The sequence below is a fragment of the Perna viridis genome, chromosome 9, assembly GCF_037379345.1.
Source record: "Perna viridis isolate PV_CMFRI_1.1 ecotype Kerala chromosome 9, ASM3737934v1, whole genome shotgun sequence".
NCBI classification, from domain to species: domain Eukaryota; kingdom Metazoa; phylum Mollusca; class Bivalvia; order Mytilida; family Mytilidae; genus Perna; species Perna viridis.
The window spans coordinates 42,110,744-42,254,922 of NC_142453.1; the positions used below are offsets into that span (position 1 = coordinate 42,110,744).

Here is a 144,179-nt window from a genome sequence, read left to right on the forward strand (position 1 = left end):
AAATGATGTCCGCAGATTCCGATTGAAGTCCTCATGTATAATAGAGTGTGATATCAAATTTCAATAACTAAAAAACAATGTATCTTTTTAATTATCTATTTCTTTAATCTTTTCTTTATCAAATTAAATATAATAAACTAATGAGTGAACAATATTTATTGCACAAATTATGCTTGCGACATGCCTTTTACGCGACCAATTCATCAATTTCGCACAATTGGTCTCACAGCGTATGATACACGGTGGACATAAGAAAAAATAAGTTTACAATAAACACCAAACCTCCAGAAGAAGCTACAGATTTGGAACATACAATACATATATGTCGAGGATAATCAGGTTTAAGTAAACTCTAACCCCCCTTTCCCTGGCAAAGACAGGTAAAAGGTACATGTACATATTACATGTATTAACTTAAATAGTTAGACATTGATTATTGAAATAAATTTCGGTTGAATGTAATAAGGGACATCACAAACCTATCACATACTGAATCAACATAAATCTAATTGTAAAATCTCTTGGTTCTCTGGACTTTACTTTCACTTTAATTTGAATAGGACAATATATCAGCATTGTTCTACATATGACAACTCACAATCCTCAGAATGGCATGTTGGGTTAGCAGACTTGCAGCGCAGCACTGGTCACCGGAATTGAAGGATCTATCAAAAGTATGGGAATTCCAAGTGTTTTCACAAGATAGGGGTATATTTAGAATTCATGACGGAGATTAGGCTTTACAGCACAAAAAGAAAAAGAATGTACAGAAATGTGTTTCCTTTCAGAAATTGTTTTTTTTTTAAAAATAAAATGGATTTTTTTTCACAGCGCAATCAGGATACGTACGTAATTCCTGTGGAGGACTATTTGTGCGTACATTCCAAATGCTCATTATTTGAATTGGTAGTCTGTAACCTTTTGGTAGATACTTAAAAAAAGTGTTATTGTTATTTAAAGCCAAACTATCATAACGATATCAATTCGGTTTCTGTCTTCTTTTCATAATTTGGCTTATCAATTTGAAATCTGTCAATTACCTATCATGTGAGATTTCCGTTATCCTTTCAAAAATGTTGTATAATAACTACAACTGTTTTCAAAGTATAAATCTGAAATACACAATTTGCTACATTGTATCCTTTTAATGCGTTAAGTATCCCATTTTCATTTAATGACATTGAAAAACTCTAGGCAGTAGTCAAAATGTATTGTTGAAAATACGTCCATATAGCAAATGGCAATATCAGTGATAAAACTAAAGTTAATATTTTTTAGTGGAGTCCGCGTTGCTCATTTACTTTTGTTACTTTGTATGTATGATTTTAGTTACTTTATGTTCTTTGTTGTGTGTGTCTGTTTTCCATGTCTGGTCTTTGTAAACATTGAAAGTCCGATGTTATGTTATAAGGGCTGTACTATTCTAAAAAATTATGAATCCAAAGGCTCTCGTTTAATTAGTGACTTGATTCCACAATATGTTTTGGGATAAACACTAATAATTTGCGAAACAGGCATAATATATCAATTCCAATCAAATGTCTATCAATCTATCAACATTGTATTTTTTTTCATCAAGTATATTTTTGGGTCACTCTCTCGGTGTAGACATACAAAAAAGCCCTTCGTTATCTATTTTGAGGTAAAAAAGATATGCAAAAATACTATTCCTGATAGCAGCAACTAAATACTTTTATTACGGTGTTAGATCACTTAGTATTGTACATGCAATGAAAAAATGTAGCATATTGAAATATTATCTATGTCGTCCAAAAAGCTACATGTGCATTTGGTTTTAAAACTGAAAATTCTGAGCATTTTTTCTACATCGTAACGTATTTCATGTGCAAAATAAAGATTTATTCGAAAATGTGCATTTTTAACAAGTTCCCGTGACTTTTGAATTGTTTTTGGTTGTGAATATTTTAGTATTGATGAAAATAAATTCATCTTCGAAAAAGTACAGGTGTACATGAAAATTACCAAAGAAATGTTTCACTTTATGAATATCATCTATGCATTATGAAAACATAATTTTTGTTTTTTATCTGTAATTAATTAATGCCCACATAAAATACACAATCGTAGGTTATGGTCGCCTTTCGTGGTATCCTATTCTTATCATGACCAACATAGAACAATAAAATTGAAAGCAAAGTAATGAGCTTTTAAGCAAACCATTTCTGATACATAGTTTTATGTCAGCAGCAAATTTCTCAAGAGTATTTAGGTATACATTTGGTCCTTAAGATAAAACAAAAATGCACACAAATGATACTCCTTGTTATTGAACGAATTTATTCTACAATGAACTATTTGTAAAAATCCCCAAAAACATACAAGTTTATTGAAAGGTCTTGTGTATGAAGGACTACTAGAAATGCATTTTGACAAAAAATACTTTAAAACTGTTGAGGGCTTGTCTTAGTTTCGTTGTATAAACTTTGTGATTCTTTTTTCATCAGTTAAATGGTACACCATGTATAAATTACAAATGATATTCCATCTTCCTGGTCATGTCGAATTCCAGAAAAAAAAAAAAAAAAAAAAAAAAAAAAAAAAATAAAAAACATAATTTTGAATATACATGAATCAACAACAAAAAGGAAGTGATTAAAGTTTGCTACATATTTTATTTCCCATTGCTAAATTTGTCAATTTTTGTATATAAGGAAATAATTCAGCGGAAATATTGACGTCAGTGCTAGTTCATCATTAACATATCAAGATGGAGATGGTTTTGTTGCTGATGTTAATAGGTAATTTGTGTTTCGAGTTTTTCTTAGTATCAAATAATTTAGATTTAATTTGGAGCATGTACAGAGCTTAATATAAAATGATGATTGTTTAAACGAGTATAAATGTTTATGGTTAATGACTATGAGATTGAATGGAAAACACATTTCAAACTAGACATAAAATGTCGACATATGATATGACGATGCAGGCAGCGTTTATATATAAATACATTTACAGGACAACACAAAAATCAGAATCAAGACATGAAAATGAATCAGAAATTTGTATCATAACAAGGAATACCACGATCAATAATTTGAGTAATGAAAGTGGGCAATGCATCGGCCTTGAGGGAAACGTGTGAATAAAATTAGTTCGTCCCTTTTTCGAGTTCTTAAGATTGACTTGTCTTTCTATTCGAGACACGTTATATACTTCTGATAACGCAATGAAAGTAAATGGACAATATAAAGAAGACCTAAATGTGATAACCTTACTTAAAGCTGCATTAGCTGCCAAAATTGTTCCGTTTTGATTCTACTGAATTTTGCTGATTCAATGAAATAAGTTAGTAGTAATGCAATTGACGAGTAATCAAAGGAACCAAGGTTGTAGCAGTAATCACAAGAATGCAATCCAGCGACAAGAACCAGACGAAGAAAACAGACTTATACGACAAAGAACATAAAGTAACTAAAATCATACATACAAAGTAACAAAAGCAAATGAGCTACTCGGATTCAACTAAAACCTTGGGGCATGGATCAGGTGCTCTGGTAGGGTAACATCCTCTGCTTTTCTAGAAACACCCGCCGAGTTGCTCATAAAAAGTCAAGTCCAGGATAGACAAACGAGGAAAGGAAAACTATGACCCGTTGAATAAATCTGTTTTCATGGTGCAGATGGGTACACCATAACGATCCACGAGTTCATGATGACGACCATACAACTTCTGAAGTGATGACTTCAATCTTGTAGCAACATAACCCTGTTACAGGAGCCTTTTTGTTAGCAATTAATGTCGATAATACCTACAGAATATTGTGAAAAAACGCTTTTTTTATTCAGAGAAGATCGATAGCTCTGATCTAATTATTTTTCGCCGTTACTTCCAAAGATTGCCGATAGGACATTCACCTTGCTTAAAGATACTTTAACCTTTGTAAAGTAACAATTATATAGGGATACACAAGTAAGCACGTGTCTTGTTTTCATTTAATTTTATCGTACTTCTTGATTAGTTTCCAAATAAATAATGACCATATTTGAGCCACATTTTATCACAATATATTCGAATATGTCTCATGAACAGCTTAAGTCCCGCGGTCTTCATTACAGCCGAATAACCCATTTTCTTTACAATCAGATGTGTTATTAAAGAAGCGACCCTTACAGCACATGCACGGATTATGGTCACTAGAAGTCACACGCATACGAATTTATCTAGGTCGATGTTTTGTCTTGCAAGACAATAAATATATAGACACCTATTTCATGTATTTAACGCATATTATTTGTGGATATCAAATGAAGTTATACAGGAAAAATAAAATTTAGTAGAAATAATTCAAAGAGTAGTCAAAGGAATCAAGGTTATAGCAGTCATCAAAAGAATATAATCCAGGGACAAAGACCAGACATGGAAAACAGAAAATACACAACAAAGAACATAAAGTAACTAAAAAAATACATGCAAAGTAGCAAAAGCTAATGAGCAACTAATGACGTTATGGATGTCTCCCCTAATGTGTTGAGGCATCAAAGTTAAGGTATATCTCAACAGAAACAACAATTTACGAAATTGACAGCTAATGCAGCTTTAACAAAGAAAAAAATAGGTACACGTATTATTGTGAGGCAAAAACAATTACAACCAGATAAAATAAAGAACAAAAAAGGGGGTCTTCTCTTATTTTAGTGAACCTAACAAAACAGATGCCCATCATTATCCAAATATTGACACACTGTAAGTTATCTTTACTTACCTATTGTTTATCAACTCATTAGGGGAAACATCCACGACTTCATTATTTAATTACTCTAAAATCTAAAATATATCTCAAACGATTAACTGAGCGATTGTCAAAAGAATAAATAACGCTTACAAAAATAAACGTCATAAATCAACATCCATGTACATGTAAGTAATCCGACTATGATACAACATCCCTGTATATGTAATTGACCAAACTATGATACAACATCCCTGTATGTGTAAATGATCCGACTCTGATACAACATTCCTATATATGTAAGTAACCCCACTATGATAAAACATCCCACTATATATTTCTATCGTTCACGCTATTTTATCCTGCTTTCTACCAAACAAATGATGGGTGTCGAATAACGCAAGTTTTATTCCTCCACTGCATTATATTGTCTCCTGGTTAACTTTTTAATTATGAGAAACGTCAAAAACAGGAAACAATTAACAAGTTTAAAGTATAAATGACACACAAATTTCATGTTTTATACATTTATATTTATGAAAAAACTAAAGTATGTTTAGATAAAATACGTGCATAAGAAACGTTTTCTCATCAGGTTAGCGTTAAATAAAGTTAGAATGATTTATTAGTGTTATCACGACGACCTAATTGATATGCATCAATGAAAACCGAAAGTAACACCCACTTACCACGCATAAAAAAGTTAAATATTTCTGTTATTGTTTATCATGTTCTTCTCGAAGTTGTTTAGATTGATATATCTATAAGAATATACTCGCTGGCAAACCAAAACTTTCAATATTTTAACTCTCATTCGTAGAAATCACGTAAAAAAGTGTAGAAGCCCCACACATTTCACATAAACTAAACACTACACACGCATAACTAAATGACATAGCACAGTCACGTAACCACGTGGCTTATTAACATTCGTATGGCTCATCATCGACTTTGAATCAATTTATCTTCATTTAAAGGAAGTAAGTAACTACAAGGGGCATTTTTTATGATATATATTAGGTGTAAAAAAATCAAATCAACCAAACATTGAACTTTAAAAGTGCATTCGCAGATCGCCGCGCTCGAATGATTCCTGAAAGAAATAAAATTTTCCAGACAAATTTCGCATTTTTAATTGATAAAATGTGGTTACAGCGCTTGCAAAAATAAAAAAACAATACCTGAACATACCAATATATTTAATATATTTATTTTATTTATTCGCTTCGAAACAATCAGATGAGCTCAGGACCCCTCATGATTTGGCTGTTCCGAAAACTCGCAAAATAATTTTGATATTTACGATAATATTCATGTATTTAAAGGTCCTATCCACCCAAATATAAATAACTATGAAAACACCATTGAACCACATAATAACTCGGTGTTACTTTCATGTACCAGATTAATTTCAATGTTTTTGTTTCCTCTTGTTAACTGTCTCAAGAACCATTAATGAAATTCTAACAACGTCCCATCTCAAACTCTTACTGTAAGTTATCTTACTGGTGTTCATGAAATATAAGTTTGTTGGGGAATCATTAATCTGAAAAAGGTAACCCCTTTATGAGTATACCTAAATACATTTTTGTTTCAATTTAATATTAAATTTTCCAAGGATTTATATATACATATAGCGTGCTAAGCCGCTTTTAAATGTTCATGGTTTTATTGTACACGTGTGCATACTCTCTTTATCATAGTCCAAAGAGTATCAGCAGACTTTAGCCAGGTATTGGTAACTTTTGGCCATCTTATATGTAATCAAATAACTGATAGGTACAACAATTTCCTCACCTGTTTCCGGAAGTGACATATACATACGAGGAGGCGGGCATGCTGTTTTGAAATGTCCTCTCAAGAACTACGCACAATGGCTGTCTCTAAATCCGACGAAAATCTTAGCAAACGACAAAATTAATGATGAATTAGATCCTGAAATACGGCGAAGATTGTCCATTAGTGCTGCTAATGAATTGTCCATTACCAATGTGACTCACGGTGACTATAAGAAGTACAGATGCGTAGGTCAAGGAGACAAATTAGACTACGATATTATTTTGATGAAACATGGTATGTGAACTGAACTAATTATATACCTTTACACGTTACTTTACTGAATTAAAGATATTGCCCGATTTTCATTTTTTTCTTGCGAGACAAGAACCCTTTGTCGGTGAGGTAAATTATTATAGCAAGAATTTTATCGAATTATTATCTCTTGCAATATAACAGAAACCACTTGTGGAGCAGGACATGTTCAAAATTCATGAGCCCTTAATTTCACTCCCGTTTTTTTATGGGTGATCATAGTGCTACATATAGTGCTTTTTGTTTGTTTTTTGTTTGTTTTTTTTTTTCGTTGGAGATCATGCTGATATATGAAAATCTTAAGTCTTTCTTTTTGTGTGTGACGTCTCGTTTTCCATATTTTCAGCTGTTATATGTTATCTAATTCATTCTATTCGGTTCGCTACATTGTGTTTATATATCGTCATTTCAAATGGCACCACGGTAAACCCCACTAATCGTGATGCATTTTTAGTAAAATTGTTTAGAAAAAAATGTATCGAAATCAAAATGTATCTATGTTTCATAAAACGACACAAAAACTGATAATAATAAAAAGAGAACGCAAAATTTAAGCAAAGCAATTCGATCATGTGCCATCTGATTTTGAAGCAAAAATATATCATATTCTTGTCGCATTCCAGTCTTATCACATAATGAATGCAACTAATTTCATATTCTCCATTTATAGTCGATCCCTCGAATTTGAACATATTAAATAAGACAGAGACAGGATTATTATATGGTGTCGTAGGGAGACAATTGACAGTGGAATGTACAGTCAAATCTGGTTTCCCACTTGAATCTATTATGTGGATGTCAGAAAATGCATTACTGAAGGTAGGAGAAGGCGGATCACTGACGTGGACTTTCTCACCAACAGCATTGGACGATGGTAGAAATTACACTTGTCTGGCAAATAACAGTGACGTGTTTGTCAACGACACGGTACAACTTAAGCTAAAGCGTTTGTATATACTTACATTAATATATTCATTTTGACTCTCATTTGAAAGTATAGCAGTTCATGTGTTACCCACAAAATTAAATTTAAAATAAAATAATGAATAACAAATTAGTGCCCAATTGATGATAACACAAATATAGTAATGATAGTTAGAATTAATGGTTAAATATCTTAATTTTGTAGATGTCCCAGTACTATCAATAAATCTGACGACAGCACAACCATTACAAGAAGGTACAACTTTATCATTGGTATGCAATGACATAAAAAACGACGACACCAACACATCGTACAGCTGGATGTATAAGGGGCAGAACCTTAACAAAACTACTAATGTACTTCAGATACAGAACATCACTCGACAAGAACGTGGTATTTTTACCTGTAGAGGACAGAACATTGCTGGCGAGGGAATGGAAAATATCACACTTGATGTTTTATGTAAGTAAGAATAGACAATAAAGGTATATAATATTTCCACACGGACGACAAGTTAAGAATAATCAAGAGAACTAAGGTTATATCAATAATCAAAAGAATGTATACATGTAATCCGAAGACCAGAAATAGAAAAAAGACATACACAACAAAGATCAAGAAGTAATTAAAATTATACATACAAAGTAACGAAAGCAAATGAGCATTTCAGACTCCACTAAACCCAGGGAGCATGGACAAGGTGCAAAGATGGGGTAAGCTTTTCTAGAAACACCGTGAAGTTCCTCATACAATGTCAAGTCGGGGGGTAGACATACGAGGAAATGAAAACTATGACACATTGAATAAATCAGTTTTCATGATGCAGATGGATACACCATAACGATCCACGAGTTCATGATGACGACCATGAAACGTCAATCTTGTAGCAAGATAATTCGGTTCCAGAAACCTATTTGCTAGAACTCTAGAGCGATACAAAAAGTCTGCGTAGTTTTGGCTACCTCTGGCATAAGGTATGAGTTATGATATGAACACTCGATACGCAGGTGCTGAAGGGATGTTGATACAGATGAAAGGAAACTTGACGATTCTGAATGAAAACTCACGTTCGTCGTAAATTTTGGCCGAGAGTTTTCCTTTACCATCGATTTCGAAGTGTATATCAAGATATGAGACTGAATTCACATTGCCTATGGTATCCTTTATCTCAAATATATTGGGGTAGTTGCGATGTATCAGATCCCCGAAATTAGGAGTGTTTAGAGATAATACGTCATCTCTATAGCAGAAACGGAGACTAAGGGATCTAGCTAAATGATATTTCTTCCTTTCCTTTGCATCAGATCATCTATAAAGTCAGCCTCATTAGAGTGAAGTAATAGGTCAGCAAGTAGAGGAGCGCAATTTGTTCCCTTTGGATGCCGACCGTTTGGTTAAAATAAAACATCTACAACACTGAACAAATATGTTGTCAATTAAAAAATCAAGCATATTGTAAAAATCTTCCTCAGTATATTTATAATTTGATTTGGAATTATTTCATACAAGTATGAATAATCTCTACTAAGAACTATATATTTGCATATAGGTGTACCATCTTATTTGGAAAAAAACAACGATGTAGAATGTTTCAAAGTCGGGATTGTAACTGGGTATGGGGAATAGAAGTTGACAAATCACAGGTTTTAATGCTATTATATTCTGATAATAGTCTTGAACTGATTGTCTTCAAAAGATCTTTCGATTTTATTCAGGATCCACATTGAATAAATACTACGGGACTAATAAGTGTTTTGATAGGACTGCAGACCCTTTTTTCAATTGTGAGTATAGAAGTTAAAAGTTTTGAAAGAGGTTTGGTGGTACAATTTGCATATCCAGCTATAACACTTATGACTTAACTAATGATATGGAGTATCTACTGTAAACAGGCAATCTATTCCGTATTGTCAACGTTCCTTTCATCTGTGGCAACATCCCAATTTCGTGTTCATCGCCTGAATATAGCTGAAATATGTGTCTTCTTCCGTCTGCCCTGGACTTGATTTTTTATGAGTAACTCGAGGGTGTTTCTAGAAAAGCTTACTTACCGGTGCACCTGGTCCATGCTCCCAGTTTTCAGGGGAGTCCAAGTTGCTCATTCACTTTTGTGATTTTAAATGTGTTATATTGGTTAGAATATTGGTTCCCTTGATTACTCTTTTAAGCTCATGGGTACTAAGACATTGGTTTATACATAAACTATTTAGTTGTGTTTTAGTACATTATATAAGAATTACTTTTTTAACTTTCTTAACTTTTTATTTAGATGGAGCTGTAGTTTACAACACTTCTATTAATATAACAAAAGAGGATATGATCAAACCTATCAAATGCAATGTGTCAGGTGATCCGACTAACTTTACCTACGGTGAATGGAAACAATTAACAAATATAGGGAAATTTTGGAGGCGTCTGAATGGAACGAGGAACGGAGATCTGGACCTATCGAGGTATTACAAAGACAATATGTATTCTATTGATGGATACTTCATCTGTAATGTTTCCAATGGTATACGGACGAGAAATGGATCAATTTGGCGCACTGGGCATGTAGCAGTACACGTTAAAGGTAAATATTATATTCAACATTTGATTTACGTTTGAACTTTCACTTAACTTTTCCTATTTTGTTTTCAATTTTCAGCTTGCACTGCCATTTTTGAACCTTAATAGTCGATTGTTTCATGTATTTTTCATTGATTACAGCATGCACACCTAGATGCAAACATTAAATTCATCCTTCTATCTTTATTGCAGAAAAGCCATTTGTCACCAAAGAGTCAGAACTTACTCAATACGGTTATAATGATCAAACCTCTACAATATCAATATTAATGCTAAGTTCGGTTGCTGTAAAGAGTCACTGGGAAGATAGCAATGGTCAGGTTTACTCAGACGAAGCGTGCAAACAAAAGATACTCGAAACAAATCTGTCAGGGAAAAATATTTTTGTGAAGGGTTATAACTGCACACTTACAATTAACATGACAACTGCTGAACATTTTCGCACCTACACAATTACAATTAGCAATGTTTATGGACAGACTGTCTTCAATGTAAAACTGAATCACACAGGTACATATCTATATGATTATTTAAGGCAATCATTTTATTTGAAATGGCATGTTTAACGCTTACACTACCGGTTCACCTGGTCAATGTTCCAATGCTTGGAGTCCGAGTTGTTCATTTGCAGTTGTTACTTTGTATTTATGATTTTAGTTACTTCATGTTATTTGTTGTGCATGTATGTTTTCCATGTCTGGTCTTTGTCTCTCGATTACTTATATTATACACTTAGAAATCGATGGTAAAGGAAAACTATTGACCAAACTTTACGACAAACGTGATAACTTTTCATTCAGAATTGTCAACTTTCCTTTCATCTGTGGCACACTGAAAATAGTAACATGAGAAATATTATTTCATTTTAAATCCTCTTCATTGTTGGTGTATTGATTTTTAGGCTGTATTTTTCTCCATGACTTGTAATTATCTCATATTTCAGCGTCAAACGTTTTGTAAGTAAAAGCAATCTAAACTTACCCCATTTGATGTCAATTCATTGTAGTTTATAATAAAGTATTCATGTGCTGTTTCTTTATGTTGTATTTTTATTGATGTTTTATGAATTCGGTTAACCTTACCACTGTTGAATTTCTTACTTTGTTGATAGCGCATCACATAAAGCATTTCAATCATAAGATTCATTTTCGTTTTTCGTTTTGAAGGTCCACCTGGGAAACCAAATATAAATTTCCTGAAAGCAAATCACGATTCTGTTCAGGTGAAGTGGCAACATGGATTCAGTGGAGGATATAAACAATCATTCCATATCCAGTTCAGGACACTGGGACAATATGATTGGGGAGAGCGTATGTTTGAAGGGAAATCTGCCTCATTACAAAACCTTAACCCAAAGACAACTTACGAAATACGAATGTGGGCTCAGAATAATATGGGACGTAGTAATTATACCAAGGTATACAAGATAAAGACGGAAGGTAAAATATACATTACTGCATGCTTATATAATATAGACGAAACATGTGATGTGATATCATGTAGGTGTCACTTGTAAGAGGGCGAAGTTGAATACATTGGTATTTATAAAAATGATTAAGCCGTCTATGGTTTTAAATTACTAGGATTTATTTTTCTTCATAACTTTGTAAAACTTTGTAGCGTTGGTTACATTAATAGTTTGATCATTTCTCCGTTAAACTGAACGCCGTCAAGGTTTGAACATCACATGCTGTTGTTATTAATTTTGGTTCCCAGTTTACATGCTGGGGTTTATTTAACTTCCCGTCAGAGTGAAATCAGGCTCTCAGTCATTTGTACTATCAAAACTTTCTATATAGTGAGGACGGAGCGACTGACATGAGAATTACTTAAACAAGGATTGTGTTGCTCAACGTTAAATTTCTTAAAATAAAATTCCCTTGATAAGAACTTTTACAACAGCATGTCATTTTGGACAACGATCAGCGATCTTAAAATGTTTTATCTACTTCCGACCATTTTTACGTGTAGTGTCTTGCAATAGGAACAGTTATATTACCACAATAAGGAAGTTTTCTAGGTTTTAATCTTAGTTTCTGTTGTTGTTGTTTTTTTTTTTATTCGTCATTTAGTGTAGCACCTTTTGTTTTTCATACGTTGTGATTTTAGTGTCCTTGTGTTGCTTGCAAATGGATACATGAATTCAAACATGTCATGTTGCTCCGAAAGATACCAGATTCGTATTTGAATAGTCTATTGACGTCAGAGTTTGGATAACAATTAAATTTTATTTTGTGACCTCAGTAATACTTTTATTCAATGAGAGTTCACCTAAACAAAATGGGAAAGAATATTATATTCTTTTAAGTTGTCGATAAGTGTGAATACGTCTTTTAACTTCTTTAGCACCTTTTGTTTTGATACTTTTACTTTTTCAAATGCAGAAATAGACGGTTACAAAAATTCCGTAAACATCAATTCCGACGAAATGTATAGACGTATGTACGTGTACGATTTATTTGATTACTAACTTAATAGACCATTCATTGTTACCTTCAGAAAAAAAGAAAAATCTGAAAATCGTTCCCGTGACAGCATTTATTACAGGAATTCTTTTCAGTTTAAGTGGACTACTTATGTGTTTCTGGTGCTATAAAGAAAGGGGTAAGATGTATTATGTATCATATAGTAGAACACGGGTCTTTTAAACTTTCTTCAAAAATTGAACCCCGAAACAACTCCTTCAATCCGTTTTCATTATATCATTCTGATATAAAAAAAAACGAAAAAAAACAAGTGCTCCGAAAACAAATGTAATTCAGTTACATCTTCATTTCAAATTGTGTGGATGTTTTAAACGTTAATTTGTAACCACAATAAAAACAAAACGACACTAATCAACCAATACTATACTTAAGCCAGTTTTATGCAATTGAAATCCGTTCGTCCTTGCTTAAGACAAGTACATGTGATAGGCAATGTTTTACTTGGGTTTCATTCTATGATGAACAAAGTCGTTACCCTTAAAACAGACATTGAACCTTCATGTGTGTTTTAAATTCTGTATCAATTCTACCTTCGTCTTGTATGTACCCAATAATTCATTCAATTTTTTTTTATTAATGGAAACATTGAGAACAAAACAAAATTTCAGTTTATAATATTCATGTAGAAGTTGTTATTTCAGGAAAATGGAGCACCAAGCAACATGAAAATGTACAGATGGAGTAAGTATGATTTAAATAAACTAACTAGGACAATTTGCTGTCCTCAAACTGATTTATTAGTTTTCCTTTCCTCGTTTGTCTTCCCCGGACTGGACTTTTTATGAGAAACTTGGCGGGTTTTTCTGAAAAGCAGTGGACATTTATCCTACCGGTGCACCCAGTTTATAGTGGAGTCCGAGTTGCTCGTTTGCTTTTGTTACTTTGTATGTATGATTTTAGTTACTTTATGTTCTTTGTTATGTATGTCTGTTTTCCATGTCTGGTTTTTGTCCCAGGATTACATTCTTTTGATTACCGCTATAACCTTGATTCCATTGATTTCTCTTAAGATGTCTAATATCTTAAATATTGAATGAGACAATGCCTTTTACTCACCGAGTTAAGTGTTTGTTAAATTTAGAATAACAAATGAGGAAAATATGTCATAGCTTTAAAACAGAATAATCTGTTTTGGCATATTTGTTACACCAGTATTCAATCATTTACTATATCTTATTTTTAAATAGATATCATCAAATACTAGTAGAGTGTAGTTGGTCTATTATGTTAATTCTCCGTATTTTAGTTGATTTTGACTCTTAAGGAGCTTGCGTTGTCTCCATAATGACATGCTATCGTTACTGAATTGCTCTTCCTTTTTTATCAATTTTGTGTCACTTTCGTGATACTTCAGTTGCAATTTCACATTCCAATGTTACATTAAATCGAGTTTGAGTTCGTCAAGAAACAGAAAAAAGTTCTTAGTGTTAAATTGTTGACGGTATCTAATGAGAGGGCAAATGGAATGTTATCTGCCTTCCATAAATGTTATTTCCCAAGAGACAGATAACAAACAAAAATTAAATGTTCTATGTCATAAACACAATGGGTGTTGTTTCAATAAAATACGTGATAATAATGTTTATATCATATGCACAGATAATATCACCTTCTACGACAAAAAAAACAGAAGAGTCATTACACATAACATGTATGTACAAATCAAGATATTTTAATTGCATGGCGGTCGACGGATATTTAAAGAACGCTGATAATTATAATACCACATCCGGGTTCTGCCTTTGGGAACTGGCCTCTGAAACACTTTTACACAAACAAAATCATCACATTATGCCTATAATATTAGCATAAATAACAAAATACAAACATTTTAATGTTATAGTATACAGATACAGCAAGTCCAACAAGTTAATGATAGTAAGTGTAGTTAACAATTTGTTTTGGGTTTATTTTTTTATATCTGTTATTCTGATACAGCAAAATCTCTTAGTTAGACAGTTAACATTTTAACTACCTATGTTGAGAAGTAAGTGGAAGTTTGTTAAATATTCTAACAATTGAAAAAAATAAATATAATTATACCTTATTAGACTATGTTAATTAAACCTGAAGTATATAGAACTTAACTAATAATATAAACTACGTTCTTCTTGGAATGATTAGGCATTTTTTAAATCTTCAAATGAAGTCAATCAAATGTTTCTATGTGCTCTTATATCTAAAAGTTACAAACTAGATACATGTTCATTATCTTATATCAAATTCTGAACCAACAATCGTAATAGAACTAGGAAAGCATTGTTTTAAAATAAATAACTGGAATATATTTGTTTTAATGAAGTTAATGATCAAAACGGACTACAAAATCAGGATATGGCAGTTGTTCACAACCTGGCCCAACCACCAGTACCGAATGCAGCCGCGAATAACCTTATATATGGTGCCATCAGTGATGATAACGACGGATACTCCTCTATAGATAGACGACAGAAGATTGCAAAGGAAGAACAAGTTCAATATCAGGCACATCGTCATAGCAAAGTCTTATCTTCTGCTGTTTAATGATTATGAGAGCAGTATTCTATGACTGATATTCACAGCTCCTATGATATTAAACCGCATCAAATGTGCTAGCTGATATTACCGTTTTTGTTATGTAAATATCATTATCATTGTTGATGTAAATGTGTATATATGTACATCTGGGGTTGCATATATAATGGTTGGGGTTAAACAGACATGCATAACAAATAGTTATTTACTGTAACATAGTTGAAGAGTATGACGGATGCCAATATGTTGTAATGGGACCGTTAGTCACTTAACAAAATTAAGCCGCATTCGCCAATGATCGAGCCGTATATTGCCCGGTGACAAGCCATCGACAATCAGATTTGATCAAAGATTCAATCCATTAGTCAAGTCATTTATCTGGCTATCTACTACAACGCAACAAGGTCGTCCTGCCACCACCTCAAGAATCTTCTTAATACGAAACGTTTTTTACCATTAATTCACTACGTCCACATATCAACACCTCCCTTAAAGGAGAACAGATTTATTGGCTGGATTGGCTACCCTGTCGGAAATGGTTAGCTATGACATCTTCTATAGAATTTTATGTAGCCCAACTGTGGTGTCTTACAGTTTCTATCTCCGACTGTTCTTTGGTAGAACGCGCTGGTGACGATGATGTTTGTAGATCTTTCCTGTTAGAAAGGTGTTTGCCTCGTGTTAGTCTGTCTCCCTTTTTAGGATACTTGTCTTTGTTGATGTCAACGAGTCGATGCTGGATCTTATACAGCATTGTTAGTCATGATATTTTTCTTCTCTCTATAACGAGGGCCGTTTCAAATTCTTCAACACACTTGAAACACCCCATGCAGTTCTGGTGGTATTGGTATGGTCACATTTGTATCATGTTCTCATGGTGATAACATCCTTATGATTGGGATCTTTGGTTAAGCATGAAAATCACGTTTATGGAAAAGAACAGTTTAAGATTGTCAATCACTTTTTTATGATCAATTTTCTCGTTCTCACAAAACATTGTACCCAATGAAACCGATTAAATCCTAAAATCTAATCTAAACATTCATACCATGTTTAATTCAAAATTAAGGTACCGTGACGTAGAACGTACAAAATCACCAAGAACTGAGGACATGATTCGTGATGACCATATGTGACACAAAGTTCAATTTTACAATAATTCGGAATAATCCTTTTATGAAGGGCAATTACAAAAACAAATTTAGGTCATTGGCACAAGAAATGTTCAAACGGAAAGTTCGTATAATAAGTGACAAAAAATCAGAGAGAACACCGTAATTGTAGTTAAGGAACCTCTTAAATAAAAGGAGGGTCAAAGCAGGTTATTATTGCGCGCTTAACCCCTCTTTCAGTACAGTATATCATTTCCCAATATATTTCAACGTAAATGTGACGAATAAAATTGCCACCGGTTTTTCAGTTTATCAATAAACCAAGACCAATAAAAAGAATGTTTCGGCTATGATTATCTAGCCCGTATATAATTTTGAAATTGGGGCACGGTCAACGATCAACTATATATATATATATATATATATATATATATATATATATATATATATATATATATATATATATATATATATATATATGACCGATACTAATATTGACATGGAGAACTTGTTTTCCGACAGTGGGAACTTTTATCTTAAACTGTTTTTGACTGTTTAACTAAACATTGCTTTCGGTTGACACTATTTTTTATTAAAGATATCGTATATATACTTCCATTCCATGTTAGATTGCATTAAATATAAAAACAAAAATGTTTTTGTAGATGGTGTCTTATTGGAACTACCTTTTATTCAATGTTCAACGCTAAAGGTAGTAATGCGTACATTACTGGGGAACCTCGGATCACTACCGGCGTTTTTCACAAACGCCCTATATTTATGGAATATTCTGTTTCATTATCATCATTTTTTTTTATTTTTTTACATTCTGTTCGTTACATATGGTATATAGAACAAATCGTTTTTGTGTTTTGGTTATGTAGTTAGTTTTAAATGTCTCTCATTTTTTTTCTCAACTTTTGACACCTTGTAATGTTTTACCGATATTTACTAATACAATTGTTTTTATATTTTCCTTGTCTTTATGTCATTTTGAGTTCGCCAAAAAACCATATTTCCGTTTTGCTTATTCGGTGATATAAAAGAGTAATCAAGGGAACCAAGGTTATAGCGGCAATCAAAAGAATGTAATCCAGGGACAAAGACCAGACATGGAAAACAGACATACACAACAAAGAACATAAAGTAACTAAAATCATACATTCAAAGTAACAAAAGTAAATGAGCAACTCGGACTCCACTAAAAACTGGGAGCATGGACCAGGTGCACCGGTAGGGTAAGCGTCCTCTGCTTTTCTAGAAACACCCGCTAAGTTGCTCATAAAAAGTCAAGTCCGGGGTAGACAGACGAGGAAAGGTGATATTTTCAGAGACAAAAAACAATGAGTGATGTTTAAATCGAATAATAAACAAAAAGTCGTCAGTTTGACAAAAATAAGGGTCATAGACTCCTGTAAATATTCAAGGAGGACAAACAAGGTACATAATTAAATAATGTGTCCTGTGGATTTTCTAATAAAAAGAGAAGTGGGAAGTTATGAAACAACGTTTAGGAAAAGAGGCTGTTGAATTGAATTCTTGTGCCACGTCAAGCTGCTGCGATGTTGTAATATAATTTATTTTGCCAGATTTATGCTGCACTTGACTTGATTATGAATCAGATAAGTGTACGGTAGTTTTTTTTGTTACTCTTATTCAAAATTATGCCGGATTAAATATGTCGGTAGAAATTAATGTTCATTTGTTCACTAATGGTACCGCCAGTCAGTCAACTGAAACCAACTTTACTACGTTTGATGAGGTATTAAAATCACAAATCAAGACTTTTCCTCGTAAGTTGATAAGTCATTGTCAAAAAGGTTTCTCCTATTATAACTATTATTGTTTTATATGTAAATGCCCATAAGAATGATTTTTCAATTGTTTTATGCTTCTGTTTATATGTTGAAGTCGTTCCAACAAATTGTAAATAAATACTATTATTAACAAAACATCAAAGAAACATTTTACATGATGATTACAAATACACATATAGTGCGAGATCATGTATAGTCAGTTTAATCTCTCTGCATTTTTTCATTGTAATATATTGGTTAGAAAGAATAACCAAGGGAACAAAGATCCTAGAGGAAATAAACAAAATGTAATCTAGGGACAAAGACCAAATTTAGAAGAAAGACACACACACACAAAAAGAACATAACATAACAAAAATAATACATACAAAGTAGCAACAATTAATGAGAAATCACAAATAACACATAGATCTTACAGTTATATTTCTCCATAAAAAGTCGTTCATGACCTCTACATTATGAAAGTATAGTTATTATAAGGATATGTGATAAACAAAAGGAGAACTTCAATAGACGACACACAAATGTACTGGTGTACTGTTTTATAGATATATTAGTAATAACAGACCGGGAATGAAATAACCGACCTGTGACTTTCTATGAAATTTGCATTACTGCTACGGTAACATGAGTGTTCTACCATTGTGATGTCACTAGTGTTGGTTGTTCAACAGCTATTTTCATCGTATAGTACTCCTTCTACAGAGGAATCATCACGTTGTATTCCACGACTGTAACTTTTCATTTTTGGCTGAGAGTTTGATGAAACGGTAATGTCATTATCAAATTGTGACATATTTTCTACAAAAAAGACATAGTTTACAATTCAAATCATTAAATAACATTTATTAATTTATCCAGAGAAATATGTTTAATGAACAAACATTACAAAATTGTTATATAAACTGAGATCATAATGAATTAATTGCTGTTATAGAGTAGAGTTACATAGTTTTTCTATTAATTTTGATATAAATGATTAAAACAAATTCTTAAAATTTTCAGAAGTACCTGTTTCCTCTGTAATATTAGCTAGCTTTCTTTGAATAGTTTTGTTTGTATACAGCTGAAATGACCAAATGTTATCAATATTAAATGTTAAAACGCAGATATTAATTATATGAACAATGCATAAAAGGTATATAATTTCTTATATATCTTTCGTACTTCGTTTTAAAAAATAATATTTTATCCGAAACTTCAATGACCACTTATGGAAGAAGATTACTGTAGAAAATTTAGTGACCATTTTGTATTGTAGAAAAAGTCCGAATATGACGTTCTTCCAAATTAAATCAACATAGACCACTAAAAATATATATTATTTAAAATTCAAGAATAACAAACAACAATGGACGAACATATTTAAATCGTGTAGCATAGTGTAGGAAATAATGAGTCGCGAAATTTAACTGTATTTCCAAACAAGACCTACCCTTTTCCTGTACGTTTTCCAGACAACAACAACCACGATTGATGCACACAACACAAACGGACATATCAATATCCAAACCGTCAGTGGAGATCCGTCATAAGCTAGCTCATAGTCTGTAATGTACACGTTTTTTTTAAAGTTACCTAACTACACAAGAAATTTTTAAAAACACATGGAAAACATTTTTTTCTATTTGTTTCTATATGTTTATGACCGACATGAACAGCAAATGAAAAACATTAAATTTAAAATTAAGGACTGAAAAATTAACTCATAAAATTCAGACGTAATTTCGAAAAAAAATAAGATCAAACTAGTATCAGTTTTGTCAACTTACACATAAGGTGCCCCCCCCCCAAAAAAAAAAACAAACAAACAAACAAACAAACAAAAAAACAATTCCTACACACGGCATAACTTCAATATAATTTTGATTAGAAATTTGACCTGTTAGATAAAAATGTCTCTGTAGATTTGAAGGTAGCATTGGAAAAGTTTCCCACAATATGACTTTATACAAACATGTAAAATTACATAATCGGGCAAAAACAAAAAAAACAAACAAACAAACAAAAAAACACAAAAAACACTTTAATATTTTTTTTCACCTACAAGGTAAACATCGTTTGTTTTTTTTTCATTTTTACCTGAACATACAAAAACAATTTGTGACAGAGTTCACTCTTTAAAATTCCAAATCAATTTAACATCAAATTTGGTTATTGCATGAGAAACTTGATTCACATTAGTTTCACATAAACAAAATATCGCGACTGTAGGTTTAGTGATTTTTATCACTATCGAGGGAAACATATAATGCATGTACTTACTTTCAACACATTGGTCGGTGATGACAGTTTCATTTAGAATGAGAACAGATTTGACATGACATTGCAATAACAAACTCTCCATGCATACATGTAGACCAGCTGTATTCCTTAAAGAAGAAATATTAAAAGTTGCAGAGTACAACTTTTCAGCACGGCTGTAATTCACTTGATTCAGATCTGCCAAAAGTTTGTCGAGCTGTAGAAGATAAATAAAAACATGCTTAAGTATCGCTTACAGATTTTAAATAGGCTGGTTCATTATTCTTTATACAGAACTGGTCCATGCTCCCAGTTTTTAGTGGAGTCCGAGTTGCTCATTTACTTTTGTTACTTTGTATGTATGATTTTAGTTACTTTATGTTCTTTGTTGTGTATGTCTGTTTTCCATGTTTGGTCTTTGTCCCAGGATTACATTCTTTTGATTACTGCTATAACCTTGGTTCCCTTGATTACTCTTTTAAACACATAGTAAACAAATTAGTGTTAATAATTTGGAGGCCTATTTTGATAGTGCTAATCATGTATTTATATATTTCAATATGAAAAGGAAATCGTTAGAAACCTGGGATGATTGCAAGACCATTGAAAGAATAGTTTGTGTTCTTAAAAATAAAGGGTCTGTTATAATCCGTTCAGGAAAACACTTATTAAAAGTTGCATATATTGTTATGGCGAGCTTGTGTAAGGTATAATTTTAACTATTTGATTTCAGTGTGTCTATAACGTAAAAATATGCCGAATGTTTTCTATCTTTAATATTTCAACAAACTTGTAAAAGTTTAAAAAAAACTACGAGTTATTACCTTAGCACTGATGAAACATGATGGTTCAGGGTAAACTCCATCTAACTGTAGATAAAAATCTGTTATTTGGTTTGATGAGTCCATGCTTTTCTCCAGAGTATAGTTGCGTGGACGAACTAGAAGTAAAATATTTTCTAATAAACTAAACACGGACCAAATGTAAAATTGATATCAAAAGGGTCTTTTAGTCAAAATCTTATTTATTCTTCACCCTTTCTTTTATTCGGAGTAACAACATAGGTATATCAGTATACCCCATCCTACAGAGCAACTGTTTGACAGTTTGTAGTTTGACATTCATTTCAAATTAAAGCCATTTTTCTACTCAACAACAAGTTAGTTATTTTTCTTTGTTCGAAGGTAACTAACTCCTACACCAAATTGACACTATAAAAAAAAGAAAGAATTAAGTTTAAAACCCATTTACCATAAAACACCGTCTAAATCGCCTGTTTGTTTAAAATAAAAAAAAAGAATTAAGGATAGTGATCTGATTGTATTTTATACACTAAAGATCTAATATTGAATACAATGCATTTATAACAAACAAAAGTAAGTGTAATTACCTATTATGTCTTTTACGTTTAGAACTAGACCTTTCCGTTGATTCATTACTCCATATGAGCACGTGTAATTAATATTTGCATGTTCATACTTAAATGTTCTTATTACTAAACTATAATTGCAGTTTGTAGTCTGTAATACACTGTAACTAGTATTATCTCTACACATATTGTCCTCACACAACAGTCCATATCTAGTGCCACCATACCACTGCTTGACGTATCGTGTGCAGTTGTGTATTGGGTCTTTGATGGTACATTGTAAAACAGTAGACTCACCGAGAATAATTGGCAGTGTTTTTAAATCCCATCGGACTGAAATAGAAAACTGTCTGATTTTGCAAAATGCAGACCATGCATTTCCTACGCTTTAAATGAGGCTGTCTTGAATATGTTATTTGAAATACATTATTAAAAGACTTGTCGTCCGACCGGAGAAGGATCAATAATACAAGACTTGTCAATTTACCAATTCACAGTATTGTGCTTCAATATACTAAAAATAAAAATAAAATAGCAAATTTTGTGGAACTTTTGTTTTGTTTTACCGGCATTTTGCGCGTAATCGATAAATGCAGCAGACGACGCATTCGTGTGTTACAATATTTAATTATGTGTTAAAATATTTTTATCATAGTTTTCTGTGTATAGATAAATAACTTACAACTTTAACGGGATGAATTATACGAATACATATTTTTTTTCGTATGTGTTGTCATATTAGCAAGACTCAAATTCAAAGATTAATTACCTGTTGCTGCTTCAATGTCGGGTGACATCAGGCTTAGAAGTAAAGAAACACATATTATGTGGTATGACAGTTTTCCCTGTCTATAAAGATGTCGTCTTTTTGCAGTTGTTCTCGGTCTTAAAGAAATGCAGGGTTCATAATTGTATAAAGATTCCTTATCGTTTATTTGTGAGGTGTATGTACATCTTTTGATTGTTTTAGAATGAATCAATATGAATTGGAGTACACAAAGACAAATAGCACTATTGATGATCATATTTCTTTTATTTGGTCATTGTTCTCGACAAAAGGATGCATAACTTAAAATTTCACCTTTCGAGTTTTTGGTCATTGTTTGCATTTTTCAGATAAAATGGAATGATATTTTTGTTGCTGTTTTTGAATTTAATGTAAATCAGTATTAACGTAGTGTCATGTAACGAGCTCATCTGTATAAGGTGTTCTATAGTGCAACTCAAAAAGCTAACTATTTATACGAGGGGTCTTCGATACATTGTATCATCAGGAATTGTACCAAACCGCAATTTAAGTTTCCTTTTTAAATCATGTCGAAAACAACTTTTACGACTTGATGAATTTAACCAGTACGAGATAAGATTCTTTAATCTTTGAGTGCTAAGTATTTATTTAAGCACATATTTAACATTCAATGAATATCTCTCGCAAGATCAAATGTAACAATTGTATTTCAAATATATTACTATACGTTGTTACCTGTTTGTTCTAACTGAACCTGTAAGTACACACTTCTTCGTGGACAGAATTAATGGCTTTCTTTTCTCTTTTAAACTCACTTTTTCTTTATCCACTAGATTTGTGTCTGCGCATTTTGTTGACAGATATATAAAGTCAAAAGTTTTGTTGTTTTCACTAATATTGTCTTTATCATTATTTTCCTGCAGATATAACAATATGTTCGTATTTATGCAACATTTATATGGCCAGAATTAGTATGGTTAAGTTCAGCGGTACGGACTTTCATCTATATAAGAGTAGCAATTATCATTCTAGCTTAAATATATCATTTAATCGAAGTTCTGCAAATAAATTAATAAACAAGACTTTAAAACGTTAACATAGCACTAACGTCTTTTATGTTTAGCACTGACTATGTTTGTTAACATACGTACGACTTGTAAAGATGAGAATGCAAATAAAGGAAAGCTGTGGTCGTCCCTGTAACCACTTACAGCCAATACATTTCGGGTAGCTGAAACAAATGTTAAAAGATATTAGAATAGGCATTAGCACTAGTTTAGTAATATTATTACCTATGTTCTAAATGCTAAAGAGAAAGCAAGAGAACCAAGATTCTAACGGAAATCAAAAGAATTGCTTAAAAATTGTAAGTCCGGGGTATACGAAAGAGAAAAAGAAAACTATGATACGATGAACAAATCAGTTTTCATGATACAGTTTGATACACCGTAAAGATCGACGATAACGACCATAAAACTTCTGTAGAGATGACTACAGTCTTCTAGAAACATAACGTCACAGAGCTATTGTCTGAACACTTACACAGAAATGAAGTTTGTTAATTCGTATAATGATAGGGAGGAAACTCAATGAAACGGCAACTTAATGACAAATCTATAGATTGGATTTTCCGTTTTTTGCAAAATATTGAGGCAAGACAGAAATAGTTATATAAATGGAGTACGTAGTTTTATTAATAAATCGTCATAATTTCAAAAATACAGTTTGTGCAAAGAGAACCTTACAATCAAATCTTCGCCACATAGATCATTTTATGTTGTGCATATTTACATATACATTGTACTTGTATTAGCTATTTGGATCATAGCACTTTTTAGATTAATGTGCTATGCATGCATGCTCACAAAGTATAAGTGGAAAAAAAACGATTTTTTTTTCATTTGTCCTATATCTGTTTACCTTAATTTCAAAGTTTCGTATTTAAAATTAAAACTAAGGGTAACACTAACCTGTTCTCAAGCTTTCCATGTCGTTCTATTAAAAAGAAACAAAAGTAAGTACTCATTAATATGTTATAAAAGGAAGTTTTGTGTCACAAGCATTTTCATCTTTTTACTGTACATTATTATAAGGTATATTTCTGCATTGAATCATCCGTTTCAACCTTTAAAGAAATTCAACTTTCCAGTTTCCATTAATACATGTATTTATTATTATTTTATTGTTGTATTGTTTCAATTTTGGCAACAGTTTATCGTGGTATAAAGAAGTACTTAACGTTGACAAGAAAAATGTAGCAATTGAACTCAGCAAGGAAGGAGAATTATCAAATGATCTAAATGTATGGCGTTTTTTAGAATCCACATATGTTGACACTACTACAAGAGAAAACAATTGCACAGTATTTTTAATGCCATCCCAGCCTTGCACTTTTGAAAAATTTCTTAAATTAGACAATTCTTCGGTTAGACCAATAGATGATCCTGCTTTGCACCTTTGTTTGTATTGAATTTTATTCAGTTTTGGAATCCGATACAAAAAGACCTCTGAGACCTCACACTAAGATGGCATAAAGAACCTCGGTTAGCTAGGATTGAATCCTTGTTTATGGAACTGTGTTAACAAAAACTCATCCAAGAATTTGCTTCATCAGTTGTAGAGTACTGAGATACTACATGACTATCGATTTATCATTATTCCAATTAAAAACAAATATGATATCATTTAGCAAAAACAAACAGAAGATATGATTACATTTACTATGCCTTTTAAACATTGGCAATCACAGGTAATAGAATACAACAGCGTACTTGTTTTTGATTAAATTACCATTCCTTTTTTATTTCTTTGCTATCTTGACATATTAAGGCCAATCATTTTATACATTAAGATTATTCTAACAATCAGAGGTTGAAGAATGTTGTAAAGTATTAATGATAGGTTCATTTAGTCTTTTGTTATTAATATTAATACCATTTTGTATTTATCTGTTTAAGTTCTGTATACAAGTTTGGATTCAAACTAAGTGCAAAAATGCTAGCATATTCGGTATTTAAGAATCAGTAATAAAAATGCGTTCATGTTTGCGTTTCTATATCCCTCGTTGACTCGTAACTGTGATTATTCATATCAATTTAAAGGAAAATAATTTTAGTTAACGTTTAAACATTGAAACATTATACTCTAGCTGTTTTGGTTCCCAGTTTGTTTAAATAGAATGATATAAACATCTTTTTATCTAGGACACACACATGAGTATTAACTTGTTGTAAATATAACTATTAACATCAGAATAAATAAATGTTAGTTTAGTCTTCTTGATAATCTGACTAAATGGACTGTTTATTTATATTTTTCTTACCTTCAATATCGTTTCCTTAGATATCTATAAATACAACTTTGGTTTTTCCTTTGGCACCTCTTTCGTTGTTTCTATATTTAAATACGTGGGAAAATTCTGTATATTGTTTACAGCATGGTAGAATTGTAACAAAAAATCAATACTACTACAAATATCCAATTGCTAATACCTGTGGAGTTGCTAAAAATGTCGTGTTCAGGGTAGACAAAAGAGTAATTTAATACTTTGACGACTTGCCAAGTGCAGGTGAAGATAATATATGTGATAAGAAATGTGATAGGACTATGCATAGACTTTCTTGATTATATAAGGTCGTTAAGAAAGGGAAGAGAGTGTACGGACATTTTGAGACTTGTCTCCGACCATACATTGTACTAACATGGAAGCTTGAGTAGACGCGTCAATTCGTGGACAGGCATTTACCCAATGAATTCAATGTTCAACTCTTAATATTTATATTAGGTACCTTTAAACCATACATTTGATTTACGGATATACTTGTGGTTGTTAAATATGAAAATTCAATTTAAGATATGAGACAAACAATTATTTAATACAGACATAGTTGAGTGGAAATGCGTCACTCAGAGGAAGAGACCAGGAAATGAGATGATTAGATAATGGATTCAAAAACACCAGTGCCATTCTATGCATATCACGATTTTTACATGTTTCCTTTAGTAATTGAAAAAAAGGAAACAATACATTAAAACATTTTTTTTCAATATTCGATAATTGAGAAAGTAAACTTTGTACCTGCCATATCGTTAAATCATGAGCCCATTTAAGAAATACATGTAGCTATGATATAAATCTCAAATACAGGGACAAAGGGCCCGTTAAAGAAAAGGGAAAAGTTCTGAGTTTCAATCAGAAGTTTTTTAAAACTCATATTTGTTTATTGTTTGTTTGTCTGCATTTTGGATTCTGGGCTTCCATTTTCCTAATTTTTCCCGAAATTAACAAAATTTTTCACGTTATATTTTTGTTAATTGTAACAATAATTACAAGTAATAAGAGACGTAGTTTTAAACACCTTTTATAGGAGTCATAGTAGTAATGTGCCAAGCCAATTCTGTACATTGTATGTTTTACTAGATATGCCAAAAGAATGATGACTGAGTACAATTGTTAACCTTAGTTATTATCGATGAAAACTTATGGTTTTATATATGTATATCCCTGTGTTCAAGAATTGGCAGGGCTCTGTTGTAATATATCATTTTTATTGCAGACTTATTTTTGTCTCGCAGACATTGTACGCCTTACTGCATAGGAACAATATCTAGTCAGTGTAATTTGATTGTTTATATCTCTATTCAGTAAGATAGATAATTCTCCATAGCCTTTCTTGGTACTGTACCGCCAATAACGTCAATCGGTCCGCAATCCGGAATTTAAACAATGCCAAGCTAAATAATGCTTTGGTGATTCAGCATATATATATTTGACCATTAGTAATGTTTGCATGACCAACTTTGGGCCCGGGACTGTTTACGCTTGTTCATAAACCGTGTGCTGTTCATAAAGAGAAAACTTCCGAAAGTTTCGCATTACTTGGTCATTAAAAACCCTAATTACTGATATAGGGCGATATAAGACAGGTTCTGTATTTAAGTCATTGAAATAGCAAAACTTTTACTTGCATGTTGACCTTAAAATTCCAGGAAATACTATACTACATGCTTGTAATGTAGTGTAAGGAAATAATTGGGTTATAGTATAAAACTTCAATTCAATAGTAAATTTGCTCACCTGAAAGCTATAACATGGATCGATTGGAAGTATTCATACATTGTATTGTGACTGGTGAGACATTTGGTTTTACTTATTTTAAATTTGAAATGCAATTAATAAGGTGAAGATAACTTCAGCATCAGCAAGGCTTATAATATCAAATATTCACTTTAATATATTGCATTTATGTTGTGTAGAAACCGCTGTTATATAGAAAATCTATTACATTTTCCTTACCCATCCAATATGATGTTATTTTATTTGTGATGTAATGCATGTAATAAAAAAGCACTCAATATGTATAGTCATTACAAAACAATAAGTAAAACAGTTGTATTTGTTTTTTTCTCCTACATGTAACTTTTACAAAGTTTAAACTAAAAAAAATGAACGCGCTTCCAGTGTAACAATAGTTTGTAAACAGTCCGTGTTCGGGTGTTTATTCTTATATTCAGGCATACAAATATTATCAAAAATGGGGCAAGAAGAAAAACAATTTAAGAATATAAACTTGGATTATTTTGGTATTTTTTATTGCCAATTGTTTTGATGTTGAATTTTCTACTTCTTATCATTGGTTTCTTGTTCGTGATATAGAGGTAACTAACAAGATATTTACATGTATAGCTTTGTGAAGTTATATTGTTGAATCTATATATGTAAATAGACCATTGAAGAAGATGTAGAGACGGATTCTCACCTGCAAATTCACACATGGAAGGATTGGAATTTTTTTTCTACCACTTTATTCGGAAAGCCGACATGCTATTAACAATTATTATTTGTTATTGTTTATACTTTCAATAGTGTTTACGACAATATGTTCGTTGTTATTTTAGTTAACACTATGACAATAATTGATATATTTGCTGAGAATGGATCTACAGTAAACATCACTTGTGTCTTCACAAACCTGTCCTATGGTGACACAATCACTTGGCTAGTGCCACCGGACCTTGAACAATATGCAGTCGGGGATTCAGTTATGAGTAATTATACTCAATTTAAGCTGCATTCAATAAAAGAAAGATCGACACAGTTACAGGTTTTTAACTTTTCACAGCATAATACGGGAGAGTATCGCTGTCAAACAAAGAAGGAAGAGATTTGCTTTGAGGTATTACTCAAAGGTATGACGCTGGTACTTATGACATATATTATCTATTAAAGAATAATATTGCATTGTATCAAAATATCAATATCAATTTTGGCGAAATCACTGCGGAAAAAAAGTAATTAAGGAACCAAGATTCGAGCAAAAGTCAAACGTAGACTAGACAGGAAAACACAAATGAATGTGTAACCCGGATTCAACTACATACGGGTGTATGGACAATGTGTACCGATAGGTATCTGCCTTCCTAGCACATCTGCTGAGTTCCTCATATGGACGGTAAAAAAAGAACAGTTTTTTTTCAAAATTTGCTAAATATATGTTTACATATTTCTAGACTTTCTTTAAAAATATAATTTTATCATTATCAAACAAAGATTGATATATTATAATGTACGAAAAAAAATCCTTTTTTTAGTGCCTCCTCATGTCAGCATTGTAAACACTGTTTTGAATAGCTCCATAAATACAACATTGGAATGTGTAGCCCACGGAGTGCCAGACTCTTACAGCTACAATAGCTGGGTCCATCTGACAAACAATAGATCAGTTGTCAGACATTTGGCTAGTGCTAACAAAGTATCGGTTTTGTCTAACAGTTATGAAGATAGTGGTATTTACATTTGCAATGTGTCAAATGGAGTGATTGATGATAATGGCAATGAATGGACAACAGCTGAATATTACATGAATTATTCAGGTACAATGTATGTGATTGGTATAAAACTGAATATTTTAAATTCACTTCATTATTATAACCCTTAAATAAGCTGTTTTGTATCTCCTGCTGTCTATAATGTTCATATTCATATAAGTAAATCAAGGATTTATTCTTTATATGTTTATTTTATTTTAACTTACTATTATATGTATATACATATATATATATAGAAGGGTCTGAAAAATTCGAAACGTTGTTAGAACTGTCAAATTTGCAAAGTAAATTCTGGTCGTTCCCTCCGCAGGACTCGAACTCATACCTATGTAACATTTATGGCAATACCGCCTGCACTAAGTCCAGCGCCCTAGACCACTCGGACAGCTACTCCATATTAAAATATAGCTTTTGCTGGCCGGGTCATTCCTCCTCGTAGGATTAATCTAGGGCTGTAACTTAGTACACGATGTATGGTAGTACGTGACAATTCATCTGGGTGTATAATATATAGGATAGAAGATCAAATTAAATTCATGATGCATGTCACAACAAAGCAATATTATACAAACGTCTAAGAATATGACGGCTCTATTCGCTACACTGCTCTATCGGATCAAAATGATACAGGGAAGATAATGTAAACGTATAGAAGGGTATGAAAAATTCCCTACGATGTTAGAACTGTCAAAGTTGCATTTCAATCAATGTGAAAGCCGTTCATAGAATGGTTTTATAATATACATGTTGTATCATATTATCAGACAAAACCAGTTTTGCAAAAAATTATAATTTCTACGGTTGTATTTAACTGTAGGTAAACCAGTTTTCACCAGAACAAATCTAAGAGCCCAGTTTGGACATATATACCTGTATGTTGTTAGTCCTCATCCCATATCGGTGGCGTGTGTGTTTAACGAACCCAGAGAAGCATATGGACCGAATGACTCCTGCCATGCCAAGTTTAACATAAAGAATACTTACACCCTCATACAGGACATGTTATACAGTAACATAGTAGGAGTCTATGGCTACGAAATACGTCTTGAAGCAAAACTGAACGTGAAGATTGATAACCGAAATGTAACAGCTCAAGTACAGAATAAAGAAGGTTTTAGCACGTATGTTGTACATTTTACAGCGCCAGGTATATATTATTGTCGTTGCTTTTCTGTGCCTTGGAAAAACATTGTTTCATGTTTAAATATTGTAAAGACGTAAGATAGTCGGATTGTCAGTTGGCCAGCATTCATAGAGACAAAAGTAAAAAAATAATATTTTACTAAAACTAAATAAACTGAACAAATCAAACAAAACTAAACATATATATACAACATGCAAATGAACATAAGTAAATGGGCAGGCAGATGAAAGTATGTAAGCAAACAAAAGTCAAAGTACACACACAGTAAACAAACTAAAAATTGGTGTAGTAAAATCTTATAGATTATTCAATCATCATCTCTCACCATAGCTTCTACAGTACACCGTAATCGATGGTCAAGATCTAGGACGCAACGATTTCTGTAGACTTTCAATATAAATTCAAACTAAATTTCACCATTTCAATATATATTCATTTCTGATTCTCATGGCACACTATAATTTTCATTTTCTCATATAAGTCAATCCAATTTATCATTCAAATTGACCAATACACACTTTTCAGCCAATATAAATTCCAGAAATAATTAACACAATTCATGTGCTGAACGTCCACACAATATTTCAACATTTCACCATATACACCGACGGAAAACTAAATTCAGCAAATTTCACGGTGTAACAAATGGAACTGTAGAATGTATTAATGCAACATCCCAGCTGAATTAACACCAACTATCGCTGAATATAAATATTACACCATCCGCTAAATTACGGAAATATGGATCGTTGTTCAGCGTACAAAACTGACATTAACATACGGTATTTAGGTAGATCTGTATCAAAAACTAGGACGATAGCATTTGACAATATTTACGTTGTTTCCTTCAAAATGGAGAACAAAACTGGATAGGAAAAAACCCTGAAACAAATAAATTAACTCAAAATAATTAAATGTTCACTCAAAAATGAAATTTAAACGATAAACTGACCCGCCACGTGAGAATTTAAACTAAAGGCCTGTCCGACACGCCATACAACGATAGAAATGTCTACACGGTCACAAACAGAAATAAAATGCTTACCTGAGCAGATTCAACATATTTTCCTGTGAAGCTCCATGTCCTGAACTGACAATTCTGAGACCTCACCAAATATGTGAATTGCAAACTTGGACACAACACGTCCAGTCACTTCAAAATCTAAATGTGCTCTGCCTAACCGCTTTACCGGTATAAATCACCCGTGCTTATACGCACCTGTTTGGCAGGAAAATCATTGAGCGGGTATTACTTACCTTAAAAAAATGCCAAGATATTTGTGAACTACATCATTTTTTTTCAAACTTTGGGCAAAATAATAAATTAGTAAATGCAAAAAATGAAAATAATATAATGAAGTTCGTTACAAATATTATTATATTGATAGGTCAATAGATATGTACTTAACTTTTGTTCTGTCTTTCCTCATGTAGGAACTTGTATACCATATAACTTATAATTGACTATTAAGCAGCATTGATGTAATATAACATTTAGTATTAACCTTACAATTTTTTCATAAAATCGGCTTTCTTTTATAAATAATTTAGTTATAGTGTAAAATGGTGAACAAGAGTGGCTGCAAATGTTCAGTAGTTTTTCATTCATTTATTTTAGTTAAAACTCAAACCCTTATATCTATATTGCAAGACTTATATATACTGTACCGTGATGGGAAAAATTGGGATTTATTTTACATACGAATGGAACATGACTTTTTGTAGATCTGGCCAGTTAACTACCAGTAGCTCATTGTTTGTACGTTTGTGTAATTTATGTTTAGTTTCTTTATTTCCGTTGTAACAAGGAAATTAGACATTTTTAACTGATTTTTAAGCGTGTCTAATTGTTTAATAGTGTTTGCGAAAAGGGAAGATTTTAAAGGGGATTACGATCACGCAAAAGTACCTTAATCCCACCGCATCTTTTGCGCCTGTCTTAAGTCAGGAATTATCTGTATTTCAAGTCATGTTTTGTTTCGCCTTTAGTTTATTTTTATGTGACTTGAGTTTTGGTATTGGGCCAATTTTGGCGCTTTACCTGTGTATAATAGTGTTTTTGTCCAGCTGCTGCTTGCTTCGTTAGGTGGAGGTTTCCTGATCGTTTATTGGACACCAACCGATTGTGATATGTATATCTAAACCAATCATTGTTGATGCAGTTGAGTTCATAATTTATACATTATTATAGTTAGACGTGGACAGTTTGTAATTAACCCTGTTTATTTACATCATAAATGCATAAAATTAATGTACTTGCATGACTACCGGTGCACCTGGTACATGCTCCCAGTCCGTGTTGCTTATTTGCTTTTGTTACTTTGTATGTATGATTTTAGTTACTTTACGTTCTTTGATATGTATGTCTATTTTCCATGTCTTGTATTAGTGCTTGGATTACATCCGTTTGATTACTGCTATAACATTGTTTCCCTTCATTACTCTTTCAGGACGTCAAGATGAACGAAAAGACTTAGTTGTCATATTACCAGTTGCCATGATTCTGGCCTCGACAGGAATCATAGCCTTAATCTGTAGTTGTTACATGTTTTTCCCAAGGAGAGTCGTATCTTCAATCGATCAAAAACCGTCCGTTACCCAACCCGGAGGCGTTATTGAGGTATCATTTATTTTTTTTAGAATCGCGTAAAATGCACAAGAATAATATAAAATAGTCAAGGAACTTTTTTGCAAATTACAAAAAACTTAATTTATCAATTAATTAAAATAACTATAGTAGTATAATTTCTATATTTATTAAACATATTTTCTTGAACAGTAAATAGAGTATAAATAAAATAAAAAAAATATCTGAACATAAAATAAGAGCTGTTATATATTTCCGCTATTATAGGAAAATGGTGATGCTAAAATTTGTAATCGTCGCACTATTTCATATATATGGTAGGTTTCTGCACCGGAGATGAATTATGTCGAGGTAGATTTTTCTTGGAAACTGAAAAGGGGAAAGGCTATTAAGCAAGCAAGGAGAACAAATTATGCAGACATTGATTTCACAAAGACAGCTGAACCGCTGCCAGAGGAGGATACTTCGTGTAACTCTGAAAATGAGTGACAAAACAGTAATTGTGAAAACAGAAAAATGTCTCACATATGTGTATATATATAATTGAAGAACACAGCTATCGACCACCACTGATGTATTTGTGCTATCCTCTTTTGGTCTCTCTACCAAGGACGATGATTGTGATTTACTGTTTATGTACTGGATTCCAAAAACGCCACAAGAATCCATACAAACAACGTTTCATAGCTGGATCTGCAAAATGTACCACCAATCCTCTTTCAAAACTTTTAACTTCTATACTCACAACTGTCAAAGAGGGTCTGCAGTCCTACCACAACACTTGTTACTCCCTTAGTGGTATTAATTCAATGTGGATCCTGAGAAATTCGAAAAATCATTTGGAGACAATCAGTTCAAGTCTATCTGAATATAATAGCATTCAAACCTATGATTTTTCAACATTGTATACCTCTATTCCCCAAACTCAGTCAAAATCCCGACTTAAAAACATTATACATTGTTGTTTTAACAAAAGATGGTACACCTAGATACAAATATATAGTTCGTGGTAGAGATTCCTCATACTTTGTAATAAATAATTTCAAATCATCTTTCAAATATACAGAGGAAGATGTTTACAAAGTGCTGGAATTTTCAATCGACAACATATCTGTCCAGTGTGGTGAACGTGTTTTTCAACAAACAGTCGGCATTTCAATGGGAACATATTGTATTCCTTAACTTGCTGACCTATTTCTTCACTCTTTTAAGGCTGAATTTAGAGCTGATCTGATCCGAAAGAAAGAATATCATTTGGATAGATCCCTTAATCTCAGTTTCTGCTATATAGATGACGTATTATCTTTAAAAAATCTTAATTTCGGGGATTGGATACATTGCATCTACCCAAAAGAACTTGAGATAAAGGATACTACAGATACTATGAAGTCAGCCTCATATCTTGACCTACACTTAGAAATCGATGGTAATGGAAAACTATTGACCAAACTCTACGACAAACGTGATGATATTTCATTCAAAATTTTCAACTTTTCTTTAATCTGTGGTAACAACCCTTCAGCACCTGCGTACGGAGTGTTCATATCACAACTCATACGTTATGCCAGAGCTTGCCGAAACTACGCAGACTTTTTGTATCGCGCTAGAACTATAACAAATAGGCTTCTGGGTCAGGGTTATGTTGCTACAAGATTGAAGCCATCACTACAGAAGTTTTATGGTCGTCATCATAAACTCGTGGATCGCTATGGTGTATCCATCTTCAGCATGAAAACTGATTTATTCAACTGATCATAGTTTCCTTTCCTCGTTTGTCTACCCCAGTCTTGGCTTTTTATGAGCAGCTCATTTGCTTTTATTACTTTGTATGTATGATTTTAGTTACATTATGTTCTTTGTTGCGTATGTCTGTTTTCCATGTCTGGTCTTTGTCCCTAAATGGCATTTTGTTGATTACCTCTATAAGATTGGTTCCCTTGATTACTCTTCAATCTTAAACATTAAATAAATCAAACTAACACATAATATTGAACAACCTTTAGTCTTAAAAGACTTCAGTAGTTCTCTAGATATGTACATTAAAGCACATACTATTCAGCAAATCGAAGGCCTGTACTTTGTTTCTTAGTTTTTCGTCTCGAGCTTGGAGTCTACCATGAAAACAGCTTGAAATTACAGTTAGTGTTGAATGGTAAAAGGCTACCCTTTTTACTGCCCTTTATTTTCAACCACTACGGACAGTATCTTTTATGAGCAACTCGGCGGGTGTTTCTAGAAAAGCAGAGGACGCTTACCCTACCGGTGCACCTGGTCCATGCTCCCAGCTTTTAGTGGAGTCCGAGTTGCTCATTTGCTTTTGTTACTTTTTATGTATGATTTTAGTTACTTCATGTTTTTGTTATGTATATCTGTTTTCTGGTTTTTGTCCCTGAATGGCATTCTGTTGATTACCTCTATAAGTTTGGGTCCCTTGATTACTCTTCCATGTCTGGTCAATGTCCCTGGATTAAATCATTTTGATTACCTTGATTACCTTGATTCTCTTAACCAGAAAGACGACGATTTTGTTTTTGTTTGTATTTGTTTTGTTTTGTTTTGATTTTGTTTTTGAATTCGTTTTAGTGTTTTTTTCGTGTTCACGTTTTTGTTATTTCTAAGAAACCATATCTTGTGTAGAATAAAGCTTGATGTGTAGCGTATGCTGAATACATTTAACAAATCAAAAATATTGCGGCGTTAACGTCATTGTAAACAGTGTTCAGAAGCTAAACGAAAACACAGTGCAAAGAGTTTTATTATTAAATGACTAATGTTATTGCTCTGAACATTTTTCAACCGACGCAATTAACTGTTTTATGGAAACGGAGCCTGAATTAACCCTAGGGCTATTCGAGGCATATGAAATTACCCCACTTTTGTATGGATTTATGTTTGTTTTTGATTTATTTTTGCGTTGTTCATGATTTGTGTTTCTTGCGCCTATATCAATAAGATGTTAAATACAAACGGCACAAATGATGAGGACTACTCCCTAGAGTTTTGGGGTTTTTATTATCATTGCTATTTTGTTTAAAATCCCTTTGCTCTTGCTATACGATAATTTTCAATCTCACGCTAGTCGCGTGAGAATGAAAAATATTGCTAATTTCATTGTCCTTGTGTGACATACAAGCAATAGCTTAGGAATCTTTGACGATCCAAATAAACGTCTGTTTGTTTACTGCGTAAGAAATAAAGGCTAATTTGTGGCAATCTTTTCTAGTCTACAACGGAAAATGATTAAATACAGTAACTTACCCGATTAAAATGAATAAATCCCAAAATTATTTCACAAATTTTAAGCTAAGCGATTTTTTTCAAATGATGTGTATCACAGCTGCCCAACACACGTGAGGTCACGTAGCACGTCGCCAAAAAAGAGCCCGCAAGGAAATTTGTAGAGCTCATAAAACTTGCATGTTTAGTTCAGGAAAACTAAAAATAAAAGAAAACTAATACCTTACAATTCAGCAAAACAGTCATAAACAGATCATTAAATATTATTTCAACTCGCGGGAGTTTCGCATGCTCATTTCGTCTAGCGGCAAAGTCGCTCTACGAAATAGGCATGAGAAACTTTTATTTAAAAAAAAAATCAAATAATCTAATATTCTTTACCCGCCGTCCTGTACAAAAATGTAGATCTATTTGGGTGTAAGAGAATGCTACATCGTTCCATACCTTGCTCAATTGATATTTTCATTTTATTCGTGTAAAGTGCAATTATCAATATTTTGAATAATATCATGTTATGTAAAATGTAATGAACAAAGGGTAAACAATTAAGCGAAATATATTTTGTTTCAAGATCATTGTGTCGTGTCAAAAGGCCATTAACCGTTTTTATGCACACCGGAGGCAAATTTTACGTGGTTGTCCTTGTTCATTATATATTTGTATGTTATGTTCTTCGTGTATTTTTATTTATTGTGTTTTGTTTGCTAAAACTTTGTTATTTCCAATTGATTATTTAGTTTAATGAGAGCATATAGTTGGAGGTATATACTCCGAGTTCTCTGTTGAATGGCTGTATTTAGTTTCCTTAATTCTTTGTCGGAATAAATTTGTTAATATGTCACGTTCATCTCAACTTCAAAGTGCAATTATTTGATACTTAAATATCATTACAAAATTAGTCATTGATCAATATTATGAAGTAATTTTGATCCAAACTAGTAAAATACTCCCTAAAAAGGCAAATGTTGCATTAGCAAGAATGGAATATATATGCAGTACAATACAAACACTGAGTAATGCAAGCATTCTCATTTTTTGTACCAGAATTTGAGATACGGTTCGCTGTTTGCAGATTATGACAATGAAATGAAATCATAACTTGTATATATTACAGAGTATATATTTATACATTTACATATTGTTTACTATAAACATAGTAACGACGTAAACTGTAATGAAACCTCGTCTGGTTATTATCATCCGCATAACAAGGAATACATCGAGCCTTCACAATATGTTTAAGAGTGCATAGTAGCCTAAACAAAAAAGTCTTAGCCAGACTTTTATAGTCCAAATATTTAACGGTTGACATAATGAACTGACATAAATACGACGCTTAAATTTCTTATAAACGATTGTTTTTGTCTAAGCTCACCCGACTCGCTGCATATTTGATTTGTTTAAGGGGCAGAGCATTTTAAGACATATAAAGTAATATTTTGTTATGGATGTGTGTGTTGTTCATGGTTTTGTTTCTCGCTATTTTACTAAGAAATGCAATACAAACGGTATCAATAGTTTTTCAGTATTTTCAACTTATTCATTTACAGTGCATTAATCAATAATTCAGGAATACAACATGAGTTTAAATGTAATAAAAAGCATACATAGCGGAAGGATTAACTAGTTAGCACCTTCGTTATTGTGGCATGTCAAAACGCCATTCACTGTATAAACAAACCGGAAGAAGGTTTAGAATTTTTTCCATAGTTGTCCTAGTTCAATTTTTTGCATTTTTATGTTCTTCTTTACTTTATTGTTTGATGGTGTTTGTTATGTAAAACTTTGTTACCTCTCATTTATGATTGAGTTTAATGCAAGAGAAAACAAGGGAACCAAGATTCTAGTGCAAATTAAAAGAATGTAATCCAGGGATAAAAACCAGACAGGAAAAACAGGCAAAAACAACAAAGAACATAACGAAACTAAAATTATACATACAAAGTAATAAATGTCAATAAGCAATTCAGACTTCTGTGAAAACTGGGAGCATGGACCAGACCAGGTGCACCGATAGGGTAAGCGTCCTCTGCTTTTCTAGAAACCCCCGCCGAGTTGCTTACAAAAAGTCAAGTCTGGGGTAGATGAAAGAGGAAAGAAAAACTATAACACGTTAAACAAGTCAGTTTTCATGGTGCAGAAGATTGAAAACTTGTAGTTTAGTTGGAGATATACTCCTGTTGACATTGGAATGATTGCTTAAAGTTACTTTGGTTACATGTCTGACTCAATTGGCAAAGATGTTGTATTATATACGTCCATCTCTGTATACTATCAGTTATCTAATATACCATTATCATTGCAAAGTCAAGCATTGGTCTTAGGTATCAAGTACTTTTATTCATATTAGTGAAATTCTTCCCCAAATAAGGAAAAGGGATTGTGATATATATGTAGTACTGCAATGCGGCACTGTATGACTCAGGCAAGTATTATTTTCCCCTTATTTGGAATAAGGTTCGCTGGCGTGGTAAATATACACGGAAATAAAATCGAGAATTTGTATATATAACAAATAACGTACATTAACATGCTGTGTATTATAGAGTCATGAACTACTTAAAGATAATAAAAAAATAGTTCAACTATTTGCATTTTTTTCATATGTCGTGCAAATTTGTTTTAATGGGTATTTGCACATTGTCAGTATTATAGTTGATTATACTAGTATAATAGACTGTTCATTATCAGGATATTCAATGTAAACTGCCAAATATTTCGGTGGAAAAAAATATACTTATTTACGTTGCATGCAGTATTTAAATTGATTGAACTCGCACAGTAAGTCTACGAACACAGACTAAGCCTGTTATAATATTACTGACCCATACTGAAACTGACAGAAGTGCACATACAGATATTGAACATAAACACATGGAGAACCGTACCTCATAGTATGTAGATATCCCAAAACCGCTGGTGAGATTATAATGTATTGTTTGAAATGACATCATAACAGAAAATAATATCGTGACGTCCAATCCTATTACAAATTTTACTCTTACGACTGTTTGTGAAGCTGATCACTTGGGTACCGGTAATTTGAAATCCAAGTTCAATCGCTTCTAATATGCGTAAACACTACAAAACCAGACGAAAACAGTAAAGAAAAAGAGTCATTTTTTCAGATTATGTCAATAAGAATATGTTCAGCCAGAAGGTATAACCAGCACATCTTTATTTTATTATTGATAATAACTCAATAATTGGTAAGTTTCCTTTTTAACTTTATTTTCAAAATTGTTATTTATAAACTAATAAAACAAAACTTTGAGATACGGCAGAGCAAGAAGTTGGTTTGGTTTGAAATTTACACCAAGTGGATAATATCAGATGAATATAATCTTTATAGTAATATAAATGACCAAATTAAGATTAACTATCCAATTCAATTAGCTTCATTGACATGTCCTACAAAAAAATACTGGCAGTTGGAATGGAGCTAGCGAAAAGGGATGTCATCCGTATACTCTATAACAAACATAGCTGGAATGTCTTTCCTTACCATTGAAAACTTAAGAAAAAGGTGATGAAGGACTGTATGACTCTTTTGATCTTACGTCCAACTACGCATACCATGTTCACGCAAAAAATAAGTGTACTGACATTTCTAAATACACCAATGCAAACGAATAATATTAAGCTTTCCTGATACCTTTTAAGACCATGCAATTAATTCTTTTTATATAAAATGTGCAATTTTTTTCACTGTCAGTTTAACATCTCCACAAAGATTATGCTGAAGGCTGACTTGTACCAAACATTAATTCATGCAGAAGAGTTCTAACATTACAAAGTGCGTTCTATGTTTCTAGCAATAATTTCAATTTTCACTCTTACAGTAGATGTTTGTCTTTAATAGATCTTGCAAAATATCTATAACCCAAGTCCAATGTTTGTCGCAATATATGCCTTGCGCCCTGGTGTCTTTCTCTGTATATTTGGAATCCCTTTGAAAGGCTCATTGTCATAATATATAAATTGTTATTCATCATTACAAATTACGATTGTTAAAATTTTCAAACAAATATTGCATTTATTTACACTATAAACATGTAAAATTTATGACTAAGGATCAAGCACAATATTATTTCAAACTTAATTTGCGATTAGTTATTTTTCAGAGGACCCAACAAATATGATAATCACAAACAGCAGTAAGAATGATAAGTTGGTTGTTAAAGAATATTTGGACTCCATCCTTTAATGCAAAATAACACCTGGCCGATATCATGAACTACTGCAATGGACCCAACGGAACTAAATTTTGATTACAGTTCATAAACGCTCAATGCAACATTTTATGTCGACAAAGCTTTAATTAAATACCAGGCGTATGATTATAAAAAAAAGCAAACGTGTTATCAAAGAGTAATCAAGGGAACCAAGGTCATAGCGGTAATCAAAAGAATGTATTCCAGGGACAAAGACCAGACATGGAAAACAGACATACACAAGAAAGAACATAAAGTAACTAAAATCATACATACAAAGTAACAAAAGTAAATGAGCAACTGGGACTCCACTAAAAACTAGGAGCATGGACCAGGTGCACCGGTATGGTAAGCGTCCTCTGCTTTTCTAGAAACACCCACCGAGTTGCTAGGAAGTGATACTGCAAGTCAAAGGTACAGTAAAGATACACAAACTGATTTAAACACAACATTGTTACACATGATCATCTTTTTTTTTTGATTTTTATAATTGTTTTAAAATTATTCTTATACTTTTCTAGCCTTCTCTTTTTATGTGTTATTACAATTTTAAAAACAAGTTGACATTGAGAGTGCCCCGTGCAGGTCCGGGTGTTAAAATAATAGGCCTGCAGCAGCGCTAAGCTTGTCATAAAAGGCGACTAAATAGTGCTCAGAACCCTAGTTGGGGGGTAGGGCGCTTTGCCCACAGAGCATCTGGGATGTGTGCCCCAGATGGTGGAATGGGGTACCCCTGGCGTATTACATGCTGGGGTTGTCAGGCTATAATACGGAAAACCTGACCGCAAACCATAGTGGTGCACCGTGTTGGGAAAGATGCCACGTTCCTCGCACGTTAAAGAACCCTACTGTGGTATTCTCCCGGAGTAGGAACCATAGGTCTCCGCCACAGGAGGTTAAATTGCCCGACCCTACCCACCTCTCCCTATTTCCAGTGGCAATCAAAATTTGTCGACCCCATTGTCCTTGTGTCCCATCCCTTTTTCATTTCATCATCATTTCATGTTCATTATATCATCAATTTCATGTTCATCGTCTGAATATAGCTGAAATATTGCTGCTCGGACGTTAAACCCCAACAACCAACGACATTGAGAGTATGCCAATACATTATGTTGGACGTTTGAATCAATCCATTCGAGCGCCTGAAATACATCCACATACCACTAGTAATGAAGTACCACTTTCATACTGCCCCTTGCAGGTCTGGGTGTTCAAAGAATAGGCATGCAGCAGCGCTAAGCTTGTCGTAAAAGGCGACTAAATAGTGCTCAGAACCCTAGCCGGGGGCAAGGGCGCTTTGCCCACAGAGCAACTGGGATGTGTGGCCTAGATGGTGGAATGGGGTACCCCTGGCGTGTTCCATGCTGGGGTTGTCAGGCTATATAATACGGAAAACCTGACCGCAAACCATAGTGGTGCACCGTGTTGGGAAAGATGCTACGTTCCTCGCACTTTTAAGAACCCTACTGTGGTATTATTCCGGAGTAAGAACCATACGTCTTCACCACAGGAGGCTAAATTGCTCGACCCTACATACCTCTCCCTATTTCCAGTTGCAATCAAAATTTGTCGACCCCATTGTCCTTGTGTCCCACCCCTTTTTCATTTCATCATCATTTTATGTTCATTTTATCATCATTTTCATGTTCATTTTATCATCAATTTCATGTTCATCGTCTGAATATAGCTGAAATATTGCTGCTCGGAAGTTAAACTCAAACAAACAAACAAAAAAACTTTCATGCGATGCCCATTCATCAGAGAACACCAAACTGGACCAGGTTTCATCGGGCTATTTGACACCATTAAGTCGTAAAGATCAACTCAATAAAACTCAGATGAACCTGGTTGGTACATGATATTCTACTTCTACTAGTGATGGAAGTCAAACAGGTGTAAAATCTGACTCGAAGTATGAACAGGTTGCAGCAAAAAATAAAAGTGAACACAACTACAAAAATATAGAACTAAAATATGATAATGTATGTTGATCATAAACTTAAATTTGAGTTTCCAAAATGTAACTCCAGCCAACGTTTTGGGTTTTGGTATACAATGAAACGATGCACGACAATAATCTATATATAAGTTAATAGTTGCAAAGAAAGTTGTTTCCATTGCTCTTATTGTTTTCTTTTGCATAAATGTTATAACATATAATATCAAAACTAAAGAAACAAAATAAAGCGAGTGCTGCTTAAACAGTCTGCAATCTTTTAGGGGTTAGACAACGAAAGTAAAAAACATAAAAAGAACATGAAATTAACAACAAAAAGCATGTACATATAGCAGCATAAGGAAAATGAGCAATTCCTACTTCGCCTCAAACCTGGTGTTATCTGTTTTTCTAGAGTTTCACATCAAGCGTAGGCGTTATTGAAACGGAAAAGTATGAAACCTAAAAAGTCTGAAACGTCCACTGTGTGTTTTATTTCCAGGGTATAAACATGATCTGCAATCAAATCTTTCAAAATCAGAAGTCATTTTAATCTTTGTTGGTAATTTCTACAAGTGAGAATACTATGAATTTCCTTTATTTCATATCAATTCATACCAAACAAACTAATTTTCTTCGCAGGATTAAGGTTTTTGTAAGATTGAAGTTATCACTACAGACGTTTTATGGTCGTGAACTCATGGATAGATACGGTGTATCCATCTGCACCATGAAAACTGATTTGTTCAACGTGTCATAGTTTTCCTTTCCTCTTTTGTCTTCTCCGGACTTAACTGTTTTATGAGCAACTCGACTGGTGTGTCTAGAACAGCAGAGGACGCTTACCCTGCCGGTGCACCTGGTCCATGCCCCAAGTTTCTAGTGAAGTTTTTTTGTCATGCCTAAATTTCATTGTTTTAATTTCTGCTAGAATCTTGGTTCCCTTGATTACTCTTCCAAAGTGTACAACCAAATCCTATTCAAAGCTTGTAACTAAGATGATTGTGGCTAAAATTAGTTTGACACTTTCTATGATTTAGACAAAATAAATTTGAATAAGAAAACTCGATAAAACTTATAATTAAAAGGATAACATTTCGTCAAAAATGAAAGAACATATGACAAATTTTCATTGAGTTTTAATGCAAGGAATGATAAACCCGGGTTTTAAGTACCACTTCATATAACATACAATCATACAGCCAATTGTTATTCAGGATGCCGTTTTGATCTACATATGCTATATTCTTACATAACAAAACAAAACAACAATACTTCTTGTATCCCGATATGTACTTTTGAGAAAATCATACCTTTAGTTCCCACTAAAATCAACCAAATCCAACATAATCGAGAACGATAAGTCTTGGAAAGGGCCAATTTCATGTAGAATCTATATGATTTTTGTTTTCGTAAAACCGAAACAACCAAATGAAATACTAAGACTGATAATGTAACCAGTGACTGCTTTTGAACAAAAAATAAAAGTGAATTCTGTTGGTATTTGATATGCAGAAATTTTCTCCTGTCTGATTTTATAAAGACCTGTAAAGCAATTATCTTTTTTTTCAAATTTCTTACAATTCAATAACAGTTACATCGAATATGAATCACATCACTATCCTGATTCGTATACAACATTTCTGTTTAGTTCAGTGGATCAGTTTTTTAAACAAAACATGAAAAACCGTTCGTTTGACCCAGAAAGGGTATAGTGGAAACAAAATAACTTTTAAGTTTATGAAATTCGTCACTGTATATTATAAAATAAAATATTAAAAGAACACTATAACATGTATCTATTTGATGTTGTTAGTATATCTGTAGTTCATTAAGATTGTTAAAAGCCACTTTGGATTTACGAACGACGATAAAAGCAAAACTCAACGATGTAAGAGATCAAAGAAACAAAAATGAAAGACTCGAAATTGGAATTGAGTTATGACAAGATTCCCATTCTTGAATTATTCATATTGAAGGTTAAACTAATTGAAAAGTTCAAACATCTGTCGACAAAGTTAAGTATTATTTCCGCCAGATTTTTGACGAAGCACTTAGCCTTCCTGTTTGATCAATTCTGTCACATTATTGTTTTGACTGATTTATTTGCAATTTGAATATGTCCGTACCATTTTTGACGGGAAAGTACATCGATTAATTTCCTTATATTATTCGGACTAAACAAATTCCTAGTGTGTACTATTAACATTCGAATATAGAAATGTCAACAGTGGGATACGTCAAATATGTCAAAAGAAGAAAAATACACTGATTAAATGTGAAAACAGGAAATAAAGGCTATCTACATACACAATGTAGCGAACCGAATGAAAAGGGTTACACATAAAAACTGGAGATAAACAAAACAAGGCGTAAAACATACATAAAAACTATTAATATGAACTGCCACAAAGAAACGGAGGTGACATTATGTGCTCCCCCAGCCACACCGCCTATGACTATTCTATTACATCGAATAAAGGATTTATATTTACAATAGATTTTGAACTTCTGTATTTCAAATAAATAGTTCCAATAACCTTAAACCAGTCCAAAACGAACAAACTGGTGTCATTTGATTGCTACCCATAACATGTATAAATTTAGTATAAATAAAGGGTCGTTTTGATTAATTTCGTATTAATTTACAAGGTGAGAACTATTATATAACTATAGCAAAAACTGTATGTTATTTTTGACTTAATGATACGCATCAAACTTCCAGGAAATCAATTTGGAGCTTTATTATGGAATGTTTTTCCTGTACCGTATATACATCCGCGGTATTGGATGGTATATTGCAAATATTCACAGATTTAATTTTTAGTTCACCCAGCCAAAGGCCATGTGAGCTTTTGCCTCACGTCCGTCGTCGTCGTCGTTAATAATTTCCTTTTTAAAACTCTTCTCCTATGACACCACTTGACCAATTGGAAACAAACTTGAATGTGTTTTTAGGTATCCTACGTAGAGTTGATGTGGAGATTATTGATCCGTCAACAATAGGGTAATAGGCTGCCGTTACTAAAAATAGAATATAGGGTTCACACAGTAGTTTTTTTGCATCGTCTATCTCCAAAACCATTAACTTTAGCCAAATTCTTTCTGACAAGTTCCTTATTATAAGGCTTACAAAAGTTTCCAAGGGGTCAAAGTTGTTAGACGACTCCTTGTAAGAGTTATTGACATTGAAAGATGAAAAATGAAAACTATAATACATAGAAAGAAACTTTCAATTGCTGAAATGATCCTTATGATGAGTCCTACCAAAGTCTTCTTGAGTCAAAAATATTGGACAACTTTTGTTTAACATTGTTTAATATTTTACCCTTGAAAGAAAACAACAATTACCAGGTAAGCAATTCAGGTTTCTTATAGTCTGACATAGCGTATCGGCCTAGTAGAAAGCATGGTCTTTGTGTTTAGCCTTTCCTACAGGAAAGATTGTGATGATAATGGTGATATTAATGATTTTGGAATGTATCGTTGTATTTAATGTTTAAAATAAAAGATACATGGTCGTTTGGTGTAAGTGTAGGTGTAAGATTACAATCAATATAGTTTGTGCTTTCAACATAATTTTTTACTCGCTTTACCTCTAGGCCATTTAATCGGCACATATATGATGTGTGTTTGACAATTGCAGATCAAGATATCACCAGACAAAAACCTTGCAGGATCTGCATTATTGCATGTGTTATTACTCATAAAATAGGAACCGGGTTGAATGAGCAAAATGTTGATTGTAATCATTAACAATCAGCCTGGTCACATACCTGTATTACATGCTCAACTGGGTGGTAGAGGTATCTGAGATCATATCACATTCAATTATTTTTATTTTTTTAATCTTTTATTTGCAATTTGTACATTTGTTAGTCAAAAACATTAAGTACCGGTACCTTATCCCGGCCTCGTTAACATAAGTATCATACTAAAATTATCGTAATAAATATAGTTGTTAGTTTTTGTTATTACATTTCATTCACAAAATAATATATGTCTTCCAATCAATATATAGCATACTTATATTTCGAAAGACAATATTTGTCGAATAGATGTTTTGCCAATAGCAAAATAAACTCTTAAGACAAAAGTGCATATATACAAAAAAGGTTTTTAATTTGTATAATATTAAAAGGATATTGACGTACTAACCCACTCCTTAAAAGAAACTTTATAAAATCCAATATTAATTTGTCTGATGGTGTGTCATGTAAGCAACACAATAGGAATAATAGTTTGTGTTTGATTTGATTTGTTTATTTCATGTTATATACTATATATTAAAAACAATGTTTCTATTGTTTGACAATCAATCATATATGTTATAAAATCAAATTTGTTCCACTCTTCATTGAAATTTGTAATTTGTTTTTGACAGCAATACATTTTTCTAGAAAATATAAATTTTTCAAAACCCTTTTCATAGTACAAACACTAAGTATTGTTCTTAAAATATCTCATCTTATAGATATACTGTTTCAGCCTTTAAAAAAATCAAGTTTGTGGCTTCTCCGTTATAAATCTTATTTACATCACCAAAAAGGAAAACAATAGGCTTATACCATTTGAAAAAAAAAAAACGGTAGTCAATATCTTCAATAAAACTTTGTACTACTTCAAAATAAATGTTCTATTATTTCTGTGTCATCACACCAAAATGTACAAGCTGGGCTGTCTAAAATTTTAATCTTGCATACAAATTAATTTATTGCTATAATTATATGGTTAATGCTAAACTGTGACCACTTTAATTTTGTATTTTTCGTAACTAAACATGGAAGTTTAAATATTGCTCTCCATTCATTATCATTAAATTCCAACAGGTTCTTCCATCTTTTCTGTACATTTTGAATAATATTATTTATGAATACCTGATACATATCTCCTGCACCTTTTGCCTTTTTTGTGATAGTTTGTATGAATGATGGAACAAAGGGGCATTGAAGTTTACTTTCCCCCGATGAATATGATCTTGCCAGTCTAGATAGAGCTGATATAACACTGTTATACTTCATAATGTTTAGGGAAATATTAAATCTATTATGGAATTCTTGAGTGGAGAGAAAACTTCCATCCTCAGTCACTATATCATTAACAAAAACTATTCTCTATAAAATATAGATTTATTTTCAACAAAAATATTCTTATTCATCCCTATTAGTGTAGATAATAAATAATTCCAATTTGTATTTTCATCTCTTTCTAAAAATAATTGCCATGCACTAAATGCATCATACCAAAATTATTTCTTATACTTGATAACATTTTTGTAGTATAGTTTTTTCTTGAATTATATAACCTTTCTTTATCTATCTTGGTATACAGAATATTTAACCATTTACATTCTGAATTGAATATTTTTCTTATCCATGTGCCTTTAAGTGCAGTAATAAAAGAACTGACATCTATCATCTTTTAACCACCATGCATATAATCCATATACAACTGGAGAATTCCATATAAAACCAAAAAAAAATATCTCATTTATTTTCCTAATAGTATCTACTGTAGGATTAACCAATGTCAAAAACAAATAGTTCAGAACAGGAAGCATAAGTCTTTTGACTACAGATATTTCCCTATAACTGTCAAGTTTCTTTTGGATGCCGTCGAGGACTATGCAAGAAAATGGATAAAACGATAAGGCCGTGAGGTCTTTAATTTTGAAACGAATGAAAGTTTTAAGTAGGTCAATGAGTGCCAAGGCTACATCAGTTTTCAAAGACCCCGATGTAGCAAAAACATTGTCTACTATACTTGACAAGTATGTTGTCGTACCAGCAGAAAAAGCCCAAAACAACATTGTTTTTGTCTGCAAAACGTTTTATATCCAATGTTTATTATCAGAGGTAGACGTAGAAAATAATAGCAGTGGTAAGACCTACACTGCTACCACTCTTTCCAAAGAAAAGATTGTGGAAAGCCATAAATCTGTACTATCCTCTTTTGGTCTCTCTACCAAGGACGATGATTGTGATTTACCGTCTATGTACTGGATTCCTAAACTTCACAAGAATCCGTACAAACAACGTTTCATAGCTGGATCTGCAAGACCTACACTGCTACCACTCTTTCCAAAGAAAAGATTGTGGAAAACCATAAATCTCTTGCAAAATGTACCACTAAACCTCTTTCAAAACTTTTAACTTCTATACTCACAACTGCCAAAGAGGGTCTACAGTCCTACCACTACACTTGTTACTCCTGTAGTGGTATTAATTCAATGTGGATTCTAGGAAATTCGAAAGACCTTTTGGAGACAATCAGTTCAAGTCTATTATCTGAATTTAATAGCATTAAAACCTATGATTTTTCAACACTGTATACTTCTATTCCCCATACTCAGTTAAAATCCCGACTTAAAAACATTAAACATCGTTGTTTTTCCAAAAAAGATGGTACACCTAGATACAAATATATAGTTCTTGGTAAAGATTCCTCATACTTTGTAAGAAAAAATTCCAAATCATCTTCCAAATATACAGAGGAAGATATATACAAAATGCTGGAATTTTTAATCGACAGGATATTTGTGTAGTGTGGTGGACGTGTTTTTCAACAAACGGTCGGCATTCCAATGGAACAAATTGTGCCCCTTTACTAGCTGACCTATTCCTTCACTCTTATGAGGCTGACTTTATAGCTGATCTGATCAGAAAGAAAGAATATTGTTTAGCTAGATCCTTCAATCTCAGTTTCCGCTATATATCTTTAAACGTATTATCTTTAAACAATCCTAATTTCGGGGATTTGATACATCGCACCTACCCAAAAGAACTTGAGATAAAGGATACTACAGACACTGTGAAGTCAGCCTTATATCTTGACCTTCACTTAGAAATTGATGGTAAAGGAAAACTATTGACTAAACTTTACGACAAACGTGATGATTTTTCATTCAGAATTGTCAACTTTCCTTTCATCTGTGGCAATATCCCTTCGGCTCCTGCGTATGGAGTGTTCATATCATAACTCATACGTTATGCCAGAGCTTGCCGAAACTACGCAGACTTTTCGTATCGCGCTAGAACTCTAACAAATAGGCTTCTGGAACAGGGTTATGTTGCTACATGATTGAAGTCATCACTACAGAAGCTTTATGGTCGTCATCATGAACTCGTGGATCGTTATGGTGTATCCATCAATACCATGAAAACTGATTTATTCAACGGGTCATAATTACATTCTTTTGATTACCGCTATAACCTTGGTTCCCTTGATTACTCTTCCAATCCATACCACTTTTAGAAAAAAAAATTTAGCCCGGATAGTTTAGCACACCAAGTTAGTTCTCCCAAAGCCTCACTAAGAGATTCGTCTCTTCCATCTAAAATAAGGGAAGTGTCATCAGCAAACTTATGCTCTACTTGTGTTACTTCTATGCCTTAAATCCTACTATTTATTTCCTCTGATCGTAATAGCTAAAATTCCTGTACAAAAAATATCAAGATAAGGGGATAGAGGATCTCCTCGTCTACAACCACGGCAAAACCTTAACCCAACTTATAATAGAAACTCCAAAATTAAAAAAAAACTGCAAAAAGCTTATAAGAAAGTCCCAAGATACTGAATCAAATGCCTTCTCAATGTCAATAAATACATGTAGCGATAAGCCAGGAATATTGTATCGTCTGTATATTCCAATATATCATATATCAATCTAATATTACCTCCAATAAATTTCCCACTAATAAGGCCTTTCTGATCCAAATTGATTGGTTTATCTAAAACTTGTTTAAATCTATTTGCAATAACTGCAGACCCTATTTTATATTCTGTTTTTAATAAAGAAATAGGGCGCCAATTTTTCAGAAAATGTCTTGGTTTATTATCTTACAGAAGGCAAGTGATTAGTCCATGTTTTTTTTATTGGTGACTGATAATTGTCCAGTATGTAAGCCATAATGTAAAGAATCACAATAAAAAGTCTTAAATCCTTCCACAAAAATTGAAAAAAAAATCTGTAGAAAAGCCCTCAGAACCTGGTGATTTATTATTTTTCACTTTTGTTTAATGTAAAACCAGCTCCAGTTACATTAATCTCCCTTTCTAAACATAATTTTTCTTCTTCAATTAATTTTCTACAAACTAAATCTTGTAAATCATATTGTAATGTATTAACAGTACATCTGTTCATAGAATTATCTCTACTTACATACAATTTTTTCATAGAAAATTTTAGTCTCCTTTAGTATATCAAACTGATTTGGGACAATAGTACCTTCTCTCTTTCAATCTTAGATATGATTTTACTTGTAAAGTTTCTTGATTCCAAACCACAAGTATTTTGTGGGCTTTTCACCTTCTTCTATCCACTTAACTTAAATATTTTCTGATATTTTCCAATTCTAATTGTTTATCTTCCAAATCGTTAACCTGTTAAATTTATCTTATGTATTTCTATGTCTTTCTGTAATTCCATTTCTTTTTTTCCCTATTCCTTTTTCTTATAACTAGCATCATCAATTGTTGGAAAAGTGAGGATAATCTGTATTGGAACCATATAAAGATAACAATGTTAATCTTTCTTTATCTACAATTATATCTACTGCTAAGTAGTTTCCATTAAGATCTTTTTTTCTTTTTTAACACCCTAAATTATTATTTAGACGAATTGCTACTCCTCTTGAATTAGATGAATAGTTGGAAAAAAGCAGTAATAACCCCACATGGACCTAATACTGTTTTCATAATCAGTAATGAAATGTGTATCAATAAAATATATATTACAATTCTCTAACAAATAACTCTAACAAATAGGCTTCTGGAACAGTGTAATGTTGCTACAAGATTGAAGTCATCACTACAGAAGTTTTATAGTCGTCATCATGAACTCGTGGATCGTTATGGTGTATCCACTAGCACCATGAAAACTGATTTATGCAACGGGTCATATTTTTCCGTTGCTCGTTTTTGTTTACCCAAGACTTGACTTTTTATGAGCAACTCGGCGGGTGTTTCTAAAAAAGCAGAGGACGCTTACCCTACCGTGCACATGGTTCATACTCCCAGTCCGAGTTGCTCATTTGCTTTTGTTACTTTGTATGTATGATTTTAGTTACTTTATGTTCTTTGTTGTGTATGTCTGTTTTCCACGTCTGGTCTTTGTCCCTGGATTACATTCTTTTGATTACCACTATAACCTTGGTTCCCTTGATTACTCTTTGATTCTCTGTCAGAGCGGTTAAAGGCCTTGAGGTCCTTAATTTTGAAACAAATGAAAGTTTTAAGTGGGTCAATGAGTGCCAACGCTACATAAGTCTTCAAACAAAAGACTTGTGTAGCAAAAATATTGTTTACTATACATGACAAATATGTTGTCGTACCAGCAGATAAAGCCCAAAATAACATTGTTGTTGTCTGAAAAACGTTTTACATCAAATGTTTATCATCAGAGGTAGATGTAGAAAATAATAGCAGTGATAAGACTTATACTGCTACCACACTCTACAAAGAAGAAATTGTGGGGAAACCACAAATCTGTGCTATCCGTTTTTTGTCTCTCTACCATGGACGATGTCTGTGATTTATCGTCTATGTACTGGATTCCTAAACTCCACAAGAATCCATGCAAACAACGTTACATAGCTGGATCTGCAAAATGTACCACCAAACCTCTTTCAAAACTTTTAACTTCTATACTCACAGCTGTCAAAGAGGGTCTACAGTCCTACCACAACACTTGTTACTCCTGTAGCGGTATTAATTCAATACGGATCCTGAAAAATTCAAAAGATATTTTGGAGACAATCAGTTCAAGACTATTATCAGAATATAATACATTAAAACCTATGATTTTTCAACATTGTATACTTCTATTCCCCATATTCAGTTAAAATCCTGACTTAAAAATATAATACATAGTTTTTTTTTTTTTCAAAAAAGATTGTACACCTAGATACAAATATATAGTTCTTGGTAGAGACTCCTCATACTTTGTAAGAAATAATGCCAAATCATCTTTGAAATATACAGAAGAGGATGTCTACAAAATGCTGGAATTTTTAATTGACAACATATTTGTCCTGTGCATTCCATTGGGAACACATTGTGCTCCTCTATTTGCTGACATATTCCTTCACTCTTATGAGGCTGACTTTATAGCTGATCTGATCAGAAAGAAAGAATATCGTTTAGCTAGATCCTTTAATCTCAGTTTCCGTTATATAGATGGCGTATTATCTTTAAACAATTGTTTTGGGGATTTGATATATCGCATCTAACCCAAAGAGCTTGAGAAAAAGGATACTACAGCCACTGTAAAGGCAGCCTCATATCTTGACCTACACTTCGAAATTGATGGTAAAGGAAAACTATTGACCAAACTTTACGACAAACGTGATGCTTGTCATCCAAAATTGTCAACTTTTCTTTCATCTGTGGCAACATCCCTTCAGCACCTGCGTATGAAGTTCTGCCAGAGCTTGCCGAAACTACGCAGACTTTTTGTATCGCGTTAGAATGTTAACAAATAGGCTTCTAGAGCAGGGTTATATTGCTACAAGATTAAAATCAGCACTACAAAAGTTTTATGGTCGTCATCATGAACTCGTGGATTGTTATGGTGTATCCATTTGCACCATGAAAACTGATATGTTCAACATGGCAGTTTTCCTTTCCCCTTTCGTCTACCCCGGAGTTGAATTTTTATTAGCAAGTCGACGGGTATTTCTTGAAAAGCAGAGGACGCTTACCTTACCGGTGCACCTGGTCCATACTCCCAGTTTTTAGTGGAAATGTTTATTTGCTTTTGTTACTTTATATGTATGATTTTAGTTAGTATATGTTCTTTATTGTTTATGTCTGTTTTCCATGTCTGGTCTTTGTCCCTGGATTACATCCTTTTGATTACCTATATAGCCTTCGTTCCCATTCATTACATTACTCTTTGATAAAAGATGATTAAGTACATCTCGTCGCTTATTAATTTCTTCAAGACCTTGACAGTTGACAGATAGAATTTTCAATGTACCCATAAGAGTTTTCACAAACTATAAAATTCTACTAATTGATGCTATTGAGTCAATAGTCCTGACAAAAATCATCAGACAAGCTAACTCTGTATTAAAAATTATTCCCCTTTCAGAAAATTCACTAATTTCTAGTAGAAATGAAAAAAAGATTTGCATAAAATAAACAAAAGAAATACATAAAATAAACATTTCTCAATTAAGATGGTTAACATATTTTCTAAGTTGTGAAACAGTTAAATGTATAAACGTTTCCCTTTTTCTTGCAAAAACTAATCAAATAGTAATTGTAATTTCTAGAAGTTTAGTTTCTAATATTACCGTATACTGAGATGTCATAATTATATTAATTTACAGTGTGAAATAAATCAGAGTTACTTCTCTTTCTTCATTCTTTGATTGATATCATCGTACATGCCAAACTGCATCTATATGTCGTCGTGTGTTCTACCATAGCTAAATACCACAGTTGAAGTACCACACGTGATCAAAACGTCCTGTGTTTTCAATTCTATTGATCAATGTAATATTACGTGTAGTCACATCATCAACAAATTTCACTTTGTTCTACAACTATTTTTTTTCTCTCATAAGTTTTCTCTTCACATCTGTGTTAAAGCACTTAACAATTAATAGTCTACATATTAGATCAGCAGAAAGGCGGTGGATTGCTACAATATCTCTATCTTCAAGAGTTCTTAAAAGTCTTCATTGGACATCAGAGGTAATGTATACATGATCATTTACCTTAATGTCTCAGCTTTTCACTGGTACCAATTGATTTCAAGTTTAATTTTAAAACAAAAGGAAAAATGTACCCCTTACCGACCGACAAAAAAAGCTTAAATTGAATTACTTGCAATGTCAAAACCCCGAGAGTGTTTACGCTTCAGTAAATTTAGCATTTTCACAATTAATACTTTTGATTATGACTAGTGACAATTTTCAGTCAGAATTTATAAAAGAAATTGCAAAAAACAGGATCTTTGATTTTCCCATAAAATATATGAAATCGACTCTACACGTTATTGCTCTACCAAAAGGTCTCAAATGCGATATTCTATACAAATAACTTTTTTTTCAAATTCACGAATCTACGGAAAGGTAATTTTCATAAAATAATGTTCCAAAATAGTTTGAAATATTACTCCCACCAATTAGAAAACTGGTCGCAGTGTCAAGCAATATTCACAGCATAGAGAGACTAGAATTTATATTCGAGGCATTCATTATTGAGATGATGATGTATCCGACATACCCAATCAATTCAGGCGCTTATATTCTGCTTTTGGGTTACAATAATTATAAAATCGAAATAAGAGGAACTTTCAGAATTTCAGATTTTCCTCTATATCAACTATTGATATGTGTAATTTTATATGATACATTTATATAGTATCTTAACTTAAATATAACCCTAATTAACAAATACTTGAATTTTGTTTTCAAGTCCAATTAGGTGAAAAAAATGCCACACTTACACTAGGTAAAATATCTGAAAATGAACCAAATAGTTAATTTAAGGCATAAAAAAGAGTATTATCATACTGCAAGAAATGTTTTTGACCCTTTTATATACAGAAATCCTGATGAAAAATACAAATGTTAATTCATTGCTTCCAAAAAGTGAAATGTTGAGTGGATAAGTATTACAGAGTTAGCTTCAATCATCAAACTTGTATTATTTGTGAATCAAGGTGATATTGTTTGTGCTTTTGCTGTGTTACAGATCGTCACCATCACATATCCTTCCCCAAACTGTTTTTCTCTCCAGTTCACTTTTAGTTACACTCATTAAAGTAATGTATAATTCATACATTGTTACAGCATGCTCTCTTATTCTGTATGCATTCGATATGTGTATATTGTATTTAGGAAAGGACTAAATAAGTATGATTTACTTTTGTCCAATCCATTTTGTTTTTGAGCAAATTATGTTTAAACTAAATCAGACTCGTAAGAGTGAAGGAATATGTCAGCAAGTAGAAAAGCACAATTTGTTCCCATCGGAATATCGACTGATTGTTGAAAAACGCGTCTATCAAAAAAATCCAACATTTTGTAAACATCGTCTGTATATTTGAATACATCAATATATGAAACAGACATGATCTACATCCACAATGTAGCGAACCGAATAAATACAGATAAACACAGTGTCAGCCAATCATTTGCACGATATGAGTGAGGCTGATAAACAGCTGGCTGTTCCTATGCTTGGTTTAATTTTCGTTTACGTGCTATCATGTATATTCAATACTGATATATTCGGTTTGCACTCATATGTGTAATACAAGAAGTATTTCTTGTTTTAAAATACTCAGAAATATAACAAATTTAACAACAGACCGTGAACAATATTATGCACTTATTTTTATGTCTAAAAGGTGATACAATAATCTAATTGTGTTCAATTTCAAACACTTTAACTTCATTTTAGTTATATATGACGCAAGAAATAAAACTCTGATGATAATAAACATGGTTGATTCACGAAATTCAACTTCCTCTAGTTATGCAAGTCAAACAGGGGTAAAAACTTATTCCAAGTACGAAATGCTTGGAGAAGCACACCAAAGTGAACACAACTACAGACACATAGGTGATAATTTGCGATGATCAAAAATTTAAGTTTGATTTTCTAAAATCAAATTAGCAAATAAATCGCAATGTTGTTGTTTGGAATGCCATTCTAATCCTTGAAATAACCTGTTTACTTGATTATTCATTTATATTTATAATTTAAGTTTTGAGTTTTGGTATACAATAAAAGGGTGTATAACAATATACTTAGTAAAATATATAAGTAAATAGTTGCTAAGAAAGTTCCCTCTATTGCACTTACTGTTTTCTGTTGCACACAGGTAGTACAATATGTATTATTAAAACTAAAATGAAAACAAAAACCGAGTATACAACAATTATAAACACCCATGACAAACATGAAATAACAAAAATTAACACGTACATAACAGCATAACTAAAATGAGCAAACCGTACTTCACACAAAACTTGCTGCGAGGACCATGTTCGACGGAAGGATAAACGGTCTCTGCCTTCCTGGAAACATCCGCCGAGATGCTTATAGAGTTTCACATCCAAGGTAGACGTTAATGATACGAAAAAGTATGAAATCTACCAATAAGCTTAGCTATGTATTTATTGTAGTCCATTAGCCTTGACGGTCCACTATGTGATATAATTTCCAGTGTATAAATATGATTGACAAATGCAGAAACATTCAAAATCAGAGGTCATTCTAATCTTTGCTAATAATTTCAACAAAAGATGACGGCTATGAATTTCCTTTCTTTTATCTTTTATACCTATTCATACCAAACAGGAAATTTTCTTCGCAGGTTTTCCATAGTGTACAAATTTTAATCTAAGTTGTAAAATTAAGATGCTTACTAGTTATTGAAATTAGTTTGACACGTCCTATAACAATTATTCAAATGTGAATTTAATAAAACAAATATATTATATGGATTTCATTTATCGAAAAACAGATGAAATTTTTTCAAAATTTATCAAGAAAATTGATAAACATAGGTATCAATACCTTCTTAAGCAGATATCATTTTTATTTCAAATTTCATAAAATTCAATAGCAATTACATCAATGATGTACATATCACTTTGCACATTCTGATATAACATTTTTTGTAAAGTTCAGTGGAACAGTTTTTATTCAACACAAAAATGAATAACTGATGCTAACAAATTTTGTACCTCTTGTTGTCGATCTGTGTAAATACACGAGACCGAATTTAACCAGAGTTTATTGCAAGGTAAAAAGACGCAAGCTTGTTTAGTTTTTTTGTTGATTATAGATGACATTATTTTTTCTTTTTGATGAATTCATTCATCACATCGATTACAAAGAGCTTAAAAACAAAAACATGGCAATCACACTTATGACTACCTTTGATTCCCCGTTGTTTCAACTATTCATAATTGTTAAGGAATATTCCAGCCGCCGCAGTGATTTGCTTTTTCATCTCGTGGTAATATGATTTGCAAAAATATTGTTATATCTATACCAATTTGAATGTAATTTTACATATCTAATGGTGGAAATTTGTCAAACTACAAATTATATTAAAGAAGTGTGTCTTGAGGAAAACAATTAACAATAAAGTACAAAGCAATCTGAGATGTTTAGATCTCGATACCATAGTATCCAGAATTCTGTTTTTTTTTTGTGTTTTTTTTTTTGACAATTTGAAATATACGAAAATAGATTATGTTTAGACCCGTTTTCCCAAGACTAGAAAGAAAATATTATCCAAAGGTATACATGGATGTGTAACATGATCTCTCCAGTGAAACATATCAAAAATAAAAATATGTAACCTATCTTTGTTTTGTTTTGTTTTGTTTTTTTTTTCCCAGCTGGGCCCGAAATCATCCCCCTCACAAACACTTTTCTAATATTTGGTATGTTTATGTATCCTCTCAGGGCAGAGTGTTGCGTACAAGGGTAGGTGATCTTTGATTTGTTTTTAAATATCATACATAATTTTGTCTGTGCCATACTTTTAGCTCTTTTTACTTAGAGATCTTATCTTTAGCATTTAAGTATATCACATCAATGCAAAGAGTAATGTTTTCGGTAGCTGACCGGTAACCTCAACCTCTGACCCCAAGGTCAAATAACATAAAAATTATTGCAAAATACCATATAAAACATTGTCATTGCCATAACTTTTTTTTTGCTTTTTACCTAGATACCTGATATTTTTTATGTAAATAAATCACATTAAGGTAGAGTGTAAAGATCTAGATAGGATGACTTTTTACTGTGACCTTTGACTCCAATGTCAAATGACATACAAATACTTAGACATCTAATATTTGGTATGGGGTTACATTTGTTTCAACGCAAAGCGTCACGTACTAGAGTGGTTGACATTTGAACTTGACCTTTGACCTCATAGTCAAATAACATACTTTTTATACAAAATTTGCCCACACCATATTTTTTTGTCTTTTGACCTGGACTTCTAATATTTTGGTATATTGGTATATCCTCTCAGGGTGAAGTGTCGCGTACCAGAGCATATTTCACCATATAGTATGTTATAAGTGTGAAGAATAATTTGACTTTTATCACCTGATTGTGCTTAACTCTAGAAACATGGTTAATAATTATTTAAACATCATTCAGTTATGGAATATATTTTCTCTAAATTTTAAAGGAGAAGAACTCTGAGCTTCAGTAATTATACTCCACGCAACGAATTCGATCTTGCGCGTGATATAATGTTAATGACCCTTCCTTTTGTCCGTCAGTCAATCGTCAGTTTTCCGGACTTTTGTTAAACACTTGCAGATATTGGCATGCATTTTTTGTTTAAAAGTTCACCATGATAAGTTAAAGGTCAAGTTTATGCATCGTTCCTCCACTCCAATGTTTTTTCCCGAAATTAGGAGAAATCTGCAATTGCATTTTTTATCTCGTAGTGGCACATTAGAAATAATTGCAATAATGAAAATATGACATATACAAGAAAGTATACAAAGTAACATGATCCTTCTACTTATTATTGCCCATACTTGAGGTCAGAAGTAAACATTTACATTGTCAATAAAATGTATAACATAGGTTGCAGATAGAGCACTTCTGCCTAGATGCTAATTCACTATCCTTGATGCATCTGTATATAACTTCAGCTAGATCCTTCAATCTCAGTTTCTGCTATATAGATGACGTATTAACAATCCTAATTTCGGGGATTTGATACATCGCATCTACCCAAAAGAACTTGAGATAAAGGATACTACAGACACTGTGCCTCATATTTTGACCAACACTTAGAATTCGATGGTAAAGGAAAACTATTGACCAACCTTTATGACAAACGTGATGACTTTTCATTCAGAATTGTCAACTTTCCTTTCATCTGTAGCTACATCCCTTCGGCTCTTGCGTATGGAGTGTTCATATCACAACTCATACGCTATGTCAGAACTTTCCGAAACTACGCAGACTTTTTGTATCGCGCTAGAACTCTAACAAATAGTCTTCTGGAACAGGGTTATGTTGCTACAAGATTGAAGTCATCACTACAAAAGTTTTATGGTCTTTGTCCCTGGATTACATTCTTTTGATTACCGCTATAACCTTGGTTCCCTTGATTACTCTTTCAGTTATATGATCCTACCTTTAATATTTAATGATTTATGATTCCAGAAGTACTAAATTTTGATGTTTGTATAAAACAATTAGTTTTTTTTTTCTTCTTTGACATATTTCTTTGCATATTTTCCCTATTCAGCTAGGTTGGAAAACAGACATAAACATGCACATAGATTTTCCTATAGTTCTTCTCAACTTCCTAATCCACAGATAGTCAGATTCATAGTGAACCCGGTCTATTAATTGAACAGGCATCAATTGTATTTCATTTCTGATACCTAAGAATTTAGACTAAACCAAATATTTTAAACCGGAAAATGTAGGTCATAAAAGCCTGATTCTTTATAATGTGTTTATTATATAAACGTCATGTTTGAGCCTGTTCTTGTGCTCGTTACCTGAAATGGGAAAAAAATGATCACACATAAAATGGTTTTTGAATGTTATTAGAATGTATTTCAATATTTCAACAATTCCCTATTTTTTTTCTCATGTGCATGCACAACTTTGAAAATATTTTTCTCTAAATCCATTTAAGATAATTTAATGGAAATAAAGCATTTTAGTTCATTAGCTTATTGTGCTCAAAATGACTTGTGATTTTTAATCCATGAATATATATAATTGCTTATACTAAAAACAGAAGATATGGATCAGAGGAAAATAATTAAAAACGGTTGCCTTCAGCAAAATTCTGGTTGAGGTCGTAGAAAGCAATTAAAAGTATTTCTTGCATTTGACTATTCAGTGAATTTTTACTTAGCCTGTCTCATTGTCAAGTTTTTATAATAAGCAAATAGTAAACCAGGTGAGCGATTCAGCCTCTCTTTAGGCTCCAGTCATTCATTTATAATATTTCTATGATATATTTATAAATTTTTATTCTCAAATTGTTCTTATCTGAATTTCTGGCACCAAAGTCCATATTGGCATGATGTTTAAACAACAAAATTAAAAAACATGTTGAAATGCTCTATGAACTAGAATCTACATGTTCATGTAAAATCAAGGGAACCAAGATATTCTAGCGAAAATCAAAATAAAGTAATTGATAAGAAGATATGCATTTCAATGAAACATGAGCTCAAAAACGGAAATGGGAAAAAATGTCAAGAAAAAACTAACAAAAACGATATATCATTCTTGAGTCTAATTGAATTCTCTCAATATACAGAAATTAGTTTTTTTAAATTGTTCAGTCATATGACGTCTGTCCTCATTAACACTTTGGCAACCGTTTTTTAATTATTTTATTAAATATAATATAATATGACTCTCGCGTAATAACAATCAAGACATACATGGTTTTTTCTTCTTCTGCTAGCCATCATTTTTAAACAGTATAAAGTATGTTTTTTTTCTGACGAAACGATTCCATATCTTGGGTTCTGAAGTACTTCTCTCAATTTTTTGATTAAGTTTGGAAATTCAACGCCTTTCTAAAAATAATTGACACACACGCAGATGAATGATCAATATAACATCTTGTACAAGATACTGTGCAATAATTGATTTGTTCATTGATTTCGTATGGATGATAACAAGTAATTTAGATCTGACCCAGGTAATCAGCAGCCCCTTTTCTTTGCCGGTCATCTCTGAGTTCGTGAAGTATGTCAGAGTTGGTTCGGAAACTTCTGTAATCTGGTTTATATATATACGTAACAAAATCATACATAGCGTACCGGCCTAGTGGAAAGCACAGTCGTTTTGTTAGATCTTTCATACAGGAAAGATTGTGATGATAATGGTGATATTAATGACTTGCATGTGTATCGTTCCGCAGTGGAATATTTCGCCTTCCTCATTCAAGGTAATTTCCTTGAAAGGGGGACCAACAGAAAGTGCAGAAGGCTGTTGTTACTATTGGATTATGGGAAGTACTTGCTTCTTAATATTTAAATTAAAATTCAATTTTATGCAAATGATTAATAATTGCAAAGCTCAAAACAAGTTAAGCAAAACATTTATTCATTTGATTTACTGATCATTCAATTAAGTTTTAATGACTCAGAATAAATTACTTATTATTTTATTGACAAATTGAACTACAGACCCATGGTGAATTCGAGTAATTGGGTTTTTGGAAAACATTTGATGCATTTGCCAATAAGATGTGATTTTGACTTACCTAAAGAACTGTTAATTTCAGAACCGACGGATTCATATGGATATATTGGTTTGGAAGTCCTATATATGACGACAGTTAGACCACGAAGCGGGAAGAAAATGAGGTACAGGTAAAAGACGAAAAGTTATTCCCAGCAGTAGGTCATCGAATGAATATCTGTAATGCAAATATAATCAAACGTTTTGATCTCCTTGCTTACAAATTTGGAATGAACAGTGAAACGGATAGCGTTGATAATGGGCAGGAACATATTCTTTTAAAAAATATTTCTACTCAAATATCACCATTCAACCACGATTATGCTGACTCGAGAATGCACAAAATGTAGCAGTGTAATGAACCAAATGTTATGCTAGTGAGTTATCCTATACAGATGTTGTTGTCATTGGGGACGCGTAATTTAAGGCAATTTTCTGGGTTGCATTTGGCAAAAGACAAGATTCAAGATGGATCCCTCCTCATGACACATCACGCTTTCTGGGACTAAGTATAAGATCAATTTTGTTAATGTTTTTCGCAAGTTTTGATACCGGGCCTACAATGTTTATCAGGGTATCATATAGCATCTGCAATAACAGAGTGTAGTGCAAAACGCTTTTGCAATCAGAATGCAAAAGACATTGTTCTTGAAACTGCTAGTGCTATATATTAGGTACGTAATTCATGGCACAATGTAGGTTCCATGGCCTGTGTTAATGCCGGCTACTTCATTTACTATGTTTGTATTTGATGCCACCAAAGAATCTAAAAATTTATTTCCTGACAAAGGGTCATCAGTTGACAATGATGTTTTATCTGCAATAATTAAGATGGAATCATCTAAGGGCATGTCGATATTCATATTCTTATCAATACCTAGCAAAAGAGTAATCAAGGGAACCAAGGTTATAGCGGTAATCAAAGGACAAAGACTAGACATGGAAAACAGACATACACAACAAAGAACAATAAGTAACTAAAGATATACATACAAGGAAACACCCGCCGAGTTGCTCATAAAAAGTCAAGTCCGGGGTAGACAAACGAGGAAAGGAAAACTATGACCCGTTGAATAAATCAGTTTTCATGGTGCTGATGGATACACGAGTTTAGGTTTTAGGTGACAACAATGCTCCAGTATCACCTGAAGTGGATGATCTTATTGATACCTTGCCCAAAAGAACTTGAGATAAAGGATACTACAGACACTGTGAAGTCAGCCTCATATCTTGACCTACACTTAGAAATCGATGGTAAAGAAAAACTATTGACCAAACTTTACGACAAACGTGATGACTTTTCATTCGGAATTGTCAACTTTCCTTTCATCTGTGGCAACATCCTTTCAGCACCTGCGTATGGAGTGTTCATATCACAACTCATACGTTATGCCAGAGCTTGCCGGAACTACGCAGACTTTTTTGTATCGCGCTAGAACTCTAACAAATAGGCCTCTGGAACAGGGTTTGGTTGCTACAAGATTGAAGTCATCACTACAGAAGTTTTATGGTCGTCATCATGAAATCGTGGATCGTTATGATGTATTCTTATGCACCATGAAAACTGATTTATTCAACGGGTCATGGTTTTCCTTTCCTCGTTTGTCTACCCAGGACTTGACTTTTATGAGGTACTCGGTGGGTGTTTCTAAAAAAGCAGAGGACGCTTACACTACCGGTGCACCTGGTCCATGCTCCCAGTTTTTAGTGTAGTCCGAGTTGCTCATTTGCTTTTCTTACTTTGTATGTATGATTTTAGTTACTTTATGTTATTTGTTGTGTATGTCTGTTTTCCATGTCTGGTCTTTGTCCCTGGATTGCATTCTTTTGATTACCGCTATAACCTTGGTTCCCTTGACTACTCTTTCGTCAACACATGGTCTCATCTTTCCATTTTTCTTCATGATAAGAAGTAAAGGACTCGACCACGGGGAATTGGATTTTTGTATTATCCCCTGGCTCAATAATTGATCCACAACTTTCTTTTTCTCATTACCAAATGCTAATGGTACCCTTCGTGGAGGAATCTTTATTGGCTTTGCGTCCCCAGTGTCAATGGAATGTTTTGCTAGATGTGTTAAACCTAAATCAAATTCATCATATTTATTTAACAGGTTAGCTATGGCCTCTTTTTCTGTACTGACACGTCCTTGTGACGCATCTTTAAATAAATGTTCGAAATGTGGGGCACTTCATATGCTTCTTTTTCATCACACTTATTCAGCGCGTCCTAATCTTGTTTTGATCTTTAATCTCAATCTTTATGGGTTTAGTGTTTTAAAATTTTATTTTCTTTTTTACTATTGAAATCCCTAAATTCACTTCAATGATGGAGTGTGGTCATCTGGGACGACTCCACCTTGTCTGCCATTCCTACTACTGTATCTTGAAGTAAATTTATTTCTTTATCAAAAGGGTTCATAATTCTGACCTTATTGGCCACATCCGAACTGATATCCACTAAACAATTAGCTACCAAAAGTGGATACTTTTCACCAAATTTTTGGTTTGGCTCTATGAGATATTCTAGGGAGTCAGAAAAGGAGTCTGTTTTAAACCTTTCAACAAACACATTTATTATCATTTCACTTTTTGGAGGTTTTATCACATTTTCAGCAGATGCAACCTTCCTGATTGAATCTGAGTGTTCAATCTGTACACATGGGATAGTGAATCCATTTAACAGCACCACTCCTTCAGATAATTTTATGTCAGCAGGCCCCTTTTCACCACTCATTAAGATATCATACCCGAGTAAAATTTCAATTTTCGCTACAATCAGCTCCTTTTCAAGTTCAATTCTCCAATCTGGATATTAAAAATGGCTTTACCCATTTCTTTTATAGGTTTGGTATCTGCACTAGCCAAACTCCTAGACATCACAAGATTCGGTCTCAGAGCTATGGAATTTCATTATAAACCCTTGTTGACACTACTGTACGAGAATCCCCTGTGTCTGCAGTCAGTGTCACATTGACCCTCTCAATGTTTCCCCTAATGTAGACCCCATCATTCCTTATGACTTGTCTACTAACTACTTCACTACTCTCGGTAAGCAAACACTCATCTTTTCCCAAATTTAGGTATGAGTTCTGCCAATTTTCTTCCATATTCATATCTCTTCCCAATTTGTTATCTCCTGATAACATAATACAGTAAAGCTTAGTTACCCCAGACAAATTTGCCTTTGGTATGAAAACTTTTGCCATAGCGTCCATTTTAGATTTATTTTCTTTGGTCCGAGCCTCACTTTGCTCGTAAGTATGTTCTTTATTCTCAGAATCAATCTTAACCTCGTTTATTTTAGTACTGCCACTTGGATTCACCTCCCTAGTACAAGTTTGACCTTTAAATTCAACCTTTTTGGTCTTCTCCTGGTCACCGGAGTTGACCTTTTCTAGTTTAAATCTTGATTTGTGATTGGATTGCCCTGACTTTGATTAGATCCCCTTTGACCATGAAACCCTCAGTCATTTCCCCAGTTCTTTTCACAATCTATATTTTGTTGGTTATAATGTCCAGATGCATTGGGCCCAGAATTTCTTTTTTGATCTCTATTTTGGGAATTATAGTGTCCCCTCCGATAGGGTCCCACATTATTGTTTTGGCAATTATTTTGGTATTGACCCGTACAGGGGTCCATTCCACATTGACGTGCAAGGCGACCAGTCTGACCACAACGATAGCATGCTCTAGAATTAGGGAAGCCCCCATTTTGGTTTGGATAATGTGGGTGTCTCCATGGTTTTACTAGGGAGTTGGTTAAAAACAAAATCTCCTGCCTCCCCTTGTAATCTATGCAACTTTTGGTTCAGTTTTTCTGTCTTGTCCAAATCGTTCAGTTCGGCTGCTATTTCAAATCTATTGAACGAAACTTCCCATTTTTCTTTGCCTGTGAAGGCTGGTAGTTTTTCATTTGGACTATTATGTGTCTTTGACCTTGTCCTTACAATTTGTTATAGGTTGTCACTATCATAGGTTAGGCCAAAGTCAGATTCACTTGTACATGTAACAGAGTCTGGCATATGTTTTCTGAATTTAGGTATTCTAGACTTGTTTCTTTTATCTGGCATTGCAGCGGATATATCAGATTTTGACGTTGTTTACCTTTTGTCATTTGTGGGATCTTTAGATATTGTGGTCTGAATAACTGATATTATTTCTGTAGTCATGGCCTGAAATGCGTCTCTTATATTATTTCGTAGTAATGTATCTAAATTATCCCCTTGGGACCCTTGTATTGATTTAGGAATGATTTCTTTATTTTTGGTTGCTGTTTTGTTAGGCTGCTTTCCACGCAGTCGCAAACTTCTACGTGGTGCATTTTGGACTGGCATGTTATTTGGTTTATTACTACTTTAAGGTAGTACATTTGGGGTATTTTCAATAATTGTGTCTTCATGATCATCAGAATCCAAATCATAACCTCGGTTCTCAGTAGCAGACACTTCAAAATCGTCTGCGTATTCTGTCTCAACTTCTGTCCCTGTCTCAAGGTCAGATTGGGTTTTTATTTTAACCATTTTTCTCATTAAGGTTCGTATCACTGGACTAATTTTCAAGAAAAATTTATCCCGCCAAGAATGCCAAATTTGTAGCACACAGGGGTAAAAATGATAAATAAAGGGAAATCTGACTTTATTCAAATACCTTAAAGATGCCAATGTTCTCTTTCAAGAATATGATATTTCTACTTTCGCTTTGTAGTTGTCGTCTCTTGACTTTATTATTATTATTATTATTATTATTATTATTATTATTTGTTGTTGTTGTTGTTGTTGTTGTTGACTAAATTAACAAGATTCCAACTGTTAATAAATTTATTATTTCTAATAACTTATTCAATCAAAATTACATTGAATTTATTTACAAAATTATTCAATTTTCAAAGACCAGACATGGAAAACAGACATACACAACAAAGAACATAAAGTAACTAAACTCATACATACAAAGTAACAAAAGTAAATGAGCAACGCGGACTCCACTAGAAACTGGGAGCATGGACCAGGTGCACCGATAGGGTAAGCGTCCTCTGCTTTTCTAGAAACACCCGCCGAGTTGCTCATAAAAAGTCAAGTCCGGGTAGACAAATGAGGAAAGGAAAACTATGACCCGTTGAATAAATCAGTTTTCATGGTGCTGATGGATACATCATAATGATCCACGAGTTCATGATGACGAACATGAAACTTTTGTAGTGATGACTTCAATCTTTTACAAACATAACCCTGTTCCAGAAGACTATTTGTTAGAGTTCTAGCGCGATACAAAAAGTCTGTGTAGTTTCGGCAAGCTCTGGCATAACGTATGAGTTGTGATATTAACACTCCATACGCAGGAGCCGAAGGAATGTTGCCACAGATGAAAGGAAAGTTTACAATTCTGAATGAAAAGTCATCACGTTTGTCGTAAAGTTTGGTCAATAGTTTTCCCTTACCATCGATTTCTAATTGTAGGCTGACTTCACCGTGTCTGTAGTATCCTTTATCTCAATTTCTTTTGGGTAGATGCGATGTATCAAATCCCCGAAATTAGGATTGTTTAAAGATAATACGTCATCTATATAGCGGAAACTGAGATTGAAGGATCTAGCCAAACGATATTCTTTCTTTCTGATCAAATCATCTATAAAGTCAGCCTTATAAGAGTGAAGAAATAGGTCAGCATGTAAAGGAGCACAATTTTTTCCCATTGGAATGCCGACCGTTTGTTGAAAAACACGTCCACCACACTGGACAAATATGTTGTCGATTAAAAAGTCCAGCATTTTGTAAACATCTTCCTCTGTATATTTGGAGGTTGATTTGGAATTATTTCTTACAAAGTATGAGGAATCTCTACCAAGAACTATGTATTTGTATCTAGGTGTACCATCTTTTTTGAAAAAACAACGATGTATAATGTTTTTAAGTCGGGATTATGGGGAATAGAAGTATACAGTGTTGAAAAATCATAGGTTTTAATGCTATTATATTCAGATAATAGTCTTGAACTGTTTGTCTCCAAAAGATACAGATACAAATACAGGCTGCTTTAATAGTATTTATTAATAATTTCAGAAAGTTTGAGTTTGAAGTCACTTCCCCAACCTCTATTTTATTTATTAACAAAGAAATTACAGTTGCAAACAATTATGTAACCCTAAAAAAACTGAATTCCCAATCAGTTATGGAAACTCCCCTTAATGTTATAGGTTTTAAATTACAATCACTCAAGATCCTTTACTTGAGCAAGAGTAATAACTTTTCAGTCCAATCTGAAAAGTTCCCTTCACTGCCAAATTACTAGATATTTCCTATTTATGGAAAACAGTCAAAAATTTACTTGAACATTTTATTATGAGAACGGAAGCTTTGCCATCTAAATCATTCTTTTAAGAATTAAACTGTGTTTCAAATATTAAACAAAATCAACAGCTTCAGCAAAATTATAATGAAAGTTTATAGACCAGCTCGAGTCTGCTAACAAAATCTTCATTTCAAAAATAATTAATCTTAACCATTTCGGTCTCGATTCCTTTAAATAAATATTTAAGTCAATGTAATTTAGAAAAAATATCCAAAGTTATGCCGAAAGTTACCTAAAGTGTAAAACACGTCTATCTCGACCGAAAGATATAGCAGAACTGAAGAACGTTGGAACGTACATGACGTCAATACTCTAGTTAGAGCGTCATATAATGTAAAACTTTCCGTGGGAGGAAATTAAATCTCCCGCTAAACCAACTTTCTTTTACAATTATTATAAAAAAAATTAACAATCTAACAATTTTATTTCTATTACAATATGAATCATTTTGTAGCCTCCGCTTTCTAAAAATACATTAATTTGGTTGTCAATATAAACAATAAATAGCACCTCCCCGGAAGTTATATATGAAAACAGGCCGATGAGGAAAGTGAGATTCTAAAGATCGTACGACATGACAACAACAAACAATTAGGTAGGTTAAATCTACTATAGGAATGGACAACGTCTATAAACATAAGAACATTCGGGAAAACGTAAATTATGAAACAGAAGAGTAAACTTTGTAAAGTGCCATGAATTAACAAGGCTCGTTCTACGCATGCGTCTCATATAAATTGGAAATAAAATTGGGCAGCAAGTGCCCGTTACGCATGAACTTCGTTCATTCTACGAGATCATTTAGCAACAACAAAGTGATATGAAACTACACAAAATAACAACTGCAGTGGGCCGATAACTCAATTATTTACAAACTCATATCTTATTCATAACTCTCCAATAGAAACAGGCAAAAGCTAATTTTCGGGAAATCAGAAATAGGACCATGAGGTAACTTGCAGACGACACGTTCGGGACTAAACTAGGATTGCGAAGTGAAACTTATTACTCGTGTAACCTGCAAATTTAAGTAGTAAAGTGTAAATTAAAGAGTAATGGGTAATTAATTTGTACTAAATTCACTGTTGTCTTTCTCAAACATGAAATATAAGAAGAGAAATGTTCTGAATGCAATTGATATAGTCATATACAACAAAAACACAGATACCCTTAACAATCAATTCAACTCTTATATCATATCCCTAATACACAACTGTTCATATGTATGACTCTTGTACACACAAACATACTCGCACCCTACGACTACCTCATCAGGACTTCTTCTAGTTCATATCTAAGGTCACACTGCTTCGTACTCACAAGCTAATTAAATTTAAACAAAATTCAAATATCCCACTCTCATATTGTATATGCACTCTTAGATCACACATCCAAATATAAATACGTGTCCTAGCTATTACAATAGTTCATATGAATAGTTTAAGACCAAATGTGGTTTACATAGAAGAATATCAAACTTGCAAAGCCATAACATTGCGAACTGGTCTATCAAGAAATAGGGCTTGAGTGTTATCTTACATATTTTATTTACTCACTCTACTAATTAAACATTAAATACCTTACACCTCCTGAAACGTGTAACGTTCCCAATTCCACACACCCGAAACACACGATAGCCACACGACACACGTTGTACGGAACACGATACACGAATGATCGTGTCGGCCGGAAGTATTTATCTCAGTTATTGGTATATTTCAAAATCTAAGTTTCAAAACAAAACTAATAATATATTATGGAACAAAGTGTACTTTTTTTCGTCGTATTTTAATCATTGCTAACATCTTACATGTAGTTTAACATAAATGTGTATTACGCTTTAATAAACAGATTCGATATATACAATGTCCATATATGTTTTGATACAAAATCACGTTCATTTTCATTATACATCGTACGTCGCAAAAGTATTTCCATTGGTCTGGGGTCATGAAACTATAAAACATCATAAAATTGAAGGAAATTCGAACATTATTAGTCATTTTTTTTTACCATGCCATCATTTTGCTTTGAATATAAAATAAGTACTATTTTCATGTGAAAAATATCCATATTTGTTGAACTTGAATTATAGTGAAAACATTGGGATACCATCTCATTTGTCTAAATAGGAAAATACTGTATTGTTAATATGAAATAGTAATCAAGGGAAACAAGGTAAAAAATGTCCATTTTACATTATACATGATACATTGCAAAATTGTTTTTATTGGTCAGGGAGTATGAAAAAAAAATTGGGATTTCATAAAATTGGGGTAATATATAGTAGTTTTGTTTTCTGTATGTGATACCATCTAACTGCTCTGGAAAACAAAAAAAAGTAGTTTTGATGTAAAAATGGTACAAATGACCATATTTGTTGTTAATAGATCATTAGGAAGACATTTTCTTCATTCCAGAAGGAAAAAAAATATCTAAATTTGATAAAGTACTGGTTTGGTAAAAAAAATATTGAAGTCAATTTAGTTATTCGAACTAATGTGATGCTATCTTATTTGTCTAAAAAGACACTATTGCATTGTTTATATGAAGAAAAAAAATTATTTTATAATAGGTGGTACATAACGAAAACATATTCTTTGGTCTTGGAGGTGAAAATATTTGAAATTTCAAAAAATGTGGGTAATATATACTCAGCTTTTAGATTTTAGAGTATTTTATTATTTATACGATACCATTTATTTGCTGTGAATATGAAAATGTAATTTTAATGTGAAAAATATCCATATTTGTTGTATTTGGATCATAAAACACATGTTCTTTGTTCCAAAAGAATAAAAATATCCAAAGTTTCAAAATGTATCGGTAAAACATACTCTATTTTAAAGTCATTTAGCTATTTTATCTAATGTTAAGCCATCCATCTTTTTTGTCACAAAAAATAAATGTAACATTTTTTATATGAACCAAATGCTTATTTTATTGTACATGGTACATTACAAAAACATTTTCATTGGTCTGGAATTATGAATTAATTAAAATTTCATAAAATTGAGATCATTTATACTCAGTTCTTAGATAATAAAGTATTTTTTTAATTATGCAATACCATCTTATGGCTCTGAATATGAAAAAAAAAATTTTTTTATGTGGAAAAAAAGTCCATATTTGTTGTATATTGATTCTTCATTCCAAAAGAAATAAAAATACCTAATTTGATACATGTAAACTATTGGAAAACATTCTTTATTTTGAAGTAATTTAGCTACTTTATGTAATCTTATTTATCTAAATAGGAAAATATTGTACTGTTGATATGAAAAATGTCCATTTTTATTATACATGGTACATTGCGAAAATATGTTTATTGGTCTGGACAGGTAACAGGTAAAACATATTGAAATTTCATAAAATTTGAGTAATATATGATCAATCTGTAGACAGTAGAGTACTTTAGGCTTGTGCGAGACCATCTAATTGCTGTGAATACGAAACAAAAGTCCTCATTTATTGTATATGGTTCATTGGGAAAACATTTTATTCATTCCATGACAATATATTCAACAAGTATTGGTGAAACATACTATGTTTTAAGTAATGTAGCTATTTTGTCTAATGTGATACCCCCTTATCTGTTTGAATAGGTAAATGTAGCATTTTTAATATGAAAAAAAATATTCATTTTATTATATATGGTACATTTTGAAAACATTTCATTGTCTTGGAGTGTGAATAAATGAAAATTTCATAAAATTGGGGAAATATATGCTTAATTCATAGATAATAATATAAAAATACCAAAATTTGATAAAGTATTGGTAAAAAATATTCTATTTTGAAATAATTTATCTATTCAATCTAATGGGATACCATTTTATTTGTCTAAAAAGATAATATTGTATTGTTGATATGAAAAGTTGTCCATTTTATTATACATGGTACATTGTGAAAACATTTTCATTGGTCTGGGAGTATAAAAATATTGAAAGTTCCTAAAATCTGGGAAATTTGTATTCATATTTTAGATATCAAAGTATTTTTGGCTTGTGCGATACCATCTAATTGCTCTGAATATGAAAGAAAAGTAAATTGTATGTGAAAAATGTCCATGTGTGTTGTATATAGATATGGATTTTTTGGTATACATTTTCTTGGTTCCAGGAGAATAAGAAAACCATATTTTCATAATGTATTGATAAAACATACTCAATTTAAAAATAATTTAGCTATTTTAACAAATTAAACCATTTAATCGTCTGAATTTGTGAATAAAAGTATTTTTTTATGTGACAAATGTCTATATTTGTTGTATATGGATCATTGTGAACACATTTTCGTGGTTCCAGGAGAATACAAATACCACAATTTCATACACTATTTGCAAAACACACTCTATTGTTACTTTGTTATACGCAGTACATTGAGGAAATATCTATTCTCAAACGACAACAAACAACTACAGTTCGAGATCGGGAACTTTTCCTCGACCTTTTCGGAAGGCCCTTGATTTTTCTGCAGTGTTTCATCCTATGTTCTAATAATACACGAATGTTTGAACCCAGTTATTTCCTAAATGTATCAATCTGACAACACATTTTATTTCATTGTAAAAGGAATACTGAATTTGGCATAAAAAACATAATTAAAACGGTAATCCGTAAATTTGATTTACTATAGGATATTTTGATCACCCAATCAGAATATAGAACCGTTGCACGAAGAACGTTGCACGAAACACGCAGTGAGCACACGACAGGGACATGCACAATAAAATGGGAATATTACACGTTTAAGGAGGTGTATAAAAGAACATTAATTATACACAATAATGCATTGTTGTCAAATTTAATTAGTTTTTTATGAAAAAATTACCCATAAATTATCTACTATTTCAATTTAAAAAATCCATCACGAGACTATATATTTTTCCTCTAGATCTGAACATAACTTTTATTGGCAAAAGCTATAACATTGTTCATGAAGAAATAAATAGTTTTGTTATCTTTTTAGGTGAAACCATTTAAAACATATTTTTAATGAAAATGTTAAATGAAACAAAATCATAACATAATTAAATTATTATATAGACGTTTCCTACCAAAGACGGGAAAACAATTGAACAAAAATGTAACAGAAAAAATATACATTTAATATCCAAATACTTGTAAATGGTTACAAAATGGGCCAACAAAAAGAAGAAATGATTTGCACAGATATTGTGACTAAGAATAAAAACTAATTAAATATAAACACTAAAAATAAAGAAAATTACACCTCACACAAAAAAAATAAAGCACTTCCAATTTGAATTCCCACAAATATGGTGGAATGACACCAAGGTTGTCGTCTTCATAAATTAGTAAAGACTTTACTAACAACTTAAATGCAATCTAAATGATATAATCTAAATGATACAACAGTAGTGATATCGGATGCACCTGTCAAATTGCAAGTAAATTAGCCTGGTTAGAAAGTAATATTAGGGTTTAAACGAACGCTCGTAACGTGCAATTAAACGAACGCTCTTATCGTGCGTTTAATCGAACGCTTGGATAGTGCGTTTAAACGAATGCTCATAGCGTGCGTTTAAACGATGCACGAACGCTAAAATTGAAAAGTAAACGTTTCAAGGAGTGTATTTCTAAGTATTCGAAAGAAACTTTGATTTGTCTTCTTTTTTTCTCTTTTCCCTGACCTCCTCCAAAAGTATTTCCTGAAAATAAATAGAATCAACTCAGGTATATTGTAAAATTGTAAAAGATTTAATTGTCCCTATCTAGCAACTAGTAATAATGTCTTACAAGTTTTTTTGTTCAGCATGTAATATCATCATGTGACATAAAAGCAAACTACGTAATTAAACAATTTATCTTCTGGTACCAACTGTAGTGTTAAAGAAATGCTTTTTCATGTACTCTTCAAATACTTCCAAATATGCACAGGTCATCAATCTTGCCTGACAATATTCGTTGTAGGAAATTGTATTTAAAACTGACAATTTTGAAACTGATATAACATCTAATTACTTGCCAATAATCAGATTTAGAATTTCTTTACACACTACTTGTCACTATATAACTCGTGTGGAACTTGAATCCGACTCTTAGTTAAATTTGCCAATAAAGACAATAAAACTAGCTATAGCAACTGAGCAAATATGCTAAATACAGCTGAAATAAATTCCTTACTAGCAATTGTTGCGTTGCAAAAATTTCAATAGTTTATTCTTAAACGGATAAAATGTCTTCACAAAACAACAAGGTCAGAGGTGGTAGAACATTTGTAAGGAATTTAGATGACAATCGAAATAGAAAAAAAAGCTAATGTTCTTTCACTATCCACAGATACTGAGAAGAATGTTTTTCCTAGGGAATTAAGAGATTCTTTTTTTATACAGAATATACTTTCGGATTCATTAGTGCCATTGTTACATTAGTGTATAAAAGATATATCCAGCAATGAATGTCTCTGAAAGAAGACTTACTGAAAAGGTATCGTAGGAAGTAGTACTATGTCGTGAGCAAAGACCAAAACAAAATCTACTTTTGTACAGACTCTTTAAGACGGACCAGAAATACTACGCGTGGACATGTATATCATGATACTTTCAGACATTTCAAAATTTTTGTATACATAAACTCTTGAACGTGGCCTATTCTTAATTATTATTCCTAACGATATTACAAAACTGTTTTCCTATTTTTGACCATCTATACAAAATAAAAATAAAAAGAGAAGATTATCATGGTCTGTCTGGGCGTATTACTCAGTGACTTATAATGTTTCGTCAAACTTGTCAAACTGTGTCAAATTAATAGCAACATCGTCTAGACTTCTCTCAATTAATGAGTTCACTTGCAAATTTTACTATAATGGTATTTTATGACAGTTTAATTGTTACTTTGTACCTCCGTTTTTGCGCTTGTATATAATTTGTATCATATTATGTTACAAATTTAACCCGTGACTGAAAAATAGATTGATGGATTGATGTTTTTGTTAAGGAAAATACAGGTCATCATATTACCTACCCTCTGATACTTTCTGTATAGGCGTTACACGTTTTCAATGATGACAATGATGAAACTTTTTTTCACATTCCATATGCAATGCAGATCACTCGCTTATATAAGAACCTCTGGTAATAATTGTTTTCTTGTTACAAAAGTCTTGATAGCATTGACTTCGTATTTTTTAGCAATAAATTTACACATCTATATAGACTACTAGTATACTATAAATTGACTTATCAAGATTACTATATCCTTCATGTTTCTAGTCACAACCTCCAAAAGTACTTTGAGTATGTTTGAGCAAATTTTTAAAAAAATCAACCCATTTTACTCATTCTTATATGACGTGCTTCAAAGCTCTTTAGACCACAGCCGTAGTACAGAAGGGGAAAACAAACGACAAATACTTTGTGCAACACATGGGCTGCGTCTATTAAAAGAAATAAGAAACTAGTACTATTACAATCGTAATAAATCACCAAAACCTCATTTTATCATTGTTTTACCACGGGCTGTTCATTAATGTCGAAATTTAACCACTCGCTTTCGCTCGGGGTAAAGCAATGGTAACATTAATTTCAGTGATTTATTATACCATCTAGAAATCACAAAAATATTTCTGGGCCACTTGTTTGTACCTTACTCCTAACTGGAATGCACAAAGTAGATCAAATCAAAGCGATCTATTTACATACTGCTCAGAAGTAAGACAATGCATGTTCCTGGTCTTTTTTTTTTCTTTTGACTATATAAAAATATGGCTTTCATTAACCGAGTGATACTTAACATCGCTTTACACTTTATACTTAATATAAGGGAAACAGAGATGCAACCTTCCTCACGGATTGCCGTTAGGTTCATCTTTTTAGTTACAATTTTTGTGCTTTATTTATGATTCAAATTTTTTTTCAGTAATTTGGCATTCTTGTAGTTCCACAAATCCTTCCCACTGACTTGACAAGCGAGCGTGTTTTGACTACGATTGATTACAAACATCTTATATTAATATTGTTTCGAAAACCAAAACGGTTTACCGTCATGCTTGGTCATTTCATTCCAGAGAATATTCAAGTACACACGCATTATTTAAAAGCTATAAAAGCCATTCTACCCTTTCTTTGGGCGAAAAAATCTTGTTGTAGAGTTACATCGAGATCCATTCACTTACAATAAAGTTTGTGCTTGGACATCTGGAAAAAATCTCCTGTTTAATTTGCGGTCTCTAGGCCTGGCTGAATAGCTAAATCCTATCAATAATAATAGCTATTATATCCCAGCATTCCTTCAGCAATAGCGGACCGTATGGTACAATTTAATTAAAAATCTATACATATACTCTGTAAGTTTTTGTTTGGGCACCAAAATCCGTGCAGACAACAGGATAAGGAGGACAGGGTGATATGTAAATCGTTAAGGCCGTATTAAAGCCAAAACGAGGAAGAATGTTTCTTTCTTTCTTTTTTTCTCTTTATTTTCTGTTTTTGTCATTCCAAATATAAGTCAATACTCTTCGTTATTTTAACTTACGGTGTTTTCTTGGATCATGGTTTTCTCTGCAAAAGAAAGAAATAGAAAAACACTTTTTTTCATAATAGTTGTACATGAAATATTAATTTACACGAGTACTCAACAACACTACATTTAGCAGTTTAAAGGGTACTTACCTCTAATAGGTCTTTTCTTTTTTTTTGCGCATTCTATGTCTATAACAGAACAAACTAGTGCAAAAGCAAAATATCACCGCAACGGTGGAAACGCCAATGATTAAAGGTGACCACTTTTCGAACGGTTCGTTTTTACTGCCTGAATGTACCGAAGTCTGGTTTTCACCTACAAAATCACAAATCAAACTACTAATAAATACAAGCTACACTTCAAGTCAAAACCTGCATTTTATATTGTAGATTTCATTTATAGTGACCTGCAATTATTTATTGATAAACCATATGATGCGCCTCGCTTTCCTCAAAAATCAGCAAAAAGAAACAAATTCTACGAACATCGCGTTACTTCCCCCAATAAATATTGTATACACGAAAATAGCTCAATGTAACATGACCATATGTACATCGGCACAAAACAAAATTTGACAAATTTCCCAAAGGTTTCAGGATTTAAGAGACCGCAGATGTTGAACCAAGGACAGTAAATCTAAATATCGACCCAACATTAAAATCGTTAGATGGTCATTAAAAATATTTTTTTTTTCCTAAATAACAATAACTAATGAGAAATAAACATTATTTTGAAAAGTTTAAGAACAATCTTACACCATTTATTGCTGGTGTGGGTTCAACCCTCTTTATCCATTTAATTTTACAAGTCATTGTATACAAAAACAACTTTAACCTAGAAAAATTAAACATTATATAATAATATCTAAATGAACTGTCCCGTACTACCATACATCGTGTACTATGTTACAGCCCTAGATTAATCCTACGAGCTTTTAAGGCGCACATACGAAATATCGATGTTTTTCCCCAAATATGCGTTAGGTGGGTTGCAAAACAAAATATTTTATATTGTTAGCATGTCGCATATCAAATGAAAGGTAATATCGAGTACATCACAAATATCAATCTTTCCGTAGTCATATTTTCGTTTTAATCCATTCGGCTATGTTGGAATTATTGCATAATAGTTAGATTTATGGAAAGTTGGGTAGTTGCATATCAAAAGAAAGGTCATCAATATAAAACTAATGACGAAAACCGACAATAACATTTGATAATGTTACAGACTGCACAATGGAAACTGTTGTAGAAGGTTATCATGGTATATATCAAACATAAGGTCGTAACGTGTACTTAAGTCAGCCTCATATCTTGACCTACACTTAGAAATCGATGGTAAAGGAAAACTATGGACCAAACTTTACGACAAACGTGATGACTTTTCATTCAGAATTGTCAACTTTCCTTTCATCTGTGGCAACATCCCTTCGGCTTCTACGTATGGAGTGTTCATATCACAACTCATACGTTATGCCAGAGCTTGCCGTAACTACGCAGACTTTTTGTAACTCTAACAAATAGGCTTCTGGAACAGGGTTATGTTGCTAAAAGATTGAAGAAATCACTACAGAAGATTCATGGTCGTCATCATGAACTCGTGGATCATTATGATGTACCCATCTCCACCATGAAAACTGATTTATTCAACGGGTCATAGTTTTCCTTCCTCGTTTGTCTACCCCGGACTTGACTTTTTATGAGCAATTCGGCGGGTGTTTCTAGAAAAGCAGAGGACGCTTACCCTACCGGTGCACCTGGTCATTGCTCCCAGTCTTTAGTGGAGTCCGAGTTGCTCATTTACTTTTGTTACTTTGTATGTATGATTTTAGTTACTTTATGTTCTTTGTTGTGTATGTCTGTTTTCTATGTCTGGTCTTTGTCCCTGGATTACATTCTTTTGATTACCGCTATAACCTTGGTTCCCTTGATTATTCTTTACTATGAGAAAGATTTCAACCTTTCGAAAGATTTACAAATATTGACATACTAATTGGGTTCATTATCGTTTGGCTTTGTACTATACCTTTACAATGTGTGTGTGGATGATCCAATTCAATCTCCTTTGTAACATTCATAGGAAAAGTACAGTATATTGGTGCATGTTCCATACAGGAGGAAACTGCTAGCGACCATGAAAATGTCACTTTTTAAAAAAAAAATATCTGGGTTTCATTAACCGTCTTCCCAGTGATGTTTTTAGCTCCCTAAAAATCAGGTGTATTTTTTAAGTAAAAATTATCTATTAAATGCAATTAAAAATGTACCACTCTACATGATACAGATCGATTGGACCGCAAATGTTAAATACAAATTTGGAAGATATGTTAACGTATAGAATCATGTATCAATTTGATCCTATAGAGCAGTGTAGCACATTATGAGACGTTGTATAATATTAATTTGTTGTGACATGCATCATTAATTTGATCCTCTATCCTACATAATAACATCTAGATGAACTGTCCCGTACTACCATACCTCGTGTACTAAGTTACAGCCCTAGATTAATCCTACGAGGATTAATGACCCGGCCAGCGAAAGCTCTATTTTTATATAGCCTAGCTGGCCGAGTGGTCTAGGGCGCTTGACTTTGTACAGGCGTTGTTGCCATAGATGTCACAGCGGTACGAGTTCGAATCCCGCGGAAGGAACGACCAAAAATTTGCATCGCAAATTTGAAAGTCATAACATCGTCGGGAATTTTTCAGACCTTTCTATACGTTTACTTTATCTTCCCTGTATCAATTTGATCCGATGGAGCAGTGTAGCGAATAGAATCGTCACATTCTGAGACGTTTATATATATATGTGTGTGTGTGTGTGCAATACGGTGAGAGACTTTGGATATTTAAAATAGGTCATCATATGTTATGCTTAAAATATAAAAAAAAGTTGATGGTTTTGTGTTTTTATTTATTTATTGAAATGGCTATTACTTTTACCTGGTCAGTCCTATAACAAGTATGGACATTTTCATTAAAAATATTGCATTAAGGGTAATGGGAAACTTTGTTTTAATTTCTGGATGGATATTTTGGATAAATGCTTTATGAGTTCGTATGATATTGAAATTTTGTTTTTTGAATTTTGAAATTTTTTTTTTCATAATCCTACATAAAATCAAACGGACAATAAATGAATCGCCGTTAAAGTTTAAGGCTTTTCTAATTCAGTTTCTTGTTCGATGGACACACACGCATCAATTTTTTTGTATAAAAAAATAACCGTTTACATTATCAGAAAATGCGTTCCTAACTATTTATTTTACTTTTTCATTTCTATCATTTTTATCAAAATAAAGTATCAATGCCGCATTACAGAACCGTCGACAAAAAAGGGATATGCTAATTTGGAATTGACATCGAGAACGCACATTAGATTTGAGGAAATACGCCAAATATAACAATATTAACTGGTTCAGTGAAATGAAACTTTCCTCAGTCCAAAAAAGAAAACAATGGATCTTCAACTTACATTGATACGTTCTTTGAACAAAAGATACATTGAAATGGTCTTATTTGTTTTTTCATAATCAAAAATGAGGTAATTTTGTGTAAAAAAAATTCAATAAATAAAACAAAAATAGTTGTTTTTAATTTTTATTGTTAAGACAACCAATTTCAAGTTTTTTTCCAATACTATAATAATAATTTTTAATCTTGTATCAGTATGGCACAGTTTGATACGACTACAGAGGGCGTACAATGAACCGCTTGGGCAAGTATGATACACTTTCAAAATTGATACAGCTTTACGACAAACGTAATGACCTTTCATTCAGAATTGTCAACTTTCCTTTCATCTGCGGCAACATCACTTCAGCACCTACATATAGAGTGTTCATATCACAACTCATACGTTATGCCAGAGCTTGCCGAAACTACGCAGACTTTTTGTATCACGATAGAACTCTAACAAATAGGCCTCAGGAACAGGGTTATGTTGTTACAAGATTGTAGTCATCACTACACAAGTTTTATGGTCGTCATCATGAACTCGTGGATCGTTATGGTGTATCCATCTGCATCATGAAAACTGATTTATTCAACAGGTTCCTTTTCTGGCTTGTCTACCCCGGACTTGACTTTTTATGAGCAATTCGGTGGGTGTTTCTAGAAAAGCAGAGGACGCTTACCCTACCGGTGCACCTGGTTCATGCTCCCAGTTTTTAGTGGAGTCCGAGTTGCTCATGTACTTTTGTTATTTTGTATGTATGATTTTAGTTACTTTATGTTCTTTGTTGTGTATGTCTGTTTTCTATGTCTGGTCTTTGTCCCTGGATTACATTCTTTTGATTACCGCTATAACCTTGGTTCCCTTGATTACTCGTTTAATTTTGAATTGACTTTAGATTCATGATAAGAATTTCACCAGAACTGAAGTGACCTGTTTTGCCTTTAATTCATGAATGGTACAAGTCCCATCCTCAAAAGTCAATCCCATCCTTCCGCAGCTTTTCGTACAATTCAAAAAAGATTCACATACTAATTGTCAAGTTATTGTCCGGACGTCATGTAAATGATCGTTAACAATTATACTCATCGCAACAACCTGAATATATTGATTTGCATAGTGCTGTTTGAAACTACTGCAGATGTCGAATTACTGAGCATTTAGGGAAACATTTACACACAATTGAGCATATGTTTTATTACTGATACCCATCTTGGTCCCTTATTCTTAAACGTTTAAGGTTAATTACTCATAAAACTTGAACAAAGAACTTTCTTGTGTGGTATGAATGCCCGTAGTACGATTTCATTCGCACTTACTCTGATCATCTACATACACCAATGGTGTACAATTTTGTTAAAATTGCTTTAGTGGTTTAAGAGGAGTTGACCATTAACCTTTCAGGGGGACTTGGTTTTCTCAGAATTGTCTTTTATTTGTGCACAGCGCGCATAACATATGTACCTTTCTAACGTATGTAAGCGAATTATTTTTTTTTCTATTTTTATTCACATTACTTATTTTCTAAACTATCCCTTACCAAATTATCTTTTCTCCAAAGTCACGGTCGAAAGATTTTTAACACCCCCACCCTGGAAGTTTAATAGTTCGTCGATAAGCAAAGTTTCATATCGTCATGCAAATGCACTTTCCTGGAAAAAATGGTTTAATCTGTGACTAAGAAGCTGTTTTATCGGTCCCAGGTTTAATTTGACCCAGGGGTATGGGAGGACATAATGTTTTACGACGACACCGACAAACGCAAAGAGAAGACTTTAAAAGTTGAGATCGCCCATTGAGGAAAAAACAAACTCCATTAATTTAAAATACACTTGCAATAAACAATCTGACTGCTCCAGATATGCGTTGCGTCAATGACGTATTTTTGCAGCAATTAATTCAAGATTAGCAGTCTCTACCTGTAACCCTGGTGCTATTAACTGGTTATCCTGAGCATGCTAAGGCTTCGCCCAAGTTTTCATTCCATTGCCAGTGAACAGCAAGATAGTACCCTTGACTTTTATTTTATAAAAAATTATTCTTATGTGCACGCTATAGGAGGCCTTCTTGGTCTGGTTTGAGGGTGTTTTGTCATTGTTGAAGACCCTGGTACAACATCAAGAAGCAGAAAAGGCATCAAAGCCCTATTCCTTGATATTGGTTATTTTCAACGTATCGTGTGATTTTTTTTCAGACGCACATTCACTTTGTAACCATCCTTTTATATGTACATGTATATATATGTGATAAACCCCCAAACTGGGACTTGTTCGTTCATTTTTTAATGGTTTAATTAGCGAGAAAAGTCGAAAGGGGACCTTGCAGCATTTTGTCCTATTATTAAATAATTACGCCTAATAATGCTTTCAAGTAGGTTATCAAAGTGGTCTCTTGCTAACTCGAAAAATATTTTTTTTATCTAGCTTGAATTCGAACTTGCATGTACTTTTGTGCTTAACAATTGTACAAAGTTTTGACACGGACAGACAGACGGGCACTCAACTGACTTTTTATGCATAATAAAAAATTAAGGCTTCATTCACACTTTATCCGAACTGTGCATTTTGGTCGAACAAAACTTATTATCATACAATGTAATAGAAAAAGACAACTACATGTATACTATAACCTTTTCAGGCTTGGTACAACATTTTTTACGTCGTTCTAAATGTGTGAAAATATCATTTCCCGTTTGTTTGTGATTGATAGTCCAGTCGTTTTATGTTGTTTTTGTTTTGGGTGGTGATGGGGTCGTACGCAAGGGGGGCTGGGTTGAACAACCTTTAATTTTCTGAAACCTCTGCTCCACCCAGTTAAAAGGTGCATAATAAATAATTAAAATTTAAATAATTCAATATTTTACTAAAAAGAATGGCGAGGGGTTTACCAGTCATGTCAGTTTACACACAAAAAGGGGGAGGGGTCCGGACATCGGGCGCAGATGTTTACACATAGAAGGAGGAAGGTTTATTTCGACACGTTGTTCGCATTTCCATGTGTGGAGAGTTTTGCATCTCAGAGAAATGGTGGATGTCGCTTAGTAAAGTAAAATAATTAACGTACAATACTCATGTAACACATGTGCATATGATCCGAACAGTACGTCGATTAAGCATACACGAAAGCGTATTTTAACACACGGGCCAATGTCGGTCTCCGTATTGGGATATTTTTCACAAAAATCGCGTAGAAAAACATTGTTTCAAAGACAACTTTAGGAAGTACACAGCACTACATTCATACCTAAAAAGTATCCAATATACGGTTGGAACACTTATATGATCGCTGTTAGTACACAAAAAAGCAGCTGATTTATGATGTTCTTTAGTTATTTAACTCTCAATATGGTGATGATTCGATAATATTAGAATCTCTACAGGCCAAATTTGATACATCAATACCTTTGTTAATAACAGGAAGTTTGAGAAAAGTCTTAAAACATTTTCAGTTTTGTCAATTCAAGGAAACTGCGTATAGTAAGAATAAGAAATGATTATAAGTGCTATTTCATATCGCGGGCTACAATGTGAAATTTCATTACATTCGTTCAACACTGTATGAAATTTTGTTACTTTGATATAAGAAACCTAGCATAGAAGACTATGTCGTCAATATTATTTAAATGAAATTCTGTGGTACAAGCATGTGTAATTATAGCCATTTCAGAGAACACCGAGGAAGCGCGACTGAAAATAATAACATTTTACTTTTGAAATTCCAAAACAAATATTATTACGACTACAAGTATTACAGGCAAACAGTGTTTTGACACTGTCCCTATGCAATAACTATATAACGAAAACTGTATACGCATATAGATATAATAAATGTTCCACGAATTTCTATACAACAATTAATTAAGATTTGAGGAGGATTGGTTGTAATTTGAATTTATTTTTTTGAACTTTAGTTTATAACGGTGTAAAAATGTTTCAACACAATAACATGAGTACAAAATATAATTGTATGTATCCGAATATAAACGAGATATTTTTTAACAATCGGGCATATCAAAAACAATTAAACTGAATGTCTCATGTAAATAAGTTATGACATAAATTCGCATATTTCATCAAATGGTCATGTAATAAATCGGGATGTGAATATATTTGCTCGAATTCTTTAAGATCATTTTCAGTAACTAAAAACTCAAAATCTACCTAAATTGAACTTCTTTAAATATGCTTGCAGCACTCAGATTGCTATTAGACAGCACTTTTGTACGTCTTGACAAAACCGTTTGTCCATCGTCAGGTTAATAGAATACGCATTGGAACCAATTGTGCACCACTTATTGCGGACAATTTACGGATAGAATAAGGAAAGACCCTTGCAAACAACATTTGGTAGAAAAATTTAATAGCACTTTTCGATATTGGAAGATATTTTGGCTAAATAAAACGACGACTTAAATACTTAGACAAATGATGTATACTTTGTAGAACCGTCTTAAGAATAAAGAATTCCGTTTCTTGTTTTAAGTGTAACGGAGATGACTGTAGCTAACTGATATTTTAATATTATTGTTTACTTATCAAACTAGCTGTTCACGTGATTTGGCTATGGTCATGTGACACTGTTACCGATGTAAATAGTCGTAACGTTAATTTTGAGCTTTTTGTTTTACGTCAAATGTTCGAGTCTCAGTATTTTTAATAAGCTCAGTTTATTTCAAAAGTAGTTTTACCCAGATCGAGTTCATAACACCAGAGTTGATATCATTGCTCTGATAGTTTGATTCATTTTAATTAAGTATTTAAGCGAGAGCGTGGCGCGGTTTATCGCTTCTTCTACAGATAGCCAGTTCAGGTGTGTATCACACCGTTTTTCTACTTTAAGACTGTTACAGTCTGTACGCTCTTTGTTTCTGACCTATTTACGGTTTTGCCGTTTCTCCCAAAGGAACGAAACATTCCGGAGGATATTTGTGGAATTTTTGGCTTACTGATTTAGAGAATGATTTTGGATATTCAGGCTTTTTTCACCCTAAACATTTATACTTATTGGTATCTGTCGACCGTCGAGCCGTGTTGAAAAGTAAATTAGTAATTAAGGTTGGTCAACAGGTAGGATTTCAAATCCCGCGCTTTCCTGTGAACGATGTTTAGGTCACAATCTTGCATTCTTTTCCCCATAGGCGTCTATAGTATACCTTAAATTTTCATTATTTTTTTTTTAAAAATAGACAAGGAGTTTCAATCTAACTTTTGAAAATGTTTTTCAATTAAGGAAATATCAAAAATAATTTTTAGGTCCATTTAAAAAAAAGGCTCGAAATCCCGATTCGTACGTCGGGAAAGAAGCCTTGCTATGTTTAAACTTTTTTTTTCAATTTTTTACCCGACTTTTATGTATGGCATGTAGTACCAACAAAAATTATTGCTTGACGTACGTAGCCTGATACGCCCCTGACTTCAAAGAATTTGGACTTAAGTCTTTTTGGTTGCAGATCTAGACACCGGTATGATACGGAGTACCTATATATATATATATATATTGACAATTTTAAACTGTTAATACAGAATTTTTAGACCTTTATGGAACTTTAAAGTGTTCACACTCATCCACTTTGAAAGAATATGTCATGTTTGAAGAATTTTGACTGAAGTATATTAGTCGCAGTCACCTAATCGATAGTTATATTACATAAAAATAGCATTTCAGTCAATAATTTCGGAAATAGAAATAACCAGTGCTCGCACTCATACATTTTGCAACAATAAGAATTAAATGTGTCACAGCCTTCCGCATAATAGTTACATATGGAAAAAAATGAATTTCAGTCAATAATTTTATACCCTCAAGCAAAATAAAAGTGTGCGCACTCATACATTTTACAGGAAAATTTATATTGAAAAATTTAGCATTTTAGTCATTAATTTTAGAACCCCATGGAAATTAAAAGTGTGTGCACTCATACATTTTGCGAGAATATGACATTTTTTGAAGAAGTTTGACACAAGTTTATTTGTCACAGCCACTATATGATAGTTATATTGAAAAATTTAGCATTTTAGTCAATAATTTTAGACCCTCATGGAAATAAAAAGTACTGGTACTCATATTTTTTGCAAGAATATGACAATTTTAAAGAATTTTGACTCAAATTAATATGTCACAGATACTATATGACAGTTTAATATTGAAAAAAATAAGCATTTTAGTCATTAATTTTATACCATCAAGCTAATTTAAATTGTATGCACGCATATATTTTGGAAGACCATGATATTTTTAAAGAATTTAAAGAAAATTTGGCTAAAGGAAATGTGTCGCAGTCACCACATTATAGTTAGATTGAGAAATTCAGCGTTTTAGTCATTAATTTTATACTCATTTAGAATTAAAAGTGCTGGCGCTCATACATTTTGCATTAATATGACATTGTTAAAGAATTTGGACTCAAATTAATGTGTCACAGAAACTATATGATAGTTTTATTGAAATAATAAGCATTTTAGTCAATAATTTTATAATTAAAAGCAAATTAAAAGTGTGTGGACTTAAATATTTTGCAAGAATATGACATTTTGAAAGAATTTTTACTCCAAAAAAATGTGTCCCAGTCCCCAAATGATTATTAGATTGAAACTTTTAGCATTTTAGTCATTCATTTCAGACTCTCATGGCCATTAAAATTGCTGGCGCTCATGCATTTTTCAGGAATATGACATTTATAAAGAATTTTGCCTCGAAATAATGTATCACAGTTACTATATGATAGTTCTTTTGACACATTTAGCATTTTAGTCATTAATTTTAGACCCTCATAGAAATTAAAAATGTGGCCACTCATACATATGCCAGAATATGCTATTCTTGAAGAATTTTGACAGAGATATATGTCACAGTCACTAATATGATAACTGTATTGAAAAACATTTTAGTCCATAGTTTTAGACCCTTATGAAAAAAAAACTCCTCGTACGCATATACTTTGCAGAACTTTTACTGATATAAAGCTGTCACAGTCATTAATATGAAACTAACACTTTTTATTTCTACATTTTCTACATATAAGACCATGTTGATAAGTTGGAATTGTTCACACTCAGATTCGTTACTGAAAGTTGCATTTTGAAGAATTTTGACCGAAATATTTTGGTATCAGTCACTAATTTAATGCTAAAATTGTCAATTTAACATTTTTAGAATGATGTGTGACCCTTATTCTATTAAAAGTAGCTTTCACTCAAAAAGTACTTTGTCAATCTTGAACTTCGTGAGAATTAGCAAACATCTGAAAGTTTTTGGTTACCACTTTTACACTTAGAACAGAAACATAGACTTACAATTTTATAATTAAATAATTTAACTTAATTAATATCACAGGTGTATGACAAAATGTAAAAAAATACATGTAAAAATGATAATATTTGAATGATGAGTGACTGGACCGTGATCGACGAAAATTGATACATGAACAATGATCGAGTGATTGTGAGATGATGATCAAGACGAGCTCTCTATATACAACTGGAACTTAAATGTTAATTTTAAAATCAAGATTTTTTTCCTAATCGGATTAGCTAATTTACATTAGTCACACAGTTTCATTTATTAATCGCGGATTTCTAAATTACATCACACAGAATAGAAAGATTTAGTGTCAGGAACTGTCCAGTTTATAACAGCTTTTCGTATTTTCTTTGTCAGGACCCAGGACAGTTTCTATCAGGATCTGTCCTGGAATAGGGCAAAATGTTTACTGACCCAAGACAGCCTCTGTCAGACCCTGTCAGGATGTCTGTTCTATCTGCTGTCGTAGAACAAAAATCTTGACAGATTCTGACAGAATTTAAAAGAGGTTAGAAATGATCGGAACTGTATTTAAGTTACATGTAAAGCCAGTCACCTCCAGTTAACCAGCTAAACCGGTTATTTACTCATAGGCGTTACGCATTTATAAGCGTTATACACCATTGTTTTACATAACTTCGTTAAATAAACTGTATGTTTCCACTTGTAGTTCTTATTCACAGTGTTTAATGACAGAGCCCAGTGTATGAACAATCCACGCGGGGTGTACTGTATGAGGTTTGGTCATAGGTAGTTGTTATTGACAAGTAAATCTAGAAAAGCAAATTAATCAGCGAACATTTAAACACTTGCCATCATTCATTAAGAGCAGATCACACTACTTAAACAGTTAGATTGGTATTATTGTAGTCTTAGATTTTAAAGTGTTAAATGGTCATTTTCGCTGACAAACTTGCACATACTGAATACTCCCGTTACATTTGGCGCCCAACTGAAAAAAACCACGGGGTTCGGTTCAATAATGAGCTAATGTTGGAGACGTTCGTGGTACTAAGACTCTTAAGATGGGGGAAATGTGTTAGGACGGCCTACCTGCGTTGTAGTAGGTAGTGAGATTTAAATAGCCAGTTAATTGACTTGGCTAAAGGATTAAATCTTTAGCAGAATCAGTTTGTCGCTGGCTTGTCACCAAGGGTTCGATCCTCAGTGGCGGAGTGTAATTTTAGGAGTCAAATCATGCTCTCCCGTTACATAAGAATTCATATTGATATTGGTTAACTTGGTACTAAATTTAGCGATAAAAAGGAATATTTCATACCCTAGCTAACTATCCGTTTATAGATGGCGACAGTGATATTCTAAAAGCACGGAAAGCTCAATACTCACTCAATAAGATGACTAAACCGTTGAATAGGCTTATTCGTGAGGGATGTATTAATGTTTTGTTATCAAATCGTTAAATTCTGGTATTAACATTGATTCGCTCATAGAGACTTCACATATATATTAAAACACGATATTTACTAGCATTTTTGTTTTAGCATTACATTGATCGTATCCTTATTATATGACTTATGAGGTATCGTGGTTCTCAACCTTGCATAGGAAGAATAGGGATTGATTTTGTATAGGAACACAATTTTTGTATGTTTAAACTGGTCTGGAGCTAGCATGTCAATTAACTGCTATTAGTCCTAAGTTTGTACATTTGTATAACTTATAATCAGTTTCTTTTTTTTCTTTCTTAACAAGAGACGTTTTCAAGTGACTTTTAGGTGTGATTAATTTTGAAATATTTTTTCCATAGTGGCCAGATGTTAAAAGGGGGAGGGGTGTGATCACGCCAACGTACTTTAACCCCGCTGTCCCAAGTCAGGAATTTCTGGCCTCTTTATGTATTATTTCGTTTTCACCTTCAGTTATTTTTTATGTTACTTGAGTACGTATGAGCAACTCTTTCGCTGTACTTGTGAAAAATGGTTTTTTGAGGCCAGCTGCAGCCTGCCCTGTGGTTTGAGGGTTTCCTTGTCGTTTAATGAAGAAGAATGGGTAACCTTAAGCGGACATTTTCTACCCAGTGGGGTTGTTGTCTATTTGTCATATTCATGATACCAATTCTTGTTATATTCAATTGTTTGGCTGTGGACAGATCAAGCAACTTCACAAAAAATGAACAATATTGTTTCATTAGCAACGTGAACATGACTGTAACAATAGTCATTAATACTTACAGACAAATGTTCCAGTTAGCGCTGTTAAATTTTTCCGCATATTAGAAGCACCATAAGAACAGGTATACTCGCAGTTTAGGTCATCGATAGTAAATGTGTGTATCACTAATGTGTAAGTACAATGTCCTTGCATGATACTGTATTTTCTACCATCCCTACATTCTGAATCATAGCACAATGAACCATAGTGTTTTCCGCCAAGCCACTGTTTCAAGGAATTTCGGCAACCAGTTGAGTTGTCAGAAATTGCACATAACAAGTATACTTTAGAATAAAATACAGCTGGGTTGGAATTAAGTTTCCAGGTAACCAGTTCTAAACATAATCTTACTCAAATAAGAAATTATATTACATGGTATCTGATCTTTATAAAATGCGGTGTATCACTAATGTGTACGTTCAATGTTCTTGCATGGAACTGTATTTTTAACAATCCCTACATTCTGAATAATAGGACAATGAACCATGGTGTTTTTCGCCTTGCCACTGTGCACAGATGTCGAACCTATACAGTTCAGACAGTTTTAACGTGATACGACTTGATGGAACAATTTTAAAGTAGTTCATACATTAGCATGTAACCATTATCCTTACATCAGAAAAATGCTTATTCAAATAAGAAATTATATTACATGGTATCTGATCTTTATAAAATGCGGTGTATTACTAATGTGTACGTTCAATGTTCTTGCATGAAACTGTATTTTTAACCATCCCTACATTCTGAATAATAGGACAATGAGCCATGGTGTTTTTCGCCTTGCCACTGTGCATAGATGTCGAATCTATACAGTTCAGACAGTTTTAACGTGATACGACTTGATGGAACAATTTTAAAGTAGTTCATACATTAGCATGTAACTATTATCCTTACATCAGACAAATGCTTGTTTTGATCCCTTATTCATATATTGTTCTAGACACAATACAACCACAGTGGTCAACCCTGAACAGTTGGGGCAAATATGGACACAACATACAAGCTTGATACAGTTCAGATTGTGATTAAATGTTTGGCACAAGGTAGAATTCTGATATAGAGTGAAACTGTTAAACACACTTTTAGTTTTCCATTTATTTCTTTATCTGACCCGATTTCAATAACTGAAAAGTAAACAAGAGGTAGCAAGCTATGTACCCCCACTCAACCTGGAAAGGGGAGAAACTGAGGCGATCAGTAAACAGGAAGTAGATGAGCGAGGAACCTAAAAAGAGGAGAAATGGTAAAGGTCATCATGCAAAAGCAATATATCAAATATCTAGGCATTCCCTCATATAGAAGCAGACATAATAATGTTAGGAAAATGTCCATTATGTACTGCCTGAAAATGACAAAGTCAGTCGGTAAACAGGAAGATGAGTGAGGAATCTGAAAGGGGGCGACACGATACAAGTCATCAAGCAATATACCAAGTATCTAAGGTTTCCCTACAATAGAAAGAGTTATCAAGGGAACCAAGGTTATAGCGGTAATCAAAAGAACGTAATCCAGGAACAAAGACCAAACATACATAAAGTTACTAAAATCATTAATACAAAATAACAAGCTGGGAAACCTGTTACAAATGTGTAACAGACGGACAGACGAATGGACAAGGTGATTGCAATATAGTCCAAAACAAGTCAAAGAATACCAGTAGTTTCATTTATGATAATTATAATTATTTGATATTGATATTATGATCATATCAGTGAAGACCGAACAGTGTTAATAATACAATTAAATAGACGAATTTATTGAACTATGCATTTCCTTCAAGAGTATTTTTCTAGTTTTGACATAAAATATATAACACTTTGAACAGTTTTCAATTTGTAAAAAGGCAACTTAATGCTATACCCCTTCTTCCCCTGGATCCTCTTATAAATATATAGCTAGTAAGAACAAGAGGCTCCCAGGAACCTGAATCGCTCACCTGCTTGAATTTTGCCTTTCAAAGGCAATAAATTTAACAAGTTGTCCAACAATTTTGACTTAAGAAGAATTTGGTAGAAATTATCATAAGGATCATTTCAGCAACCCGAAAGTTCCTTCCTATTTATCATAGTTTTTAATATATTTGCTGAAAACTATATTAAAAACAAAAACATTTTTCACTTTCCAATGGTAATAACTCTTACAAGAAGTCGCCCGACAATTTTTATCCACGAAGACTTTTGTAGGCCTTATAATAAGGATCATTTCAGTTATTGAAAAAATGTGGTTTAACCCAACAAACTACAGTCTGACCCCTATGTTCTATTTTTCATAACAGCGGCCATGCTTTTCGACAGATCAAAAATCCGCGTATGATTTCTATGCAGGATATCTCAAGGATATTCAAACCAAGTTTGGTTTAAATTGGTCAAGTATTCTCAGAGAAGCACATTTTTGAAAGAAATAACATTAAAAATAGCAAAAAAATGCCAAAAAGGTAAATAACTCCAACATGGCTTAATGGCTTAAAACGAAAATAATTTGACCTTAGATAGATCTCATCATGCTAAACACTTGTCCATCTTTCAGAATTTGGCTTAACCTAACGGTTTTGGGATATATGCGAAAAACTTTTGTCTGTCCCCTATGTTCTACTTTAAGTAGCGGTGGCCATGTTTTTGACGGATCAAAAATTCCCACATCATTTTTATGTAGGATGCCCAAAGGAACATTCATGCTCAGTTTAGCTCTAATTGGTCAAGTTGTGTCAGAGGAGTAATGATTACGACGGACGCCAATTGATGGCAATAGCTCACATGGCCTTTGGCTACTCCAAAAATGCTCGAGATTGTCTGGCAAGCTATTTTTCTGACCTGGTGCCATCCTATGAAAAACGAAATTCCAACCTCTTACGTTGTACGAGTAGGCCAGTTGAGCTCATAAGTGCAAAAAAATATGAAAATAGCACTTGAATAAAGGAAATAATGATTGTAAAAAAATAACGAACGCTTCTATCGTGGGTTTAAACGAACGCTTCCAGCGTGGATTACTTTAATGTACATACCGACTGATTGTATACTTACCGCTTTTTATGGAAATGGGTAAACACGTCACGAATAATAGAAAAGCCTTGTAGACAAATTGTTTGAAGGAACATACTCTAGACTTTCTAAACCTGAAAAAAAATTATAAATTGTTAATGTGTTTCTGTTTGAATAAAAACATTATTAAATATTAAAAAGATGCTTGGCATTTAAGGTCAATATTTAAGACACACATCATAAAGTACATGTACACGGAAATATGTGTTAATTGCAATAATTTTTAGAGTTTAGATATTTCGTTAAATGAACCTGTCATTTAATTGAGATTTAAAACTTTGTTTTTGTTAATGAACATTTAGCAATGCCTTTAACGGGGCTAATATCCGCTCGCGGTAGATGATCGATACAGCGATATTTTCAGTTTAAATCAAAGTGCTGAGGCACTGAGCCATTTTAAAGAGTAACCATCTGTTTTAATGAAATGCATATCAATACTGTGTGTTTTCATGGATATTCTTATCTATTACTGCTTTCAGTATTCCTCGTTGTGTACGTTTATATTCACATATATCTTGACACTTTACACCTAAACCATCATTTCTTCAAAAATATGATCTCGACTGGGAATCACTGACTATCAATATTAGATGAATTTTCAAGAATGAATCCACACTTTGAAATTTCGGGTTGGAGATGCTCGAAGTAGAAATGAATCATGTGAAATATGGATGGTTGACCAAGGACCTAACCTAAAAGGAGAAATGAGCAAACAACTTCTCCTTGTTTGTGGTTACTTTGACAGTAATTTGTAATAGATCAGATGAATAAATATGTCAATATTATTAGTTTTTAAACATAATTTACTAAAACTTGTCCTTGTAATTGTTGTCTAGATTAGGCCTTGAGTTGAAAATGACTAAACTATGCATTATTTTGTACAATAAATGATTAAATTTCTCTTTCAATTCAAACAAGGATAAAAACTCTTGTTATCAAAACTACTATTCAATTTAAAGATCTTAAAAAAAAAACAACTTTTAACCTCATATACATTAGCAATTTAAGATTCCAATCAAGTTGGAAAGTAATCAGTCCCCAGTTGGATGATAAACCTAAATCCTTTTGACAATATATTGAAGGTAAAAAGACAGAGACTATTGGTGTATCCCCATTGAGAGGCAATGGTGGCCATCTCTACAGTGACCCACTAACTCAGGCAAATATCCTGAATAAACATTTAAAGAGTGTTTTTACTAAAGAAGATAAAACTTCTATTCCATCTAAAGGCAATAGTCTATACCCTACTATATGTATCAATACTAGTCGCATTAACTAAACTCTTAAAAAACATAAATCCCCATAAAGCTACAGGCCAGGAAAATATTCCAGCCATGTTTTTGAATAAATTTTCAGAAGAGTTATCTTCATTTCTTCATTTTTTCTTTCAAAAATCTATAAATGTTGGTAAAATTCCACAAGACCGGAAGCAGGCTAGTGTAGTACCAATTTTTAAAAGGGCGATAAACATAACGCTATAAACTATAGGCCTGTATCCGTAACAGCTATTTGATGTAAGATCCTCGAACATTAATTAACAAGTAACATCAGAAAACATCTAGACATAAATAATATTTTAAGTGATTGTCTACATGGCTTTAGAAGTAAACGCTCGTGCAAAACGCAAGTAATAACTTGTGTTCAGGACATAGCCAAATTTTTATCAGAAGGCAGCCAAGTAGATGCAGTTCTTTTAGATTTCTCAAAGGCCTTTAATAAAGTGCTGCATGAAAGGTTAATAGACGAACTAAACCTTTATGGAATTAGAAATAATAATCTTAATTGGATAAAAGATTTTTTTTTTATCAAACAGACAATAACAGGTTATCTTAAATGGCATTCAATCTCCTAAATTATCTGTAGATTCATGTGTCCGACAGAGTACCCTATAGAGCCCTACCCTATTTTTATTATTTATTAACGATCTTCCAGAGCATGTATCTAGTAAAGCTAGTCTTTTTTGCTGACGACCGTTTATTATACAGGATAACAAATAAAATAAGTGAATCTAATGAATTACAAAAGGATCCCACAAATCTTGAATTGTGTGAATCAGAATGGCAATTGAAATTTAATCCAGAATGTCATAATATTTCTAAAAAAGCTACACCAAATTCATCTCAATATAAACTGCACAACCACATACTTGAGACTGTACCAGACAGCAAATATATTGGTTTCACGTTAAGTAGTGATCTCGGTTGGAGTCCATATTTTAACAATATAATGGCGAAAGCCAATAAAACCTTAGGTTTTTTACGTAGAAATATGAAACACTGCACACGTAAGGTTAAAAGCCTTACGTACCCATCACTTGTGCTTCCGATCGTAGAGTACCCCTCGCTAGTTTGGGATCCATATAAACAAAACCGAATTGCCCAACTTGAGCAGATTCAGAGAAAAGCTGAAAGGTATGTCTTCAATGACTACACAAATGAAACACCAGGTGCAGTGACTGGCATGATAAACACCCTTAATTGGCGGCGTCTTCAATCTCGCAGAACAAAAGCAAGGCTTGTTTTACTTTATAAGATAAATGGGGGGGTTAGTGTAAGTTACAAATGATATGCTCACACAATCAGATAGGCGCACTAGAGGCCAACATAAATTTAAGCAAGTTTTTAGATTTCTATAAATATTCCTTCTACCCAAACACTATAACAGATTGGAACAATCTCCGAGAATGTATCTGTATGCCATCCCTTCCCTAGAGTCCTTCAAAAGAGGTATCTCCACGTTAACATTTGAAGGACGTTATCTCGCTAAATAATAAAATAAAATGACCCCAGCCACTGTACATAATGTATATATGTTTAACTTTTATGTTATATATTTTCACATTAATTGTAATAAATTGCGATTTTGTTATTTAACGTTAAATTTCCGAGGAGGTGCCACACGCCTTGCTGAGTCTACTTCCGTACCGGAAAATGATGATGGTGTACATTTGGGGACTCCCGATTCATATTGGAAAAAAAATGTATGTGGGGATAAACTAAGCAACTTTTTTTAAATAACAAAATGGCAAATTATGACTAAAAATTTATTTTAAACATACTTTAAACATAAAATCGCCAAAGTCCAACTGCTGTCATTTCAACTTTTGCCCAAACATAAAATCCTCGAGAATACTTCTCTGACTGAATAACATTCAGTACATGTACATGTACGTGATTCCGTGAAAATGCGAAGTACCCGAATTCCAATTCGTACATGTACGACGGGAAGATAGCCTTGCTATGTTTGAATTTGATTTTTTTTTTTAATTTATGACAAAACTTCCATGCATAGCATTCGGTAACAAACAAAATATGGCCTGCCGTACAAGGCGCTATGCCCCTGAATTTGGACTGATTTTTGTTGTTCCAGTCACCAGTCTGATAGAAAGTACCTATATTGACATTCGTTCATATTTTTGTATTTATGCAATAATCTCAGATTGATTATCTTGCATTAAGTTATTCGTGTTAGTATTTATATGATAATGGTTAAAATCATGGTTCACATGTTCATGCTGCTTAACATTAATTATTTGTACATTTTTTAATTACTGATACTCAGGGTATGAATTATTTACCGTTATAGTAGTTTGAAACATTACAATGAATATTGAGTACTGATAATATTTAATATACCTATAGGGCATTTTTATTATTGTATTATATGCATAATATGATTTAGTTGTTATACTATTTGTAATTTGTATTTATTGTTATTACAGGGTTCTTTTGTTATGTTTGTTGTAAACAATAAACAACTACTGGGTTCATTTCCTAGAACCTCCCAGGTTACATTAAGCATCCTCGGCGGGATCGTGGTGACAACAGGAATTCCTGGGAAGAGTCTGTTCGTTAGAAGGAAAGAGAGGATAACTGTTAAATACTTATGTTTCTCTTAGTAACTAACTCAGAATGAACTTTTGAACTGTGAACTAATTCATTTTTGTGATAACGGTGGTATAGCTGAGAAATGACTTTAAGCTGACTATTGTATGTATATTTTCCTTTTCTCTTTTGTACTATTAGTTAGTGTTTCTGTCTAGTAGACAGATACTTACCATTTACATACATAGAACAGAGTATTTCATTATTTATACTTTACTCAGTGATACAAAGCTGTTTAAGCTCAATATTGAAATCAAGGGTATATTATACATACATGTAGCTGTTGGTATAGTATATATACACGAAGTAATTTGTATGTTGGACTGCATTTTGCCAATAAGACATATTACCCCTCTCTCGAATTTCACATAAATACATTTCATATACCCATATATCACAGTGAATATAGATTTCCTGTTATTTTATTAGTCTCATTGTTCTAGTGATATTACTTTTGTCACAGTTATTGATGTGGTGCTAATCACATACTAACTTGCTCAATATTGTCTTAAACATAATACAAAGTCGGTATACTAATGAGCAATCAAACTTTCAGACAGCAAAGCGTATACACTTAGAAACAATTGTCAGGACTACCAATTTCCTCTAGAGTGTTCGTGCCAACCGTGAAACCAAATATCTCGTTGATATTGTAGAGGCCAGAATCAAGAAAGCCATTCAACGACATAACAGTATTGTTATCTACCTTTGGACTGGAACGTGTGATATTACTAACAAGAAGGAAAATATATATTCTTGCACCATCGATCCAATAGAGCAGTTGAAGAAATTCTCCAGAAGTACGAGAGGGCAATTCGCATAGTAAAAAGATTGAAGCAGGCTGAAATTTAGTTGATAAGTTCCTTTTTGTCGATTATCAAGTAGGACACTTCAAAAGGACATCCAGAGCCAGAATCCTTTAAAGAAAGTGATTTGAGAGCTACCAATCAAATAGAGAGCGTAAATAAAAGAAATATGGAAGCTGCATAGACTAGAAAAAGCAACCATTAAGGCTAGTCAATACTTCTTTAAAAGGAGGAAAACAAAGGCCAGAAAAGTAAGAACATCAGTAAATCTAAGCACCAACAACAAAGACAGTGTACACCAAAGGGAAGCTTTTTAAGTCTAGACATCAGTACACATATACTATTAGATACATATAAAGAGTGCTATCATATTATTAAAGAATCTGAGCACCTGCAAATAAGGGCAGAAGAGGAGGAACTAGTGTTACTCTTTTAACTGTATGTGTGTTTATCGTACCACGTTAACAAGAGTTGACAACAAGCCAACCCCAATACCTAACTGCATAACGACGGATTAGAACAGCAAATAAAAGATGGCTTGCATTTAAGAAAGAAAAACAGCAAACCAACCAATTGAGCCGAGTCCTGATGATGTGAAAATTTTGCTTGAAGCATTTCAAAACGTGGAACAAAACCAAAGATCATCGATCCACAAAACCTCAAAAAGTGGATGTCCAACTATTTAGAAGAGCCTGTCAAAATTGAACAGGAAAATCTAACATCAGATAAGAGTCAAGGACAAGATAGCAGGGACAGAATTCAAGTGCTCCATTAAATGCTCCCGGTTAATACTCTAGTTCAAGACCATCAACTCAGGCTAAATATAGACTTGACTCAACAACCTTTTCTCCAAATATTTCCAATTTCTTTGGTAAAAAAGGTAAGGGAGAGGCTCCTTATGACGTCTGGAGTTATGAGGTATACACTTTAAGAAAACCAAAATTACAAGAATCTGTCAAAGAGATAGCAATAAGGTGATCACTGAAAGGTGAAGCTGCACTTGCCATGAGGTTGGCACTGAAGCAAGCTTAAACCAATTTCTCAGCAAACTGGAGACAATATATTGGTTTATCACTATTTTGTGACGCCCCAAATAACCGTCTGTTTGTTTACTGAAAATATGAAGTAATGGCTAATTTGTGGCAATATTTACAATGAAAAATGATTCAATACAGTAACTTACACGATTAGAATGAATAAATCCCAAAATTATTCCACATATTGTAAATGCGGTCATCATAGTTAACCGATTTTTGTTTAAAAAAATGTGTATTACAGTTACACATCATACGTGACGTCACGTAGCACGTCGCTGAAAAATAGTCCCGAAAGGAAATTTTGCAGTGCTTATAAAACTTACATATTTAGGTCAAGCTGAAAATAAAAGACAACAAACATATACCTTACAATTCAGCAAACAGCTATAAACAGATTACTAAATATTTTTCAACTCATGCTCATCTAGTCTTGCGGCAAAGCTCGCTGAAGAAAATATTAAATAATTTAATATTATCCATCCAGAATGATCAGTTGATGGACGAATTCTACAGCTCAAAACAAAAGCCAGGTGAGGATGTAATTTCCTGGGCAAATAGACATGAAGACCTAGTGAACAAGGCTAAACAAAGGCACATGATACGAGAGAATGAGGCAAATAATAAACTATGTTCCATGTTTTGGAGTGGTTTTGATAAGGAATTCCAGTACCTGAACCGATCCAAGCAACAAAAATTGCAATCGGTAATCAATCACCGATCAATTTCTGGTCAGTCATCAATCCGTCAGACCGATCAATTTAATTGGTGATCGAATCACATGACCACAGAGTGGTCAATATATTTTACGGTCTTTTGTTGTTTTCTTACATATTTATATAATGTATATTTAAACATCAATTTATACTTTTATTTTACATTTCGTTTATTTAAAACAGATCTAACGTTATTTTACATAACTAAAATGCGATCAGATCGGTCATTATTAATCGGTCATCGATCCGTCAGCGATCAATCAGTCAACGGTCATCGATCCGTCAAATTGTTGCGTGGATCGGTTCAAGGACTGTATAGAGTATGCCAGGTCACTTGCATTACATGGTGAAAGACTTTGATGAGCTCAAACAAGAATTGAGACAGACTGAAGCTGATGTAAAGAAAAACACCAAACAAGCTACATTAAAAATGGCTCTATCAAAGACGAATAACCCTGATGATGACCTGAAAACAATAATACAAAGACTGGCGACAGACATAGAGGCACTAAAGAAAGACAGATCCCGACAACATCAATATCACCATGGCAAAGATACAAGAGAAATCAAAGAAGAGATCAGAACTATAGAGGATATCAATTCAATGGTAACAACAATGTTAATTACGGCAAGCCACCACCACAAGAACAAAAAGGACAAGAACAGCAAAAAGATGAAAATGAAGATGTGATATGTTGGCGTTGTCATCAGAAGGGCCACCTTAGAATTAGGTGTCGAGTAAGGCTTGGTCACAACAAGAAAGCTTTAAACGAGAAGAGGTTAACATAGCTGGGCGTATGATTGGTCGGAATTTTTGAAGCTCCGATAGGAAGAGGTATCTAAATGAGCTCGTTGGAACATCAAAGGAAGCTACTTTAACAATCAATTCCATACCAACAATTGGCTTGCTAGATACAGGTTCTGCCATTTCAATATTAAGCAGATCATTTTATGACGAATACTCGTCAGAACTACTAATACAGCCTATACAAGATATATTATCGATATAATGTGCTGATGGGAATGAGTTACATAGAAACAGATATTAGTATGAAGGCCAATGACAATGATAATACTTTAACTAACTGCCTATTGCTGATTGTTTGAGACAGCAAGTACTATGCAAAAGTACCAGTTTTACTTGGAACCGATGTTCTGACATCACTAATTGAACTTTGAAAGATAAATATGGTGACAAATACCTGACAAATGCCAATCTTATAACACCACTATATATGGCTCTACGATGTATAAAACTGTGTGAGAAGAACCTACACCGACGAAATAATCGATTAGCAATAATCAAGTCAGCAGGAACAAAAAGGATAACCATAGGAACCAAACAAAGAAATTACTATATCCGGGTACTTTGATAAGCAAGTACCATATCATCCATTGTTGCAACCAACAGTTAAGTCAGTTATTCCATCAGATTTAGATACCATCATTGATACCATACAAATATAATGAACAGTCAATCAGTTCTGTAGATGTTATTATTACCAATCCAACAAAGAGAACAGTGACAATATCTCCACATACCATTCTTTGTGAGATTCAACCAATTCACATAGAAACCATTAATTGCCAAACAGAAGAACTTAAGCCTCAAACAGAAAAGAAAGAAGTAATGGACCAAAAAACAATATGTACAGATGGTTTGACAAATGAACAGATAGCAAAAGGCAACTTATATACAAGTTTTCTGCCATCATGTCCACAGATGATCTGGATATAGGACACACAACAAAGTAAAACATCGGATTGAACTAGTAGATGATACACCATTCAAACAAAAGCACGGAGGAATACCACCATCGATGTGTGATGAAGTGCGCGACCATCTGCACTTACTTATTGCAAGTGGCATCATACGAAAGTCATTTTCACCTTGGACATCAAATGTAGTCCTTTGCAGGAAATAGGATCTTAGATCTTAGATGGACTTCAAATACGTCAATGTAATTGATATGAAGTCAGGTTAGAAATTCATGAAGACCACAAAGAACGCACGGCCTTCACCGTTGGTGCATTAGGCTTCTATGAATATGATCAAATGCCATTGGTCTAGCAAACAGTCCTGCAACGTGGAAACGTTTGAAGGAGACAATATGAATGGGTCTTAATTTGAAATATGCTTTGTTAACCTTGACGACGTGATCATCTACTCTGACACATAAGAAGAACATCTAGATAGTATTTAGTAGACTCAGAGACGGTGGTTTAAAACTGTCACCAAAGAAATGTGCATTTTTCAAGCGGAAAGTGAAGTATGTAGGTCATATCGTGTCTAAAGATTGTATTGAACCAGACCCAGATTAGATTGAGAAGATCATGACCTGGCCAAAACCAACAACACCTGAAGAAGAAAGAAAATTCCTTGATTTTGCTGGTTATTATCGTCGTTTTGTGAAAGATTTTGCGAAGATAGCAAGACCTTTAATTAACCACCGACTGTGAAGAAAAAAGCAAAAAGGTCAAAGAAAGATGAACCACAGACAAAGTGGATATGGGAAGTAGTTCAAGATCAATCCTTTGAAGCTTTAAAATCATGTTTGATGGCACCACAACTACTTGGCTATCCAAACTTCATCTAGCCATTTGAGCTACATACTGATGCATCTGGACAAGGCTTAGGAGCAGTCTTGTATCAGGAACAAGGAGGTCATAAGAGGGTGATTGATTATGCAAGTCATAGATTGACAAAGGCTAAAATACATTACCTAGCACATCGACTTGAGTTCCTCGCTCTCAAATGGGCTGTAACGGAAAGATTCAGCGACTTCTTGATACCATCCAAGTATGTGGTATATACAGATAATAATCCACAAACATATCCCATGACCACAGCTAAGCTAGATAGCTAGATGCTGTTACACAACGATGGGTTGCAGCACTCTCATCTTACAACTTCGAGATAAAATACATACCTGGCTCCACGAATAAAGATGCTGATGCTCTATCCTGCTTACCAGAAAATAGAGATGTAGTAGAGCTGAATCAACAAGCAGTAAAATCCATTTTTCAGTCAATCCATGTGCCAGCTATTGAAACCATCTCATTTTCAATAGAAATAATAGACCAATTGTCAGACCCAATTACAAATATTAAGATAAATGTGTCGAAAGCTCAGCACAAAGACAGAGTCCTAAGATATTGGTCGTCTCAAGAAGCAGAAGTGAAGGAACCGCCAAAGAGAGATGTTCCAAAAATGCCTGTGCATAGAGCATTGTACAACAATTTTGAACGTCTGAACATTGAAAATGGCGTGCTGCAACGTGAAGTCACAAACAACATTAGTGGCGAGAAGTATCAACAGATTGTTGTACCACCAATCTACAGAGCACTAATATTAAGATCCTTGCACAACGACATGGCTCATCAAGGACGCGACAGAACTTCGTCCCTGATCAAAGACCGATTTTACTGGTACGGTCAATCTAGAGATGTCGAAGAATACATGGAATCTTGCGAAATATGTCGTCGTAGAAATAAACCACGTAGAGACAAAGCCGTGCTACTGAATATAGAAACATCACAACCTTTAGAGTTGACATGTATGAACTTTCTAAGCTTTGAAACATCTAAAGGAGGCTACCAAAAAAAAAAAAAAACACTTGTCATTACAGATCATTACACCAAGTATGCTACTGCCGTACCAACAAAGAATATGATAGCAAAAACAACAGCTGAAGCATTTATGAATAACTGTGTGGTTCACTACGGCTTTCAATCTCGTATTCACAGTGACCAAGATACAAATGTTGAAGGAAAACTGATTATGAATTATGCGAAATCACATGGATAAAGAAATCAAGGACGACTCCCAATCATCCCATGGGGAATGGAGAATGTGAACGCTTCAATCGCACATTACTCAATATGCTAGGAACATTGAATCCAAACCAGAAGGAAGACTGGAATTCTCATGTTTCAACTTTGACACATGCATACCACAGTACCAAATATGCGACAACGACGAACGAGAAGCTAAGTTAGAAATAGATGTAATATTTAAAACCAAGCCTCCAGGAACAGATAAAATCCCAGCTACAAAATACATCAAAGAATTGAAAGACAGAATGGGCAAAGAATAAAACATTGCTAAAGAAATTACACAGGAAGCACAACAGAGACAGAAGAAAACGAGGTTCTATTATAAAGAAAGGTGATAAAGTCCTAGTAAAGATTGTAGCATGGGATGGCACGCATAAACTTTCTGATCGTTGGGAAGAATAACCATACATAGTATTACAGCAACCATCTCAAGATATACCAGTATACAAAGTCATGCGAAAAGATGGCACTGGCAAGAAGAAAACATTGCATAGAAATCTCCATCTTCCAATAATCTGTGTAATGATGATTGATTGACTGATTGTTGGGGTTTAACGTCCGAGCAGCAATATTTCAGCTATAATCAGACGATGATGATGAAATGAAAAAGGAATGGGATACAAGGACAATGGAGTGGACACATTTTGATTGCCACTGCAAATAGGGAGAGGTGGGTGTGGTCGGGCAATTTAGCCTCCTGTGGCGGAGCCCCATGGTTCCTACTCCGGGAGAATACCACAGTAGGGTTCTTCAACGTGCGAGGAACGTGGCATCTTTCCCAACACGGTGCACCACTATGGTTTGCGGTCAGGTTTTCCGTATTATAGCCTGACAGCCCCAGCATGTAACACGCCAGGGGTACCCCATTCCACCACCTGGGGCACACATCCCAGTTGCTCTGTGGGCAGAGCGCCTAGCCCCCAAAAATGTTCCTGAGCACTATTTAGTCGCCATTTCGACAAGCTTAGCGCTGCTGCATGCCTATTCTTTTAACACCCGTACCTGCACGGGGCGTGTAATGATGAAGCTGATACCGAAACAATGAATGGCCATGATGAAAGTGAAGATGACGAAAGCATTTGTGTTGTGGATGATTCAAATGCAGGTGGAAATGGTTCATCAGTTGTACCAGATAATTCCTCCTCTATATAATCAGACAACGAAAGCGAAGGTAGCATGCATATATGTCAGCAGATGAATCATCCGCAGAAGGCATGGAAGCTGACAAGGTGTTAGGGGACGCCCTACGTTCTAATGATTTTCGTCTTAGTCATCATGAGACTATTGAGAAAGAAACAGAAGCTGGAAGTATAAGATCAGATTGCTCCACTCAGTCAGCAGACGTTGGTGAAACTAGTCCAAATAGGATCAGAGAACAGGGCTCTGGAATAATTTTGCATGATTTAGATCATGACGATGATGATGATGACGATGAGAGTGAGAGGAGGCCAGCTCGCAAGCAATGTAAACCTGCTTGGAAATATGTCATGTCGTAACAACCAGATTGGAAGCAAAAAGCTCAGTACTTGAAAAAGTTTGCATTGACCGGTATGTTTCCATCAGCTGAAGAAGACATTGATAAAGCTTTACTAAAGATAATGACAGATAATATATGTGATAGGATTCATTATAATTGTGTCATTTTTTTTTCATTTGTCCATTGTATTTCTTGGCATAAGTAGATGATTTCATTTTGTATTGTATTTTTGTTCCTTAGTGTGAATTTGTCAAATGGTATGGAAACCATTTTTTTTTTCAAGCAGGAAGAGAATGTGATAGGATTGATTTTTATTGGTATAAGCTATAATGTGTATTGCAATTATCAATTCACTAATTGATAATCTCATATGTATTGTCCATTAAAACTATTAAACTGATCTCCAGCTAACTTGACTATCTATATTAAATTGATTTATTGATTTTACTACATATATAGGTATAGAGTGTACATGCATCAGTCATGTGACTTTCATTCTATCTAATGTAATTTTACTGTTATGTGTGACATATCATGTATGTCTGGACGAGTGATCTGATTGGTTAGATCTAGTGTGTGAGTGATGTCAGAGCTAGCTTTGAGATGTGATGTAGTGGTTGATTGATGGATTGCTGGGGTTTAACGCCCGAGCAGCAATATTTCAGCTATATTTAGGCGATTAACATGAAAGGGATGATAAAATGAACATGAAATGATGATGATAAAATGAAAAAGGGATCGGACACAAGGATAATAGATTCGACAATTTTTATAGAAACAAGATAAAAGGGAAATGTGGCGGAACGCAAAGGTTCCTAATCACATACATATATTGACAATTTTAAAAATTTTATACAGCAATTTTAGACCTTTATGAAACTTAAAAGTGTTCACACGGAAATCAAAAGTGCTCGCACTCATAAACTTTTTGCAAGAATATGACATTTTGAAGAATTTGGACTGAAATATATGTGTCACAGTCACCCATATGATAGATATATTGAAATAATTTGCTTTCAAGTCAATAAGTATAGACTCTTTTGGAAATTAGAAGTGTGCGCACTCATACAATTTACAGAAATATGTACATTTTAAGAATTTTGAATGAAATATATGTGCACCCACATGATAGTTATATTGAAAAAATTAGCATTTTAGTCATATATTTTAGACCCTAATAGAAATTAAAGGTCCTCATCCTCATGCATTTTGCAGAAGTAGATCTATGTCAATTTTAAGAAATTGGATTGAAAAATATGTATCGCATCCACCCACATGATAATTATATTGAAAATATTAGCCTTTAAGTCAATAGTTTAATAGACCCTCATGGAAATTAAAAGTGCCCGCACGCATACATTTTGCAGGAATATGCGAAGTACTGTCACTCAAAAAATTGCTTTCCCAATCTTGAACTTTGTGAGAATTACCAAACATCTGAAAGTTATCCGTTACCGTTTTCACATTGAGGACAGAAATATAGACCTATTATATAATTAAATAATCTCATTTTATTGCAGGTCCATGACAGAATGAAACAAAATACATGTAAACAATGATTATTTTTGAATGATGAGTGACTGGGCCGTGAGCGCCGAATGTTGGAAAATGAACCACGATCGAGTGATTGTGGGATGATGATCACGACGAATTCTATTTAATTGGAAATTCAATATCAATTTTCAAATAAAAAAGTTTTTTTTCCTAATCGGCTTTGATAATTTATACATTGTATTAGTTTCACAGTTTCCATTATTAATCACGGACTTCCTGTTCTAAATTACGTCACATAGAAAAAAAAAAGATTTAGTGTCAGGAACTGCCCAGGGGTGTGACAGTAACAGTATGTAGTGATGCCAATAACAGCTGGTTCGTCGGAGTTAACAAATTACTTTGACAGTACGACCTCAATAAGGCATATACATACCTGGATTATCCTATTAAAAATCAAAATGGTTCACAATGATCAAGGCAAAAATACTGGACTACTATAGTACATGAATATTTGACTTGGTTACACAATGATCTAACATTCCTTAGCAAAGAAAATCGCAGCAAAGGAATAATCCATCGAATACTGAAGTACAAATTGCAATCAACTGTTGACATTACTATGATCCCAATAAGGTTATGAATAGTAACTAGAACATATAGCCTCTAACCGAAACGTATTCAGCTACATCGATCGTCACGAAGCCAATCATACATGCCTTCTTTGTGGGAAAGCGGAAGAAAATCTACATCATATCAACTTGCAATGTGGAAAAGTGCAAAACGTGAGAACAGACAACCTGAATGAATTGGTCGAGATATGGAAAAATGAGCTTAACAACCATACAAGTATGAGGAAGTAGACACTACAGAATTACGAATTATTCTGGTCAATACGTCAATAGTCAGAAAAAGAAAAACAATATAGCCAGTGCCGCAAGAATTGAAAGGTTGGTAAGGACACTAAAGCTTCATATTAAGAAGGGAACTTCGATATAAGAAACTAAAATAGAAGAGAAACACCGGGGTTTTCTAATTTTAGTTCCGGACTGGAAGGTTTTAGATTTTATGAACATTGAAAACCTAAAATGTTAACATTTTTATTTTTTTTAAATTTCTCTACTTACGAGCGTATTTTACCAAGAACGACATTGACATTACATTTTAAATCATCTTACCAAATGCTTTGTGTGCTATTGCCATCACTTTGAGTCCGTTGTCGTCGTCGTTAACATTTTTTTTTCAAACTTTGTTCTCCTCAGAAACTACTGGACCAATCAGGGCCAAACTTGGTATGAATGTTCCTTGGGATATTTTGCATTGAGCTTATTTGGTTTTTTTTATCCGTTAGCAAAAATAGAACATTGGGATCAGACAGAAATTTTTCGCATATATCTCCAAAACCGTTAGGTTTAGCCAAATTCCAACGAATACAAAATTCCCACATCAGTTTTATACAGAATACAAAAAAAAACATTCAAGTTATGTTTTGCTCTAATTTGTCTAGTATTTTCAAAGGAGACGAGTTTTGAAAAATTGTAAACGACGACGGACAACGACGACGGACTCCAAGTGATGTCCAAAGGCCAGGCAAACAAAAAAAAGTCGATTTTTATTTGCTGTCGCCCTTTTGTCCTTTTTTAAATTCGGGCGATCGTTTGGCCGTGCTGCTTTTGAGAAAACTTATAATTTTCGAACTATTTATCACTTGTGAGTTATCTGCATTTCTTGGTAAATAATATAGAAAATTGATAACCCACCACCTTTCCAACATACATGTTCATACAGGCTTTTTTTGTTTTGTTTTTACTCATCCTTATATGCAAACATGTATATACCAAAGTTTTTTTTTCCATTGGTACACGTACAAAAATCAACGTAAAAATACTTTTCATTATGCTTGTTTATTTGCTGTATTTAAAGAAGCTCATGAGGTTTTAAAACGAAGAAGCATTGCATTGTCAAGAACTGTTTATACAAACCTGTACATATCTTCATTAGTAAATTTTCTTTCTGGTTTAAATGTTGGAAATCTCTTAAAATGTCAGGAAGTCTTTTTCATAATTTGTCTAAAAGAACAAAACAATTTGTAAAAACAATGTCAACTGTTTGTAAAACAATCGAAAAAGTAATCAAGGGAATCAAGATTCTAGCGATGTAATCAAGGGACAAAGATCAGACACGGAAGACAGACAACCACAACGAACATAAATTTAAAAAAATAATACATACAAAGTAACAAAAGTAAATGAGCAAATCGGACTCTACTAAAAACTGGGAGCATGGAACAAGCGAACCGGTTGGGTAAGCGTCCACTGCTTTTCTAGAAACACCCGCCGAGTTGCTCATAGAAACTCATGCCCGGGTTAGACGAAAGAAGACAGGAAAACCATGACACGGTTTTATGAGCAACTCCGCGGGTGTTTCTAGAAATGCAGAGAATGCATAATCCACCTGTGCCCCTTGTATATGCTCACAGTTGTTTGGTGGATTCCGGGTTTCTGAATTACTTTTCTTTCTTTGTAAATGTTATTTGGTTATTGCATGTTATTTGTTGTATATGTCTGTTTTCCCTGTCTAGTATTAATCCCTTGATTGCATTATTTTGATTTCCGCTAGAATATTGGTTCTCTTGATTACTTTTTTCTTATCATCTTGATATTATGGAAAATCTTAAGTTACAATATGATATGGTAAGCCAAAGTGGACAAAATGAGTATTTTCTAAAATTAAAAAATGATTTTTTAATATTACAAAATCCTTTTCTATTATTACGAATTAGATTTCTTATATCACACAACACTTTTATAATATTATAAAAAAACTTTTTTAATGTTAAAAATCCAATTGAATTTCTAATATAAAAAAACGATTTTTTAATATCAGAAATTGATTTTCTAATATCAGAAAATAGGTTTGTTGTATTGATTTTTTAATATCATATAAAGCGTTTTAGTGGTATCGTATTCATGAACAGTACACGAACATGTACCAATATATTTGTAAGGATTAACTATATATGTTAAATATATTTAGATAGTTGTAAGAAGCATTTACATGATTTTGCAAAGTATCTAGAAACTTGTGAGAAGTATCTAGATACTTTTGATAAATATGTAGGCAATTGTGAGAAGCATCTAGATGCTTTTGCAAAGTATGTATGTATGATGTATGTATGTTCCTATAGCGACCAATGGTCACCAAATGTTATATCTGTATCATGATTTTCGGACAAAAACTTGAGTAAATATGAATAAATCTCTTTGAAATTGTACACAAGGTGTCATACCACAAAAGGAAGGCTAGGATTGAATTGGGGTTTATGCTTGTTGACGAATAAGGCTGCCACTGTGATTCTGGTCAAATTAGTTTCCTGTATCAAATATTGAATCGCAATCCAATTTCAGAATTGTATCTAGCTTGAATGGTGTGTTAATACTTGGCCCAATTCTCAGGGTTCGACCTCAGTTGTTGTATCAAGATGCGTTCAGTAGAGCACATTTTTTTGCTACGAGTTCTAACAGGTTTTCAGTTGACTTCCATATGGGGACGATTGTTACGTGTTCAGGGCACAGCTGTTTATATTTCCATGTATTAATTTATAATATTTCCCTTCTTTTATATATTATAGGAAAAAAACTAAATGTGTTATTGTAAGTTGTTGATGTTTAATATATAGTAAATAAACGATTAAACATGATATTGATTGTTCATATTTATACGTTAAAAAATGATGCTTTTTCGCAATAAAAAAGCAAAAAAGACGTACATTTAAATGTGTCATTCCTGTACTGAATAAAAAAATGGTTATAGAAAACATTTAAGAATTGTTGCATAACACATTCAGCATGTAATTACCAAGTTTCATTATGATGTGTTCATATTCGAACAAATGAAAACTCATACAACTTACACAATTTAAAATGCATTTAACCAGAAATTACATGTAAAATCGATATAACGATGGAGGGAAACCAGAACAAAATATCTCCAAAACGAATCTTAAAAAGATGTTTGGAGTTTGGGCCGCATAAAATTGTAAATTGGTGTAGGACAAAGACAGAAGAAGACAACAATACACATATTCAATGAAAGCATACTCATGAGAGGTGAAAAAACAAAAATCAGCAAATATCATAGTTTCCTTTGAAATGAAAAAGTACTAAGGAACGACAGAAAACCACAGTATTGAAAAATGACTGAAATTTACAGTACTGAAAAATGACTGACATCCCCAGAAAGAAAATCTAAGCGCAAGGTTTGATATGTGGTCGGATATGTTGGTCACACCATTATCTCAATTATGAATGCGTGAAATATTAGTTTTACAGTGTCGGTATGCTGTGAATAATGTGAATAAGAACTTTGTTTAATAATAAGGCCAGTTTTCTAAGAATATGGGTAGTCTTTTTTTAGATTTATTTATTTTTTTTTTTGTTTCATTATGTAGAAAATCAAATTATCTATCGAATGATACCAAATTCAATAGGTTTTGGTTAAGCAATAACTTGTAGAGTTGAATTTATGCGATTTTTAACGGAAAATGGAAAATCCCAATTTTTTGGCAAATTTTGATAAATTCTGTTTATGAAAACCGCCACAAGTCATAAAAAAAATATAATTGTTCTAGTACTTAACAGAAACATATCAAATAAGCAATATATACTGAAGTATAAATGCTCTGATTTGACATTGAAAAAATATGTCAATTTAACCGATTTTTCGCAGGGGTAGGGGCACATCAATTTGTTTTACTCCCAAATCCTTAATGTTACCGCATTTTGTTTGGTAGATGAATTAGAAAGCTGAGACATTGGGCTACATGGTGATACCTATAAATGTCAAGTTTCTTTACATGCAGGCGACTGCTTTCCGAATTAGAGGTATTACACCTATTACAGAAATAATGTTCAAGTCTTCTGTTTTTCTTGTTTTATCTGTTAGAATAGAGCATTGTGATCACAATGGTATATAGAAAGTGTATGTTTTGGCGTATTGCGTCAAAGAAAGTCACTTTTAAGTTGAGCAAAATAGTAACCATGTTGATGAAAAATGTTATATAATATGAAAGGCACTTGTATACCAACATTTTTTCGCGGGAGATTGATTTTTCGCCACTTCCGCGACGACAGTAAAATCACGAAATTAGTTCTTGTTATTCTTTTTAAAGTGTGGGGCCGTTCATTATTTATCTACAAGGCCAACACTAAATGTCAGAAGTGTCATTTTGCATTTTTGTCTATTTCTTTGAAGTTGGATACCCCCTTTTAGACAAATAATGGGCCATAACCTTACTTGCATTTAATGTGCACAACGTCGTATTCGCAAAATTTAATATGGAGGTTTGCGTTAGGTTGCACTATACAGTTACAGTTAAGCGTAATTAAGCGTAATATTTCTAATTTTGTAAAACTTAGAATTTAAGTTGAATTTTGATAGATATATTGATAAAATGCAAGCTCTAATACATAAACATAAATATAATAAATGTGATGGTAAACAAGTGTTATTTAAATTAAGAAAGGTATCCGAAATGTTTCTGTCCCCTGCCATATTAGGTTCTCTCCTCAGCATCAGCAGGTTGGTTTTCAAACTTTTTCCGCACGAACTTTAGGAACTAAAATTGCGAGAAAGTGAATCAAAAAGGGTGTTATTATTTTGATCTATTTCCCACCTCCCGCTTTCATTCCGGCGGGGTGGTTGTCTCTTTGATATATCCACTTTATCCATTCTCGTTTTTTTTCCTCCTGGTTACGGTAGTTACTAAGTGCCTAATAATCTATAGAACATAGTATTTGGCTGTTAGTACTAATTACTATACACATCCAGGATTAAAAAATACCATTTAATATGAAAACAAAAATAACATCCCACCGGTTTGACTGCCTCGTGGCAGCTTTATTTCAACAAAATTAGGCAAAATTTTCAGTATCTAACTGTACCCGTCAGTTAAGTAAAACCTTTTGTGTTGCAACCTCGGTTTAGTAAAATTAACAGTAATGCTTATTCATTTGAAAAGCTTGTGAATGGTGCTTTGTGAGATATCCAGGAGAAGTTGGAAGTGAGTGTAATGAAAACTGAACCAGGTACTATTATCAAATTTTTGCTGACCACGACTGCAGAGATTCACAATCTCTTGAACAAGTTTTTTTCCTGTTTTTATTGCAATAAATGGTTAGACATTTTGTTTAAAACTCGATAATGTTGAATTGTATTGCATCATTGTATAAGCGATTTAATTTTTATCTCTCCTGTGATTTTTAATTAGAGAAGCGAGACATACTTTATAATTAATTGTATTGCCCCCGGCGGTGGAAGTGACATTGTAATACTGTACAGTCAACACATACAGACCAAATATTTTCCCAAAAATGTATCTTAAATTGAATTTTTTTTTTTTTTTTTTTTTTTTTGGGGGGGGGATAAATTGCAGTCCACATTAAGATATTATAATAAATGAGTGGTGGGTGAATGATCTGAGAATGGAATAATACTATATTTACTCTGTATCGTGTTATTTTGTAAATATGTTATAGGCTAGAAACCAGTAATTCCACTTCCCATAGGCTTCTATGCTAATTTCACAATATTCAATGGCTTCTCTGGACTTAACCTTAACTTTAACCTGCAGAGAACTATATATCAGCATGATTCTACATATGTCAGCTCACAAACCTCAGAATGGCATGTGGGGTTAGCAGACTTGCAGTGCGGTACAGGTCACCGGAAGTGAAGTGTCTATAAATAGCATGGGAAATCCCAGTGTTTTCACAAAATAGGGGTATATCTAGAAATCATTATGGAGATTTGGCTTCACATCACAAGAAGCGAAATGCACCTATAAAATGTACAGAAATGTTTTTCCTTTCAGAAACTGTTTACATTTTATATATGAGATGAGAACTTTTTTCACAGCACTGTGAGGAACAGGGGTAATTTCTGTAGGACTATTTTTGCGTACGTTCCAAATGCTCATTGGTTGAATTTGTGGTCTGTAACCTAAATATATGTATCTATTAAATATTTGTATGTCAGTGATAATTTCTCCTTCCATAGAAAGACACTGCAAAATCTAAGCACTGAGGAATACTTAAAGTCCTCTCTGACATATGACTGTACTTCTTCTCTCTTTAATTACAGTTCTTGTGGTCATGTCATCGCTGGTGATTTGAATATCATTGAGAATAAACTATTACGTAAGGTAGTTTCTCATGGTCCAAAATTCAGAGAAACTGCCAGCTTTTCTGGAATCTGCTGCTGTTGATGAATTGTTCAATCATTGAAAGTAACGGTCAAGGTAATGCCACATACACACGTACTACTTTTGACAAAGATGAATCCTAAACAGTCATAAGTCATTTATGTCTTCTCTCAACATGGTAACAAAATATGCGGACTTGCCTTATTTGTTTTGGATTACCAAACTTCATAAGAATCAATACAAAGAAAAATACAATCTACGTGCAGTACATTGAGGAGGTTCGGTATTTTTAGCGGAATATGTTCTGCAAATCAGTTTATACCGAGATATGCCATTATTTGCACAAAGTTTTTAATTTATCATCGGCCAAACGTGATTAAATTCTATTTGTTAGGCAGTACAATTGTTTAAGTACGAGCGCTTACATACCTGTACGAGTTCGCAATCATTTTTACATATAAATTAGACCATTAAAAGAGCAAAAATATAGAAGTAATTAAAATTGAGCATATTTAAGTTCAATAAGTTATTCTCCGATGAAGACTGTGTATTTCCCTCATAAATATCTAATAGTCGTGAAATAATGTATAATTTACAGGGAAGACATTTCATCTTACTCTTTTAAAAGAGCATACATGTATCGTGGAACCGTACATAAAAGACTAAAAACTAGTATAGAGTATAAGACCTATATTAATCTTATGAAAATGCTATTTAAAGCATTTAAATTGTAAGTGTCGTCGATGGTACCATTAAGAATCAGATACCATTTGACCATATTGGTATTCAAAACTTGTCTACCTCAGGCAAATTAGTTATTAAAAGTGCCAGTACTGGTGAAGAAATTTGATTTTAATGACGTTAAATAACTGAATTACAGGACTAATCATTAATTATGCAACTGTCTTTTTTTTTATATTCTCGAGTTTATTACTTTTTTGTTTTAATCTAGAACGGATTTTTTTCAAATTTATTTATATGTTCTTTGTAATAACAGCTGGTCTTTGAAATATGGTAGTTTAGCGGGCTATGGCCGCGGATGGCAGTCCAAGCCGAGCAAGCGACAGAACCGGGAAACTTCCCCGAGCCTTGCGAAGCTAATCCTGCGCAGATGGAGCGACTCATGTTGGAGCTACTACAACAAAAACCCTGTTTTGCAGGAGACATTTGAGTGATTTTTGGATATCCATATAAATTAAAAAGAAATAACCATTTTCTGCTACAATTTTAAAGATACCAAACATATGTCCAGTTTTTATTTGAAATATTAATTTTTGGTTTAATATAATTATGCATAAATAATTCCAAAGTTGCTTTTATTCATGACATTGGTAAAATATTTTTATAAATCAAATAGACATTTTGGTTTAGTAGAAGTGGCAATGTCCCCTCTGTACACCAGAGGTCTGAGAGAGCACATTCATGCACAGGTGTGTGTTACGGTTGATACATGTAAATGCTGTTACTATGTTAACAAATAATTCAAACTCAAGATCCGAAACGGTTGGGATCTGTTTCAGAAATTTTCTTGTCTAACATTGCTCATTTCTGATAATTTTTGAAGACAATAAAATAGGGAACTGAGCAACAAGTCAGATCAATGTCCCTAAAAATAAACAAAAATATCCGCATGCACCCAAACCTACACTGCTAATCACTGCATGCATCAATTACCAGTATACATCAAAGCTTCGTGGTCATGGCCAATGATGTGACATGACACCCTTCTGTGTAATGGATGCAACCATGCATGTCACAATAAACAGGATTTAGTGAAAATTTTGCTTAATTGTATACATGTACCATTAGTTATCGACCGAGTGTATATAAAAGGTTCAGGATACATAAGGCGTTGTTCATGATAGCGTCTGTGAGAAGAAATTAACATTTGATAATGGAACAAATATTAAATATATAGTTTGTACAATAAGTAATTTATAAACATATGTCTGCACTTGTACATACATGTATAACATGCCTTGCTATTATAACCTTAAACCCACCGGGACGGGCTAGTGTTTTTCATAGATATGATCGAACACAAACAAGACCGTAGGATACAGCTGCAAAAAAGTCTGCTTAACATAAAATAGAAGCTAAAACTTTTTATGAAGAGATTTGAAAATACGATAAATATCTTTACTACTTAGAAATGTAAGCATGACATCGCTCTGCATCTATATGATAATATATCTGTCAAATACTGCAACTTGGCTACATGTACATATTTACACATGACCGCTTAGAATTTGCATGTACATCCATTTATTAAACGGTACAACAAAGTCATTCCTCAGGTAACTGTTTAGATTGATATACGGACTGGCCCGTGTTCGCATTTTAAACGTAATTTTATTTACTAAACAGCCTTCCATACGTTTTTTTTTTTTTTTTGCATCTTTTTCCAGCTTTGCTTCTAAATTACAAACTGTATACAGTCGAACCTCGATGTGTCGAATTCGGATTAGTCGAAATCTCGGATAACTCGAACCAATTACAAAGTCCCAGCAAAACTACACTTACTCCAAAATAATTTTACCTCGAATGACTCGAACTCGGATGAATCGAAACCTCGGATAACTTGAGGTAATCAATCAGTCCCCTCGATAGAACTTCGAGGTTAATTCACCCTGATGTCTCGAAGTCAACTAATTAGTCGACAAACTGATTGTTTTATTACAAACCATGATCGTTTTAACAACAATTAGCGTGGCTATTAAAATTAATTTGTTGACACTCTTTATGGTTTGATTTGTTTATTTAATTAATTCAAAATTGCGTGTGTTGTTAAAAGAAACGAATTTTATTGATAACACGTCGGAATTTACACTAACAGTGATAGCGGACATTTTGTTGTTTTGAAAATTTTGTTTAAAAATACAGATAAATTGTAAAGGTATCTGACTATTTAAAGTAACACCAAACAGACGATAGTAAGAGTATTTCAACGACTATACGTTCGTTTCACTAGTGAATCTGAAATTTTATCGTAATATTGTAGAGCACATAGTTTGACGATACTCCTGATTGTGAATCAAACAAAGCAGCATGTTATGAACTATGGCGTTTTATAGAAAAAATAAAAAGGATATTGCACCAAACTATTCGGTATCATTCAGTATTTCAGACATGATATAAATACAAAAAAATATCTTCCGATATGAAACGCATGACATTACGAAGTACCGTGTAAAGGGAAGCGCATGTACACGTACAAGCATAAAAAAATGATGTAAATACAGAAACAATCATGGATCAAACTACTAGTATTTCCGGTTTATCCTCGACCTCGGATTACTCGAACCTCGGATAACTCGAACATTTTTGCATGGTCCTTTCGACTTTGATATAACGAGGTTCAACTGTATATCAAATTGAAAAATCTATAATATACACTACATATTTATTCTATTTATTTTATTTACTCCTAAATAAAACATGAATTCCCCCACTATTCAAGTCGGCAGAACTTGTATCTAAAAAAACATCTCTCATAGCGACGATGGTCATTATAATCAGTTTTAAGTAGTTGAGCACATACAAGAAAGTCGATTGAAACATTCGAACAGACTCTTTCAAAATGATTTGAGGTATCAAATTTCAAAACTTTTTTTACTACTGCCGTAATTTTAGAAAGGGAAAGTTTTAAGCTAGGAAATTCAAAAAAGGGTCCCACGCTATGATAAGATATTTTTGTCTCCGATTTTACACAAAACAACACAATTGTCCAACAGAGGAAGGAGGCCCCTTCACTATGAAAAAAGCTAACACAAAAACACGTCGAAAAGGTAAAATCATTGATATTAGACAAAAACTACATCGATTACAGCAGAATATAAGACGATCCAAACCTGTCTGATTAAATGCGGACTAAGTTTAGTCAGTCCTAAAATATCCGAATAAACACAAAAGGAGTTCACCCAGTCCAAAACGTCTGAATAAACGCGAAAAAAAATTAAATCAGTCCACAAACGTCTGATATAACGCAAATTGAGTTTAGTCAGTCCAAAAGCGAATGATTAAACCAAAAATACGTTTGATCAGTCCAAATATATCTGAATAAGCGCAAAATACTTTTAATTAGTCCAAATGTGTCGCATTCAACGTAAAATAAGTTTATACAGTCGAAAAGGGACTTCCTCGGTCAAATTTTAACTTAGACAGTTGATACAAAAGACTGTTCCAACTTTATCAGTCACAATCAGTCATTTTTGTCAGTCATTATGAACCATATATAGACTTTATCAGTTAAAATACGACTGACTATGGTACGGATAGTCGTTTTTTGTACAGTAGTGTATATAGCTGATTTTCATATTGCACCATGAAGAAGATGTCAAAAATATATTGTTCTTGGTTACAGATCCACATATTTTTCTAAAACATTACAAAAGGGAAACGTATGCAACACAGAAAAGCAAATTTGCGATATGCTTGATTTCCTCATTTATAGCATATATGTCATATTCAGAGGAGCTATTTTTCAACAAGTTGGCATTCCAATGGACACTTACTGTGCTCCTATTGTTTGTTTTTATATTCATAGAAGACTGAATTTCTTCAGGATCTCTTAAAGAATAAACATATCAAATATGCTTATTCCTTTCACTCTAAATACAGATATATTGAACAATCCTAATTTCGGGGATTTGATACATCGCTTCTACCCAAAAGAACTTGAGATAAAGAATACTACAGACACTGTGAAGTCAGCTTCATATGTTGACATACACTTAGAAATCGATGGTAAAGGAAAACTATTGACCAAACATTACGACAAACGTGCTGACGTTTCATTCAGAATTGTCAACTTTCCTTTCATCTGTAGCAACATCCCTTCGGCTCCTGCGTATGGAGTGTTAATATCACAACTCATACGTTATGCCAGAGCATGCCGAAACTACGCAGACTTTTTGTATCGCGCTAGAACTCTAACAAATAGGCTTCTGGAACAGGGTTATGTTGCTACAAGATTGAAGTCATCACTACAGAAGTTTTATGGTCGTCATCATGAACTCGTGGATCGTTATGGTGTATCCATCTGCACCATGAAAACTGATTTATTCAACGGGTCATAGTTTTCCTTTCCTCGTTTGTCTACACCTGACTTGACTTCTTATGAACTCGGAGGGTGTTTCCAGAAAAGCAGAGGACGCTTACCCTACTGGTGCATCTGGTCCATGCTCCCAGTTTTTAGTGGAGTCCGAGTTGCTCATTTGCTTTTGTTACTTTGTAGGTATGATATCAGTTACTTTATGTTCTTTGTTGTGTATGTCTGTTTTCCATGTCTGGTCTTTGTCCCTGAATTACATTCTTTTGATTACCGCTATAACCTTGGTTCCCTTGATTACTCTTCCACCAGAGCTGAGATAAAGAAAACTACAGAAACCTTCATCTCGAATTTGACAACAGTGGTCTTCTCAGCACTAAGAACTGCATTAAAGAGACGACTTTAATTTTAATATCATAAATTGTCCTTACCTGTGCAGCAATTTACCTTCATCTACAGCATATTTCACAATTGATTCGCTACGCTAGAGCAAGTAGTAACTACCCTGATTTCCTTGAACACCATAAATATCTGCGTAATAAACTCCTGAATTGGGGGTATTAGGCAGTGCGTCTCAAAAAGTCTCCTACCAAATTCTTTTTTAGATATCAGTCCTTGGTTGACAAATACTCAGTTTCTTCTGAAATAATTAGTAATAGTTTTTTTTTTATAAATTGCTCCTTTTGCTGATATGACTGCTGATTTACCGATTATGACGCAATAGCATGAAATGCCATTTAATCACCACTTGTATATTAACACCGTAACTGACAAGGGAGTTTAAGCGGGGTAAAACCTAGATTTAACATATCATTTCGTTTGAAGTGCCTGTACCAAGTCAGGACCATTGCGGTACAAGGTGCTCCGGTGGTGTAGTATCTAATTTGCCAGATTCACATTGGACTTGACTTGATAATGCATTTGGTAATTTTATTGATACCTTAATTTAAGAATTCCCTGTACACAATAGTCAGGTAGTGAGGCAAGGGACTCGTATAAAATCCTGACTACCAAAAAACAACTAAAAGGTTTTTAAAAAAATAGACAAAATAATGATATTAGAAATAATCAATAATCCAGAAAATAGTTCAGCAATAAAACCACTTTCAACAAAGGTCAACCTAGGTCCTTCGAATAGGTCATAAATAAGTGCACCTTGCAGGACATCTGGATTCGGATTTTTGGCTTGAATTAGTCTTTTCTTAAATAGGCCTTCCTTCTTTTGACTGTTTCATTTGACTACTGCCTGGTGTGTTTGCCTTTCGGTTTTGTTATTTTATTGTAAAATAGCCATCCACTTTATCAATATTGTACACACCGGAAGCAAATCAGAAACTTGGTCCGTTATATGCAATTCTCAATGTTCGTGTCACTATGCTATAAATTTCTGTATTGACGTGACATCGTGATTGTTTATGTACAATTTTCATATCTCCCATTTATCATTTAGTTCAATGACCGAGGTCACTGGCTACTCTTTTTAATCATTGCCAAATATAAGCGGCAAGCGCCATTTTACTGTATTCCCGACTTGCGGACCAACATTTTGTCAACATTTATCTCCCTTTGGAGCAGGTGTCTATTCGGAACACGTAAGGTTTTCCATCCGATATCGACGATACTTTAGAAAATCGCGATAGTCGAAACGGAATTTCTCGTTCTTCTGACTCTGCCATAAATTTTCTTTACCCGGAATACAAATGAAAATCATCCATATGTAACCTACCGACAAAATGCAACACCCTGTAAATTTTAGAAACACCGTTGTGTTTGTCTGCTGGGGATTCCATTTTCATTCGAGTTACCTCTTTTTTCTGAACCCGAATCCGAACATTGATTAGAGAGACTTTGAAGGTTTCAGTATCGTATTAATTTTCCCATAGACTTCTATAGTGAAGTGCATATTTTTAGGATTTTTTAAAAAAATATGTAAATTGATTCAATAAAACTTTCACTTATGTAGCATTTCTAAGGACATGTGAAAAAATAATTTCCCGCAAAGAAAATAGGGTGAGTCTACGAAGATCGGACAGAAAAGTAGTCTTGAACTATAAATAGCCATTTTCCCTACTTTCACTTTCGTTTTGCACTCACCAAACCAACCTTTTCAGTGGAACATTTTTATGATATTATGTTAGATTTTCTCTTAAAAAAGTTCATCTTCCAGTGTGATGTTTGCTCTATTTCATAAGTCATTGTTCATATCTTTTGACAAAACATTAGTTTGTAGAGAGGCAAAAGGAAAATGCACTATATTTTTATAGCATCCATGTTTTGACATACACCCACTCAGGGATATGCAATACGATACTGGTACCTGAAATTATACCTGCTCTGGTACGAGAACACAATTAATTCCCCTTGGGTTTCGAATATAGTTCCAACTTTGGTAGTAGGTACCTTCCACATTTTTTCATATTTTTACTGGAAACTTATTTGCTGACGTTTTGCCTCTAATTGGTAGAAAATAGGTTAAAATTACATGGAATTTTTTTTCATTAATCAATTCTGACTAAAAGTTGTGATTTGGTTCACTGGAAGAAGGTTAAAATTTAGGACTTTTCTACAATTTATATATAAAATCCTGTTTGCACATATCTTTAGGCCAGAGAAGTTTTATTTAGTTTGCACCGGTGGAATTTTTTCAATCTGCTCAAATGTGTATATTGAAATGCACTTGAAAATTAATTGCGGTCTCGTGCCCTCTTACGGAAGGTAACTCTGCAAAAACGAATAAAATATGGCTGCATCCCGAGTTCGGCAAGTAGGGAATTATATGAAAAGAAATTAATGTACAACAATAAATCATACAAAAAAACCTTTACCACAACCGATCACTCAAACCTCGCTGTTTCACAATTCTATTTTTATAACCTAATTACAATTACAACATTGAATATTGATCTGCAGTATCAAGTACTTTTTGATCCAAACAAGTAAATATTTCCCTAAATAAGGAAATGTTGCGTTCGAAAGTATATTTTATACATACTTCAAAGTTTCGGACACGTTTGGCTAGGCAAGTATCCTTATTCTGTAATTTGGAATTAAGTTTGCTGTTGCTGGGAAATATAATACTAAAATAAAATCCAAAACTTGTATGTACTACAATAACGTGTGTACATTTACATGATTTTATCTAGAGAGACATAATATTCCACCAAAACCGCCAAAGAATTCGGTAAAATTGTGGCTTTAACAATAATTCATTAATATATCAACAATGTAGAAATTATATACAGTCATCGATATTAATTAAAAGCGATTTTTGAACTCTTAATAACTTAGCATGCTATTAAAAGTTACAGACACAACAAATAATTTACTGAATCTGATTTAAGTTCATATGGGTCTAAAAACTATACTATAAAAACCCATACTTCATCAAGTTTGTGTAGCTACGGTTGTTTATGCATCCACTGTACTTAACAAATTCTCTAATATTATGCATAGACACTTTTAAAAACCAGTGATAAAATAAAATCATCTTTTTCAGATTCCTGTAATAAGAATTTATTCGACCAAAATGAATAAACAGTCCATGTTGACTTTATTATTTACCTATTCAATAATTGGTAAGTTTGATTTTTCAACCTTGATTTAAAAAAAATCATTATCCACAGCAACACAAATCTCGTAAACCCTCAAAAACAGAAGATTCATTATATCTTGTATTACACAAGGTAGCAGATGCAATAATGTAGTTCTTTAGTCTTAATTTGATGGCATTTCTCGGTGCTGGGTTTGGCTTCTAATTTGATAGTACTTTTATAGGAGACAAATATACGCAAATGATAAGTTATCATAATGAGAATGAGAAATGAATGAAATGTAGAAAACAAATAAGAAAAGTCAATTCATAGTAATACGGCGTATTGATGTATAACATATATTGCTGCACCAGCTTTAGGCCAGGACCTAACAATGAATTATTTTTTTCCTCGTTAATTCCATCTGGATTGATTGATTGATTAATTGTTGGGCAGAAATCTTTCAGCTATATTCAGGCGATGAACATGGAATGGATGATAAAATGAACATGAAATTATGATGTTCATGAAATGAAAAATGGAATGAGACACAAGGATAACAGGGTCGACACATTTTGATTGCCACTAGAAATAGGCAGGGATGGGTAGGGTCGGGCAACTTAGTCGCCTTCTACGACAAGTGTAGCGATGATGCAGGCCTGTGTTTTTACATGATTGATTAATTGATTAATTTTTTAGTTTTAACGCCCGAGCACCAATATTTCAGCTATATTCAGGCGATGAACGTGAAATGGATGATAAAATAAACATGTAATTATGATGAAATGAAAAAAGGAATTGGACGCAAGGATAATGGGGTCGAAACATTTTGATTGCCACTGAAAATAGGGGGAGGTGGGTAGGGTCGGGCAAATTAGCCTCCACTGGCGGAACTCAAAGGTTCCCTCTCCTATCGAATACCACAGCAGGGTTCTTTAACCTGCTAGGAACGTGGCATCTATCCCAACACGGTGCACCACTATAGTTTGCCGTCAAGTTTTCCGTATCATAGCCTGACAACCCTAGCATGTAACACGCCAGGGGTACCCCCTTCCACCACCTGGGGTACACAACCCAGTTGCTCTGTGGGCTGAGCGCCCTGCCCCCCCCCCCCGGCTAGGGTTCTGATCACTATTTAGTCGCCTTATACGACAAGTATAGCGCTTCTGCTGGCCTATTCTTTTGACACCCGGACCTACTCGGACCTGCACAGGGCAATTCTATCTGGAGAAATTATTTGTATTTTTTTTCATCCAAAAGCTTTCCTGAGCAATCTTTTACTTTTTTACCAGTTGTTATTATGATCTATGATCGTAACAACAATGTTGTAGAGATCCTACTGGTGTGTCCGGCAGATCTAAGATGGTGACTTACAGGGAGGTCTGGTTTACATTTGTAGTCACTGCGGAGACCATTCATACGCCTTTTGAAAGATTGTTTTGTTTCGCCAACGTATTGCATACCCCATCGGCACTGAAGAAGGTAGATGGTGTATTCGGTTTTGCAAGTCACATTGCAAAAAATGGCGTATTCATTTCCAGTGCAGTATCTTTTAAACGTTTGGTTGTGCAGTATCTGAGAACAGGTCTTACATCTTTTATCTGCTCATGGTTGACACTGGCTCGTTGAATTAAGTTTGAGCTGAAATGAAATCTCTACTTTTACCAGGGCATCTCTTAGAATCCTAGATCTACGGAATGCCAGAACAAGTGCCTCAGGAAAGAATTTGGAGAGCTTAGGATACTTTCACTAGTATTGACTTTCAAGTCGTCTTTAACGGCCATTTCGATCTTAGACCGTCTTTAAATATACTGAAAAATCATAACAACAAATTGTCAAGACTGTAAGAGAGTAAGATTGAATTCAGTTCGAAATGTTAAGACCGTTTAAGACTACAAGATTGTATGAAAATTCTGTGTTAAGATGTTATAAAATCGCGTCTAGACTTGTACAGTCATAAAATTGTGAACGTGAATTGTCCCCCTTTGACAATACTCTTTAATTATATTTTTTTAGATGTAATTAATAATTCATTTGATTCTTAATATTATATGTATTAAAAAGATATATATCAAAATAATTTGTGTCGTTTTGATTCTAAATATTATTCACATTTACTTAAAACAAATATTAAAGTCAGAATTTTGTTGTTAGATTTTTATCCATATTTAGTGTATTCAATATCCCCCGACTTACAGAATTCTTATACAGATGATTTTGAGTACATATAGTCAATTTATCGGGTAATTGTAGAAAAAACTTGCAGGCGCCACTGTGTCCTGAACTACCTCCGAATTGTGTTTATAATTAACTTGCATTCTACATATCTGGCAGAAATATATCCATAAAAGTTTTTACCTAATTCCAAAGAAATTTTCCGTAGAATTAAAACACCCCGTAAACACCAATTAAACATGTCCGTATTCTATAATGTCGTATACTTATTTTGTTTTGCCTTTTTCGCATTTTTTTAAGTCATCAAATAAAATATTGCAATCAGCGAAATGTGTTTGCAGATTATGGAAGTCGCAAGCGGACACCGTGCAAAGAAAAAAAAACAAGCCGCGCTTGCTACTACACTAATCAAGCCCTATCGCGACAAGATGTTTATTAAACTCTCAATTATCAAATTAATTTAATTATTTTAAATGCATCGGCTTTGTTTATTCTAAACACTCATATGTTTCACGTACTATAAACTAAATTTAAAAGTGTTAGAATAAAATACCATGGTAAATAATAAAAGAACAAAAATATCACACAATTATTATAAAGAATGTTTTGTGTTAAATATTGATCGACCTTTCTCTTAGTGTTGTAATTGTATACCTACTAAACCAGTCATATATAAATGACCTAATTTATGTTAAGCATTGCAAAATCAGGGGGATGGTCAAATAACATTAAAGAGGAGTCCAATCCAGATTTTTTTCACTCTCTGGCTGACTAACTGCAGCGTTTGGAAAAGTTCACCGACTCACATGGTGTACATTTGTATGAGACTGAGCCAGAAAATCAATACGGCAGCTACTTGTACTAGGACAAGTCAAATTTTGTCATATGGACATTTCGTTGGTCAGGTTTTACGAAGGATTGCTCCGCCAACTATAGTAACTAATATACTCGTAATGGGTGCTCATTGCAGACCCAAAATGTATACAAGTCTATAAAAATATGGTAGTAGCATCTTGTCTTTTTACAGATGATTCTTTGTTACCAAATGCCATTTTGTACTAAGCTTGATTTAAATAGATTTACTTCTTAATTATAAAGGAGATAAAAACACTTGAATTGACATTATCAGTACCTATATTACCTACATGTAAATAGCATAAGTGACACCGTCTTAATAGTCCACGTTTGAAAATTTATTTTAAATTAGGAAAACAAATAAATGCATACACCCCACATCATTATTAACCTAGACCGCGCTTATTGGGTAATGCGAGTTGAAACCTATACAAGATTTCAAATTCATATGATGTACTATATGAATATTGAACGAAATTGTCTTTATACATGTATGTACAGTCATATAGATGATATCAGATTGTGCCCCCGAAAAAAAAAAAAATAAATAAAAAATAAAAATCATACGGCCGTAACAAATTGGTGGAAGATCCTTGAGATGCCCGGGTTCTCCACCAATTTGTTACGACTTTGTCTTTTTATTGGGGAGGGGGACTAGCTTTTGTCCTATTGTGAACTTGTTATTGTAATGTGTACTGCTTTGCTTTCTGTCTGATTTCTAACAATATATAAAGATGGTGTAAGTTGCAGTATTCTTTATTATTAGATCTATGGAGCGCAGGTCATATAATAATCATAAATATCAATATCATACAATTCATATAATTAAATAAAACATACAGGTATTAAGGAACTCAGGTCTTCACCACTTTTCAACAATTTAAAATCTATATTGAAAGTAATAAAAGCTTGTAATTATATCTAACTCTTGATTAATTAAGCTTGCTCCTAATAATAACTTTATCCACTTTTTTCCCTATTTTATTTGAAAACTTAATTTGCAAATACATATTAAAAGACGTACTTATCACATACCTCAACTGACATGGGATTCATGTCATATCTTAAGTTATGCAATCTGTTTTAGCAAAAAATACGTTCACTAATATGAGTTCAAAATCTAAATAGCTGCTTATTAAATTATGTAATATCTGCATTTTGGCATAAACATTGCTATAAACGAATTTATACGATTAGAATTCCGGACATATTTAACTAGCAATTTACATAACTGCATTTGAATTCAGAAATGAAACTGACTCCAACCTAATTTTATATTATTTTCTAACTACATTTAACTACACAAAACGTGTTTACAACCCACCAATGTTTATACTGTTAACGTTATATTTAAAGATATTGCTTTGCTAAAACATTGTATTACAAACCGAAAATACTTATTTATTTAAAGTCTACGCACGTCGGACTTCCATCATGATTTGGATGATCACCAGCAGACCTCCAGAGCTGAAACTTGACCAATCATATCTGTTAATTAATTAATTTGACTAACGCCCCTTTTTGACCATTAGTCAACATTTTCTACATTCTTGTTACCTTAATTATACACCTTTATCTAAATTATCTCAATATGTTTAAGCTTATCATAAGTGTATATACATAAAAAAATAAACCCTTTTATTCTTTAATGTCCTATGACCATACTTGTTTATTTAAGGAACAAAGAGCTAATTATTTGTGACACAACCTTATCGCAACTTATAGTTAAAGCGTAGTTCTAAAATGCGTGAGAACCTGTTATTCTGAAAGTATTTCTATTTTTAAAGCTAAATGCCAAAAAAATCGATTTACAACTTATACTACTATTTGTCAAAATGTGGCATTCTAAAACTTATCTTTAGCTTTAATTTAAAATAACTATTTTAAAATCTAAAACTTATGCTTTTAAGTGGTTAACTTTTTATAAGCATAAAAAGCTATTTTTGTGCATCACATATATTTCCATCTTTCAATACTTTGTTTTTTTTATGGTAGTATACACTAATAAAATAAAGAAAAACAACAGCATGGATCATATATGCATTGATATATTTCAGAATGTACAACCATCTTCGCTTAAAGTTATTTTTTGCTCATTTACCCTGGCATGTTACATGCAAGGGTTGTCAGGTCATAATACGAAAATCGTGACAAAAAACCACAGTGTTGCAATGTTATGCGAAAGATGCCACGTTCCTAAAACATTGATAAAAAATTACCAGGAGTTCATCTAGAAGTTTGTTAGTGTTATCTTTACATGAGGAAATGCGCCGAATTCGGAGTGCCTGGCTGTATGGTATGCTTTTAGAATAATGTTTTGGATGACAACTATTGGGAGATAAATATTGGTGTCTATCAGTCGGTTTGCTGTGAAGATCCATTGACATTTCACCGTCTCATACAGTAGAAGTATCCTAAATTGTAATTTTAATGTCAAAAATTTGATGGATATTTGATTGATGGATAAGTGTTGTTGGCATGTGAGATAAAGTTTTCTAAATTTTATTTTAAACTCATTCCATGCCATGTCGAAATCATCGATGAATCGATATTATTTGATTTTTCAATTTACCCACGAAGATGTTTGCATATGAATGAGCCATTTTCTTTCCCACAGTTGATTTGAAGGTAGTGTTCGTCGTTGAAAGTAAAGTTGTTACACTTCAAAACTTAAGTGAGTAAATTTACTAGGCAGACCGTGGGGGATCTAAAATAGCTCGTAAGTCCCATGTTTCTCTACAAGCGTCTATACCGTCATCGTGTAAGATATTAGTATAGAGTGAAGTGACATCAAGGGAGACCAGAAATGTTTCCGGAGGTAAAGGATTCAATGATTCCGATTTTCTCAAATAATCCGTGGTGTCTTGTAAATATGACAGGAGCTTTTAAACAATGGGTGTGAGATGGTAATCAACAAATGCAGAATTTTCTTCGGTCGGGTGACTTTTAAAAGAAATTATGGGCCGTCCAGGAACATCTTATTTTTGTTTTGAATTTTAGGCAGAAGATAAAAACGTACGGGTCTTGGATCCTCTGGTTTAGGTATTCGAACTGTTCTTCGTTGATGCACCCTTCCTTGCACATTTTGTTCAATTCTGAAATGATTTCTTTACTAAAGGATTTTTTAGGATTGCTGGGTAGCTTTATTTAAAATTTTTCAACCGGAAGTTGACGCACTGCCTCAGAGATATAGTTAGTTTTATCCATGACCACTATGACACTGTCCTTGTTTTCTGGCTTATAACGTTATAGTAACTTTTTTCAACGATTGTACTGTTTTTTTCTCATCGGGCGCGTGATGTTGAAGAAAGGTGGTATTCGAGGAAGGCGTTGCTAGTAATGATTTGTGACATGAATTGACAATATCCATTAATCGGTAATTGACCAATGAGAGATAAACTTGCACGGGTAGCTCATGCTCTTGTTCCGCGCGGAGTCAATTCCATCAGAGGCGAATTTATCCTTGTGCAATATTTATGCTGATAAGGCTGGATATTGCATAGCTGTTTTCCAATGTAATTCTATAGGAACACATGACCTTTCATACAATATCATACAAGATTTCTAGTTACAGCGCACTTGGTCTTCCTCTCATATATATGAGAGGAAGACCAAGTGCGCTGTAACTAGAAATCTTGTATGAAATTTTAGAAATATATATATATATATATTGGAAACAGAACTAAGGAAAAATATCAGTTCATGTTACAATACTATCAAAAACGGTTCCATGCCAACATGTTTGAGAAAATATACGATGCTTCAATTAATAAGATGCCATAATTAAACATTTGATTTGTGTTTGTTTTTAATAAGAAGACTGATAAGATAAACTTGTCTTTTCATTCACAAACACATATTTTACAGGGAAAATATCAGCTGTGCATACTCTTTACGTTAATCTCGGTGAAAAAGCTGTACTTCAATGTCCTCTCAGCAATGCTACATGGACAGGCCCGCCAAGGAGTGACATATTGGCAGTAGGGATGGATTTAGCTAAAGGGATGTCATCAATATTTTCCGTTACCAACTTAGATGGAACATCCATCCTTGCAATAAAAAAATTCACAACAAGTAATGCAGGACTGTATTATTGTTATAATTATGTCTCCAACTACTCCTATCATGTTCACGCAAATTGTAAGTGTACAGACAATTCAAACAACAGGATAGTGTATTACTAGATTGTTAGGACAAACAAAATTTGAGAAAAAAAATCAAGCATTGCCTATTAATCTAGAAAACATTGCGTAATCAGGTGAAATGTTATTTTTTTCTCTTTTCATCTTATAAAAAAACTTTGTTTTATCAATATGTATTATAGAACTGATACATTCTAGGCAATAGGCAAAACTGATAGCCAAAAGATAAAGTTGGCAATATGAATAAAAAAAGAGTGTTGGGAGTAGAATTTTTGATAAATTAAGTTTTAAAGGACATTCAAACTTCCGCTTCCATTACAGCTATTTTTTTTTTGAAACTGCAATGTAAACGTGTAGCATAAACTTGCCCCAGGTAAAATAAATAGTAAAAACAGTACAAATACAATGGTAATCTATAATGAACAACATTTTTGACACAAGCGAAATATGTCGCGATAACATCTAGATATGGGAAGTCAAGCTTTTAGAAAGAGTAATCAAGGGAACCAAGGTTATAGCGGTAATCAAAAGAATGTAATCCAGGGACAAAGACCAGACATGGAAAACAGACATACACAACAAAGAACATAAATTAACTAAAATCATACATACAAAGTAACAAAAGTAAATGAGCAACTCGGACTCCACTAAAAACTGGGAGCATGGACCAGGTGCACCGGTAGGGTAAGCGTCCTCTGCTTTTCTAGAAACACCCGCCGAGTTGCTCATAAAAAGTCAAGTCCGAAGTAGACAAACGAGGAAAGGAAAACTATGACCCGTTGAATAAATCAGTTTTTCATGGTGCTGATGGATACACCATAACGATCCACGAGTTCATGATGACGACCATAAAACTTCTGTAGTGATGACTTCAATCTTGTAGCAACATAACCCTGTTCCAGACGCCTATTTGTTAGAGTTCTAGCGCGATACAAAAAGTCTGCGTAGTTTCGGCAAGCTCTGGCATAACGTATGAGTTGTGATATGAACACTCCATACGTAGGAGCCGAAGGGATGTTGCCACAGATGGAAGGAAAGTTGACAATTCTGAATGAAAAGTCATCACGTTTGTCGTAAAGTTTGGTCAATAGTTTTCCTTTACCATCGATTTCTAAGTGTAGGTCAAGATATGAGGCTGACTCCACAGTGTCTGTAGTATCTTTTATCTTAAGTTCTTTTGGGTAGGTGCGATGTATCAAATCCCCGAAATTAGGATTGTTTAAAGATAACACGTCATTTATATAGCGGAAACAGAGATTGAAGGATCTAGCCAAACGATATTCTTTCTTTCTGATCAAATCAGCTATAAAGTCAGCCTCATAAGAGTGAAGAAATAGGTCAGCAAGTAAAGAAGCACAATTTGTTCCCATTAGAATGCCGACCGTTTGTTGATTGTCTCCAAAAGATCTTTTGAATTTTTCAGGATCCACATTGAATTAATACCACTACGGGAGTAACAAGTGTTGTGGTAGGACTGTAGACCCTCTTTGACAGTTGTGAGTATAGAAGTTAAAAGTTTTGAAAGAAGTACTTTTATTAACATTGGTCTAAAAGCCTTCTCTCAGACAACGATGGCGCATTACGAAATAAAAAAAAAAGCGGCTAATAGCTCGAGCAAACATTTACAATGGAGAAATATAAACATCATATAGCACTGGTATATTACTGCTCATGAAAGGGAAATATCAAAATGGTTTTGTTTTGTTTTTTTGTTTATGTTTTTTTTTATTTATTGTTTTTGTGTGTGTTTTTTGTGTGTTTTTTTTTTTGTACTGAGAAAACTAATGTAGTTAAATTCGTAGATAAAGTTTTCTGTTTGTTAAATAAAAGACAACATAAATCGACTGGAATACACGAGGAACAGTCTGTTTTTAAAATTGGGAACGAAGTGGATACATTTTACGCTAATTTCCAAGACCCGAGGTTGTGCCTTAATGTTCTCCAGTATACGGAAATAATCATAAAACTGGCACTTTGTTCGCTAATAAAGTAATTCCTATGAGTATACATAAATGTCATACTCAAATGAGATAAGTTTATATTGGTGTTTTTTTTTTTCGCTGTTGGTTTAATATTCCAACAAAACTTTACGGACTCGTGTATTCATTGATGGTTAATATATCTTAAGTTTATTGTTTATCTTATTTCAATTTTTATTCTAAACTTGGTTTATATCTATATGGCTTGAAAAAGTTAAATATTTGTCTCACGAAGAATCACAATCCATACACACTACATTATCGTCATTTGGTGTACATTAGGCAATTTCACCTTGTAAAAATACCATAAAAGCATGTATTTATTTATACTTTTAATACCTTAAAAAGATTGAGGATCATATACACTTAATTATGAAATAATTTTGGTGATTAATAATTTTTTACAGTGGCCCCAACAAACATGAGGATAAAAAACTTAAGTAAGAGTGGCGAGTTAATAGTTCAAGAATATTCGGACTTTATTCTTGAATGCAGTGTAATACCTGACCAGCCTAAGGTATTACTTCAATGGACAAAAGAAAACAAAGTTTTGATTCAAAACTATACGGATACAATTAATTTTACACTTAATTCTACATTCCAAGACGATAATACTATATTTAAATGTCAGGCGTATAAAGAAAAGAAAAACGTGCTATCGACACAAGTGGTACTGAAAGTTAAAGGTAAGATATCAATTGTTTTTTTTTTTATTTGTATGATTGAAACAATAAATTCAAAACAAAAAGACCAAGCAGAAAATATAAAGGGAGTAGAAACCCTTTTCAACAGCTGCGGTACATTGGTAGTATTTACCAAACACAAAAAAATCTGAAGTTCATTTTCCTATATTGTACTTAAGAATTTAATTAAAGAGGATGATTGCTCTAAATCTAGGTGCACCGGTATAGTAGGCGTCCTCTGCTGTTCTAGAAATACGTGCCGAGTTGCTCATAAACAGTCAATATGCGATGTATAAAATTCTCAAAACTAGGATTGTTGAAGGATGATAGTCACCTATATAGCGGAAACTTAGATTGAAGGATCTAGCTAAAATATTTTTTCTTTCGGTTCAGATCAGCTATAAAGTCAGCCTCATAAGAGCGAAGAAATATGTCCACAAGTAGAGAAGCACAATTGTTCCCATTGGAATGTCGACCGTTTGTTAAAACAAAGCGTTTATCACACTGAACAAATATGTTGTCGATAAAAAAATCAAGCATTTTAAAAACTTTTTCTGTATATATGGGAGATAATTGCAAATCTCGTCCAAGAACTACACATTTGTGTCTAAGTGCATTGTATTTTTATGTCTGACCGCGATGCGTAATGTTTTTGAGTCGGTATTTTAACTGAGTATTGGGAATAAAATACATAAACAGTTGAAAAAATCATAGGTTTTAATGCTATTGTATTCTGATCGAAGTCCTTCGAATGTTTCAAGATCCACACTGAATTAATACTACAGCGGGAGTAACAAGGGTCGTGGTAGGACAGCAGATCCCCTTTGACAGCTATGAATATAGATGTTCAGTGTTTTGAAAGGGGATTGGTGGTACATTTTACAGATCCAGCTAAGTAGCACTTTCTGTATGGATTCTTGCGGAGTTTAGGAGTCTCTTTATTAGACCAAAAGAGGACAGCACATATTAATGATTCTCCACTATCACTTCTTTGAAGAGTGTGATAGCAGTTTAGGTCTTATAACTGCTATTATTATTTTTTATGTCTACATATATAAAAGACATTGGACGTAATACGTTTTGGAGACAAAACAATGTTGTTTTGGGCTTTGTCTGCTGGTACGACAACATATTTCTAATGTATAGTAGACAATGTTTTTGCTACATTGGGATCTTTGAAATTGATGTAGCGTTGACACTCATTGATCTACTTAAAACTTTCATACGTTTCAAAATTAAATACTTCACATACTTTACCCACTCAGACAGAGAATCAATGTCCTCTTGTTCACCTTTTATCCATTTTCTTGTGCAGTCTTCCCTTGTATCCATAAGAACTTTTTTGGAAACATCCATCTCATAAAAAGTCAAGTCCCGGGTAGACTAACGAGGAAAGGAAAACTATGAACCGTTGAATAAATCAGTTTTCATGGTGCAGATTGATACACCATAACGATCCACGAGTTCATGATGACGACCATCATACATCTGTAGTGATGACTTCAATCTTGTAGCAACATAACCCTATTCCAAAAGCCTATTTGTTAGAGTTCTAGCGCGATACAAAAAGTCTGCGTAGTTTTGGCAAGCTCTGGCATAACGTATGAGTTGTGATATGAACACTCCATACGCAGGTGCTGAATGGATTTGGCCACAGATGAAAGGAAAGTTGACAATTTTGAAAGGACAGTTTTGGCAAGAACAGTCAGGCGGTTTAGGCTTAATCTCAATCACGAGGTTTGCAACAGCCTTCACACAAAATAATGATGGAACAAAAAGGACATTTCTATTTATTTTTATGAGGAATTTTAAATTGATTACTGGTATAACTTTACAATTGTTCAAAATCTAATACCTCCCTATTTTGATAACATTGAACAATCAATTATTGTTTGTGACTTCTACAAAATTAGTAGAAATTTAAGTTTAAATTATACATCGGTTATACCAGATGTTAATTTTAAAGATATTCTAATATGAGCTCTGTAGCAACTTTTGTTGCTTCGTATGTAATATTTTGGTTATTTTAGAATCTTTGATGTGTATGTCTGTTTTCCATGCCAGATCTGTGGTTCTTAACATTTTTTTTTATTTCTCCTAGAATCTTGGTTTCCTTGATTACTCTCTCCCTGTTTAAGGAAGGGTCGAGGGCACACAGACATGTTTAACCCCTCCACATATTTAATGTGACTGTCCAAAGGGTGGAAACTGTAATCCAGCGGTTTTCGTTGTTTATTATGTTAATTTTCGGCTTTTATTAAGTTTCACATCATTAATGTTGGAGTTTTTACAGCTTGCTTTATGGTATGGGTTTTGCCCATCATTGAAGACATCTGGTGACCTGTAGAAGTTTAATTTTTTGTTGATAGAATTTTGGAGAATGGCTGTCTCATTAAAAATCATACAAACCCTCATATTTTATATGAAGTAGATTTGAAAGAAAACAGCCATAGATTAAGGATTCTTAATTTGCTCTGACTATACAGATAAATTACCTGTAGTTTGTATTTTATGGGAAAACTTATATTGATTCTTCTTAAAATGGGAAAACTTTTCGAAATGATTTCTGTTTATCTCGCGACAGAATATGTCGAATTGAAACGTTTTGAGAAACGTATCCGACATTTGCATTAAATCAAAATTGCTGTAGATCAACGCTTAATGTACTCTCTCTTGTATGCAAAGAGTAATCAAGGGAACCAAGGTAGGTAGAATTGAAAGTGGTTAATTATAAGTCAGTAGATTAATCCTGGTCCAGAATATACAGTGGAGGGGGAGGGCAAAGTAATTATGTTCAAACTTCATAACTGCTGAGTTACTTCATTATCCATCGAGTTTAAATGCTCTATAATTGGAAACGACAATAAACATAACATAATTATTTATATTTATCGAATGCTATAGGTGTAAAAAAAAGATTATTCACAGTATAAATTTATTCTGCCATTTAACTTTTAGACTTTCAAAATGTCGTGAATCACAAAATTCAAAGTTAATGTTGAAAATGGTAATATATTATGGATTAAATCTATAAAATGAATAGGATGATCAATCTGTAATCGTGAATAATCAACAAATTATTATTAAGGATATTTAATTAGAACGGGGAGCAAGTTATACACTTATTAAGCGTTCTTCGGCATTCGTGGTCATAGTTTGGTTATTCACCCGTTCTAATTTAATATCCTATCATTCACAGATAAAGATAAAAATATATAAAGTTACCACTTTATTCGGCATAAATTGTCTTTTAGTTGTACATATTTTTCATTTTGTTAGACTCTTTCTATCATATTAAACAATGTTTTAGTTCAAGTTCCGTCAAAACTATTAGATGTACAATTAGTAGCGTTTGAAGAAAAAATATTTGTAAGATGGAAACCAGGACAGAATAAAAGTCACGCACCACAAACGTATACAATTGAATACAGAAAATACGAAGAAAATGACTTTATGACGTTAAGTGATATTCGTCCGACATCTGTATATATAAAACAATTAGAACCAGATACTATTTACTACTTCAAACTGTATGCAGTAAATCCTGGAGGCCGTGGACAGATGACACCAGAATATATTGTAAAAACAGGTAAATATAATTTTGTCATTGAGTATTATATTTACAAAAGTTCAAATCATATATATTAAGTAAACAAACCGACAAATTACAACACATTAATGAAATCAGTACAGCTTTTAGAGACATCGAATCTGTTTGATAGTTTAAAGTCAAGTTTTAAGTGTTTATATCGAAATGAGATATATGTAGAACATGTAGACATTATAGTTACTCTGTTAAATCTGTGTGATAACACTTGTTTTTTTTTTTTTTTTTTTTTTTTTTTTTCCTTTTCTTTTTTTTTTTTAAACATATACGTCCATCTGTGACACACTTTTTATGTTTACACAAAATGATTTAGTGCAGAAATCTATAAAAATACTCAATATCGATACAAAATAAATTATGCCAAGAACAAACAAAATGATTCAAAACATTGGGACATAATTTACGCTTTACTAATGAGGAATTCCCAATTCATACTTCTTTGAAATGTCAAAGGAGTTCAAAATTACAATGCGTATCACAATGCCAGGTCAAAGGCACTTATGTTGTTCCAAAACCACACTGAAACTAGCTATATGCATGGTAAGAGCATAACGTGTGTGTATGTTTATCATAATCAGTCAAAATGAAGCTGAGAATGTGTACTTTAAAATAAGCTCATTACTTACATATGTGAGTAATTTGCCATTATGCTCTCAGCAGAAAAGTTATCAATGTGTGGATTTTTAGTATTATTTATCAAAATACATTTTGGGTAAACCTTTCACAATCATAGTACTATTAGTATTATGATTGTGAAAGCTTTTATCCGATTTCACTGTGATAAACAACTTTAATGTGTCATAGGAATTCAGTTACAAGAAAAGCTTTTTTATACAGAGGAGTGGTCTCTAGACTGCTTTTGATGTATCTTTCTACAGTGAGACATGTCTAGACCGAATCTTTACGGGATGAAATGATTTTCTCGGTTAAGATATTTTATACCATTTATCTAGGTCAATATTAACTGACACTGACATTAATGGATATTAGAAGATGTACAGTATATGTTTTGGGTTTCTGCCGTGTTTGATGCAGACAGGTGTATCTATTTTTCATTTTCTTTTTGTATCTTTTTCCCGTGTCTGTAATGGCTTAGTCTTTATCTCTAAAGACAGTCAACATTTGTGTAACACTTGTTATCATTACTTACATTAAGTAAGCTGTTACTTGTATGAATGAAGTGTTCGGTTTATTATTCAGGTTTTTTTTTATTTTTGTTCTGAAATTTAAGCAATTTTGTGTTTTTTTTAACAGAGGCATCAGCAAAGATTTTGCCATTCATTTTGACTGGTTGTGCCAGTTTCGCATGCGCAGTGTTATGTTTTTTTATTATCTATGAAGGTAAGTGGAAGTAAAGTTAAGCAGAACGTGTTTTAAAACAAAATAACGCATGTTTTGTCTATACTGTAAGAACATACCAGATTGGTAAAAATGAGTTTTTTTGCATTTCGATTTTTGTTTAGCAATTATTTAAAAATACCTCTAGTTGATAGTAAAATCTTCTATTTTTCTCTTTATTTGTTCTATTACAGTTTTTAAGAAAAGAAGATGTTCATATCAAGACGACGATTCAGGGTTTGTAAATATTTCAATTTTTTTTAACTCAATTCCATCAACTTCGTGTGAAATTAATTCCTGAAATTTTGGTAGATGTGCATGAATGATTATTTTTACTGTTGGGTGATGCCAACTAAGATAACCGAACAATCGTTTAATCAACTAAGTCCTTTTGAAGCGGGGGTATACCCTTTGTGGGCTTACACCACAGTATTTCTTGTTTTAAAATACTCAGAAATACAACAAATTTAACAACAGACCGTGAACAATATTATGCACTTATTTTTATGTCTAAAAGGTGATAAAATAATCTATTTGTGTTTAATTTCAAAGACTTTAACCTCATTTTAGTTATATTTGACGCAAGAAATAAAAAGGCTTTTTACAATAAGGTTTTGTCAGAATAGCCTATGTATTATTATTTCATTAAAATTCAGACCGATTTCCAACACCGTTTTGTTGCAATCTGGAATAGAGACAATACGATCAGGTGTAACAACTCACTACGATGAAATTGAAAATATGCAAATACATTCTGGTGAGCATTTGAATCAAGTTGTCGAAGCGTCGGAAAGTCACCTAGGTGCGTCTTGTAATGAAGTTGATATTTCGAACGAAGTACGATCTACAGTAAACACTAAACTTGAACAGGATTCATCGGGCTATTTGACACCATTGTGTTGTAATGATCAACGCAATAAAACTCTGATGACAGTAAACATGGTTGATTCACGAAATTCAACTTCTTCTAGTGATGCAAGTCAAACAGGTGTGAAAACTGATTGCAAGTACGAAATGCTTGGAGAAGTAAACCAAAGTGAACACAACTACAGAGACATAGGTGATAATTTGCGATGATCAAAAACTTAAATTTGATTTTCTAAAATCAAATTAGCAAATAAATGTTGTTGCTTGGTATGTCATTCTAATCTTTGTAATAACCCTGTTTACTTGATTATTTATCTATATTTATAATTGTTAAGATTATAAAATCATTCAAGTCAAAGTTTTGAGTTTTGCTATAAAATGAAAGGGTGTATAAAAATATATTTAGTAAAATATATAAGTAAGTAGTTGCTAAGAAAGTTCCCTATACTGACAATAATTTTCTGTTGCATACAGGTAGTACAATATGTATTATTAAAACTAAAATGAAAAAAAAACCGAGTGCTAAAAAAGTCTGTAATCCTAAATGGATTATACAACAAATATAAACACCCATGACAAACATGAAATAACAAAAATTAACACGTACATAACAACAGCATAACTAAAATGAGCAAAACGTACTTCACACAAAACTTTCTGCGTGGACCATGTTCAACGGAAGAATAAACGGCCTCTGCTTTCCTGGAAACATCCGCCGAGGTGCTTATAGAGTTTCACATCCAAGGTAGACATTAATGAAAAGGAAAAGTATGAAATCCTAAAAAATACACTTACCTAGGTATGTATGGTAGTCCATTAGCTTTGATGGTCCACTGTGTGATATAAATTCCAGTGTATGAATATAATTGACAAATGAAGAAATCATTCAAAATCAGAGGTCATTCTTATCTTTGCCAGTAATTTCTACAAACGATGAAGACTATGACTTTCCTTTCTTTTATCTTTTATACCTATTCATACCAAACAGAAAATTTTCTTCGCAGGTTTTCCATAGTGTACAAATTTTAATCTTAGTTGTTAAATTAAGATGCTTACTAGTCATTTAAATTAGTTTGACACTTCCTATGAAAACAATTATTCAATTGTGAATTTAATTAAAAAAAACAGAAAAAACCTTAAATGGATTACATTTATTAACAACTGAAAAACAGATGACAAATTTTCGCCGAGTTAAATACAAGAAAATTGATAAACGCAGGTATCAATACCTTCTTAAACAGATATCAATTTTCTTTTTCAAATTTCCTAAAATCCAATAACAATTACATTGATGTTGACCACATCAATATGCAGATTTTCGTATAACATTTTTGTGAAGTTCAGTGGATCAGTTTTTATTCAACAAAAATGAATAACTGATGGTAACAAATTGCGTACCTCTGGTCGATCTGTGTACACACACGAATTTAACCAGTGTTTATTGCAAGGTAAAAAGTCTCAAGCTTGTTTAGTATTTTTGTTAATTATAGATTACATTATTTTTTTTCCTCTTTGATGAGTTCATTCATCACATCGATGACAAAGAGGTTAAAAACCATAAACACGGCAATCACACTTATGTCTACCTATGATTCCCGGTTGTTTCAACTATTCATAATTGTAAAGTAATATTCCAGTAGCCGCAGTTATTCGCTTTTTCATCTCATGGTAATACGATTTGTAAAATTGTGTTATATCTATACCAATTTGATTGTAAGAGCCAAACGCATCAAATACAAACTATTTCAATGGGGAAGAACAACTAATCTTCCCGAGCACATCTTCTCGCCGGGTTATTTTATAAGATGCTTGTCTCTGTATACATTTAGTTCGCTTACCTTTTGTCAATGTAAGTGTTCTGTGTTGAATTCATTCTTTAATCTTTGATTGTGATTACATAAAAATAATTTGTCTCAAATTTGGTCTGTAATACAATATAACTAATAACATTTTGTTTGTTTTCATATTTTGTATCTTACAATAATTTGCTTTCAAATACCAATGTACGTTTAGAAAATATGAGACTCCTCGTCAGACACAGTCATACATATTTAATCATAATGATACATTGTTGAATTTGTAAAATTATGTTATGCGTATTTAATGCGTTGCTATATGCAATAATGTATATTATGCATTGAGTAGCAGGCGGCCTAAGAATCATGCAATTTTCACTGTTAGTGTTTTATTGATATCAGATATTTTATCTAAATTGACTTTAAATCAGCTGGATATATTGGAAAATAATAAATAAAATGAAAAAATTACAAATATTTTCACCGTTACCATAGCAATAACCAATCCTTATATTAGCAACCACCAATTTAGGGCCTAATAATCACATAAATGTCAATATTTGAATGTCATTTTATATATCTGATGGTGGAAATTTTTCATAATTATATTAATTAAGTTTGTCTTAAGGAAAACAATTTACAATAAAGTACTAAGCAATCTGATTGGTTTAGATCTAAATATCATAGCAACCAGAATTCTTAATTTTTGACAATCTGAAATATACGAAAAAAGGCTATGTTTAGACCCGCTTTACCAAGACTAGAAAGAAAATTTTATCCAAAGGTATACATGGATGTGTAACATGACCTCTCCAGTGTAACATATCAAAAATAAAAATATGTAACCTATCTTTGTATTTTTTTTGCCCAGCCGAAATCACCCACCCCCCATAAATAGTTTTCTAATGTTTGGTATGTTTACATATCCTCTCAGGGCAAAGTGTTGCGTACCAGAGTAGGTGACCTTTGACCTTGACCTTTAACCTCAAGGTCAAATAACATAATTTTTGGCAAAAAAGATATATAATTTTGTCTGTGCCATTTCTTTTAGGTCTTTTTACTTAGAACTCTGATCTTTAGCATTGATGTATATCACACCAATGCAAAGAGTTATGTTTTCGGTAAGTGACCTTTAACCTTAACCTCTGACCCCAAGGTCAAATAGCATAAAAATTATGGCAAAATACCATTAAAACTTTGTTATGGCCATAGCTTTTTTTGTCTTTTTACCTAGATATCTGATATTTGGTATGTAAATAAAACACATTAAGGTAGAGTGTAACGATCTAGAGAGTATGTTTTTTTACTTTGACCTTTGATTTCAATGTCAAATGACTTACAAAATACTTGACATCTGATATTTGGTATTGGGTTATATTATTTCAACGTAAAGCGTCACGTACTAGAGTGGTTGACATTTGAACTTGACCTTTGACCTCATAGTCAAATAACATGCCAAATTTTGACGCTTTTCATAAAAAAATTGTCTAGACCATGACTTGTTTGTCTTTTGACCTAATATTTTGGTATATTGTTATATTTTTTCAGACAATCTTCATTTTTCTGGACTTTTTTGAAACACTTGCAGATATTGACCATGCATTTTTGGTTTATCAGTTCACCATGATTAGTTTAAGATCAAGTTTACGTTTCGTTCCACTCCGGTGATTTATCATGAAATTAGCAAAAATCTACAGTTATATTTTTCATCCCATAGTGGTACATTAGAATCAATTGCAATAATGAAAATATGACATATACCAGAAAGTTTACAAATTTACATGATCCATTTACTTATTATTGCCCATACATGAGGCCCGAGGTAATTTTTACATTGTCAATGAAATGTAAAATATAGGTTGCAGATAGATTGCTTTTGCCAAGATGCTAATTCACCATCCTTGATGCATCAGTATATAACTTCAGTTTTATGATCCTACCTTTAATATTTAATAAGGTATGATTCCAAAAGTACTAAAATTTTATGTTTTCATAAAACAGGTTGGAAAACAGACATAAACATGCACATAGATTTTCCTATCGTTCTTCTACAACTTCCTAATCCACAGATAGTCAGATTCATAGTGAACCCGGTCCATTGATTGATCAGGCATCAATTTTATTTCATTTCTGATACCTAAGAATTAAGACTAAACCAAATATTTGATTTGCTAAAGCGGAAAAAGTAGGTCACAATAGTCTTATTCTTTATAATGTGTTAATTATATAAACGGCATGTAAAATGTATGCACTGTTTTAGCCAGTTGTTGTGTTCGTTTCCTAAAATGGGAAATAAATGATCACACATAAAATGGTTTTTGAATGGTATTCGAATGTATTTCAATATGATTAGGGTACAGTTATTACCCTCAGGTCTAATATATATATACAATTTTTTTTTTTTAAATTCCATTTTCCTTTTGTTTATTTTCCATTCCTATATTGTGATATTCCCGAAGCACCCTCCTACGACATTAACATTCACAAATGGTCTGTTTTGCTCGTATTTGAAATAAAAGATTTTATTTCACACAACAAATTCCTCACAAAAAAGCTTTAGCACCACTAAGGAGTACCGATAATACAACCTTCTGCAAACATTTACGGTTTGTTTTTACCGTTACAAAATTTAATCATGATTTAGTACTGCTGGTATCAGATAAGTATAGATGTAGGGTAACAGGCCAGTAAACAAACATTTGTTATTTTTAGGTCATTGGGCCAAATGCAAAATAAGCTCATGCCATCACGTAGCGTCCGTTGTTGTCGACAAATTTACAAAACAAATTCGTCTCTAGAGAATTGTGTACAAAATGACTGTTGGGATTTCTGATACGTGAAAAAAAAAAAACATAGCCGCCGTTACAGAAAATAGAACATAGGGGTCTAAAGACATATTTTTTTACAAATAACTCAAAACCGTTGTCTTTAGGAAAATTCTGGCAGGGGTTAATATTGTTGAGCGTCAAGAGACAGACCACTGCCAAAATTCTGAAAACGATATTGACAGTTAATGTAGGAGTTAAACGGCTAATAAGAGCTTTTTTGGCATTCTTCGTGTGTAAAACCATTTTACAGAATTCAATGAAAGTTTGCATAATTATTTCGTCGGGTATTTCACACAAAATGACGTTGGGATTTTTGATCCATGAAAAAAACATTACCTCTGTTGCCGTAAGCAAACTCCTTGCAGAGTAATATCGTTCAGCATCATGAATCAGACCTATGCCTAAATTTACAAAAAAATTATCATTTGATTTAGCAGTTACAGCCCCTGAAACAGTATTTGCCAGTTTTTGCCTGTGCAACTGTAAATCTTCTCTAAAATCATTGCACATAATTCAATGAAAGTTTGCGTATTTGTTCCTTAGGGTATCCCACACAATATGACCGTTGTGATTTTTAATCTGTCAAAAAACATAGCCGTCCTTACTAAAAATAACATTGGGGTGAGAAGGCAGTTTTTTGGAAATATCTTTGAAAGGGTTATTTTGTTCAGCATCGTACGACCGACCAATGCCGAAATTTTCGAAACGATTTGTCTACTGATGTAGGAGTAAGGGCTCCTGAAACAATTCTTAATTTTCTTTTCATATGTGCATGTTCAACTTTGAAAATATTTTTTCTCTTAAACCATTTAAGATCATTTAATGGAAATAAAGCATTTTAGTTCTTTAATGCAGTATTGTGCTCAAAATGACTTGTGCTTTTTAATCCATGAATATGTATGGCTGCCTATACTAAAAACAGTGCATAGGGGTCAGAAGACAATAATTAAAAAACGGTTGCCTTCAGCAAAACTCTGGTTCTTATCTAAATTTCTGCCACCAAATTCCATGTTGACATGATGTTTAAACAACAAAATATAAAACATGTTGAAATATTCTATGAACTAGAATCTACATGTTCATGTAAAATCAAGGGAACCAAGATGTTCTAGCGGAAATCAAAATAATGTAATTGATAAGAAGATGTGCATTTCAGTGAAACATGAGCTCAAAAAAATAAAAATGGGATATAATGTCAAGAGGAAATCAACAAAAACGATATATTATTCTTGGGTCTAATTAAATTCTCTGAATATACAGAAATCAATTTTTAAAAAATGTATCAGTCATATGACATCTGTGCTCATTAACACTTAGTCAAATGTCAGCAACTCTAGTACGTGACGCCTTGCCTTGAGGACATATAACCCCATACCAAAATTCAGATGTCTTAACAAAAAGACAAAAGATTTATGACTCTGACAAAATTTGGTATAGTATTTGACTAAAATTGTGTATTACATTTGACTTGGGAGTCAAGGTTAAGGTGAAAAGTTATCCTATCTAGAACATTACACTTTACCTTGTGTGATATACTTAAATGTAAAAGATCAGATATCTAAGTAAATAGACCAAAATGATTTGGCACAGACAAAATTATGTATCATATTTTGCTAAAATGTATGTTATTTAACCTTGAGTTTAAAAGTCAAGGTCAAAGGTCACATACTCCGGTACACGACATTCTGCCTGAGGAGATATACCAAGATACCAAATATTGGAAGTCTAGGTCAAAAGACAAAAAAGTTATGGTTATTTTGTATAAAAAGCCTAAAGAAGTAGAAGTCTTTTTTTTTTCTTTTTTTTGTAGGGGGAGGGTGATTTCGGTTCCAGATGAGCAAGAAACAAAGATAGGTTACATATTTTTATTTTCATTATGATTCAGTGAACAGATTCTGCTACACATCCATGCATACATTTGGATAATATCTTCTTTTTAGTCTTGGCAAAACGGGTCTGAACGTTGCCTATTTTCGTAAATTTTAAGTTGTCAAATATTAAGAATTATGGTTGCTGTGGTAACCAGAACTAAACCAATCAGATTTTTGTGTCCTTTTTGTAAATTGGTTTACTTAAGAAATATTTCATAAGTATAATTATGTAGTTTGACAAATTTCCACCATTAGATATAAAACTTACATTCAATTTGTGATGTTTTTTTGTTTTTTATGGCCAAAATTGGTGGTTGCTAGGGAGTGGTTGTTGCTATGGTAGCGGTGAAAACATTATCCTTTTTTAATTTTATTTACTGTTTGTTCATTATATCTAACAGAAGACAAGTCAATTTGGTTCAAATGTCTAAGATCGAAAAATCACCTACTGCATGTACTTAATGAAC

General features: G+C 33.1%; 4 protein-coding genes and 1 long non-coding RNA gene across 12 annotated transcripts; 3 read left to right on the forward strand and 2 right to left on the reverse strand.

Annotated features, from left to right (window-relative positions):
- The first annotated feature begins 2,617 nt into the window (after positions 1-2,617).
- LOC148608597 (contactin-3-like) lies at positions 2,618-17,358 on the forward strand. Of its 5 annotated transcripts, none has more exons than XR_015915100.1 (12): positions 2,619-2,759; positions 6,471-6,764; positions 7,453-7,728; positions 7,912-8,169; positions 9,977-10,279; positions 10,468-10,785; positions 11,442-11,714; positions 12,769-12,879; positions 13,403-13,442; positions 14,605-14,639; positions 15,064-15,813; positions 17,053-17,358. XR_015915100.1 is itself a non-coding variant. In XM_088544865.1 (11 exons), the coding sequence occupies exons 1-11, from the start codon at positions 2,729-2,731 to the stop codon at positions 15,282-15,284; spliced, it is 2,160 nt and encodes a 719-aa protein (XP_088400991.1). In that variant the 5' UTR covers positions 2,619-2,728; the 3' UTR covers positions 15,285-17,358. The 5 variants fall into 5 exon arrangements, 3 of the variants coding, with proteins under 3 accessions (XP_088400993.1, XP_088400991.1, XP_088400992.1); XR_015915101.1 differs by having other exon boundaries at positions 15,064-15,378; XM_088544865.1 differs by having other exon boundaries at positions 15,064-17,358.
- A 1,252-nt stretch (positions 17,359-18,610) lies between these two features.
- On the reverse strand, positions 18,611-89,545 carry LOC148608598 (uncharacterized). 2 transcript variants are annotated; one of them, XM_088544870.1, is made up of 12 exons: positions 89,528-89,545; positions 25,888-25,958; positions 24,536-24,560; positions 23,717-23,796; positions 23,301-23,482; positions 22,587-22,618; positions 21,839-22,150; positions 21,273-21,388; positions 20,470-20,665; positions 19,640-19,752; positions 19,216-19,270; positions 18,611-19,005 (listed from the first exon to the last, which is right to left on the reverse strand). In XM_088544870.1, exons 3-12 carry the CDS (start codon positions 24,552-24,554, stop codon positions 18,872-18,874), a joined length of 1,239 nt encoding a protein of 412 aa, XP_088400996.1. In that variant the 5' UTR covers positions 24,555-24,560; positions 25,888-25,958; positions 89,528-89,545; the 3' UTR covers positions 18,611-18,871. The 2 variants fall into 2 exon arrangements, with proteins under 2 accessions (XP_088400996.1, XP_088400995.1); XM_088544869.1 differs by lacking the exon at positions 89,528-89,545 and having other exon boundaries at positions 22,587-22,702.
- On the forward strand, positions 25,979-37,208 carry LOC148608599 (uncharacterized). Of its 2 annotated transcripts, XM_088544871.1 has the most exons (6): positions 25,991-27,696; positions 28,464-28,754; positions 29,157-29,438; positions 30,211-30,540; positions 32,988-33,157; positions 33,446-37,208. In XM_088544871.1, the coding sequence occupies exons 1-6, from the start codon at positions 27,657-27,659 to the stop codon at positions 33,611-33,613; spliced, it is 1,281 nt and encodes a 426-aa protein (XP_088400997.1). In that variant the 5' UTR covers positions 25,991-27,656; the 3' UTR covers positions 33,614-37,208. The 2 variants fall into 2 exon arrangements, with proteins under 2 accessions (XP_088400998.1, XP_088400997.1); XM_088544872.1 differs by lacking the exon at positions 33,446-37,208 and having other exon boundaries at positions 25,979-27,696; positions 30,211-30,514; positions 32,988-33,140.
- On the reverse strand, positions 67,774-108,127 carry LOC148608600 (uncharacterized). Its single transcript, XR_015915105.1, has 4 exons — positions 107,773-108,127; positions 92,528-92,619; positions 73,637-73,766; positions 67,774-73,582 (listed from the first exon to the last, which is right to left on the reverse strand). It is a non-coding gene; the product is annotated as an uncharacterized LOC148608600 (long non-coding RNA).
- Positions 108,128-121,541: 13,414 nt separating this feature from the next.
- LOC148608601 (netrin receptor DCC-like) lies at positions 121,542-139,808 on the forward strand. Of its 2 annotated transcripts, none has more exons than XM_088545835.1 (7): positions 121,542-121,616; positions 128,469-128,675; positions 131,130-131,408; positions 134,716-134,994; positions 136,267-136,353; positions 136,545-136,587; positions 137,007-139,808. In XM_088545835.1, the coding sequence occupies exons 1-7, from the start codon at positions 121,568-121,570 to the stop codon at positions 137,425-137,427; spliced, it is 1,365 nt and encodes a 454-aa protein (XP_088401961.1). In that variant the 5' UTR covers positions 121,542-121,567; the 3' UTR covers positions 137,428-139,808. The 2 variants fall into 2 exon arrangements, with proteins under 2 accessions (XP_088401961.1, XP_088401960.1); XM_088545834.1 differs by having other exon boundaries at positions 128,469-128,741; positions 137,007-139,806.
- Positions 139,809-144,179: the final 4,371 nt, after the last annotated feature.

What these genes read in the sequence shown, in the direction of transcription:
- LOC148608597 (XM_088544865.1), top strand. Translation starts at nt 2,729, where the DNA reads ATGGAGATGGTTTTGTTGCTGATGTTAATAG. An exon ending in TATCACACTTGATGTTTTAT is followed by an intron (nt 8,170 to 9,976) that starts GTAAGTAAGAAT and finishes CTTTTTATTTAG; the next exon opens with ATGGAGCTGTAGTTTACAAC. An exon ending in CTGGTGCTATAAAGAAAGGG is followed by an intron (nt 12,880 to 13,402) that starts GTAAGATGTATT and finishes TTGTTATTTCAG; the next exon opens with GAAAATGGAGCACCAAGCAA.
- LOC148608599 (XM_088544871.1), top strand. Translation starts at nt 27,657, where the DNA reads ATGGATCGATTGGAAGTATTCATACATTGTATTGTGACTG. An exon ending in CTTTGAGGTATTACTCAAAG is followed by an intron (nt 28,755 to 29,156) that starts GTATGACGCTGG and finishes TCCTTTTTTTAG; the next exon opens with TGCCTCCTCATGTCAGCATT. An exon ending in AACCCGGAGGCGTTATTGAG is followed by an intron (nt 33,158 to 33,445) that starts GTATCATTTATT and finishes TATATATGGTAG; the next exon opens with GTTTCTGCACCGGAGATGAA.
- LOC148608601 (XM_088545834.1), top strand. Translation starts at nt 121,568, where the DNA reads ATGAATAAACAGTCCATGTTGACTTTATTATTTACCTATTCAATAATT. An exon ending in AGTGGTACTGAAAGTTAAAG is followed by an intron (nt 131,409 to 134,715) that starts GTAAGATATCAA and finishes ACAATGTTTTAG; the next exon opens with TTCAAGTTCCGTCAAAACTA. An exon ending in TTTTTTTATTATCTATGAAG is followed by an intron (nt 136,354 to 136,544) that starts GTAAGTGGAAGT and finishes GTTCTATTACAG; the next exon opens with TTTTTAAGAAAAGAAGATGT.
- LOC148608598 (XM_088544869.1), bottom strand. An exon ending in GGAAAACGTACAGGAAAAGG is followed by an intron (nt 19,271 to 19,639) that starts GTAGGTCTTGTT and finishes TGGTCATTTCAG; the next exon opens with CTGTATACAAACAAAACTAT. An exon ending in TAATATTACAGAGGAAACAG is followed by an intron (nt 19,006 to 19,215) that starts GTACTTCTGAAA and finishes TCTTTTTTGTAG; the next exon opens with AAAATATGTCACAATTTGAT.